The sequence below is a fragment of the Ictalurus punctatus genome, chromosome 4 (genome assembly GCF_001660625.3).
Source record: "Ictalurus punctatus breed USDA103 chromosome 4, Coco_2.0, whole genome shotgun sequence".
Taxonomy (NCBI): Eukaryota; Metazoa; Chordata; class Actinopteri; order Siluriformes; family Ictaluridae; genus Ictalurus; species Ictalurus punctatus.
Window position 1 is genome coordinate 13,200,665 of NC_071284.1, and position 144,179 is coordinate 13,344,843.

General features: G+C 40.1%; 6 protein-coding genes across 8 annotated transcripts in view; 5 read left to right on the plus strand and 1 right to left on the minus strand.

Annotated features, from left to right (window-relative positions):
• The window catches only part of smad6b (SMAD family member 6b), a 26,442-nt gene extending 11,450 nt beyond the window's left edge, over positions 1–14,992 (plus strand). Inside the window, exon 4 of the mRNA XM_017466199.3 lies at positions 14,022–14,992. Coding sequence (XP_017321688.1) covers positions 14,022–14,569 — 548 coding nt within the window. The 3' untranslated portion in view covers positions 14,570–14,992. The remainder of the gene's footprint in view (positions 1–14,021) is intronic.
• A 35,737-nt stretch (positions 14,993–50,729) lies between these two features.
• Positions 50,730–85,244, plus strand: smad3b (SMAD family member 3b). Its single transcript, XM_047154952.2, has 9 exons — positions 50,730–51,138; positions 69,966–70,159; positions 70,329–70,463; positions 73,010–73,081; positions 73,193–73,243; positions 78,784–78,996; positions 79,125–79,262; positions 79,401–79,545; positions 81,760–85,244. The coding sequence occupies exons 1-9, from the start codon at positions 50,936–50,938 to the stop codon at positions 81,881–81,883; spliced, it is 1,275 nt and encodes a 424-aa protein (XP_047010908.1). The 5' UTR covers positions 50,730–50,935; the 3' UTR covers positions 81,884–85,244.
• Positions 82,596–92,015, minus strand: aagab (alpha and gamma adaptin binding protein). 2 transcript variants are annotated; one of them, XM_017466012.3, is made up of 10 exons: positions 91,815–92,015; positions 89,975–90,165; positions 89,073–89,169; positions 88,327–88,416; positions 87,079–87,150; positions 86,898–86,977; positions 86,475–86,562; positions 86,275–86,379; positions 86,122–86,171; positions 82,596–86,022 (listed from the first exon to the last, which is right to left on the minus strand). In XM_017466012.3, the coding sequence occupies exons 1-10, from the start codon at positions 91,906–91,908 to the stop codon at positions 85,945–85,947; spliced, it is 945 nt and encodes a 314-aa protein (XP_017321501.3). In that variant the 5' UTR covers positions 91,909–92,015; the 3' UTR covers positions 82,596–85,944. The 2 variants fall into 2 exon arrangements, with proteins under 2 accessions (XP_017321501.3, XP_017321500.3); XM_017466011.3 differs by having other exon boundaries at positions 87,079–87,162.
• Positions 92,016–92,071: 56 nt separating this feature from the next.
• LOC128628761 (IQ motif-containing protein H) lies at positions 92,072–98,891 on the plus strand. Its single transcript, XM_053677977.1, has 6 exons — positions 92,072–92,792; positions 92,960–93,073; positions 94,107–94,204; positions 94,314–94,389; positions 94,501–94,620; positions 98,285–98,891. The coding sequence occupies exons 1-6, from the start codon at positions 92,742–92,744 to the stop codon at positions 98,576–98,578; spliced, it is 753 nt and encodes a 250-aa protein (XP_053533952.1). The 5' UTR covers positions 92,072–92,741; the 3' UTR covers positions 98,579–98,891.
• Positions 98,892–98,938: 47 nt separating this feature from the next.
• On the plus strand, positions 98,939–117,655 carry LOC108264456 (IQ motif-containing protein H). Of its 2 annotated transcripts, none has more exons than XM_047154616.2 (15): positions 98,939–99,089; positions 99,449–99,618; positions 100,656–101,192; positions 102,741–102,807; positions 103,535–103,618; positions 103,735–103,907; positions 105,305–105,577; positions 105,939–106,127; positions 109,625–109,745; positions 109,838–110,124; positions 113,979–114,149; positions 115,528–115,653; positions 115,879–115,940; positions 116,399–116,507; positions 117,480–117,655. In XM_047154616.2, the coding sequence occupies exons 1-15, from the start codon at positions 98,954–98,956 to the stop codon at positions 117,570–117,572; spliced, it is 2,598 nt and encodes an 865-aa protein (XP_047010572.2). In that variant the 5' UTR covers positions 98,939–98,953; the 3' UTR covers positions 117,573–117,655. The 2 variants fall into 2 exon arrangements, with proteins under 2 accessions (XP_047010572.2, XP_053533951.1); XM_053677976.1 differs by lacking the exon at positions 117,480–117,655 and adding an exon at positions 116,250–116,315 and having other exon boundaries at positions 98,960–99,089; positions 116,399–116,484.
• Positions 117,656–117,717: 62 nt separating this feature from the next.
• Positions 117,718–119,270, plus strand: c4h15orf61 (chromosome 4 C15orf61 homolog). Its single transcript, XM_047154955.2, has 2 exons — positions 117,718–118,893; positions 119,007–119,270. The coding sequence occupies exons 1-2, from the start codon at positions 118,551–118,553 to the stop codon at positions 119,132–119,134; spliced, it is 471 nt and encodes a 156-aa protein (XP_047010911.1). The 5' UTR covers positions 117,718–118,550; the 3' UTR covers positions 119,135–119,270.
• Positions 119,271–144,179: the final 24,909 nt, after the last annotated feature.

Genomic DNA, 144,179 nt, shown 5'->3' on the forward strand with positions numbered 1-144,179 from the left:
TGAGGTTTGTGAACTTGGTGAGCAAAATGGTAGCAAATCACAGTTATTCAATTTTCAGCCATTTATTAGCAAGGCTGTGTATGAAGATGAAATAAAACGAGTTACTTTTAAATGACCTTTGCATTACTGATGAAGAGGGTTATCTGTGTTAGTTACTAAAGGGCTGTGTACTGCATCGACACTTCCCTAAGAAAGACGTCAGACCAGTGTCAGGTGGACATGACCCCAAGCCACAGGGCTTCCTTTAGACTGATTAACTGACTATTTGTTCAGACAACCCCTTGACTAATCGATTTAGATAATATATACATTCACATACCCCTATTGTTGTATTGCCTCGTGATTTGCAGAACAACTCTCAGATGTAATAAAAGTGTTCTCTGGAATTAGGCAGTGAACGGTTTTTAATTTTAATCCATAAAGGAATATTGGTGCCTGTACTATAGCTATTTTCAGTTACTACGTTTTTTTATGGGACTTCCATTTTGTTTTTCCAGATCAGGGGTTTGTATTAGCCTGTAAAGACCATTTCACTTTTTACTGTTGTTTCAAAACAGGTTAATCTTCATGTCATCTGCTTTAAAGATAATGTCCCAGACCTCCATGTAATGTTTTTTAGCAGAATGTACCCTAGCCTTGCTGTTCTTAATGGTCTGCAAATGTCTCGTGGTAAGCTGTCTGAGGTCATGCGGGTGAAGACTTAAATTTATGGTAGTCTTTGACATTATGCTTATGTCCTGTGTGTTCCTGATCTGTTCAGCGTTTCTGAACAATATGCATTGTTTCATTTTAAATCGGTTTCCATTTGTATTTGCTGGTTCCACTCTGGATTTGTGTGCCTATGACATCTGGTTTTCTATACCTAAATGCACCCAGTGACATCTTGGTAAAAAAAGTGTGTGTTTGTCAGCTTGTGTTTACTCTACATCAGTGAGCAGTTATTAAGTCTTCATTTTTCATAGCATGGCTACTGAACATATCTTCCTGCTGTGGTATATCTGTATCTGTGTGTGTGTGTGTGTGTGTGTGTGTGTGTGTGTGTGTGTGTGTGTGTGTGTGTGTGTGTGTGTGTGATACAGTGTGTGCCAAATCCTCGACTGGGTAGTCATGCAGAACACCTGTTTCCTCACTCCTCACTTATGGTCGTGTGGACATTAGAATGATGCCCTTTGAAGTTTTTTTCTCATTGCTTCCTGTATAACTGTGTGCATGAGACTCCATGTTTCCCCTCAAAGTTGGGTTTTTGTGATCTACGTGCTTCACACGTTCAGACCTCTGGATCAGTAACAGCGCGAAGTTGTTGCATATTCACTGCCAATGTTCCTGCTGCTCCCTGAACCTTTCAGGCCTCTTGATCATTTGCAAGTCTATGAATACAAGCCGGCCGTAGTATTTTGCATTTGTGTGGAAATACCTTATAAAACAGTGATAAACAGACCAGGTGTTGGGGTTTGTCACTTCAGCCACGGCATCGTTTCAACAGCCTCAAACTGACATCACAAGCCTTCGCAAGCTCCCTTAACAAGCACGGTGGATTTTAGCTGCCAGATGTCAGAAAGGAAGCTAATCCAAACTGTTTACAAGTGTACATCTGTACTAGTAGACTTTTGTATGGTATTACACCACCATTATGTGCATCAGTTGAGCAAATAGGAAGTGAGTTGTTTTTCTAGACATTGGTATTGTCTCGATCTGCTTAGTATGCATTAGTCCTCTCCTTTTTGGCTTGACAGGATTATGTCTTATCACTCTCACTGGGAAAAAATATGCATGTGTTCTTCGCTTGCCCCCCCCCCCCCCCCCCCCCCCCCCCCCCCTGAGTTAGAGATGTGTCAGACCAGCCATTAGACTTTCACCCTGGCTTTTTTTGTAATCAAATTAGCTGGGATAGCTAAGGATAGGATCTGCTTTGCATTTTCTGATCCCAGATCCCAAAGCCATGGACTGGATGGAGATGGAGAGACTGAGATTCAGAAGCATACAGTTTTCAGTTCGGTGGCTCATCTGTTGTCTTGTGTTATTTAACAAGGTTCCTGTTGGCTGAGTAGGACTTAAATCTACTAGCCTGATGCCTCCAAGGCAAATATGGGAGTGAGTGACCGATGGTTATACAGAGGTAGTAAGCCTTACATATTATAATAATATAAGTCTTATATAGCTGTGTGTATTATATTGTAATAGAGAGTGTTAGTCTGAGTACAGCAGAGAAAGCAGTTTGAGTTACACTGGAACTGCTGGGGTTGTGATTTTGCCTGATATAAGTAAATAACAAGCACACACACACACACACACACACACACACACACACACACAGGTGGAGAGTTGTTATCTGCTGTTCTTCTCTGATGCTCAGGCTATACAAACTCGCATGCCTGTCTGTCTAGGTCAGTCTGAACCACCTCTGAAGTTCAGCTTCACTTTGGATTGTGCTTGTGTGTGGGTGTGTGTGTGTGTGTGTGTGTGTGTGTGTGTGCACATAGAAAGAGAGAGAGGGAAATGCATGGCACATTTAAACAAATCAAAACACGCAACACCATATGGATGTAGCACTGATTAAATTGCATGCATAGATTTTGTACAGGTGTAAAACGAGTGTGTGTGTGTGTGTGTGTGTGTGTGTGTGTGTGTGTGTGTGTGTGTGTGTGTGTGTGTGTGTGTTTTCCCTACAAATTGAGGTCTTTGCTTATTCAGTGGATACTGAAAATAGCCAGAAGGTTATTAAAACCTTTCTTTTTTTTTTAAATACACATGCTTTGTTTTATCACACCTCAGCTAGCAAAGATGGCCATGTTAAGAGACTTTGATTCCGAGTTTGTTGTGGAAAAGGCCGGTTTTCGTCCTTTGAATGGAATTAGCCTCATTTGGATGTCATTTAGCTGGATCATTTGCAACACACCGCAATGTGCCATGCGTTATTTACGCCATAGTGCTGCCTTTTTAATTTTTTGCTCTTGTGAGATGTTGCCACATTTTCCGCTAGTCATGCCAGCATGTGTACCTGTAGGACATTAATCATCACTCTATCACCTGTCACAGTTGATTGGTCTGAAGGGCCACTTGGCCACACCAGACCCCCTTTTGCTCTACCTTTGTTTGTCCCGGTGGGCTGCTGCTCCTCTTTCTCTTTCTCTCGCTCCATCTTTCTCTCTCTCTCCTTCTCCTTTCTGCCTGGCATGAGGCCTCAGGTTTCCACCGCAGCCCCCGAGCCTGGCTGCACTCCCCCAGGGCCTTGAGAGCTCCAGGATACGGGATGTGGAAATAATGTGACTCGAGTACTTCCACCCTGCCTCCAGAAAATCAGGTTCTGCGGATTGTTTATTTGAGGGGAAGGAGGCCTCAGCCAAACATCCTGTTTTAAAAAGCCTGCCTGCGTTTTGTAGCGCCGGGGCTTAGGGCCCCGCTCAATCGCCCCTTTGACGGTAGGGGGAGGCTCAGGAATGTTGAAGAGAAGGCCAGTGGCCTGGAGGTGATGTGCTAAAGAGTAAGTGTGTATGTGTGTGAGATATTGTGCGTGCGTGTATGAGCACTTGTACGTCGGCATTCGTTAATGGACTTTTCCTGACATATTTTGTTTTGAGTTTTGCATAGTGTGTGACGGTAGACTTCCTGAGTAAACATGTTTTTGTCCCTTGCAAACACACAAATAGCAAAACAGAACCGTGCTGTCAGTGAGGCTGCGGGGCTCTCTTCGAGTGTGTGTTCCGGTCCGGAGAGACAGATTTCCTCTTCCCTTACATAATGCGCGTAAAAAGTCAAAACACACGCACACACATGTATGTACAGTGTAGTACAGTACAGCAGTCAGGCTCCTGTAGATTCACTCAGAACAGATCAGGATTTTTTTTTTTAGTTGACTCATGGATTTATTTTTGGTCATCTTATTATATTTAGGCATGTATTATCTGTAACTATTTTAAAAGAGTAATGTAAGGGATAATCGACTCTATCTTGTCTTCTTCTTAAGCATGTATTTGTAATCACAATGTGTGTGTGTAGTTGTGTGTGTGTACTTTACTTGACCCCTGGATGTGGGATTGGAATGAGATCTTGTGGATATTAGATTAGAATCTTTTGTTTGCTCTCCAGGTTGTTTGAGAGTTATAAGGATTTCAAGATGTGAAGCGTTTACAGAGTGAGAGAAAGAGACGAAGGGGAGTGAGCGAAAGAGATTGGAAGTGAGACACAAATTGTTTGGCTCTTTTTTTTTTTCTTCTTCCTCTTCTTCTTCTTTTTTTTGGTCAAACAGTCATGTTACATATTTTTATAACAGCACAGCAGTTGCCTTTTAGCCCGTCTGCATCATTATTCACATCAGCGTTTTTGAAGATTGCAAGTAACCATGCATCATAGTCAGGCATCTTCATGCTGTTTCAGGGCCCGAGCATAAATGTTCATCAGTCATTTATCCAAGTCAAATAGTCTGGCCTTTCTGTGACTGATAGGCAGCGGCTAATCTAGTGTGCAGTGTGGAAATAATAGGCTTCCAAATCAGTTAAAAGTAAACAGAAACTGTGCTGCCGCATGCTGTATTTATTTACTGCTCATGGCAACACTATCAGGAGCCGGGCAGAACCTCGCCTAAATGATGTGGCTTTTCATTATGGTACATTTCAACTTTGAGCTAGCATGGTGTTTCTGCTTGACGTCATTGTTTTGCCTGACTGACCTTGAAATAAGCCTTACGTAAGTTTTAACATCCAACTTGACCCATTAGACTTAGTATCAACAGCAAACTTTCTTTGCACAGCTGATAATGTGTGTATATGCATTCCCTAATACACACGAGCGCCTTTGCTTTTCAGACAGCTGCACGCGTTGCCTGGCCCACTCACATCCCGCAACTGAAAAATACGGCCCATTTGCACAGGTTATCGTTTTCACCAGGAGATTTCCTCCCATGCGCAGCAGTGCCAGTGAGCTAATCCTGCAGCGTGCTGTGGGAAGGTTGGCGATGCTTGTCTCTCTACGCTCCCTCCTCCTCGCAGCGCTCCTGCACTCCTCCAATGGAGCCATTCATCTAGGCCAGGCCACGGGGTTAGGACAACAAATAAAGACCCAGCCATGCCATTAAAAATGTATGGAATGTCCAACTGTTGGTTTAGTATTTTAGCCAGCCTTCTCTCAAGGCTGCCGAGAGGCAGAACAATGCTGCGTTTGAGTGCTGGGCGCTCTGAAAGTACCCGGCTGGCCCAGGCTCAGGGGAGCGGACGGAAAGAGGTGGCAGTTGTGGATGCTTACGTTGTGTTTTCTCTACATTTTGTCTCCTGGCCGGTTTTTTAGGACCGGCAATTCTAAATTGGTAAAGAGGAGAAGGGACGGGCTGCTGTGTAAACCTTCAGTGTAATCAGCTGACTAAAATAAGGTGAATATTTTTGCTCCCTTCCTCTCCAGAGGAACTTTGACAGTTGTTCCGGGGACCGATGGTGGCCAGTATTTTTAAAACAGCAAAGAGCTAGCACATTCTTCTGTGCCTGTAGAATGCTCAGTGAGGATTAAACAAAGGGGCCCACGTAGCCCACCTTCTCCACACTTGCTCCCTACTGAAAGAGAGAGAGCGTCCATGTATGTACTAGAGAGAGCGAGCTTGGATTTTTAATGTCTTCATATGCTTTTGCCTATTTTCTTGGCTTGTGATTTGCTTGGCTAACGTGTAATCCGAGCAGAGCGCATATATTTGCCACGGAATTGGATTTGAATTTCCTGTTGTGGTTGTTCCCTCTTTCATACACTCTTTTCCATTGCTCGAGCCAAGCAAAGATGATGTAGCCCTCTGTCCTAAAAACGGGTCCTGTAATCAAAAGACTTGAAAGCAGCTCAGACCTGTCAGTCTAACTCATATTGGCAGGAGCATAGATTTAGATTTTTCCAGAACATCACTGACTTGTTTGTTTGGTGCTCGGAAATGTGGAAATATTATTCAGTTGAACCAAATGGGATCCAGCATCCACCATCAGAGGTGTTCTTCACAGAACTGGGATTTTAATCTCTCCCAAACTGCCCCAAATAGTTTGTGCATGGTGGTACATAGAATGTGAGCGATCTAGGTTTGTTGTTTTTTTTTACACAACTCACATATGTGCAGAAAAACATCTGTTGAGGCCTGGCAGTGATCAAACTATAGACAGGTGACATACAAAAACCAACATAAAGTGTCTTTGTAAGGTGTTTGGCTATCACAAGGCACCAGTACAGCTTTGACACAGATTCTACAAATCTCCGTAACTTTACTGAAGGGATGAAATTTCATTCTTCCAAAAGATCTTCCCTCAAATTTGTGTTGATGATAGTGCTGGAGAGCAATAAAATGTCCCATAGGTGTTCAAAGATCTAGAGACTGCAAAGGCTATAGCATATAATTTGCATCATTTTCATACTTATCAAACCATTCAGTGAGCCCTCATGCCCTGTTGATGGAGAAAATTGTCATCCGTGACAAGTGTGACCACTTCCACCAGGATAGAAATGTTTCATCATAGGTTAAAGGTTCTCATTTAGTTAGTGAATCCAAACCATGAGAGCATAACAGAGCCAGTTTTCTTCCCTTTAATTTGTTTCGATATTCATTTTTGCTTACACACTCTGATCTCATTAGTTGTGTAATGAAACATACCATAGCTATGTTATTCCCCCAATGTCATTTTGATCCGTTAACATTGCAGGATGTGTGGGGGGTGGGGGGGGGTGGGGGTGGGGGGGGAGAGTCCTTCTGAGCGCAGCAGCCAGCGCATCATCTCTCGGTCCAGAGCCTGGTTTGCTCTCCAAATGTAATTACAGTGCTCAATAGAGAGTTTGTGCTGCCATTCAGTGCCCTTTACTGAGGCCTTTCTGAACTCATTTGTACACAGGCTATTTATGAACAGGGAAAAGATCTGGTTATCCTCACAGGGCTGACACTGTTGTCTAATGCATGCTTTTAGTTTAAATGTAGATTGTGTGTATAGTGTGACAGAAGGGCATTATTCGATTTGTTCCCCTCTAGCGTTGCCTTGTTGACATGCCTGATAACTTGCGAATGATCAGAAATGCTCCCTTCCACATTTTCATTATGCTTTAGTGCTCTCGCACTGGCGGTCCAAAACTGTGTGTCCCTGAGTTGTTGTAATTGAACCGGAGTACTCGAATGGCGGCGTCCTGACAAAACCCATTTTCCCGGCGCTTGCTTATGCAATCCAGTCAGTTGATCAATAGTCAGGCATCCACCATGCCAAGTGTGTGTCCATCACCTCACCGAAGCATCATATCCAAATACACAGCTTTCATTTGAAATGGACTCAATTTTACACCGGCCTGAAAGCAAATCTTCACTGTTATATTCAGCTGTCAGAGCTCATTGCCCGCTAACACATAGGATGTGTTTGGATTGTAGCACAGATATATGGGTTACAGTTCTCCGTGGTCTGAGACACACCTGTGGAAGATGCTCATGGGAAAAGTGTAATGTGAAGCGGAGTTTCAGTCCACACAGAGCGCCCTGCTTTCACTCGGTTGGCAGATTGTACACGTACCATGGCAAACATAAATAATTAATACATTTAATTGCATTTGTTTCTCAGCTGATAATTAATCCTTAAGGCAAATGAAATTATTTTAACCATAAAATAAACGCAGTAAATACAGTTGAATATCCTTTTCATGTTTTGTATAGTGCTGTGTGTTTCCTTTAGTGTGAAACCCATTTGTGCTCCTGACCCGCGTTCCCACTACTAATTACTAAGAAGACTTTAGAGCTGAGATCTAAATACAGATTTTCTCAATTTTATGCTAATTTGTTATGAAGCACGTTACCAACAAATCCTCGGACCAGTACTACGGCATGGGTTGTCCAATGGGTTGGCGCTTCTCTAATCTCATGATATTAGTTTGCTAATTGGGTTCAACAGTGTAGGCCTACAAATGAGAAAAGTACAAACCCAGAGCAACATGGCTAGTCTCTTTCTAGTCTGACCTAAAATGGACTCAGCCCTGTTTGGTGTACTGTTCTGTATATGTAATGTTACGTCAAGAATGAATGTAGGATCAATTTGGGCCATTCACTTATGACAAACCAAAACAAGAAACCCATGTACTAGCGTCTTCTCAGTCTGAGACGCAATGGAGGTAATAGGGGTGGAATGTTATGGACAATTTACTCTATCATAACCATATAAATCACATTTATTTGATTTGTCTTGATGTCTGCTTACTTCTTACCATATTCTGTGACTAAGGCACTCAGCAGCTGCAGTTCCTGTTCAGTTATTTGTCTAGAAAAGCCAGTGGATTATTTGAACTAGTTTTGACTGGGTTGTCGGAACAATTTTTAAATAGTTTTCTCTGATTTTCATTTTGTGCATGTTTTTTTCCCCTTCTATAAAGAACATTTCCAAAGGCATTACACAAATACTGTGGTTTGTAATGTCGCTATGTATTATATTAAAGATTTACTATTTCATACATGCAGTCGCACGTCTACCTTGTACACACTCAGCCTTTCCAGAGGAGTTGACTCGCTAGTTTCTGTGCACTCAGATGCCCTACGTGTCGAAGTGTGAAGACACGAGGGCCGCAGCACGGCTGTCTGCATGGCAGGAGCCAAGTGCTGGGCTTTACATGTGGCTGAGGTGTGAATCTTGCGGTCATCTGACCGTGTATCCAGGTCCATCGTTAATGCCACAGAGTCTTTTAGGAAGGATTATAACAGGGTGATGCACTGGCTGAATAATACAGTCACATCCTCAAGGGATTCCCTGTTCTTGTACTTGATTATGTTCATTGGTTTGGCATTATATTAGCGCAACCCTATCTGAATAAGAGGGTGACTGGTGTTAGTGTGTAACTCTTTGTGAGCTTCTGTTGCTTTGGCCTTTTCTTTTTTCTTCTTCTCTGGCCTGTGCTCAGTCAGACTTGCGAGGGAAAGCCGAGAGAAAGAAAGAATGAGAGCGACAGAGAAGGAAAAAAAGACAGACAGAAATCTATCTGAGTGAGGGCGCAGGACCGGTTAGTGCGTCTGGCTGATAGAGCAGTCTTTGATGGCAGAGATAGCACAGACGCCAGCCTAAATGTAGCTTTAGCCAGTTGTAAGTTGCTTTGTAGCGATAGTCGTCTAAAAACATCAGAGCCGTACCACATAGCTGGAGAGGGTGGGTTGGTGGAGGAAGCTTAGGGTTGTTTGGGGTAGTTTTTCCCACTCCGAGCAAACCCATACCTCCCCAAAATACAGCCTTTCCATACAGACAGAGTAGGAAAAAGAATGCTCCAGTCAGTCTGGAGAGGCATCAAAAAATACATTTTGTCTATCGTAAACTGCACTCTGTCTGTTCTTCTGCCTCCCTCTTATTTGCCATTGCCCCTTTTCCCCCTCTTTCTCTTGAACATGCACATACAAACACACTTCTGAAGCTGTCTCCCCCTCTGCCTGTCAGCCTAGTGGTACAGTCTAATAGCTGGAGGGGAATCTAATCCTTGGCACAGGATAAGAGACTCCAACAGCCCTTTCTTTCCCTGTCTCTCTCGCTCTCTCGCTCTCTCTCTCCTCCTTTCTGAGCAGCAGAGGAATGAGTTCATCTTTTCAGAATTCCCTGGATTAGAGAGGGATGAAAAAGAGAGCAATGTGGGTCTGCAGTTCGGCGGGAAGAGACGACAGGCCCTCTAAACCATACTGCTCTTCTTCTGTCTGCTCTTTTTCTCTCTCTGGATGTGAGTTTAGCCCAGGGCTGTTCTTCTTCTTTTTCTTTTCTTCTCTGTATGGTGCTTTTAAAAGCATTACTGGATAATAAGAGAGGATTGCCATTGAAACTCTCAAGACCTTTTTGTGTACTTAGTTGTACTTAGTAGTAATTACTCCCAGATTGGGGGTGGGGGGGTGGGGGGTTCTAACCCTACCTTTTGTCCGCTTCTTTTTTAGCTTCTTTTCATATTGTCCCACTGCATGCAAAGTCTCGGGTACATCAGGACAAATGAGGATTATTGTTAAAAACGGTACCATGCCAGTCATGTCATTATTTATTTAATTATTTTTACATTCCACATCTATTCAGAACTGAATTGAGAACATGTATCTGCAGTACATAAAGCCTATATTCTCACCTCGAGTAACAGCTCAAGGATTGTGATGCCCTCAAGCTGACCTGGAACACGTACACTATTCACGTACAGTTTGTCAGGGTATTATGAACTGTGCCGTCTGAGGAAGTGGCATGACCCAGCTTTGATACTCCTCACTCCTCAAAGAGTGTATAAAAGAGGAGAAGCAGCTGTATAGGTCTGGAGTGGTTTCCATGGAGCACTTTGCTTGTTGGGGGAACAGTCGCGCTCTTTGCCCTGCAAAGCACGGGATGAGAAAAGAGCCATGAAATACATTTGTTTGCCCAAGTGATTACACCGGTAGTTTTAACAGGGCATTATGCGCAAGTGCAGACATTCAAAGGGAACGCCTTTGTGCGTCTGTGCGTGCACGTATGTTTGTGTGCGCTTTACTTTTTGAAGTAGTTTGAACAATGAAGCAAAACAAAAGGCTGGACCGAAAGAAAAGGCTGCTTTCCAGATAGCTGCGCACTTGCTTTGAAAGTAACTGGTGTCTTTTTCTAAGTCTAAAAATCACTCATGTTGTTGACTAACCTGAATCTAACTGAAAAACTAACACTCCTCTCTTAAGACCCTTTATCCACTTGTTTGAGTGTGCAGTTTACCTTTAAATCATCCTAAAAGCCCTTGGTTTTATTGGAATTCAGTTTTACCAAACAGTGTTGCAGAGCACTTCAACAAAGGTGTAGAACTTTTCTTTCACAAATGATTACCAGCCTGCTTTTGTATACAGTATAAAGAGTGTGATTTGTTTCAAGGTTTTTTATTCCACCCCCCGTTTTCCTGAAGGTCATCTTTTCTTGGTCAAATGGTTTCCATAAGTGAATTCTAAATTTAGGCTGTCTGAGGGCTCTGTCTCTGTGTTGGCAGCCGACAACGTGTGTCTTTTAGGAGACTGATGCTGAGAGGAGACAGTTCTGAGAATATAATGGTGATAATAATGACCGCTACTTTCCTAATGGGTAAACGGAGCTGTTCCGAGGTGGCGAGGTTAAACAGATGCAAAGTGGAGTAATTGCTTCCAGCTCTCTCCTCTACGTGTGTGTGTGTGTGTGGTTGATGAGTGTCTGTGTCAGGGATTTGCTCTATGAAAATAACACGATTGTGTATTTTAGATGCAAAGAAATGGATTCCCGAATGTTTTGAATCACCGCTAACAGTGTCTTCCCCTTGTATCTGAGGGGAATCTGAAATGGGACATGCTTTCAAATATATTCCATTCATTAGGTTTTCTGGGAGTTTGTATCAGTTCTGGCACCTGTATTAAAACTGATGCGCTAGTGCACCTGGCATCACTAACGGAGAACTGCTTGTCTTACCTGCTGGAGATCTCTGGGGAGAGACAGGACAGGAGTTCTGCAACCTCTTTGTTATGTGCCAGCATGGTGAGCTACATTTAACAGCCCTAGCTGACCTCTAAACCGAAAGGGAATGTGTCTTCTTTAAGACACCGCTTTAAGAGGTGTGACAAAAATGTTGGCAAATGGATGAATGCTGAAAAAGACAAGGAGAGGAAATTGAACTAAGTGAGACCGAGACCACTGAGAATCTACTGATTATTTCCAAGCAGGACTGTGTGTGTTGGACGAGGGAGAATGTAAATAAGAAAGAAAGAGAGATGGTTCTGTTTTGTTAAGGAGATTCTAATAACTTTTCCCTTCTCAGGAAAATGTATTCTCTCTCTCTCTCTCTCTCTCTCTCTCTCTCTCTCTCTCTCTCTCTCTCTCTCCCTCCCTCCCTCCTTCCATGCTGACATAATCACAGAGCGGCACAGCCAACACACACAAATTTCACTCCAAATCAAAAACACTGCCTGAAACGCTCACATACTTAATATGCATAGAACAGCAGTACGCTCGTACACATACACACACGATACAATTAGGAAAAGTCCTGGCCTCCTGTGATATTTTTTTTTACACGCCTTCCCAAGCAAAATATTAAATCCATTATTAACCTTTGTTCCTTACAACTCCTCTCTCTCTCTCTCTCTCTCTCTCTCTCTCTTTCAGTGTCTTTATTATAAATGGTAAATTACATGATACTCTTGTGTTAGAGACAAATGAATTATTTAACACATTTGGCTCAGTGTAATAAGCTGTATTGGTTCCATCCAAAGCACTTCACTTTACAAAATACTATTAGTATGCACAAATATTTTTATCATCCCACTCTTACTTCTCATAAATATTTAGGGAGTAATAAAGTTCTAAAATGCTAAATTATCATCTATAATTATGATCCACGTTGCAATTCTAACAGCCAACTCTTTTTTTAGAAAATACTTTTATACTTTTTATTACTTTTTTTTTTTTTTTTTTTTTTTTTACATCTTTCACCCATAGATTTAAACAGAAAGCGCATTCTCATGTATCACAGCTCCTCTAAAGCCTTTATATTTTGCTTGTGTTAAGCTAGAACCTGTGTTGTGTGTGCAGTGTGTAGACTGCTTGTAAAGCAGTACGCTTATGTTCAAAGCCTCTGAAATGATAGCAGACAGAAGGCTGTAAAGGCCGTTGAGGGGGGAAAAAAAGATACCTTGCAGGCTTGTGCAAGATCTGAGGAATTCACTAATGGTAACGTTCAGGGGTCCAGTGAAAAGGGGCCATTTTCATGTGCTCTGAAATATGTGTGTGTGTGTGTGTGTGTGTGTGTGTGTGTGTGTGTGTGTGTGTGTGTGTGTGTGTGTGTGTGCGCGTGTGAGAGAGAGAACATACATCTATTCCTACACAGCTACACAATTCTCTCTCTCCCAGATTAGAGCTGGGGATTAAACTGAGCCCAGAATGTGTGCTTTACATTTAATACACGTGTGAGTTCCTGTTGCTGCAGTGTGTGCTTGCTGTATGGCTCTGCGTAATAGGCTGGTCATTTATTAGGGCCAGAATGTAGCCAAGAAATGAATGGGGCCACAGAGCGGGCCCTTTAAATCCGCTCTGCCAGCAGACTCTCTGAAGCAAAATAATGGCATCACTCGGCGTGTAAGTTAATGGGAGCTGATAGGGCGAAGCCTGGGGGGTCAGGAGGTCACGAGCTTGGGCTAAGTCGTCAGGGAGCTGAATGCCATTCCTCTGGCCCACAGCAGGAGCAAGGAGGGAGGGAGAGAGAGAGAGAGAGAGAGAGGGAAGAGACCTCCATCCCCCATCCTTTTCTAGCCACCTTCAGCCACCCACTGGAATGTACAGGGAGAGAGAGGGGAGAGAAGAGAGACAGAAAAAGAGGGATGAGTTGTGGGGGAGGGACGAACTGGATACAAGCTTCCTGCAGAAGAAGAGTATATGAGAGGTAGAAATGTCCAGGAACTGTGTGCAGTTTCATGGAATATGGAAGTGTGTGTGTGTGTGTGTGTGTGTGTCCAGGGACTTGTAACTCAGTGGGAAAGCGGAGGGCTTTGGCACTGAACACAGTCCACAGACTCCTCCGCCATGAAAAGTGAATTAGCGAGCTGATTTACAGTGATTTACACTTCTGGGTCTCTTTCTATCTTTTTTAAAGCTCTCTGCAGGTATTTCATGACTAGACATTCGATCACACTAGGGAGAAGATCTGTTAATAGATTAATAGTTTACAAACAGCTGATAGTATCATTTGAAGGGTGAGACAGTTGAAATATGTTTTTTGTTTCCCTGGTTATTTTCCAGTTATCATGATTTCAAGATATAATAAGGCCAATGTCTTTCACAGACAGTAGTCAGATTTAGTCTTTTGACACATACTGATCAGATCCGAAGCCTAAGAGTGGTTCCCCCTTGAGGCAGTGCAAAAAAGTACATATATCTAGTGTAACTACCTGTTGGGCATGTATGCAGATAAACACATGGATTTCAATTTAACATCTATATTTCTGCATAGAAAACATGCCCGGCATGCCCTACATTTTAAAAAATTCCTAACATCAGTATTAACTATAATAATAAGATTCTATAGGTTATAATCCTCCTTTTTTCTCTCTCTGACAGATGCCAGTTTGTCACCAGACGCCCCTAAGCAGAGCCACTGGTGCAGCGTGGCGTACTGGGAGCACCGGACACGAGTGGGTCGCCTCTACCCAGTGTATGAGCCCTCAGTGAGCATCTTCTATGACCTACCTCAGGGCACGGGCCTATGCCTGGGCCAGCTGGGCGGCGAGCACCGTGGTGGCACTTCCCAGCGCACACGCAGCAAAATCGGTTATGGCCTGCTGCTCAGCAAAGAGCCAGATGGTGTGTGGGCTTACAATCGTAGCCAGCACCCCATCTTCGTTAACTCACCAACGCTGGAGGCGCCAGGAGGCCGCGGCCTGCTTGTACGCAAGGTCATGCCTGGATACTCCATCAAGGTGTTTGACTACGAGCTCTCAGCTCGGTTGCTGCTGCGCCACGAGGCTGAGCCTGCGCTACCGGACGGCCCATATGACCCCAACAGTGTGCGCATCAGCTTTGCCAAGGGCTGGGGACCCTGCTACTCGCGCCAGTTCATCACCTCCTGCCCATGCTGGCTCGAAATCCTCCTCAACAACCACAGATAACACACAAACAAATACTGAGACACTGAGAGCCAGTCACAGACTCAGAGCCAAAAGACACACCCAGAGACAGGACAAACCCCACAAACTATCCCAAATATCGTCTACTTAGATTTAATATAAAGTTTTATATATTATATGAAATATATATTATACTTGTAAATACTGGAGTCATTTTTACAATGTAATTATTTATGTATGGTGCAATGTGTACATGGACAAGTGGAAAAAACAGAAATGCACTTTGGCTTATATATATTATATATATAAAACATCTATAAAGATAAAGAATTTTTGAATACCATTTTGAAAAATTATACAGCAAAATTAGACAAACCTGGTTTTGGTGTATAGTTTTTACATATTACTAATATCCAGACAAAAAGCTAACACCGTTCACACATTGATAATAAAGTATTCGCATAATATTTGTCTGGAACTGCTCACTTCTTTCCTAAATGAACGGCAGGAATGTTCATTTACATCACCATCACTATTCTATAATGCATTCAGTGGGCGTGTGCAATGTACTACCTGTGTGAATATACTTCAGAAGGTGTGTACAACGGGTGGAGCGGCCCTCAGGCACTGCCACAGGCACCAAAGAGTCTAGCAAATAAAAGGAGCCAGTGTGAAAGTATCCCCTGGAGGCTGGCTTGTTTTACTCACCAATGGCTGCTTTGTGTTCCTTGTGAATACTAGTGAAGACAAGAGGGAGTGTTTGCGTACTCTAGTGCTGACCACTGTCACTGGGATGGTAACCGTATTGTACATCGTTCTTTTGAAGTAAATTCCTTGACGTCTCCATGAGAGTACATAAGAGTTCTTATCAAGTCAGCATTATGACTAACTCACTGTCTCTTTCTCACTCACACGCACACACACACACACATACACACACATTCTCCCTCAGATTCAATTTTATGGAGGAATTTAAAAAAAAAATTGAATGGGTTAAAATATGGAAATTTCTTTATCCTCTGAAAATGGAGACATTATTAACATTGGAAAGGGTTTCAAGGAAACCAGAGCTTAAGAGAGCTTTTTTCTTTTCTTTTTACATCTCAAGCTATGCCAATTGGTATGCCAATTTCAGCATCTTTACACTGGCAATCAAGAGGTTTTCTTTGACACTTTATACACTATTAGTGCCACAGACAATACAAAAATGTACAGAAATGCAATAAAATAAGGCAAATACTAAACAAACTTTACAGCAGAGACCCAAATATATATGTTGTATGTGCGGACTTAACTGGAAAGTTATTAAATGTAGGTGCCTTTGGGGGGTAAATAATTAAATCTCATAGATAAAACACTCATACAGTGCTAATATAAGATGTAGGGCAAGTATATATTGTGTAACACTCATGCCTAATTATTGATCAAGATCTAGACTTCTTCAATTAGGTCAAGATGTTTTCATAATATAATGGCGTCAAAAAACATTTCTCAATTAAATTGTACCCAATCCTTACTTAAATATTCTCATTTTGGAGTATTTTATATGCTTATTGGGTGTACTGAAACTTTTAACTGGCAGCGTATTTTGAGTCTGAATTATTTATTATAGCCTGGTCAGACCAACATCTACTACCCAGAACACACCTCCACACAGCTCTCCACCATCAATCATAAGTCCGGAATGTAACGTGTGGATAGAAAGTTGCAGCCTTGAGTTCCTTCATGTCCTTGAGAGCCTAACTGGATGTTTCTGAGGAGCAGGGAGGAGTTCAGTGGAGAAGGACAAGGCCTGGCCCGTTTTCCTCATCTGTGGTGCGGCTCAAGCTAAATCCAGCATGCATACTTGCAGAGTACTGAATATCTGCAGCGGGTGGTTTATGGATCCGGCTGCCCTTCTCACAGTAAGTGACCAGAGAGGCGGCTTCATGCTTGTGTACACTGATAGATGGCCCGAGTGTGCACACACTGAAAAAGTCCAGTAAGATGTAGGTTTGCTGAGCCGGCTTCCTTTTTAATTTTTGGGTGCTGCTTTTAAAAAGTTCAGAAGGAGAAAGATTGAGGTTGAGGTTTAGAAGAAGGGGACTCACCATTTCTCCTTCCAGCATCCAGATCGCGTAAAGCAGCAATTCGATTCCAGTGCCAAACATTGCTTTCCCTCAGCTGCCTTCTGTATTCAACAATAATAGTGCCAGCACCTCTGGTGAGTCCTGGCTGGACCTTGCACTATTGCACTACTCAAGTTCAAAGAGATTTACTGTAAGTACTGAAATCACTGGAGGAAAGACGGACCATGTCATGCAGAGACTGTGACTGGGCTGCTTAATTGAAACATGTTGAGAAAACATGGTCCGCGCCTTGTGGTCTGTTAATTCGGCCCATCCTCAAAGGTGCAGGGAGTGTGGTAAAGAAGGCACTGCCTCTGTGCTGTCTCACGCAAAGCCATAGGCTCCACAGCCTGCCGTTCTTCCCTTGGCGCAACGTCTGCCGCCAACCCCGTGCCGAGTTCAAACATCCCAGAGCCAGAGGAGTGGCTCTTCTGCCTACAAGTGGGGGCCATTATCCTGTGCTTTTGTGTTTGCCTTATGGGAAGGGGGCCTGGATCAGAACTGGGGGAAGGAACTGGCAGGTCACTCTGCCAGACAAACTGAGAGCGTGATACACACATTACACAAGACACTGTAGAGGGTACAAGAAGGAGGCCTAATTAGAGAGGGCATAGCAAAATCTGGGGCAGGGGATGTAGAGAGATAGAGAGAGAGCGAGAGAGCGAGAGAGAGAGAGAGAGAGAGAGAGAGAGAGAGAGAGAGAGAGCAAGGGAGGCCTGGAAAGACATCCTGCTCCTCATAGTTGTGGCAGAGCTGCAGCTTTTAGTGAGGGAATAAGGGAGGGAGTGTGCAAGGGAGGGATGAGAACGGAAAAGCCATGTAAGCAGCTCTGTGAATGCACTGCTACCTCAAGGATGGTATTGATTAAGGGCCCTTGTAGCCAGGCCCCAACACAATATTTTTGCTTAAAAGTTTGCTTATTTTGATATCAGATCCCAACTGTTAGTGACTCACAAAGTCTGGAAAAGTTTTTAGAATGAAACTTTCTTTTGACATGAATTAACATACAATAAAAAGTCATTTATGAATGTATTTTAACGTTGCCAACTTTACACAAAACCCTATTTTTATTACTCTACATCTTTGCCTGTGAGTGCACTGAGGACCTCGCAACTTTTTAAAGCACACTTTGGAACATTATGATAATTGCCTCTGTCCTGCCAAAGCTTTGTTGTATGTCCCTAGACTTTAGATGCCAGGACTTTAACCCTGCTCCTACACACTGTTCTTGGATATACATAAAATATAGCATATTACATGTACAGCTCAGACATTTAAACAATAGTATTAAACAAAGCCAAGCCACTTAATGTCTTCTGCAAAACCAAAGTAAAGGAGGTTAAAAGGGGGCTCTGAGTAGACATCAGTGGAATGGTATGATATTTAGTGTACTATTGAAGTCCTGTACACTGAACTCTGCTAAAGACTTTGGCAAACTGGGATACTGTTATGACAAAATGGCATCAGCGGAGTAGTAAGGGTACCATAATTCATAAATTTGTTTAATGTTTTGATCATTTTACCAATTACCTTTTCCAGTCCATAATGCTATTTAGATTCATTTGTAATTCAGAAATTCTCATAATGCAGATATTGGCAATATGCTGCTCCAAGAACACAGCAGACCCAGGGTAATGAGCTTTTTTATTTAAACTTGTGCCATTAGCACAGTAGTCAGTCAGGAATGTAAAATGTTCTTCCCAAAACAAGTAACTTTGCAACTTTCCAGCTTGCTCACCACTTTTTGCTTGGTTCTGACCTTGCTCTGCTTACAGGCGTACACACACACACACACACACACACACACACACACACACACACACAGCGCTCACTGTTCTGGGAGATAGAGGTTACATAAAGATATGTGGGAAACCAGGGTGCAGGTCTGGCATGTTAGTCATTATCCCCAAACACCTCGCTCCCAGTACAGACCCACACCCCTACATGCTACACCTAAACATCCTACACCATTTGACTAAACTTTTATAGCTATGGAATCATTATTCTCACTTTACTCTATTCAACACTTGAATATCAGGAACACCAGAATAGGCAGAGGCTGTTCTTAAGTTATTAAATAGTTACACAATTGACATTAACTTTTTTTTTATGGTGAAAATAAATTAGATGTTTTAGGCAGGAAGGTAGGAGTGATCGTTTTTCACCTTATTTCACCTATCCACTCACCGACCTACTCTGTAATCACTGCAATTAAAGAATCAACACAGAATATATATATATCAAAAATGTTAATTACAATAATTTCAATGTTCATAAATACAAAAACATGTAAAAACACATTTAAAAAAAATTAATAAACTGAACGGTGCTGTTCCTACTTTGTTGCCAACCAACCATATACTCCACCTTCTGGATCTTAGTTTAACCCCAGGTTGTATTCACCTTAACAACATCTCCACCCTTATCATAATGCTGCTTGTAAACTGTACACTGATGACTTACTTCCTGTCACATTGTTGGTCATACAATTTGTCACGTCCTAGCTCACTCACTACAGGGACCTTTCATTTACCATCAATATAGCAAATTGAATATTTTACAATGTAATGTTATGTAGAGCTTATAGTATAATGCACTTATCACAAATTTCTAGACTGCTAGGACAGGCTTTATTACTGCGATAAAAAAAAAAGTCTTCACAACAACAGGTCTCCTATATTTGTCTTACAGAGCTGATAAAGGTCTTTAGTCCAGACTATACTGCTTCTCTGGAAACATTGTGAACTCTGCTGCAATTTATATACACAATATATAAAGCACAGCGTCTGACTCCTGACTTTGAAAGCTTGAAGGAGATTTCTTTAGAGAAGAGAGAGGATTCTGACCTGTGTATTTTTATGCCTGAGGAACAAGCACAATTATAACAGTGAGGCTGTACATCCTCAATATTATCCCACACATTAGCTGTAGCCCCAATCCAACCCCTGCACATCTGGCTTCAACACACAGACAGCAGAGTAATAGCATGTTAGACACTGGGAGAAAGAGAGAGAGATTACACAGAGTGGCTGGAAGACTTCCTGCTCCCGCTCTCTCATGAGGCTGACTGCTGAAATCTTCTCACCTAGGCTTAGAGCAGCCTAATTATAGGCAACGACCTGACACTCGCTCGCAGTTATGCTCCAATGCACGTCGATGCACAGTTACTGAAACATGCACTCACATGCTCATCCGTAATATGTGTTTTTCAGGGGGAAAAGGGGATCCACAGAGACATAATGAGAGAAAGAGAGAGGGAAATCACACCCTAGGTAGGAGTAGGACTTGTTGCTGGATCTGGTTTCCTCTGAAATTCAGTATATCATGTATTTATCCTTCAGTGACTGGATAAAATGCTTGTTTCTGAAAGCATTATACACTCACTGAGCACTTTATTAGGAACGCCAGTTCACCTACTCATTCGTACAATCAGCGTGGCAGCAGTGAAATACATAAAATGACACAGATCAGGCCAGCAACTTCAGATAATGTTCACATTAACCATCAGAATGGAAGAAAAATGGGATCACAGTGATTTTGAGCTTGATTTTCAAGCTGACAGAGAGGCTAGAGTAACTCAAATAACCACTCTGTGCAATTGTGGTGAGCAGAAAAAGCATCTCAGAATGCACAACACATTGAACCTTGAGGCAGATGGGCTGCAACAGCAGAAGACCACGACGGGTTCCACTTCTGCCAGCCGAGAACAGAAAGCTGAGGCTATAGTGGGCTCAACAAAACTGGACAGGTGAACATTGGAAAAATGCAGCTTGGTCTGATAAATCTGGTCTGTTGAGGCACACAGATGGTAGGGTCAGAATTTTGCACCAACAGCATGAATACATGGTCCCAACCTGCCTTGGACACAATTTACCCATCTTCTAATTGCTACTTCCCGCATGATAATGCACCATGTCACAACGCAAAAATCGTCTCAAACTGGTTTCATGAACATGACAATGAGTTCAGTGTTCTTCAGTGACTTTCCAGTCACCGGATCTGAATCCAATAGAGCACCTTTGGGATGCAGTAGAACAGGAGATTCGCAGCCTGAAAGTTCACATGAAAAATCATCAGGAATTACGTGATGCATTCATGTCAACATGATGGACCAGAATCTCAAAGGAATGTTTCCAACATCTTATGGAATCCATTCCATGAATAATTGGGGCTGTTTTGAGAGTAAAGTGAGGCCCTACCCAGTGTTAGGTATAGTTTTCCTAATAAAGTGCTCAGCATGTGCAGATGTGAAAATGTAGATGTTAAAGGTGGAGAAGGAAAACCCTACTACAAATACAGCTCCTCTCTTTGGTGCACCCTGTAAAGTCATTCCTCAAACACATACATGGACACCTGAATGGTAGTGAAGAATGAAAATTGTCTGAATTGATAGGCAGCATGATGGACAGGCCAGTAAAGATGCCTCCTTTTATTGATTGGTTGGATGTTGATGGTCCACATCACATGTTTTCCTTTTACAGAGCCTGGAGCATAGCAGAGACTGGAACTTATATTTTTCAGAAGCTTCTGGAATGTAGGAAAACTAAATATTAAAAAAGTAAAAGTTAAACTTCACTTAAAAATTCTTCAGCCTTGCTTAAACCCATTTTAGGATAATACTATGACTACTAAGATTAGGATACTACTCAAAAAGATGTCTGTTTCTACTTTTACAAAGGCCTGAGAAACCATGACACCATTACAAAAGCCATGATATATTTATTGTTTAATATTTAAACTTTTAAGGGGCACCGGTTTGATTTAAGCTCTATTTTTTACATAGCAATGTACAACAATAATGAAACAACAACTTTACTCCTTCACCTTACCACTATCTGTGACCATATACACAAAGCCACACCTCCCAGAGCCTATAGTGGACAGCAGAAAGCTAGCTAACTTTTCATCTACGTACTAACTCAATTCAAAACTTAACACCATCTGTCCTTCACACAGCCCTATCACAAATACAGAAAGTTCAGGGTCAAAACACTAAGAAACACAACGTTAACTCAAGAATTCAAGGCACAATATCCCAATGGACCCTTTTCACACCTTCAGGTTTTTGCTGTCAGTAGTAGCTTTCGCAGGGTAACATTATTTCCAGTAAAACAACAACAATGCAGAGAAAGAATGCCAAATGGAATCACTGTATATAGCAAGTGTCATAGAAAAACCAGTGAAATCAAAGAAACTATAACCACAGTTAGCAGAAATGGTTTGCTATCCAAACAAAGCTAATCTGACAGATTCTCAAGCCAACCACCAGAGTTTAACTCTAAGATTTTGTGTCTCTTTGCTCCTCCAAATCGACCAGTAGCATCGAGGTCTGAATATAAAAATAAATCTAGCTAATTTTAGCAAAAGAATGCTTTCAGTAATAAAAGTTTTACTCTTTCACCTATACACAACTTTAAGATTTTGTAAAGCAATCAATGGAAATTAACCAAAATGTGGTAAATGTGAAATAATACATATACAATACAACCACATAACTACTACTCATCATTAATGCTAATCTCAGTAAACATTACTTTACCCTGATAGCTGTGAATAAATTCAGCTTGGAATTGTTCATTAATGTGTGTTCTCTAACCATTCTGGAAACATCTACAAAGTTTAGTCTCAGCTGCATTGAAAAAAAATATTTCTATTTCTAGAAAACATAACAATAATGTCAGTTTCTGTGGTAAACAATTAACTTTAAGGTTCAAGGGAATCATTTTTACCCTGAGTCTATATTCTTCCGGAGTTTGTGAAGAGGGCCCATTACTTTTAATCACCTTCTCACACAGTTTGGTTAATTAGTACCAAGACCTTCCTGAGCTTAGCTTGCTGTGTTAGCTTTATAACCAGAGTTAGCTAGCCATGGTTCTTGACATACAAACAGATTTGGGCCTCATTAATGAAACTGGATATGAACAGATTTATTTGTAAATCATTCATAGGAGTATTTACACTCATGAAAATCCCATAATTAAAAAAACAACAACCCATTTGTACCCGACTTGTGCCCTTGAGTGTGTTTTAAATAAAACTAATGTAAACTTCGATTGACTGGCTTCAAATTGAATTTCAAATCTAAATTGCTGAGAGTTACTGTACATTTATTATGCTGTCAAGTTTAAACAGCTTGTGTATTTCAATTACATCACACAAATTTAATGACGTTTATGTAAAACCCATATGCTTCATGTTAACATCATTAAGAAATATTAACTATGAAAAAAATAAAGGAAGCAAGCAAACATAAATCTATAAATGAATACAAATAAAGGTTGTCAAGAATTAAGAATGCCACTTTATGAAGGACAAGCTACAATGACTTGTACAAACCAGTTCAGTTTTCCATAGGACCTTCTTTTAATGCTGTGCAACACTTAGCCAATACTAAGTGACCGATGTGGTATGTCTCAAGTTGCAATGCGCCGTATATTCTCCCTAATGTGCCATCATCAGGCTTTCTATGACACTCACGTCTTCCTGCTTTTCCAACACGCCATCAGGGAGGGCACAGTGGCGCATTCTGGCCAGCTGTCACTGAGGCACTTTGTTTTTAGCTTTTAAAAAGTGGTTTCTCAGCATGATGTGCTTGGTGTCCATGACATGTTAAATCACTTCATTTTCCCCTCATTTAATTCAACATCTCATTCACCTTTTCTGTAATTCAGCTCCAGATTTTGGGTAATGTTACTAAATAATTTATTATTTATTTTTACTGGCATAGACATGTTTCAATTCTCTGTCTGTTTATTTGTCATTTCAGCTGCGTGAGCGTGGCCTTTTATGGAGTTTTGTGGGCTTCACCAATTGCAAATCAGCTGTGCTGTGTATCCACCTGGTAGCAGTTTACGGGTGATTGGTATTTTCAACATATGCACAGTCTGAAGAAAATCACCGTTTCCAAAAACTGGATTTGTAAATCCAGCAAAAATATGTTTCGTTCGGTTTGGCTTGCGCAAACATTTACACACAACTTTACTAAAAGATTAGTAAATGAGACCCTTTGTTAGCGTCAGGTCATCTTGCTATGCAGCTAATGAGCATTGTAAAGGCCATTTTACACCAGACGCAATAACTGTGCTGTGTTAGGTTGTCTTTTTTAGCTCAGTCATGTGGCCTCTTTTGTAGGTCCATGCTAGTACCATAGCAGTCATGAAAGCTTGTTTTTCGTCCTACCAAGTGTGTCACACTACAAATTAGTAGTTAGTTTGACACACTACAAATGACAAAGGGCATGCTGTGCATAATCTGATGTTTACCCATCTACACACTGTATCTGTGTCACTGGACTTTTTTTTTTTTAGTTAGCAACTTGTACGTAGCCCAGCAAGCTAATCTATGTATATGAACCGTTAGCTGCAGTTAATTAACAATATGTACATGAAAATGGTTTATGAAATTAGTAAACTAGAAAAAGTAAACTATTTTATGAAAAAATGTTTTACGTAAATGCCATCAATAATTCAAACAAGTGATTGCGTCACGGCGTCAGGAAAAACATAGCTAAATCACTTTTCAAAAGCCATCCCTTTCATGCTCAACAGATGTTTCCATACTGTAAAGCATTTCCACACTAAGCATTTAGCACTGTATTCTGCCACTCCCAATATGAAGGGACCTTATGAGTGTGTCTTCACCAAGACTGACAGAAGGGGCACAGTGGCTATGAGGACAATGTTAGGATGTTGGATTAGCTCTGTCCGAACTGAAGTTTATCTAACGTAGTTGCTCCTGCTTTAAAAGTCCAAAGCCACATGGCAGTGAAAAGGCTGGTGCTGAGCCTGAGGTGCTTTCAGAGGCAGTTTCAGGCCCTCACCCCCCCCCTGCAGTAATTACAGGGTAAAGAGCGGCCTCGCTGACGTACAGGCAGGATTTATTTTAGAGAGTTTCCACAAAAGTTAAAAGAATGCCACAGCACTCCCTCTGTACACACAGAGCCAAAGGCAGGATTCTGACAGCATTAATCAACAGATACTTTTGCCCTCCCTCCACTATGCTCTTAGCTCTAATAAGTGATAGGCATATAAACACTGACACACAATAGGCCTTGTTTGTATTTTGCGGTTTCAGGGTAAGTTTACATGACAACGACGTACTAAAAACGGAAAAGGTTTTTCCTTTGCGTTCATTTTTTAAAAAAGTTTCGCGTACAGACGACGTCGTTGTCAAAACGATCCTCGTTCACACGGATCCGCGAAAACGACTAAAAACGCTGTATTATGCAAGATAGGCCAGTAGCTAGCGATGTCACTTTGTAAAGAAATACTACATAAGAATTCACATCAACGTGTCCGCCATATTGATCAGGGCAAGCCTGCTCTATAAACAAATACAAATAAACGGGAAATCTATGGTTTTTCTGGATAAAAAGCACAATAACGTTTACATTTCTCAAACAATTTCAATGGTTTATGATCTACATGGAGTACAAAAGACATTCTGTCTCCAGTTACTTAGAATCTCGATAGTTAGACTTGGAAAATTATTCATTTTCATAAGGAATTGTGAAAACTCACGCTTGTCAAACATAGATTTGGCTTATTTTTCTTGGTTAATAAATGCTGAGATGTCCCTAATGTAATATAATTTAAAGTACATGAAATGTGCATAAAGGTTTTTTCATTGTGAAAATAGATTTTTAGCTTTTCTTGTGCTCCAGGTCAGAATTCTGTTAGCAAAGCTCGTTCATTTTTAAATAGTGAAAAAAAAATATATATATATATCAGAAATAGTGAGACACTGGCAGTCAGTCTGCTTTCTATATTTTATCAGCAATAAAAAGATACAGATATACTCCAAAACATACAATGATGAAGTAAATCTACACTTTGCCGGAGTAGCGTCAATAAAGTCAAAATCTTGAGAAGCAAAAACATAGTCCTGTAGTTTTGAATGTCTAAAAAGCCTTTATTTGACAAAGTCTTGAGTCTTGTATTATCAATTACAAATATTGTCTCACTATGTACCACAGGTTTATAGGCTATTTAGGCTAAGAATACTTTGCAGTGCCATGCGAAAGCTCAGAAAGTTGCATGATCTATCTCAATCCATCCATCATCCTGTCTCTATCTTTTCGTTCAGCAACATAGAGCGATGACACTACTTGAAGTTTCTGCTCCTGAAACATGGCCAAGATTCTCTTTTCCCCCAGCAGAATTAGAAAGCAATTCGGCCTTCAATTAACCCTACCATGGGACAAGGATCCATTCACATGGCTTCAGACTAGAATTACCTCCATGGTACTACTGTTTTTCTTGGAAAAAAGTCAGTTTTTGTGTGTGTGTGTGTGTGTGTGTGTGTGTGTGTGTGTGTGGTGTCTGATAAGTGTCTGATAAGGATTCTTCTATTTCAAAGTTTTTTGGGAAATGCAGTACAACATATCTAGGAAAGATTTTGTTTCTAGCATCGACAAATGCGATATAATTATAATTGAACACTTGATAAAATAGGATACTTATAAGTATTTCATATAAATTAAGTGCAAAAGTTAGCAGTCCTTTTGATATCAAAGTTATAAGGCAAACCATTTATACCAGTGGTCAGCAACCGTGTTCCTGGAGATCCACCTTCCTGAAGACTTTTGCTCCAACCATAATCATGCCAAACTGACCATCTAATCACTGCCTTAAGAAGTTCTTGATCAACTAAAACAGGTGTGTTAGATTTTGGTTTAAGATGAAACCTGCAGGAAGGTAGATCTCAAGGTAGAGGGTTGGCGACCACTGATTTATACCAATGGTAATATACTTCAGAATCCTAGGACACACAAAGACACTACGACAAAGTGGACTGATGCAAAAACCACCAGACAGATTGAGATAGGCCTTGTTTTCAGGTGGTTGAGCTGGACCTAATCTAACTCCTCCTATAAGTCTGATCTTAACCCCTAAGCCATAAGACCCTGTACAATATGGAAGAACAAACACACTTATCTACTTATCAAAATGCACATTAAATGTTTTATATTTTCATTTCTCTGTAAGCACATGGGAATCTATGTACTCGATGATAGGCAGTTAATGGTAAAAGCTTCTAATAAATAACATGGTATTGATTATTTTATTTTATTTCATTAACACACAAATTCACAGTGCCTGAAACCAGGGAAAAAAACAACCACAATTCAAGCAAATGATTAATACATTTATTTGAAAATAAGAATGTCTTTTACTTTTTTACAAAAATTAACCCTTTTTGTTTTGAGGCATGTTTTGAGAGGGAAGAGTTAACTGTCTTTTTTTCTTCCCACCAGTCTGTCCCTTCGACAGGAAGGACCCATTTTTCCAAGGGGGGCTGTTAAATAGAAAATGTAGAGACTCCCTCTCCCTCCTAATATGTTCCATATTGTAACTTTAAATGGGGTGGACTCAGGAAATGCAGTCACACTGACGTGCCTTCCAAGCTTCCAGGCTGAGGTTTGGCCCGCTTTGCTGGTGGTTCTGCGGGCTTGGGCTCAGAGATCAGTCCATGTTGGGTTTCCTCCTCCTGAGAGACTTGATGTCCAAATTACCAGGCCATGCTTTGTTTTTTTGGTACATAGGGACTTTTTGTTCAAAAGAATTTTTAAATGTTTATTGCGGCAAGGTCGAGTTCTCTTCTAAACAGTATTGTTTTTGCAACTTTGCTACACTCCTAAAACATGCAAGCAATCTTTCTGTGTATCACAGGCACTGCAGTAATAGAAATGGAGTGGAATATAGCATGTTTATGTGTGGCACAGTTCTTTTGCTGTAGACTTGAACAGATTTTCTGTACTCTATGAGCCTATATTGTCTCAGAAAGACTGCAGCAGGGAAGAGAAGGGGAAATCATAGATGCTTCAAACTCCTCCTTTCTCTCTCTCTCTCTCTCTCTCTCTCATTCTTTCTGTCTTTCTTCTCTCGCTAATCTAACACAGAGCTCAGTATGTCCATGCCAAAAGGTGAAGCACATCATGCAGGGAATTACACTGTGCAGCTTTGCCAGCTCCCGTTTATGATGTCTTTATCTCACACTGTAGCCCCTGCTGAAACAGACATGAAGAAAACTCAATGTTGAATAGTAATGGCATTGTGCTCATTGTGCTTTCAGTATCTGAGGAGACTCAGTGTTTACTGTGTATGTATGTATTTGTGTGAGTGTGTGTTCAGGGATTTTGGACCCTCTTTCTTGAAGAAAAGTTTAGTGAAGAAATTCTGCATTGGCTCGGCGGTCAGGTTACACATTCCAGGGGTGCAACACCACCACCCTCTGAGTTCACTGACATACCTGAATGTGGGATTGGAAGCGTGTGTGCATTGTATGTGTGTATCTGTGCATAAGGACTGCACACATAGCTGCACACAATACTTTTGACTTTTCCTCATATGTGGCCAACGCAGCTTTTCAATATTATAGGTTACATATAATTATGGTTATGATATTATAAGAGACAGAATCATAGGGATGTGTTTGGAGGCCAGTTTGTGTGTTATGCTGACATGACTGTAAAGGAATTGGGCTGGTATAAGGCCATAGGGGGGAGTAATAAGAGACACCACCCTGGATTCAGAACCTTGAATTAATGAAAAGAGCTTTTCCTCGTTTGCATAGCCCTAGATAAGGTTTTAAGTTCCCAGAACATTATTAGAGCGTTAAAGTTCTATAACATTTACAAACATTGCTACAACATTGCTGTAATGTTTTTAATGTTGTAAGACCATTAATGCTAAACTTAGCAATGTTAGCTCAGGCGGTAGAGCAGGTTGTCCACTAATCATAGGGATGGCGGTTCAATTCCTGGCCCACGTGACTCCACATGCTGAAGTGTCCTTGGGCAAGACACTGAACCCCGAGTTGCTCCCGATGGCAAGTTAACGCCTTGTATGGCAGCTCTGCTACCATTGGTGTGTGTGTGAATGGGTGAATGAGACACAGTTTAAAGCTCTTTGTAGAACTGTTAAGGTTAAAAAAAAAAAAGTGCAGAACATTGCAACTTTAAAAGCTGCTGGTGCCTACAGGACTGCACAGAGACAGAGGGAGAGAAAGAGAGAGAGACAAAGAGCTTGACATACTAAGTTGTTTTCAGGAGTAATTAAGTCACTTTCTGTGCAAAAAACTGATCGAGCGTGAAGTCAGCTAAAAAAAACAAAAAAGGATGACATGTTCGGATACATATTCTGTTTGTTTGTATGTGTAGGCAGTGTTGCCTGGTGCATGCTTAACACTTAAAATTAGGCTTAATAAAATTCAATAATAAAATTAGCTGACAATGAAGTTCATTATCAGGTAGTTCGACTGTGTGGCATTTGATGTCAGATTTGATTAGAAATAGCAGAGTGACAGTTCGAACCTCCTCTAAAGCATGGAAATGCTATACATTTCTTTCCACTCTTGGCCTCATGACATAACTTGCGTTTTCATGTGAGCAATATTTTGATTTCTAATCTTTTATGTATGGGAATATATGCATCTTGTGGTATGGCCTCAAAATTTCTGGATTGTGATACCTTCACCCATGCAATTTGTAGGAAGTTGGTGATGTCATTGACTGTTAATTTTGGGGTTTTCTTCACAGCTTTTTAAAAATAATTTTTTATTATTATTTATAGGCCTATATTTTGTTTATTTAATTTTTTTAATGTTAGTCTGTATTTGTAGAGGCCCCCCATTTGCTATTTTTTAATATAGAAGCCGTAGTCATCCATGAGAAAATAAGAATTACAGTCGAAATGCAATTTTTGTCTAATAATTTATTTTCTACACAGCAGCCTCCTCATTTCTACCAGTTATTAGGCTAATCAAATGAAGCATTAACTGCATGGCATCCATGCCATTTACTTGTTCTGACAGGAAAGTCTTTATTTAATAAGAATTTCATTCATTAACATCATATTATGTAATATTATCATAATATACATAATATATTAAAATCACACCTCTGTCAGATAGAACCTCCTTATAATTCCAAGATCTCTAAATAAATTTATATTGTGCATTTTGCACAAAAAAACACATTGAAATTCTAATGTATTCATTATTCAGTATTTTTTACCTACAGTAAATAAACATATATCTGTGTTGCTACTTTCTTTAAAGGTGTGAAATAGATTGTTCAGAAATCCTGTTGTAGTTCACTATTAACAAATTAATTTTGTATCATGAACACAGAATTAGGCAGGTTAATCTGTGTTTGAGAAACTGGTTCATGCTATTTTGTTTGATCCTAGTCCTTTCATGGACTTCATTTTAATCCACACCTTATAATAAACTTATATGACAGTAATATCCTGGCAGATTTTTTTGGTCTGATTCTTTCTGTTCAGTGTATCAGAGGGGCCTCTCTTCTGAACAGGAACAGTGCTCGAGGCTCTAAAAGGCCACAGTAGTGCCCCTGCCTTAATAACCTCCCCAAGCTTCTCTGTAACTCAAGCCCCAGTTTGCATTCCTCTCTGCTTTTGTTCGGCAGCATTTGGAACTACGGTGAGTGCCGGAGAACCTGAGGGTCTCACTTGTCTTGTGCCATCCTACAAGAGGCTGTTTGAGAGCACTAATCTGGCCATGTCTTTCAGCTCAGCCCTGTTAAGACCCAAACTGACTGACTGTGAATGCTGGCTTCTGTCAACGCCTGGGTGTAAGAACCTGAGGAAAAAAGGCGGACAGGGGATGGAGGACTGAGTGGGATATTCCAAGGAGGGAGTCTGAGGAGATATGACAGGTATTTTGACCTGGCTGGAAGCTGGAGTCTTGATGAGACATATACAGCATATACAACATACAGCATCTGGAGATTATGATCAAGACTAGGTTTGATGTTGGCGTTTTGAGGTAGTAAAAGTGAGTTATTGATAGAATATATTTCGCATCATATCAGAGCCTAGAAAAGAGTTTATGGGATCCCATTCTTCAACAAATCTAAAGTGAAATACCACAGAATTGCCTACAATGCAATAAAACATAAAGTGGATCACAGTATAGTAACAGTTCCTGTTGTTATGGTACCTTAAGAGCTCCAATTACCATAACAACAAGTAGCTAGCTAGCGATAATCTATAGAAGCAAAACAGTAATCTACAGTGTATGCATGTCACATTTTCTGAATCCTATACATAATGATGCATACGTGTTCAATTCCATTTCCCATGAGCCTCAAGGACTACAAACACTGTCACATGACCAATATCCACGTTCAAGTTCACCTTACTCCTAATTAGTCAATCACCCACCCACACACACACACACATACACACTATTTAAGCACACACACAAAATCTAAGTCTTTATGTAATCTCGCTCTTATTGCACACTAGTGATGTTACTATGCCTTTGTATTCTCGATTGCTCTCACTGTTCTGATTATTGTTTGTTTGCTACTTTGATTCTGTCTTTCCCCTGTTTATTCTATTTGCTGATCGCCTGACCTGTTTCTGATTTTGCCCACATTTTTGAATGCTCCTTCACATTTCTGCCTGTGTTCAATAAGCCTGCATTTGTACCTAACCCAAACATCCTTGATGACCTAAAACAAGTTATGTTGATGTCTGTGCATTTACTCAAGTAGGGTAGTGTTTAAGAAGTTTGAGTATGGTCACTTCAGAAAAGCTTAATAGCTTAATATATATATATATATATAGGATTTTATTGGCTCATACTCAAGCTTTTAGTATCAGAAAAGAAAAAGTGATATCATGCCATCTCTACTTCGCATCTGCCTGTTTCAGTTGTGTATTTCTTCAAAGATGAACAGGTGTTGTGATAGCATATACTATGAAGAGGAGAACATAATGGAGCCCAGAAACTCATTCAGAATAGCTAAGCTTCAGTTTTATATAGATATTAATTGTGTAATTGTTATTTAATTATAATGTTACGGTAAAAATAAGAGCCCATCCCGGGATCACGGGGCTTGATACAGGAATACACCCTGGATGGAATTCTAGCCCATCATTGGGCACCATGTACACACACATTCACACGTTGAAGCAATTTGTATAGTATATTTTTAGGGAAGCAGGAGCAATCCAGAGAACCCGGAGGAAAACCAAACGTGCATAGGGAGAACGTGCAAAACTGTACATTGTGACTTTTCTCTTTTGTTCGTCTGGTAATGTTCTTGTGGTATCTTGCTGGGAGGTGATTTATGGCCACACCCTTGCTTTGCCCTCTGGTTGCAGGTTTGAGTGGCAGATGTCTGGCAGTACTGATGCTCACAATGTTCAAACAGTCATTAACAAGACCGACGATTCCCATTAGGTATTAGCCTGGAGCAATGGGGGAGAGATAAATGCTAACGCTAAAAAGGCGTGGCACGTACCAACATGCCAGACCCAAAAACTCACACAAGTGCTCAGCATTTAATGATTACTGTGTAAAAATTTGCAATTCATAAATTACTTTGACTATCTGCTTGCCTAGATGCAGAAGTGTTTCAGTATCTGCGTTTTTGATGCTTTTACACACTTTTAGCTTTTGTGTTCTTATAAAGCACATCTGTTTTCCAGTGCTACATCACAGTACTGTCGGCATTCCCCTCAAATTGTCTGTCATCTCCTGCTTGTGTGAACAACATTAAGCAAGTCAGGGTTGATATAAATGCAGTAATAAGTGCCCAGAGGGATCCGAGAATCGGTGTAATAGCAGGCGCCTTGGAATAGGAGAAGAGAGACAAGAGGGAGAAAAGAAAAAGAGAGAAAAAAAGAAAAGTCAGCCTCATTACACTCCCTTCTGCGTTCTTCTACAAAGGTCGGCGTGTCAAGACTTGTCCTTCCTGCTGTGAAAAGGTGTGCGACCTGTCTTCTTTCATGGCCGACTACCAAATGTCTCTATGCAGTGCATTCAGAAAGTATTTAAACCCCTTCAATTTTTTTCACATTTTATGATGTTGCAGCCTTATGCTAAAATGTTTTTTATTTTATTTTTTAAATTTCACATCAATCTACACTCCATACCCCTATAATGACAAAGCATAAACCAGATTTGTGATAACTTTGCAAATTTATTAAAAAGAAAAAACTGAAATACCATATTGGCATAAGTCTTCAGACCCTTTGCTAAGACACTTTCTACACTTTGATTGGAGTCAACCTGTGGCAAATTAATTTGATTGGAAATGATCTGGAAAGGAATATAACTGTTCATATAAGGTCTAACAACTGAAAATGCATATCAGAGCAAAAACCAAGCCATGAAGGTTTGTGAGGATTGTGTTGAGGCACAGCTCTGGGGCTACAGAAAAAAATCTGCTGCATTGAAGGTTCCCAAGAGCACATTGGCCTCTGTAATTCTTAAATGGAAGAAGTTTGGAACAACCAGGATTCTTCCTAGAGCTGGCCGCGTGGCCAAACTGAGTAATCAGAGGAGAAGGCCCTTGATAAGAAAGATGATCAAGAACCCGAAGGTCACTCTTGTTGAGCTGCAGAGATCATGTGAAGATGGGAGATACTTGCAGAAGGTCAACCATCACTGCAACACTCCATCAATCTGGGCTTTATGGTTAGAGTGTCCAGATGGAAGCCTCTCCACTTGGAATTTGAAAAAAAAAAAAAATCTAAAGGACTCCTGGACTGTGAGAAACAAGATTCTCTGGTCTGATGAAATAAAGATTAAACTGTTTGGCCTCAATTCTAAGCATCATGTCCGGAGGAAATCAGGCACCGCGCATCACCTGTGTAATACCATCCTAACGGTGGAGCATGCTGGAGGTGGCATCATTCCTTGTACCCTGACAAGTGCCCCACTACCTGTCGCTTATTGGTTCTTAAGCAACAGGTACTGGGGCACTTGTCAGGGTAGAAGGAATGCTGAATGTAGCAAAATACAGAGATATCCTTAATGAAAACCTGTTCCAGAACGTTCAGGACCTCAGACTGGGCCGAAAGTTCACCTTCCAACAGGACAATGACCACAGCCAAGACAATGCAACAGTGACTTAGGGACAACTCTGTGAATGTCCTTGAGTGGCCATCGAACATCTCTGGAAAGACCTGAAAATTACTGTTCACCAACGGTCCCCAGTCAACCTGACAGAGCTTGAGAGGATCTGCAGAGAAGAATGGCAGAGAATCCCCAAATCCAAAGCGTGTCGCATCATACTCAAAAAGATTTGAGGCTGTAATACTATATGTAAGTGATATTTCAGTTTTGGGGCATGGTGTCTTAGTGGTTAGCACGTTTGCCTCACACTTCCAGGATTGGGGGTTTGATTCCCACCGTGGCCCTATGTGTGTGGAGTTTGCATGTTCTCCCTGTGCTGTGGGGGTTTCCTCCGGGTACTCCCCCCAGTCAAAAGACATTGGGGATTGGCATTTCCAAAGTGTCTGTAGTGTATGAATGGATGTGTATGTGATTGTGCTCTGTGATGGATTGGCACCCTGTCCAGGGTGTACCCCGCCTTGTGCCCGATGCTCTCTGGGATAGGCTCCAGGTTTCCTGTAACCCTGAGAAGGATAAGAAGATGGATGGATATTTCAGTTTTTCTTTTCAATAAATTTGCAAATTTATGACAAAAAATGTGTTTTTACATATGAAATAAAGAGTAAGCCTCGATTAGGGAATTAGTCCAGATTCTTCTAGCTCAACTTCTACAAGAACTATATAGTTCCTGTTAACCCAGGGAATGCAGTAGACAAATTTATCATAAAGGAAACTTAAATTAATTCGTTTGGCAATACATTCTATTCAAAGTGATCTACAGTAAGATGAAATACAATACAGTGTTTACAGGGCTCTGTACAAGAACCCAACAATAGTTCTCTGGTAGTCATGGGAGTCCTTGTGACTGAACCTAAGTTTCTGGTAGTAAAGGGAGTCCTTGTGACTGGACCTAAGATTTTGGATGTTTTGTGTTCAACAAAGTCGTCATTGGAAGCATGGATATCCCTGCAGGCTTTGGCTAATAATAGACTAATGATATTATTCTCTGACATTTTTTGTTTGTTGAACCTGTATTTTATGCTACAATCTGTAGGCTATACAATTCTAAAAATAAATAAATAAATAAATAAATAAAAAGTAAAAAAGGAAAAAAAAAAGATCATCAGGCTTAGAAAAATCATTCATAGCTAGGATACCACAACTAGCCTTAAATATGGGCCATATATGATGGGCCATATATATGGGCCATATAAAGTTAGCCCTCATCAATCGTGGCATAAATCAACAGTTTATAGCCCTCTAAAAACCTTTATATCAGGCCTAAAATATATTCAGCATTAATAAGTTCAAGCTCTTGGCAGGTTGTAGCCTCATCGTTGGCATACTTTGAGTGGGACAGTGTTTGCTTGTTTCAGGGGATTTTCTAGGGTCTCAGCCAGAGAGGTAGACTTACCTCGGGGGAATTTTCAGCTTCGGCTATATGTGATGAGGTAAGATGGCTGTCCAGACTTTCTGTTAGAAAAGCAGGTACTGTACGTGTCAATGCCATCACTGTTAACAGTAAACGACTGGAGACGGCACTGTTTGTTGTGAGGACGCAAGCAAGAGACGCCCGGACTGCAGCTGACTGTACCCACTATATAACAAGTCAAAGAAGCGTTTTTATTTTGTTTTGACTAGACAAATATTTGTGAGTCCATTATGGGGCTACACCTACAGACACGGGGCTTAGGAGACAGTAGGAGTTTGTTTTCTTCCTTTTCATCTTTTTGCTCCCTCCCTCACCTTATCCCTCCCTCCCTCTTTCTCTCCCTTCCTCACTCCAGAGTTTTTAATATCAAAGTGCACTGTCTGACAATGCTAAAGAAAGAACAAGGGGGCTTTTGTTGGATCTTTCTAGAACTGGCCAGGAACGACAAGAACTTGTCAACCCTTGTTCAGCGAGAACGGAAGATGTACGTTAAAAAAAAAAAAAAAAGCTGGGGAGGCAGGATGGAGAGAGACTAGTCTGTGGCACACAAAAGAGATTTTTTTTTCTCTCCCCATCTGCTTGGGGCACAGGTTGGAAACTGAATAACTTAATTTCACCTCATCGCGCCAGACAACAGAAGGCTAACAAAGGTCTCCTTTTTTACTGCAACTATTCTGCCACTTTGTCATTTTCAAGATCCTAACTTCTAATAGCTGGAAAATAGCACTACCTTCCTATAGCCCAAGTTGATGAACGGGAGCAGGGTTCTCTCCGGTGGTTAACTCCCATACATTTCAGATGAAAAGCGTAATCATGACTAGATTAAAAGACTTAAGTCTGTATAGTGGAAAAAAACAAGATGCCTGCCTCACTGATGTGCCTTGCCCCAGGATGTGGTTTGTATTGTTCTATAGTTTGCTCAGTAACTAAGAAAAACTGGGATCTGGTTTTGAAGTTGTCAGAAGCAAAAAGAGAGAGTGGGTAAAATAAAACATCTTTTGTTTTCTAAAGATATCTCCTCAGGCCATGTGGCATATGTGTGGTAAAGAACCAGATGAAATGAAACTGTAAAGTGAAATGGAAGCCTCAAAATGGTGTTTAGAAGTTTGGCACCTCTGTAGGGATTTATTTGGTTGTCTGTAATAAATGTCTGGCAACTTGTGCACAAAAATCCTATGATACAGCTACCTTTTCAGGAAATAATATTTATGTTTCTGAACAATCTAGGGAAAATGTTATATTTCTTCGTATATTGCGTGTAAAATGAAACTAATAAACAACAAAACACTTTTGCTCATTTGAGGAATTTCCTTATAATTCTGGAGTACTCAATTTTTGTTCTGTATTCCAAGGTTTGTTGTCATTTCTCTTCACTGCTGCAAACACCATTTATTTAATGATCAAGAACTGGTTGAACAGTACCGAAAACACTTATCAGATATCTCACCACCTTTATTACTGCCAATGGGAACATGGCTTTAACTTTGACAGGTTTCATAATAAATGTCATGATCGACCGTAGAAATATGTGTGAGCATCACTCAAGAAGCTTCTCATTGTGAAAGCTGCAGATGAAACATTTTCAGCAGTGCTGATAAAGTGCACAGACAGATCACGATGATGTTGTAAAAGGCGAACAGCTGAAAGCTTTGAAGAGCCGCCAGTGTGTATCTCCAACATCTCATTTGCGTAGGTGAAGAGGAGTCACAGCAGGTGCAGTGAGCTCAAGGCGGCTGATTAGACCATTTGGGGCGCCAATATTGGATTATGCTCCAGTTAGAATCTGCATATAAGTTGAAAATTTGCCATGTATTGGTAAATAATACATGCTCAAAAAAGACCCAGTGAAAATACATAAACTGTGGCTACAAATGTAGTGTGCAATTACTACTGACAATCATTTTAACACACTTCCCTGTGCTAAGAAAAGAACAAAACAAACTTACAAAGAAAGTCTAAGGGCAGTTTGGCATCAATAAATCTTTCAAATATGCTAGATATGATTTAAAAACTACACATATTACACTGTAACTATATTCAATTCAATTCAGTTTTATTTGTATAGCGCTTTTAAGAATGATATATTTACATAAATATATCAATTCAGGATATAGTTTTTTAAATGTATGAATTTATCCATAATGAGCCAGCCAGAGGCGATGGTGGCAAGGAAAAACTCCCTGAGACGTTAACTATAAATGTCTTTGGATGAGACATAAGACAATGTCTAACCAAGGCTGTTTTATGTCATTTTTTATCAAACTCATTAACACTAGAGCAATACAGTAAAATGGTTTTGGGGTATCTGTATGTGATCTGGTCAAATTGAGGCACTTTTGTGTCTACATTAGTAATGCACAATCCCAAATTCTTCTGTCTCACCAAATGGTTCCATCGCTGAAAGAAATAATTATAGCTAATTTAAGCTTAATGTACACCTTTGATTGAAGAATGTATGTTTCACGTTAATTTGCCCAAACAACTGCCTTTAAATGTATACTATAAGAGAGTTTCAGCTAAACAGGATTTCCTTTCTTCTCCAGTACAGGGAAATGCGTCAAAAGGACTGTAATCACATATAAACTACCGATGACTAGAGATCACTAGAGATTAGATTATTTTGTTTGTTTGTTTTTCTTGTTTTTTAAAGCTGAATTATTCCTTTAACAACTGGATAACATGACCCTTTTTATTTATTTAGAAAACATTGCTTTTGGACAGTTGGTTGGAGTGAGTGATCGTTACATATTGTGTAAGAATCAAATAGGGACCAAAAAATGGTGCAATGTAGCTAGTTTTTTGTTTTTTGTTTTTTTCCTGGTCAGGATCACGATGGATTTAGAGCCTATCCCAGGAACAGAGGGTGCAAGACAGGAATAAAGAGAGCATTTCTATGGAACCATAGAAAAAGAAGGCTGCTCAGTGGATAAGGTGGTATTATTCTAAAGAGGTGCTTCTTTGGTGCTGCACATGTTGAACAGTATCATATTTTCCTTGTTCTTCTTTACTCTAAGTAAACTTACCAGTGGTTTAACCCTTGGAGGACCCCAGGTATTTTCAGTCACTCTGATGATTTTGGCATGCTCTGATATTGTTGTCAATTTGAACAAACCTAAGCACTAAGACTTTTTCATATTCAGCACAAGTTCACCTACCATAATATTTAAATAGTATGTGTTTCATGATGGTACATTAAAAATAAATAACTGATAAATGAACCAGATGTAACCAGGAAAAAACAAAAACAAAAAAAACAATCGTCACCACCGGCGATGACATGGTCCCCATAAACTGACGAGTTGTGTTAATGCAGGGAGAAAACCACAAGAGTGGTCTTATTGAATTTCACACAAATGTAGCTAGTGGATACAGCAAGATACAATTTTATGTACAATTATGTTTTTAAAAAAATTAAATCAATTTCTGTGGGAAGCCAAAATATTATGCAAGAGGCTTATGTTTTCACAATTACTCATTTGTCTTTCCTCTGTGGCTTAGTGTAATAGCTTTTCGGTTAATTAATTCAAAAACTATTCTAACTGTATTTCTATTTTTTTCCCCTTTAAATAAGGAAAGCAGTCACACAGCTTCCTATCAAAACAAACAGAGCCCGAAATAAGCTGCTGTGCCCAAGGCTTGTTTGTGACCGAGTTCATGTCAGGTTATGTTGTCTCTCACAAATACCCCAACTCCTTCGAGCTCTCACCTTTCCACTCTTCACCACTTATTTTCTCCTCTTCCTTCTGTCTCTTATTGCTCCTCTTTCACCCCTTTCTTCTCTTTTGTTCCATTTTCTTCCAGATTGATATTCATGTACTCTTGGCTACAGTGATTTCCATTCATTCAGTACACTCATTTTCCTGAATCACTGAAACTCTCTGTCCCCATTTGGACACTTGGAATAATGTATTGGGTAATGTGCATGTACTGTGTATGTTTGTATATGAGATGTGGCTTCCTTTCATTAGCACTACTTCCTGATATAGCTCACATGTAGCATTCTCACAGAGCCAGCATTTGCTATTATATTAATATATAGTTGGAAAAACTTGTCCGCTTCCTTTGATGGTTATGGAATTTATACGCAAACAGCATCTATCATCTATGTGTCTTTAGTATAGCGGTTGCGTTTTATATGGGTACTGAGCCTGCATGCACTTAAAAAAAAGGCTCCTCAAAGGTTTGTAGGATAGTTAAGTGTTCCTAGCTTTCTAAAAAGGTTAAGAAGGGGGGGGGGGGGGGGGGGGGGGCAAAGACTGTCCTCAGACACATCTAAAGCTATGGGTCTCCAAGAGTGCAGGGTTATTCTACCTTGGTTTTGTTATAGGCAAACTTCTGTAACTATGTAAGTGAAGCATATTGGTGGAGAGGGCCCTCTATCTGATGACAAGCTATATACTGACGAAACGATGAACTGTGAGTCTCTCATTTCCAATGGAGACTACAGGACTGCCTCCAGGCAGTGCACTTAAGCAAATGAGAGGAGTCTGGCGACTGTAAGTGGCTTCAGCCTGAGGCAAGGCAACCTGATTGGTTTTTAGTTGAATTACCTGTTTGTTTGTTTGTTTGTTTGTTTGTTTTTTGTATAGGTTGAACTGGTCAACTCAGCATATAATGACAATAGGTAAAAGGATATTTTTTTTGATGAATCATTTTAGTCTTGAAAAAAATGTCTACTTACTCTGTAGCTTTCAGCCCTTTCAGTTCTCTTCTTCTTCTTGCTGTATCTTTTCCTGGCCCTAAAACGCATTCACAAATAAACACACTGCTGCTGAAGGAGGTTTTCAAAACAGAAGAGATAAAGGCTAAGGCAAGAATGTGAAGTGCTACCCCCCTCCCACACCACCACCACAACCACCACCATCACCACAACTATCACACTTCTTTCTCTCCCTCTGTTTTTTCCTATTCGATTCTTTCTTTCCCTTACTCTCTCAGTGCACCACCACCCCTCCCCCCACATCCCCAACACCCCCCACCCCCGGCCAACTCCCTCCTTGGCCTCCCCAAGGGGATCGGATGTTCTCAGCAGTTATAAGCAAGCAAAGCTGGCGGCCGGCAGACGGGCTGGCTCCACAGCAGCCTGGGCACACAGACAATGCCAGACCTTCTGTCATGAGGCTTGCTTTCACAGAGGTCAGCTAAAGCAGCCTGTAGGCCATAGTACAGACACACACATATACACATATACACATATACACACATACACACACACTTTCACTCACATCATACATAATACACAAGCAGAAGGAAAAGATTTTGCATGCCTCAAAGAAGACTTTGCATACACATGTAGAGCACTCCACTGAGTTTGTTAAACTGCCAAGAATATTTACCTAATATGTAAAATGAATTTTTACTTACATGTTTTGTTAGTCTATAGTGTTAGATATTTTTGGTCTCTTACAAATTTCAGTCCACTACTAGTATAAATTCACAAAAAGCAGATTTGGGCCAAGACGTGACATGTGACATCATCACAATGTGCCATGTGACGTCATCACAATGTACCATGTGACGTCATCACAATGTACCATGTGACGTCATCACAATGTGCATTGAGTCAAAGCCCTCTTCGATTCACGTTCATCAAACCTGAGTACAGCTAGAAGGTCTCATTTACCAACAAGCATCACTGCAAAATACCCTGCAATACAATTTCATGCAACTGCAATTTAGCCAATTCAAGTAGTTTTCCACTCATTGCAAATTTAGAAAAAAGCTGCAGCAAAATCATACATTTTTTGGCTGCAACAAACACAAAAAACTCTGGAAATCCTGTACGGACTGTCTGATGTCTTGTTAAGACAGATAAGTGCATACTGTTTAGATCAGCTGAAGCCTGGACATCTGTCTGGGTGCATGTGTGCAAACACAGATGTGTGTCCGACTGAAAGTGGGTCCTAGTGATGAACTGGGTAGTCTGTTCATCTTTGATGAAGGGCCAATCTGCTTATGGCTCTAGAGAGAAAGAGTAGCATTTTGCTGGCAAACTGTTCCAGCAGAGGTTATCCAAAAGGCTGACCGAGGCCTGGTTCTGATTTCACAGCCGAACCCCCCACCTATTCTTCATAGACTTTTCACTACACACACTCACACCCTCACGTTCGAATCCTGACACGCACCACAACAGGTGTTTACAATTGCCTGTCTGTTCACACGAGTCTAATGGTGAATTATGGAGGATTAATGGAAATGAACCATGAAAGAAGGTCCTGGCACAGGAAACTAGGGGGTGTGGTGCTGGTGCTGTGCAGTAGATAATGTATTCACTGTGTCTTTAGGTATTGCAGAAATTGATTGAAATTTTTGGAAAGGAAGGCAATTTGTTGATCTCATTATGCGTAAACATGATAGACATTGCTGAGGTAGGGCACACACAAATCGTAAATTTACAGGATGTCCCAAAAGTCACAAGGGAAATTAACACTTTCTAGCAAAATGTCTTCCAAAAATTTTCATACTAAGTTTATATTATATATGGGGTTTTTTTTCAGATAGCCTTTAAGAGTGCCTTTGACAAAAGAAGAACGTATTGCTGCCAAACTTATTAGCAAATTCAAAAAGACCGGAAGTGTTGCGGACCGACCGAAACACAAACATCCACTGACGAAGGCATAACCAACGTGGTGCTGGAAAATATAGTCCCCTATGTATGGAGACTTTTGGGACACCCTGAATTATAATTTCTAAATCCAATATTATCGAAATCAAATATGGATTATTTTTCAGAGCTTTAGAGTTGGCAGCTCCAGGGTTCCTGCTTGGATCCTGAGTTCAGGTTACTGTTTGTGTGTAGCTTACCATGTTCTCCATGTGTCTGTGGGTTTCTTTCAGGTTCTACAATTTCCTCCTATCTCCCAAAAACATCCACCGTCATCCAGACCAGGATAAGTGGGTTATTGAAGATGAATGAAATGAATGAATGAATATATTATACAAATGATAATGTAGAAGATAAGCAATATGAAGTTTCCTTGTATAGATAATTACAGACTTCTGTCTATTTTTAAAGGTACTGGTTGAGACTTTGGAAAACATCTTCATTACTATATTAATATACAGTACACTGTAAAACATGATAGCCTCATTAAGAACTTATTTCTTCTCTTTAACTCCAATTGTCATGACACGTTTTGGATATTAAACTCAAGTTGATCAGTTTACAAAGATTAAATTTAAAGTAATCCATTGTCTTGACTTGGAAAACTTGTCAAACGTGACTTTTTGAGTTGAAACAAAGGTTATCTTCAAGTTGAGTTTACTCGCAATTTTAAGGCAGCAGGTGAACTTTCGTTTCTAAGTTTAACCACCTGAAATGCTTTAGAATGTACGAATAACATTGCGGTTTCTAGTGATCTATTGATTTAATGGAATCTACTAGTATCCCGTAAAAAAGCGCATGCAAATTTATAGCCTCTGTAATTCTTAATGCTTGCCCATCACTTCTTTTGCACTGCTGCACAAAGGTTTTCAAGTAACAGCCCCATAAACAGTATACACTATGTATGTCTACCATCCTCAGAGCTAGTCGTGGCACCATAGTGGCTCTGTTTCGCAGATTATATAGATTATAAAAAAATTCTGTTTATTTTTATCGAAACTGATTGCAACTTTGGGAAACCTTGTTCATTACTGTATCAATATACAATATGAATAACATTGTGATTTCTAGTGATCGATTGATTTACTGGGATCCACTAATATCTCGTTTTAAAAATCCCATGCAAATTTACAGCCGCTGTAATTCCTAATGGTTGCGCATCATTTCTTTTGTACTGCTGCACAAAGGCTTTCAAGTAACAGCCCCTCAAACAGCATACAATATGTATGTCTACCATCCTCAGAGCTAATCATGGCGCCACAGTGGCTCTGTTTCAGCTCTGCTTTATTGGCTTTAATGCTAAAGCCCAGAATGTTGATAGCAGGCATTATGTTTATGCAAATGTGACAACAAACCTCGTCTCATTCTTTTGCATGGTGCCAGAAATAGTGCATTATATTTATGAAATATGTGGATTAGTTTGAAGGAGCATTAAATCATCCATTTTTGTTTTGGGGTGTAAACAAAGAGTGTGATTAAGCAGTCTTTAATGTATGCCCAAGAGAATGATGCAGCAAAGGGAAAATAAACTGCGTCGAGTTCCACTGGAAACTTTTTTCTCTGTTCCCCTTCTCTCTCTCTCTCTCTCTCTCTCTCTCTCTCTCTCTTTCTGAATGAGAGACTGAGGAGCGCTATGAACCTCTATCAGAAACATGTGTGCAAAGTTTAAAGCCATTGAAGGGGGAAAAAATATGCAAGGGTCCCAGAAAATGCCCTGTATTTAGTTATGCTCTGAAACCTTCATCTAGGACCAGGTGCCCTGACTAAACTTTCACCAATAAAGGGAAGATCATGAAACCTATTACAAGATAGCTCTAAAGCTCTAACTCTCCCACCACCATGACTAGAAGTCACAGAGAGCGAAAAGCTCTGGTTGAAACGGCACCAAAACCTTCATGAGGAATTCTGGCTCCAATTCATTCTCCATAAAAACAAAATTGAACTTTGAATCGAATACAAGGAGGAACTGCTTTTCTTTTCCGCTCCTCGCTTCCTCTCTCAGTTCTCTGGTGTTTATATCTTTCATTTCGTCTAGCTCTTTACTCCTTTCTTACCCATTTGTTTGGGGCCAAGTTCTCAGACATGGCACGTTGAGAGTGTGGAATGTAAAGTGACTGAGTAGAGGAGGCTGCCTAGAAAAGAGCACACATCCATTACCAGCACATGACATCATGCAGGAACAAAACGGACAGTAACATTTCCTCTGTAATTTTGAGAGCCAATATTCCACTGTAGCCCTCACTGTTTTCTTTTCTTTTCTTTTCAGCTCCCTTGCGTTTGCCTTGAGAACCCACAGGAAGGTCCATATGAAACAGGGTTACTCCTGAAATCTCTCTCTCTCTCTCTCTCTCTCTCTCTCTCTCTCTCTCTCTCTCTCTCTCTCTGTCACTCCCCATGTTGTTATATTATTTGTGGTTTACATGTCTGTTGCTTGAAATAATCCAAATGGGGAACTTTTTTTTTTTTTATTGGTGCTTGTTTTTGGAAGCTGAGGAGAACATATTTTTGCAAGAGCACTGTGGAAAAGCACACTTGCAAAAATATTCTACCACCACCTTGTGGCAGCCAGAATATATTTCTTCCTGTGTGTGAGGAGGGATTGTGGGAACAGTGAGCCTGTTCTTTTAGGTTCTGCCAGAGCCTCACAAAACGCAATGTGATGTGAAACCACATCAAATGCTTCTGTATGAGAAATGCAAATGTATGAGAAATATGCAGATGTGATTTTTATCCATATATTTTTTTCAAAGTATCGTTTCTCTTTCAATTGTACTTATACTAGAAAAACAAATTGGCTTGTGCCACAGGAATGTCTCTGTTTGAACTGATTTGAGTGTAAAATAAAGTAAATATTCATTCATTTATCTTCAGTCATCACTTTATCCTGTTCATGGTCACAGTGAATCAGGGGTCTATCTCAGGATCACTAGGTACAAGGTGCGAATACATCCTGGATGGGACACCAGTCCATTAAAGGACACCACACACTCATGCACGCACATACATTTACATTTAGCCGGGAATTTAGAGTTTACCTATCACCATGTTGTTGGGATGTGAGAAGAAACTGCAGAACTCAGAGGAAACCCACATAGACACAAGGAGAATGAACACAGAAATTCAACACATGCAGTAACCCGAGGTCAGGATCGAACCCTGGAGCTGTGAGGAGGCAGCAGGAGGCCACCCTAAAATAAATGAATATGATTCACTTAATTTTTCTGTGCCATGTTAATTGTTTTAATAATAAGGAAGTATATTAGGAATCATGGGAAATTTATGGAGGCCTCAGTTTTTTCTGTTAACTTCAGGTTTGTTTTGTTGTACAGCATGAACATACTGTTTGAAAGGAAATTACTCTATATTTTTATTTTAAAAATTATTATAATAATTAATAAATAAATAAACTGATAAACTGTAATGTATTAAATGAAGTTGGTGCTTGGTATGTACACTTAGATGATTAATGTATTAAATGAAATGGTGCTTGGTATGTACACAGAGATGACTAGTGTGAGTCGGGCTCTGAGCATTGGTCAGAACCGGGCATTCTTTAAGCTTTTGTTTATGTGTTTGGATCTCCCCTCCTCCTCTTGTGGCCGTGATTGCTTTTGTGTAGCAAATGTGGTGAGTTTGTGCTTGGCAACGGCTGCAGCGCAAGCCGGGAAGGGGAATGGAAAACTCTGTGGCATTTAGGTAGAGCTCTGTCATAAAGCTAGCACTAATGAGGCCAGGCTTTGGGGAAAGTGAGGGAAATGGTTTACATATGGATCTGAGAACATGCAGTGCATGTAATGAGACAGAGCAGCAACACGCACATACGTGCAGACAGACAGACAGAGAAAATTGTGTCAAATTGTGACACAATTTCTAAAACTATTGATCTAAAACTATTTTGTATGAGATACACACAAAAACAAAAGAAATCAATTTTTCACAGCGTTGTATATATAAAAGTGTTTTGTTTTTATTTATTATAAAAACGCCTTTAGTGAGAAATATGCTAAATCTATACTATAAATTAATTTTAATGATCCACAAATGCTATTTGTAATGTAATGGACACGTACCATAGGAGAAGTACATCAGGAGTTCCATCAATGAAAAACAAGTTTATATCCATTACATTTACTAAACCATAAAAATAACATCAGTTTGTGGCAGTGGTATTTACAATTTTATTACATTGCTTGGAGCATCAGTCCAGAATTGCATCAAATTAATGAAACGATATATGAGGAACTGGCAATTCTGTTGTGAACTAATTAAGCATTATATAGCTGGCTTCATGTGGCTCACCAATTTGTAAGATAATAAAGTTCTATATAAAAAAAAGTCTTAGTTATTAATGTAGTATTGCAATTGCATCAATTTAGCACATCCTAAGCTATTAATTCATACAGAACTTAGACGAAAGAGAAAAACGGATGCCAAATGATTTATTTTTATGTCAGATTATTCTAAAGGGTCTTATGTGATGCAGAAGAGAACAGTGATACTAGTATGTTCTACCATCAATATTTGTCTCTCATTATTGTGTTGCATCTGCAATCTAATGCATTCAGTCAAATATTCTATTAATTACTACTAAGTATGCTATAAGAGTTCTTTGTGCCTCTACTACTTCAGTCACCACAAGAGAGGACATGTCCCCCAGCCAGTGGCTCTCCAAAATAAGCATGTTTTAATGTTCATGAGTAATGCTTAATTACCCATACATGGCAATTTACAAGCAGTGCTGTAGGGCTGCTCAGTAAAGAGACAAGCCCCAATTTCATGGAAAATAACATTAGTGTGAGTGCAGGAATTATCCACAGCATTAGCCCCATTTCATAACCCATATTAACTTAGGCAATTTCATGCGTGCGGTCACAGGGGCTCATAGCAGGGGGGGTCTCTGATTGCACTTCAAGTAATTTCATAATAATTAGTTTAGCAGGGAGACGTGCTCCTGATATTTCTACTAAAGCCCTCAAGTAAGTGTACGTGTACACATGTGACTGTGTGCATGTGTGTATGCGTACATGTAATAATATATGTGCATGACCATTAATTCCTTCTTCCCTCCCTTCGCCATAGCCCAAGGCTCCATGCAGTGCACTCTCATAGCCTCACTCATCATGTAGCACATAAATACCCAGCCCATTCATTTACTCGAAGTCTCTCTGTGGATCTGCATCTCCTGGAACCCCAGAGGAGGACTGAACGAAGGAGTGGGCTGTGCCGGAGATGGATCGACTCGATCAGCACAGCAGTTAGAATATGTGGCCTGCGGTTGGCTTAAAGTGTCCCCAGAGAGAGGCTCACACACACGCTGGGCCTGCTTCATGGAGCAAATGGGGGTTTCGCCCTCTGGGGATTGGAGCATTAGATAGACTGGAGCATGGTTGCTTCTTCTGTACTCCTCTGTACTGCACCAGTCTGAGACACTGCTCAGTTCCGCTATCAAAATAAATAACTACGTCGAACCCTTGACTTTACCATCATGTTTGAAGAAGACTGCAATATGTATACATGTAGCATAGTTGTTTTATTACTTGCTCATGGGAACCACTTTCCCCACATTAAGAAGTATACTGGTGTATGAATTCAAAGACTGAATAATTTGTGATTTTTTTGTTGTTGCTTTTTTGAATTTTCACTCATCACTGTCATCATTGGCTGGGACCCCATATAGTACATCTTTATATACTGAAGATATATATATATATATATATATATATATATATATATATATATATATATATATATATATATATATATAGATAGATAGATAGATAGATAGATAGATAGATAAACCCCCATCATCTACAGACTTTCAAACTGTAAGGTATCTACGCATAGAAGTCTTACAGTTTTTATACACAAATTTGTTTGGTGATGCAGTACTACAACTGAACACTAGATGGTAACACACAATTATTTTAAGCATGAGACAGACTACATCAAGGACTCAATGAAAGGAACTGCACTCAAACAATCAGTTATTGGCCTTTTTTTAGTTCACTGGTCTTTATCACAGTTACTGACTATATTTATTGTGGCAGTTGCACAATTTGCAGGACAATGGTTGGTGGACTATTTTAACAGTTGAATAAACCCACACTGGAACTATTACTATACACACAAGCATGCCACTACCACGTTAGTGTCACTACTGAGAACAGTCCACCACAAGTAAGAATATTTACATGGGGGCAATTTATCTTAGCCAATCCACCTATATGTTTGTTTTTTTTTCAGAGGTGGGAGGAACCAAGAGAACCAAGAGCAAACCCACACAGGCATGGGGAGAACATGATAAACATACTGGGGACCATGGAGCTGTGAAGCGGCGTCACCACTTGTATTAATTAATGTCATCATGAACTAAATAATACAAGTGTATGCTAGGTGCACCTAATAAAATGTAGCAGTTTGCATGAAGCAGAAACTACCCTGTAAAGGTTTTCTAATATTGGTAGTGAAGTTAGTTATAGAGGTTGAATTGATGGACGTGAGAATAATTCATAGAATGTGTTTATAATAAACCAAAGTATAATGTTCAGCGTAAGTCTCAATATCTCCCGTCATTTTTTTGTCCCTCACTATACCAGGATTAAGACATGTTGTTTTTTAAAAAAAAACAAAACAAAACAATGCAATCAAGAAGCCAGCTTTCAGGTTATTACTTTCTTTGAGGTTTCCATTGGTGTAACTGACCTGCATTATGGCTATACAAAACATTATAATCCTCACCCCCTGCTCTTTGCATTATTGTGTAGTCCAGCTGATCCTCCGGCAGCCACCTGAAACATAAGCAGAGTGCAGTCTGGCACAATGCCTTTGTTATCCATCAGACTATTGTCATTCTCCATTCAGACTGCTAGTCTTGCCTTTTGTCCACTGTTATCCCTTCCTCTAGCTGTGTATGTGAAATTTGCCCTTTCCTTGCACTGTCCATCTGCCCCCCACATGCTCTGTCCACACTCCATACCAGCTGTCCTCCTCTAGTCCCTGGGGTGTAAAACAGGTGCTGGGCTTGTGCAGGCTGGAGAGGAGGCACATGGCAACACATGCAGCTTCTTCAGTCTCTGCTCAACACCAATTTGGTGTCCTAGTGCTGTTTTCTACTCATAAACAGAAACCAATGTATATTTTATCTCTATATGTAGTGCTTTGACAATCCTATGAAACAATTCTTGTGATGGAGCAGCAAGAAGTACAATACATCCGTTTACTCAGAATTCATTTCATTCAGTCTTTCTGTGACAGGAAACCTATTCCTCCCTCTCAAGAGCTTACTCCAGAGCCTCTCACTGCAGTTAGAGAGCATGATGCCATGCCATACAGCTAAAATATATAGTGGTGTCACTGATGGTGTGATATAAAAAGATAAAAGGGAAAGGGTCATAGGGATGGGCCTCAAGGCCGGTCTATTTTTAGCGTGGGCCTAGTTCTGTCCACATAAAGGGAGGTGTGGTAAATGCTTAATAATCAATATCTTCACATAAACCAAAGTAATCACACAGCAGTCACATTTACCCAACAGGATGAAAAAGAAAACTTACAGTGTGAAGGTTAGTTTAAGTGGGGTCCTCTATTTTCAGAGGCAACACAGTGGGGGTGTAAACCAGGAATGTGCCGACACTTCACATGCAGCCAGTGAGGCGCTTCCTTTTACAATGTCTGGCCTTACATTTCACTTGGACGGCATTGACTCGGAATGATTCAGGACAATATGTTGCTTGATTCACTAACATGATGTCTCACAATCTCATTTGATATACATACGTTTTACCTTTAACCAAGGTTCAACACATGGGATAGCAAAGGGGGTACACAAGCATGACCTAATTATGTCCGTAGGACTACACATTTGCAGAATAACCAATTTGTCCCATTACTGTAGAGGGGTCATAGGTGCTCTATAGTGGATCTGGTCCAAATTACTACAGTGTTACCATCATGATTTAGATTAACAAGTGCTAAATAGGTGGCCTCTAAGCAAACTAATTTGAGGTCATGGCTGGCAGTTTTATTTAACTCCTGTTCTCAATTCCAGATAGCTGATAAGTCAATGTAATGATTGTACATGTGATACAGTGAGTTAGGGTTGGCAAGGTGGTACAGAGGATAGCACTGCCATCGCACAGCTTCAGTGTCCCTGGCGTGATTCCAAAAACATTCCAGTAGGTGGATTGGCTAAATTGCCCCCTAGGTGTGAAAGAGTGTGAATGTGTGTGCACGGTGCCCTGTGACAGATTCAGGGTGAAATTTCTGCTTTGCATTGACTTTTCCCAGGATAGTCTCCGGATCCACCATGACCCTGACCAGCATAAAGTAGTCACTGAAGATGAATGAATGCACGAATACAGTGAGTTAGCAATGCTTAGATCATCATATGGCATGTTTACTGTCTGCACTTTCATACTTGTGATAGTATTAACATTCATAATAACAAACCAACTCATAGGGGGAAAACCCCCTACATATTTGTAATAGTAACACCTTGTAAGCCATGCATCCCATGCTTCTTCTGGCTATGCTGAAAGGACAGACTTCTGAACAGACATGCTCAGAGTCAGGAGATCCCACAGAAAGGACATGCTGAAACAGGCCTGTGTTTGAGAATTCTCAGAACCTCTCCCTGTTTCTCCCGGACTGCTGGACATGCAGACACATCTCATTTTATATCCCAGGAAATACCTTCCAAAGTTTTCCAACTGTGCAGTTTGAATGCAAATTTGAGCAGTTTATGCCTTCTGCAAAGCATAACCAGTGCTCCACAGTAAGCCATTAGATGTGGTTAGAAAAAGCATTCATGTAAGGTTTCTCAGAGTATATATACTGTTTCAAACATATGTCACAATACGCATCAATATATGTTCTTAGAAATGGCATTGAAACGATCAATTATACATTATTACATTATTATAACATTTCTTCTCATAAACAGCCCAAGGGAAAGGAAACACTGAAGTCAGGATGTGTTGCGCACGAGTTATCCGGCCTAAAGCTTCAAACTATGGGCTGAATCATAAATGGCTACCTATTTGTTATACAAGTGCACTACATAGGGTAGAATATGAGCGAATCTTTGTCTTATGTAGTGCACGATATCCTGAATATGAGGGCATTTGGGACAGAGCCACGGTCTGTGCGTGAGTCTATAGGAGGAGGCGGAGGAGAGCGCTGGGGGGCGGGGAGAGCGACATTACTGCGCTTCTGCACTCAGCGCACTACAGAGTTGGTGTTTAAGCCGTTGGCTAAATGTCTGTTGCAGGAACTAAAGTTTGGTTAACTGATATTTGGCGGATATTTTGGTGAAATCCCACGGGATTACTTATTTTCTCTCTCCAGAAAGCACCTGACCTGACCGTGCGGAGAGGCAAAGAGTGAAGCCGAACATCATGTCTATCCTGCCGTTCACACCTCCGATTGTGAAGAAGCTCCTTGGATGGAAGAAAGGAGAGCAGAATGGACAAGAAGAGAAATGGTGTGAAAAGGCGGTGAAGAGTCTCGTGAAGAAGCTGAAGAAGACGGGGCAACTCGACGAATTGGAGAAGGCCATTACTACTCAGAATATAAACACGAAATGTATAACCATACCGAGGTATTCAGTCCCGACGGCACGAGCCGAGTTTTGTTGTGCTAACTTATAACCATCTAACGCTAGTTAGCCACCTAGCAATGTAGCAACTCCGCCAGCTTAGCTAATACTGCAGTCTACTATTATATCCTTTATAGAACTGGACAAACTCCTAATATACATATAGGTGCACTTTTATCGATACTTACACCGATTAGATCATGTCTGTGAAATCTTTACCAAGTGCGTATGTAGATAATGTTTATAAAGTTGACATTTGACATGGGCAGTATGAAAGTAAGTAAACTGGGCAGGTTACATGGCTAGTGAGCTGTGTTGACGTTTCTCCAAAGTAATCAACACTACCAAAACGTTGTGATGAAAACTTTCCGTTTTATACATGCAGATTTGATAAACAAACTTACTACATAGTTAATGCCGTGAAAGCAGCAGCAGTACATGTTAGGAAGGGAAGAAGAAGATGAAGAAGATAAGCTTGTGTAGGCGGTTGGCTTAATTTGCCTAACCTAGTAAATTTAAGTTTGAAAATGTTTTAAAGGCTTTATAATAACAACCTAACGCTTACTGTTTATCAGAAAGTCACCTAACGGTTCTGGTATCTAGTTAACTGTGACACGACACTTGCACTTTTTATTTTATTTATTTATTTCATCCAGACGGTTGTTTTGGAAGTTAGCTCCACGGCTAGCAGTCTAAAGTGCGTTAGGTAATGAAAATGGCTAGCTAGCTTATCGGAAAGGTTTTAATCAACTCATCCCCCACAGCACTATCAGCTTAGCAGCTGTTATGCAACATGTTTAACTGGGACAGGAGCTCTGTGCTCGGACACTGCATGCTAGATTAGTGTGTGAATGTACAAGCTTACGACCAAAGCAAGCCAAATCACGTGTAAACACAAATAACCGAGTCAGCTAACAATATCCAAATGGTTCAGCTCAGTTCCCTGTAGCGGTCCTGTTCTGCTGTTTAGTTTAACAAGGAATGTGTTGTGAGAATAATTTCAGGCTGAATGTACTAGTGGAGGCTTGTTGAGCTTCCTGCTGGTGTTGCATAGTTTGTGCTTTATATTTCACTCTTTTATACAGCTGCACCATATGGACAAATGTGTATATATATAAAATATATATTTATGCATATACATAGCATATATATGTGTATATACATATGTGTATACATGCGTGCACACATACATGCGCCTATATATATATATATATATATATATATATATATATATATATATATAATCTCTCTCACACACACACACATACATATATACACTACCGTTCGAAATGTTTCTCATGATCTTAAAAATCTTTTGATTTGAAGGTGTATGATTAAATGTTTGAAATCGGTGTTGTAGACAAAAATATAATTGTGCCAATATATTTCTCTTTCATTAGAAAACAAACATTTTATTTAAAAAAAACGATTTTTTTTTACATATGTATATACATGCTTGCACACACACATGCATATATATATATATATATATATATATATATATATATATATATATAAAGAGGTTTTTTTTTAAATGGACAACTCGGAGTGAAATATTCCCAAAAGCAGCCAATAAGTGTCCAGCGTAGATGGGAATTGCTTTAATACTGTTTAAAAAGCATCTCAGGGGGATTCCTTAAGAAATTGGTTATGAAAATGCCAAGAATACATTTCTGGAAGCTCTAGGCGAAAAGGATGTCTACTCTGAAGATGTTAAAATACAAAATTATTTTGATTTATTTTGGATTTTTTATCCCAGCACAATTCATGTAGTTTCCTTTGTGTTATTCCAGCGTTTTGATGACTATTATTATTGTAGTAGTAGTAGCAGTAGTAGTATTCTAAAATGAGTGTGTCTAAATTTTTGACTGGTTGTGTGTGTGTGTATAGCTACAGGTTGTGATTGCTTGTGATTTGTCCTTGTATATATTAGAACAAACCAATAAAGCAGTGTTTTGTTGTGCTTAAAGATCCGGCTGTAGTAATGTCTCCAATTCAAGGCCCTGATTTATCACAAAATCTGCGTAGATCACTTGGGAAGACACCGATGTGCCAAGACGTGCCTGTGTCACGCACGCATTTTTATTTTTAAGCTTGACACATTAGACTCACTTTATAAAGAGTTTACAGAGTAGTCATACGGATTAATTCAGTTAGGTGAATGCTGTTGAGCTGAGTGAGTCTTGGTCAGATCTGTAGTATTTGCCATCTGATTATATCTATTAGATTTTGTCAGACCTTTTGTTTACACAAACTTGCATAGAACAGATTTAAAAAAGATTGATTCACTTCATTGAGTCACTTTTGCTGAAGTAGTAATTGATGTTACAGTGCTTTATGTACCTGTCCCTTATTGGTACTGAAACAAGTGTTTAGGAGATATCCTCATTATGATGTTATAGTTCCTCACTTCTAGAATAAGAGCAAAATTATTAGTCATGCTTTTATCCAACTAGGCCTGTCATGATAACTACTTCTGTAAAGCCTGTTGCACACTGTGCGATTTTTAATAGTCCTCTGCGACTGTTTCTTGTCAGACTGTACGAGCATGATCCCTGCTGTAAGCCGTGTCACACTGTAGGATCTCAGTCGTCATTAATGTCGGACTGTACGACAGTCAAAACGTGAAATACGGACGCACGCAAGAAGACTCGTACAGAGTAGGAGAAGCCACGGTACAGGACTGTGCCTCATATCTTCTGACACCGCCATAATTTAACCGGAGGAAACATTTGATTGCAACGGCGATTAATCTGTCGGGGGAACACGTCAAACTATCGATCAAAGACGACAAATTTTGGCGTAGGATTATAGGAATTTTTTAGGATTCTCAAAATTTGTCTCAGACGACCAAATCGTGGCCAAAATCGTACAGCGTGAACCCATCTTTAGACGTTAAATTGTCCCAGATATAACCATGATAAACAATATTATTGTCAGTTTAAGACAATTTAAAAAACATATATTTATTCCACTGATATAATATAATAGCATAATAATGCAAGTACACCCTTTCAAAGAGCAATTAACTTTTAAGTTAAGAAAATCCAGACATTGTAATGTCAAAAAATTGTTTTTGTCTTCTGACGAAAATAGCCTTTCAATCTAATCAATATTTTGTCATGTCATATTTATTAATACGAGTCAGCACTCTGCAAGAACGGAACCAAATATTCACACATTTTATATATTAAATTAAACATGTATCAACAAAAACGTGTGAAAAGTGCCCTGGTTGTGAAAACCTGTTTTCCTGAAATAACATTACAGTGAGCTTCAGTACACTACTGTAATACAATCTTGTGAATTCTTTATATTTGAGTTATTCATTGTCCGTGTTTTAGTGCGTCGTTACGGTAAGAAGAGCGTATTCACAACCGTACCGACTTAAGTTCAAGTTCACCAGTGCATTCACGTCATTTTGTGCAGAGGCAAGTTGTAATATTACGTTTATGTTGTGTGTATGTTTGATTAATCTCATATGTGTATAGCAGAGCCCTCAGGATTTTGAGATTTTACGATTGCGGAATCAAATAAACTCAAAGTTACCACAGACCTTTCCCAGATTTGGGCCAAGATGCATCATGTAACTTTATCATAACGTGCGAATGCCGAAAAGCCAAAGCCCTATTCGATTCACGTGCATTGAACATGAGTACAGCTAAAAGGTCTCATTTACCAACAAATTTGTCAACGCAAGTAGTTAAAAAAAAAAAGAACAAAAAAACTCAGCAAATTGCATCACAAAGCCTGCAGTAAAATTTAAAAAAAAAACTCCTTGAAATCCTGTATGGACTGTGTATAGGATGCGTTTGGGAGAGTTAATTAACCCACTAGTAAAGTGCTTCAGTTTACCAGTGTTCAGTCAGTGTTCAGGTTCAGCTCACGCAGTTTAAGCAGCTCAATTGCCACCATTATTGACTATAACCGGATTGTTTGAATCAGTAGAACTATTCTTTCTGGATTTTTCTTTTATTGTTAATATCTTGCATGTCCCTTTTTAAACAATATGTTTTAATTCAAATCAGTGTTAGCGCTTGCTACACAGCGTTAAAGCGCACCTATTATGGTTTTAAAACTTGCCTAAATTTGTTTTAAAGGTCTCATATAATAGATTTACATGTATCCAACATCAAAAAACACTTTCCGTTCTAAAGGATTCGTTCTAAACTCCTCCGTTCAGAGAGCATACTCTGCTCTGATTGGTCAGATGTCCCAGTCTGTTGTGATTGGTTTACTGCTGTTAGCATGTGTTGAAAAGGAAACGCCCACTACCATAACGAGTTTCAGCTCCGTCTGTCAGCGAGCAGCCAATGAAGACCAGAGGGCTTTTTGCTATAAACTTACGTAGGTTTGTACAGGAAGTAAGTCTGGAATTACTAACGACTCGATTCAGCTGTTCAGAATTGGTTCCTTCTGTTCGGAGTCAATAACCCTGTATTATATCATATGATAAGTCGATAGCATAATTATCGCAGGCTTGCGTCCAACTAAATGCTCTCTAGAATGTATATACATCGTGCCCATGGAATGGGGCTGGCTCTACAGTGGCAGCTATTTAGCAGGAAAAAGGTTTGTAGGTGTGTTTTGTATCTTTATTGTGTCTTCGTGTAAACTGTTCCTTTTTCGAGTAGTTGAGGGGAAAAAATGATTTCAATAAGGGTGGAATTTGTGCAAGTTTGCTGTTGTATGACAGGCGTTTTGTGAGAATGTTTTACTAATGCAGGGATGTTCAGTGCTGGAATTCTTGCTAGTTCTTGTGAAAAACATATACAAATATTCTTTGATATATCAGATGCCTCTTGGGAGTCTGTACAGGATTTCACAGAGCTGTTTTGTGATTGTTGTATGCGTGATTTTGCTGCAGCTTTACACCGCGACCTCGGCTCGAACAAGCACAGCGTAACTCCAGAAACTCTCGGTATGTCATCATTGATCTTGTTAAAGTCCTCAAGCATGGGTGAAGGCGGCAGTGAGAAATCCTCCACAGCTTAAACAAAGAAAAAGGTGGCGGTGTGGCACATCTGTAACACTATTGGTTGTGTAAATCAGTCAAGCACTTCAACATGCTGTGACTCACATGTCAAGATGTAGAATCAAATCAAGACTCAAGACATTTCAGGGGCACTTGAAGTGTGTGCATTTGCACGAGGGATGCGCTTCAGAGAGGATGCAAAACACGACACAACACCTGCTCACGTCAAGCAACGGAGCACTTTCTCTTTTTCTTTATCTCTTCATTGAGGGTTGCTTCCTTGACAAAACCTCAGCAAAAGAAATTTTGCCTATGGGATGGAAAGATTAATCTGGCTAGTCTATTTATATTCTCTCTATGTTTAAAACCATGAGGTGACCTCTAAACTTTCTGCTCGACTTTACATTTTGCTGAGTTTCATCAGTAGCATGTTCCCGATTCTCAAAAATCAGTATCGTGCACGCTAATTAATTTCCACCTAGTAAAAATCAGTCCACCACTACGTTTGCACCAGTGGGATTTGTAATGAGTTACAGCAGTGAGGTTTGTCACACCACCATGAAGTGTGTTAAGTTTAAACACGCATAGCAGTTGAAAAGTTTCGTCAGTAAGGTGTAGGGTTTTTTGTTGTTGTTGAACCTATTTGTTGCCAGGACGTGAGTCTGCTTGTTCGAGGCCCTGTGGTTTGCGATTTGTCCATCCCTGCTACAGTCCCTTCTGAAAGTATTGGAACGGCAAGGCCGACATTTGAGTTTGAGATCAAAAGATGAATGAGATGATAAATCAGAATTTTAGCGTTTCTTCCTTGTTACTTACATCTAGATGTGTTAAAGATGGCACCTTTGGCGGCAGACCACCCAATTTGTACGTGAGCAAAGTATAGGAAATTGGAAAGATAGTCTTAAGGTAAATAACACTTTATATTTGGTTTTTGACTGGCCAAGTCAATCACCAGACCTTAACCCAATTGAGCATGCATTTTATCTCCTGAAGAGGAGACTGAAGGAGAAACACCCCCCCCCCCCCCCCCCCCCCATCACAAATATCAGGAAATGAAAGCTGAATTGACCTTGCCATTCCAATACTTTCAGAGGGGAGTGTAAGTACACTGCATTGATTTATAGGAAGACCGACATTTGTATTTTTTACTGCTTCTGAGATTGTTACATGTTCTCAGTACACAATAAAAAAAAGGCAGGTTTGTTAGTGATTGCAGGCTTTTGTTACATCAGTGTTGTGTGCTCAATAGTGCAACGTAATAATTTAAACGTAATAATAATGATGAGCATAGCAGGTCAAGAGGTTCTGTTAATGTCCACATCAAACATCAGAATGAAGAAAAAGGGTCATCTCTGTGACTTTATCTGTGGCGTGGGTGTTGGTACCAGATTAGCTGGTTTGAGTATTTCAGAAACGGCTGCTTTTCACACGCAACAGTAGACTCTAGACAGTTTACACAGAATTTTTATTTACACCATTCTGATGTTTGATGTGAATGATTACTGAAAATCTTGAGCAGTATCTGCACGATCTTATGCGTTTTGCTGCTCCCGCACGATTGGATAGCTGCATAAATAAGCAGATGTAAAAGTGATCCTATTGAAAGTGACAGATGAGTGTATAACTAAGCTTAATTAAATAACAGAACTGTGATACAATATTTATCAGATGATCTCTCACAGAAACAGAATATTCAAGAATATCTCACATCAACCAAATGAACTAATGTAAGGTGACTGTATTCTGTAATTTTTATTTATCTATTTATTTATTTTAACTGGTTCCGCAGACTTTTTTTTTTTTGGCAACTACATATCTTATCTGCATTTCACAAAGCCCTGATTTGTTCAGTTCCAACAAGATGGATTCAAAATAAAAGCTAAATCAAAATCCACTGAAACACTCCAATGCTGAATAAATGTTTCATGGTGTGCGCGCGCGCAAAGCGAATCATTTTCAGGTTTGTGGAATCAACCCCAAAGCTTTTGTTTTCCATGCCAGGAATCAGTGAATCGACTCTCTTTTTGGGATTAAAGTATTTAGGCCGAGCACGAAATACAGCGAGAACTGGAAACGGTGACCCGCGATGAAAAAGTATACTTAAAAATATCATGTGGGTTAAGCGAGCTGGGCATTGTGCACACAGGAAATCAGTGCAGAAATCTCACTGCAGAAATCTCATCTCAGCAGTAGCTGATAAAATCCGTTTGCTTCCTTTACGTCTAGCGTTACAAGCATTCTGAATTCGCTTTACTACCACTGCTCGTCTCTTCTCCAGCGTTTTCTCAATTACCTCATTAGCAAAGCAATACATCACAATCAACAGCACAGCTTGAATCTCCTCCATGCTGCTTGTTGTTGTTGCAGTCTCGTTATCAGATTTCAACCTTTATCCAAATATCTTTTTACTTCGTGACTGGGAATCAAAACCCGGGCCGCAGCAGTGAACACACCGAATCCTCACCACTAGACCATCAGTTTGGTTGCAGGGACCTCTTTTGTTACTGTTCAAAGGTTTGTGTTCCAATGAGAGCCTGCTACGTGTTTCTATGAGCCGAGCAAACATTTTACATTATTACGTCATTAAAATCAGCTTACTTTGTGCCAATAATTAGTTTGATACTGAAGCATACTTCAAGGCTTCATATCCTCACCAAGGATCGTCATGCCCAGTCATATGTCACCGGACTAATTTGCCTAATCTTCACGGTATTTTAGACCGCGATGGAAACGTGGACAACAAAGGTCTGGAGGAAGCAAATGGCCCCTTGCAAAAAGTTCCTGGGACTAATTGTTCTGGGTAATTTCGGTAAAAAAGCAGCTTTAGTCAAATATTTTTATTGTTCAATTTGACTGATTTTGTTGATTTAGTCGTCGCAGCCCTAACTTATGCATTTGCATGATGTTCATTGTAAAGAACTGTTCAGTTCCATATCGAAATTGTAGCAGGTCTAGATCTCAAACCAGCCAGAATAAGATCCACGTCATGTTCTGACTCAGTTTGCATTATCTCTTAATCCCGCGTAAACGGCTGAGTTGAAAGCAGTGTAAATATACATTATGGAGCTTTATGAACTGTTTGAGCTGATGAAAAGGAACGGTTACACTGTTACTACAATCCAGGAAAATGTCCCTTTAGTCATCATATTGTGATGTGGTTCAGAAAAAGACACAGATAAGCAGAATATGTATTTAATCACTGTATTAGTACATTGCTACATATAATACTGTTTTATTGTATCATTTGTTGATATTGTTAATCCGTTTTCACTAGAACTATTATGTGTTGTTTTGTTTTTTTTCTTTCTTCCACTTGGCAGGGAGTTGTGTTTATCAGCGTGGTAAACAAAAGGCACTCTACCTGCTCGTTTCATAACTTTGTCCTGCATGATTTAACAATCTGAGCGATTTATGAGTAGACTTGTTTTATAACCATGTGCAAGCTCGATGAATCTAAGTAGGATTTATTGGACAGGCTGGTACATAGAGACCATTCAATCTCTTGTGAAATCTATTTTACAGCACTGTGTTTTTTCAAGAGTAGGCCATAACAAAGGATGGTATTACGGGCTGATATTATGGTCATATGACTCATAGGTGGAGATTTTAGACACGAACACCATCATCGGTCAAATAGGATCTAGAACAAAAGAAGGAATTGCTTCCCAAATTCTGCAGCATCAGAAATTCATATTCGAATTCTCGAAGACTCACTTTGAGTCTGTCAGAGGAACTTCTTATTGTAGTCACATATTTGTAACAGATTTTTAAGAGCTGTACATCTGTATCTTGAATCTCACCGTACCCTAGCTTGTCCACACTTGTCCATTACGCTGTGTTTCTGTGTCAGCAGTTGCTTAGTCAGAGGGTAGGCAGACTGTTTAGGCTAAGGAAAGGGTGAGAAAGTAGGTAGAGAAAGCTTATTGGGAATCCCCAATAATGACTCATGCTGTGTTATTAAATTACGCTGAGTTCACTGAGACATGTTGGTGCCTACAGTCAGATTTTTATGTGGGAGTGAGAGAAGTGTACTGACTTTTACTCAGGATGGAAAATTAAAGGGAAAAGTCAGTCACCACTTCTGTAGGGCTGCAAGGACTAATCGGCAAATTTGTTCAAATGTGCTAATAAAAATAATCGGTAATAATCATGCAGCACTCTGTGGCTCACTTGACTTCTGTTAAAGATGCATTCGATTGAAAAGGTGGCACACGTTACAACAGAGAAGACACAACACCCAGAGTCCTCTGAAGTATAAGATCTAAGCGTGAGATTGTAGGTGTTATGCCATGGTCCTGTCGTGCCCCCTAACTATTGCTGATTGACAGTAGTAAAGCCTTTGATGGGGTGGGAAAGGGGGTGTGGCCAAACACGTGTTTGTCATTACAGCAGAAAAAATACAGAAATCGAGTCAGCTGTAGTTGCAATCGCTAGCATTAGTGTTTAGGTTTTAAAATTATTGTTGTTGTTGTTATTATTATTATTATTATTATTATCCATAAAAATAATAATAACACAAATAATAATGACCTTTTAACAAGGTAAGGAATACTGCAAAACTGGTCAGGACTGTAAATAAACATAACGGGTGTGTTCATGTTATTTATTGAGTTCTTGTATAGTGAAGTTGCCCTGACAAACAACACGTCCTTTTCTTAATTTAAAATGATTGTTTGTATAGGATGCAAAATTGGTAAAAAGGAAACACACATCACGAAATACAACCCTTTTTTTGTTGTATTTCTTAATGCTGCAGTCAGCACGTTTTCCCATAGACATTTAAATTGCCCGACTCGACTGCCATCACGCTCGTTATCCCCTTACTATCGTCACTCGTCTCTAGCATAGTACGAAATCTTTACATAATGCTCTGCTGTTGGCCTTGTGATATAACATGGGTGTTTTCATGTGAATAAGATTCTGATTTCTAACCATTTATTTGTGGGAATGTAATGTTCTCGCTTGAACCATGCTTATTACCTGCCTTGTAGGTTTTTTGTTTTGTTTTGTTTTGGGGTTTTTTTTTTGGGGGGGGGGGGGGGGGGGGGGGGTCTTGTTCATTTTACTAGCTGTATCACAAATTTATGGCCACATTAACCATCTTTCGTGCCCTATCAGAAAACATTCTCATGCTTCTTTGGTGCTTTGTATGACAACTCGATGGCATTTACTTTGCCTTTACTTTGTTTATTTTGCCTTTATTTTGCATTCACTGTTTTTGAAAAGAAAGCAGGGCTCGAAATGCAGAGAAGACCTATAGTTTGGGTGTTTCATTTGGTTGACGTAAGCACTTAATATTCTCATGCTGTGCCCGATTATCTGATAACTGAAGAGTTCTGCAGCAATATTAGTTGATGGAAATGCTGCAAAGGATTTTTTTAAAAAAAAAACTATATTTTGTGTTTAATGTATTCTACAAATAATTGGATTAATAAAAAAAAAATCAATTATGAAATAATAATTAGTCGCAGCCTTAGTGTTGTGCACTTTTTCTCATGTTTACTACTGTTTTGTTGTTCCTCTTTTTGAAAGTGTAAAATTGAGGCTTTGTAACAGTTTAACCACACATCCTGCTCTTGTAAGATCTACATATAGAGGAAACCAAGAGTTGCTTGCTTATAAACTGCTTATTAACTGTTCATTCAGTACTCCATACACCATCATGCTGCTTCTCCAGACATGTTTGTGTGTTCGATCAGTTTGAGCACGTTGATGCGGGTGTTTTGATTTTGGATTATAGTGTTGTGATGTTGTTGGGTTTTTCTTTTTTAAATCCATGCTGATTATCTCTGTAGAGATACAAACAGGAAAATTCACAGGCGGTTTTCAAAAATGAAAACTAATATATTTGAATATTTTCCTGTTTCTTCCCCAGCAAAACAATCCAAGGCCAAAGCTATTGTAGCTGCGGATTTGTTTTAATGATAAGCACACACACAACACGCACAGGGATCCCCCTCCCTCCCCCCTTCTTTTTATGAAGCAATAAATTGCTTCCAATTTAGATGTAGTGTGCTTGTGGGAAGGCTGATCCAAAAACAGTTGGGAGCTAAATAAATAATAGCTCAAAGAAGCTCAGGTTCCTTTTAGGTTGCGGCTTGAACGTATTTGACATTTTTCGGACCTCTTCAAGTAAGCACCCAGCGTTTGTTGCTGAAGCGGGTGTGCATCTAACTCTGAAGCAACACGCACATCATTTTACACTCCACACAACAGTGTGTGTTTGCGTGCTGTGTGGCACGGTTGCTCAGAGGCCAGGAATGCAGCGTGGGCCCTGGGGAGGGCGTGGGTTGCTGTTTGGCTCGTGGTTTAGCCTGTGAGCTGGGGGTTAGGGGAGGAGGAGGAAGAAGGTACAAACCATGAACAGAAATGCAGCATGGCAGTATTTATGCATGTGTCTTCTAGTGAGAGAGAGAAGAATGCCTACATGCTTTAAGGTGGCTGTGAAATACAAAGTAGAGACTCCAGCTCAGGAAATGACCAGCTGCTCTGAGTTTACTGAGGTCAGCCTTCTTCCAGGCGCCTCTCATGCAGTGTTTTTCCTCCTGATGCCTTATTTAAAAACAACTTCCAGCGGCTCTTCAGCTCTTTTGGTTGGCAAAAGTGTGCATGGTCAGTGGTTAGTGAATTTGAGCACCACAGCACAGATGAGGAAGTGTGTCTGGTTGAGCTGTGGATAGAAACTTCATTGGCCGCTGGTGTACAGCGGAAAGCAATGAGGTGACTGGTCAAACACACTTCCCAGCTTTTCTCTCCACTAGCTTTCAATTCTGCCTTTTATTAACCACAGTGTTATTCATCTATTTACATGTGTATCTACTTAGGCCTGTTGTTGGTGTCAGTGGTGACTGAAAAAGTGACATTTACAGTGTTTAGCCTTTAATGCGTTTAAATGTAATTTTTTTTAATAGACTCGTTTACATCGCACTTAAACAGTTTCATCGGTTCAGAACCGAGTGTGAAGTTGTGCGAGTTTGTAGATGAGGGAGCAGGGTTGATGCTCTTGGTTTTGACTTTGAGCTGAATGGGGGTGTGCTGTGTGTCTGGCCTGGCCGGGGGGGGGGGTACTGCGCCTGCACCACTTGGAACAGAAAAGGAATTGTAGACTGCTGGGTGACTCGAAGACCTCAGACTTGGCCTTTGTCTGCAGGGACCGGGCTACACAATAGAGGCTGCTGGCCTTCTCTTTCAGTCGCCAGTCAGCAGCTCTTTGTGTTCTGTTACATGGCGAATGAATTGTGTGCCTTAAATTACGTAGATGAACTGAGAGTAATGTTGGGTTTTGAGTTAGTTTGAGTTTTAAAATCACTAGCAAGGTTTTTAAAAAATAATCTTGTGTACTGGCTTGAGGTCATCTCACATTTTCTTGTTAGAAGATGTTTATTTAACATTTATGGAAGGAGTCTCAGTTGTAATTGCTCTAACGCACGGGAAGGAAACCCCACCCCAATTCAGCCTGGGGGGTGGGGGGGTCGGGGGTTTATTTTTGTATAATAGCACGGCCTGTCGTGTTATTCCTTACATACTTCATTTCAGTAACTTCACAGTGGAAAGTTTTAAGCTGTTTAACTGAATGGTGTGCTGAAATGAGGTGAGGTGAGAAATTGGTGCAGTATTCAAAATATGTTTAAAATAAAAATATTTATTTTAATTCAGTACTAGAGATGTAACGGTATGAAAATTTCATATTACGATTATCATGACCAAAACTATCACTGTTATCAGTATTATCACGTTATTGTTGTTAAAATGTGCTGAAAATGTACAAAAAGTACTGATACACACACTGAAATCATTTAAACAGGTTTTATTTGACTATAAAGTGATGGATGGTTGTCACTAGGCTTGGGCGATCGTCGGTACACAGTGTTCGGCCGCACACCGATTACATCACGGCACAGATCAGCAGAAGTCAGATTTCATTTGTCACATGTTGAGAGTGAGGCGAGCTGACTGACAGGCAGAGTGAGGCCAGCTGACTGACAGGGAGAGTGAAGGTGAGCGGACTGACGCGGGGAGAGTGAGGCGAGCTGACTGACGCGGGGAGAGTGAGGCGAGCTGACTGACAGGACGATGGCGGAAGATTTGGTTTAATATAAGCGAGTTTGTCATTGTACTGATTTGTTGTTGTGTTTTTCATTAAGAATAATAATGAATGCAGAGAGTTCCTCACAGGCAGGGGCTCAAATGTAAAGAAGGGCTATATCACCAAAGAGCTAATTTTGCTACTTTAACTACGTTACTGCTTTACTAACTTTCATTTAATTTAACTACATATCACCCTGGTTGACCTTATAAACAGACTACGTGTGTATGTGTGTGTGTGGTCCCAATAATGAATATGAGAATGACACTCCTAATATAGCCTAATGGTATTTTATTTTTACATTTATAGAAATAATTACAACAAAACAGCAACTTTTAGTGGAGGGATGAATCCAAAGAATCATTAAAAGAAAATTTGAACATTATGAAATGTGTTAGCATCCACAAATGTAGTGACACACCCACTGTATGTCACTTCCTGTAAAGTCAGTAACACTATTCATTTCACAGTTAAATTGACATTTATCAGCAGCACTCTGATTTCCATAAAACTGCAGCACTGCTTGCTGAACTGGGTTTTTAGTCTCAAAGATTTAAGCTGTCCCTTTCGATGCCTCCTTCTTCAGTTTTTATTTAATTTTCTACAGTCTCTGTCTGTTTGGCATTGTACGTTTACTGACTATATAACATGCATATAATATAACAAGGTTACTTGCATGTCTGAAAATGTAACAAATTTGACTAGCTAGTACTTACCAACACATTCCCTCTCGATCAATATGAAAACTACCGGCGATAAGCATATAGAATGCTGCTAATATTACGAAAAGCTTAGCAGAAGAGCTAGTGGTTTCAGCATACCTGTCTGCCTGTTGAAGCAGTGACAAGACTCGAGTCGGACAAATAAACAGGAAAGTTCTCCGACTTTCTTGTGATTACTTTGCTACTGTTTTGTGCACGCTTGTGTTCATTTGAAATCGAATGCTTTTTACGTAATATAATTGTTTATTAATTAATGTCGAGAGGGGCACTTTTAAATAATTTTAGAAAAATTTGGAAAAACGGCCAAGGGCTCGAGCACCCAGAGCCTTCTGCACGTCCCTTTAGTGAACCCACCATTCAAGCCATCGCTGCCCCCTAATTCAAAAGCGAAAGTGAAATGCGGACGGCAGTAATGCATTCATAAGCGATTTAAAAGCGAGGGCCGAAAAGAGGAAAAAGCGCCAAAGTTCCATTTCATGGCAACTTTCTTCTGGTAAGCTCTGCAGACAGGGTTACCGTCTTCTATTACGTTTGCCTCAGCGTTTTTATCCAATCCAAAATATGACCACACTTCAGATTTGCGTCAGACTCGTGCTGGGTGTGCGTGAACAGCATTAACTGCGAGTTTTATAAATCACGATAATCATGCATGGTTTTAATGATGATTAAATGTGACCCGTTAATACTAACCGTCTGAGAATTTTATCATGGTAATTTTATTACCGGTAACCGTTTCATCCCTGTTCAGTACAAACAATGCCAAATGTGGAAGTTTGTCCCCAATAAGCTTATGCTTGGCTCAGTTAAGTAACTTGAAGCTGCTAGCGCACAAGCTAAGAGCTAAAAGGAGTACTATCATGCCCACACAAATGTGTTCTTTGGCAGGCACATGCTTCCCAGGATCCCATATTGATATTCCTTATATGTGAAAAGGGGGACGATAAAAATTAAGTTGGATATTGAGAAATAGGTATGGTCTGCCTTTTTCTGGTTCTTACTCTCTTTTTGTTTGGCATCCTTTTAAGCTTATGAACGTTTTATTTATTTATTTATTTATTTATTTTAGCTTTTTTTCATATTTCATTCTCGCACGCGCGCATATACCTTAATTCTTGATCTCCGAGGTTCTTGAAAAGTGAGAAAATCCTGACCTGTAGTGAGAAATGCATTAAAATAATTGAGCTCTTTTGTAAGGCGTGTTGTTGGTGACAAACTAGCAGCACTCACACTAAGTGACCTTTTAGCGAGCAGCTGTTTGTTCCACTCAATTTGTCTAACTAAAAGAAGGGTGAGATGAAAGCCTTCTGCTCTTCAGCGTCAGCTTGAATGCAGCACTCGCATCATTCGATTGTGTTCAAATCAGATCATAGCAAAAGACACTTATCATTTATAGCGGAAATTTTCAAAGAACCCGTGGCCAGGATCATTTTGCTGATTGTGTTTTTGCGAGACAGTTGCTCATACTTTACGTGCTGCTGCGGTTCGACATCACTGTCAAGAAATGAAAGTCCCACGCCATTTAAAAATGATTCAGTTCTGCTATTATTTGATCTTTTTATTGATCATAAACATATTTCATTTATTAGCCTTGACGAGGGGCGTACTGATCATTTTCACAACTCAAATACATATCTGTTGATCCACAGGAACTTCACAAATCCATAAAGCCTGTTATGTCAAACACTGTAATGGGTAAGTCTTTAAATTGCCAGGAGCTTTATAAAGTCTGTTATTTGGCTGTTCTGTACAACACAGCCTTGTCGGAATTTGCTCTACATGTGTTTTAAATTTCCAAGTGGCCAGTGCGAATTGAATGAAAGCATCATTCGGTGTGAATTGAAAAGTTTGACCCGCAGAATAATTAATGTCATAATTCCAGTTGTTCATTTACATTGTTTGACACTGGACTTTGGCGGATGATAAATACGTTTGAAAGACTTTTTTTTTTTTTTTTTAATATACGATTTTATTCGAAGGTTCATCACGCTGTGGCGTTCAAGAAAAAAATCATCATAAACATGAAAAGAAAAATGGAAGAAAAAAAAGAACCCAACAGCCAGGTCGAGTTCGGAAATCACGACCACATGTGCAGTAGTTTGCAAGAGCAAGGTGACAAACTGTCAGGGTGATGCAGCGGGCTTCACACAGTAAGCAAGGCTCACAATCACTGAGAAAGACCATGGAACAACATGAACAACTGCTTACGCTACATCTAAAACATTTTACCCATCATGTCTCATAACTTTTTTTGCACATAACGTTAGTTAGGTTAATCAACCTGTGTTTTGCATTTTTGTTTTAGAACAGAACTATGCAAAAAAAAGAAAAAGAAAAAGTGATGCAGTATATTTGACCTTTTCTTTTGTATATATGTACCATATATAATTATAACTGTATATAATTATAGTATTATAACTGTATTTGGTAGGGGTATTGATAGTATTTAGCTGTACTTTGACTGCTGATGCTCATAGTAAAATCAAATGAATTATGGTCCTGTGACAGAAGTGCTGACAGACCTACAATGACATGACATAAGACAATCAGTACGTTTACATGGACAACAATAATCCAATATTAACCCGATTAAGGCAATATTCTGATTAAAAAACTACCATGTAAACAGCGATTTAAAAAATAAATAAATAAATAAATATATATTTTAATTACCTTAATCCGGTTAAAGTCATACTCAAAGTGAACACAAATCGAATTAAGACGTGGAGTATAATGCATTATTGAAGTACATTATAGACATGTGCACACCGATTAATTTTGCCGCATTTTGCGACAGGACACGTACACACACGGCAGTGCTCAACCGTTTGACGGCAAACAAGAGAACACGGCTGCGTCCGAAACCGCGTACTTACCTGCTATATATTAGGAGAAATACATGTATCTCGGTTATTATATAGTAGGTAAATACGCGGTTTCGGACGCAGCCCACGGCTTCAAGCAGTCGTCTATTTGCACGTATATCATGACAAATAATTAATTGCACTTGAAGCTTTCGTAAAATTAAAACACCGAAAACTGTATACGGTCCCATAACGAGGTGAACTGTATGTTGATACGTGAAATTCTGGAGGGAACGTCGGACGGCGTGGCGTGGGGACGTAATGACGTGTACCGTTGATCGATCTATGTTCTATAGCTGCATTTACATGGACAACAATAATCCACTCTTAATCCGATTAAGACCATACTCTAATTAAGAAACGACCATGTAAACAGCAATTATTACTTACCTTAATCTAATTAAGGTCATACTCGAAGTAAGCCCTAATCGAATTAAGACAGGTGGAGTACTCCTGTTTTAGTCGCATTATGGACGTGTATTACAGACATGTAAACACCTTAATCACATTATGAACGTCGTGTGTGAGTTTTCACCGCGTTTTGCGACAGGACACGATCACACACGGCAGTTTCACGTTTTACGGCGAACAAGAGAGTTCGGCCGCGTCCCAAATCACATACTTGCCTACTACAGGCCTGTAGTGGGGAAAAATGTATCTTGGCTACTATATAGACGGTAACTACGCGATTTGGGACACACCCACTGCTTCAAGCAGTTGTCTATTAGCAGGTACAGCATGACAAATAATTAACTGCACTTAGAGCGTTTGTAAAAAAAATAATAAATAAAAACACCCAAAACCGTACACGGTCCCATAACGAAGACGAACTGTATGTCGATACGTGAAATTCTGGAGGGACGTCGGACGGCGTGGCGCGGTGACGTAATGACGCGGGCTGTGAATCTAATTATGTTCTAAAACATGTAAAACGGGAACATGACAGGAGTATTCTAAAAGCGACTCATGTAAACACCTTAATCACATTATTATCTTACTCAGAGTAAGGTCAATAATTAGATTACTGCTGTCCATGTAAACGTAGTCAATGACATGAAAGGAATATTCTAAAAGCAACTCATGTAAAGACCTTAATCAGAATATTGTCTTATTCAGAGTAAGGTCAATAATTAGATTATTGATGTCCATGTAAACATAGTCAATGTCAGTGTATGTATTTTGTGGTGCACTTTTTGGTTACAGTGCATGACATCATGACAAATAACATCTGAGCATTTGATTCAGTGAGCTTTAGCTTTAATGGTGCCTTTAGAAGAATCATTTAAAACAAAATCTAATTGCTATTAATTATTTAGATCTATTGCTGCCATGACAAGGGGTGGACAAGTCAGTAGTCCAGGAGCCTAGAACAGAAGCAGATTATGTTTGCCTGACTGGTCAAGTGGGTTCAGTAGATAGCTCTGAATTTGATTTAATTTGACGTATATGTTTAAGCGTGTCTATTAGTGTGCACTACTGCTACCTACTACATTACTGATATAAACCAAGCACAAATCAGTCTGTCGGTAGATACTATTTTTCTTTTTTCCCCATATGGAGTAATTAACTTGTACAGATTATAGACAACTTTTTTTAGGAACAGGCAGGGATGTGGAAATACTCGCTCGCAAAATGAGCAGAATTCAGTGCAGTGCAACACGCAGTCAGCTTGCTGTCAAGCACATGGAAAATAAAGACACAGCCAGACTCGAATAACATCTTTTGAGTGGAAAGTGAGGCGAGAGTAACACAGCTCTTAGCCAAAATGTTAGAAAAAGACTTGGTACTGTGCAAACATGATGTACTCCATCAAAGACATTATCTGGTGAGGATAAAGACTATGGCAACAGACATCCCTTCCCTTTTTATTCCTCTTATCCCTCTTTACTTAATGTGCCTATCTATAGGAGCCATTATATAAGCTGCCATTTTTGTTTTGAATAGTTGAATATGTTCCCAGGCAACCAAAACGTGGGGTTGGCAAAGTCCACTAGAGCTCTCAGTTGCCCAGGGGACCAGCTAATGATTTTATGATTTTCATACCGCTGTGTCAGCTTTGAAATTTAAAGGCCTTGTCTCATAAATCAGATATGTGAGGTTTATTATTGCTCCAAAGTATAGTACATGAGTATGGGGTCAAGCTGCATCTTCAGTCCACTTATAATGATGTGCTCCATCTCTCATAGGTCTCTGGACGGGCGTCTGCAGGTGTCTCACAGAAAAGGCCTCCCTCACGTAATCTACTGCCGGCTGTGGCGCTGGCCGGACCTGCAGTCACACCACGAGCTGCGTGCTATAGACCAGTGCGAGTTTGCTTTCCACACAAAGAAGGACGAAGTGTGCGTCAACCCCTACCATTACCAGCGTGTGGAGACACCAGGTGAGCCCTCTTCGCAGAAGTGTGCTTGGGTCAAAGTGCTGCACATTAGTTATTCTCTGAAGCCTCAATCAATCATTTAATCATGATTATGAAATGGTACAGAACACTATTAGTCTTGTGTTGATTCGTTCTTGATTACCTCTTATTGTGCGTGTGCTTGCGTGTGCAGTTCTTCCTCCGGTACTGGTTCCCCGACACACTGATATCCCTGCTGAGTTTCCCCCTCTGGATGACTACAGCCACTCTATCCCTGAGAACACCAACTTTCCTGCAGGCATAGAACCTCTGATAAACTACATACCTGGTGAGTGCAGAGCGGGGAGAAAAAAAAAATCACATCGTCATACAGACATGCACACATTCTTGTCTGTTGTCTCTTCAACTTCATGATTTAAACTGTTTTGCCAAAGGGAAGATCTGGGACTCTTTGATAAATTTGCTGAAATTGCATGAGAAACCAGACTGATCTAGAGCTATCTATATCGGGACTGGCATGCAGGTGGCGTTTACTTTTTGGTCAGGACAAAGGAAGACCACATTCATTAAAATGTGAATGTACAGGGTCATCCCACAGCATTGTGCAGTGTATTTATTTCATACATTCATTCATTCATTCATCTTCAGTAGCTGTTTTATGGTTTAAATGAGATAAATTAGATTTAAATAGAACCCTCTACAAGTATGTACAAATGTATGATCAACATTTATGAGCATGAAATCAGAACTCTGAGTCTAAATCAGTATTTGAATTTCTTTTAGTAATGTTGCTAAAAAAAATACTGTTACTGTAAAATATGACGCGAGTAAAAAAAAAAAATCATCCAAATAAGGACTTGTGGTAAGAGTGGTAAAGTATTTAGTGAAAAAAACTACCCAAGTTGTGTGTTACATTACTAGTTACATAATAATTAGCGCCCATGAGCATCAATGAAAGTAAATGAAGATGTAAAGACGTTTATTAAAATGTGTATTAGATCATAACGATATCCCTTCGATCTGTGAAAGTATGCTATGCAAGGGAGTATCTGCTTCCTGTCTTTTGCTATCTAAAGCGTTATTACTCCCTCCAACTTGCACACATGCACTAAATAACTTGGTTACATAGCTCAAATCAGGCTTCAGTCATATTCAAGTATTCTGCTTTCATGTCTACTTAATCCAATGAACTGAAATTAGATGATGCTGAAATTAGATGGTGCTTGGGTTATTAGGTTACGTGTAAATGAAATTGTCTATGGCTGTTAGCCTAATATTAGCTTGTAGGGTGGCCGGTCAGTACAGCAGCAGACATTGTAGGTAGCCATCTACCATAGGCAGGAGAAGGTGCTGTAAACAATATTAAAAGTGGTCTGATTGGATTCATGACCAACAAACACATACATGGGGCTTCATTTATTAACATTGCTTTAAAAAAAAATATCTAAATTAATAAATTGGTATTCACTGATGTGTTTCGGCAGGTCAGACAAGCATGTGTAATAATGAGGATTAATAAACAACAGTTGCTCATTGATGTTGGTGGATATTTAAATACTGCCATGCCTGTATTTGATATGACATTCTGATCGAGAAATATTATTCTATTATTATTATTATTATTATATTATCTATAAAATTTTCTGTAGGAGAATAAGGTAAAAACACTCTTTTTCATAACCTATCTTTTTTTTATACACCCATCACGGGTGCATAAGGGTGCCAGTAATTGTGTATCTTAGCACCTCTTTTAAGAGTATATAAAAACATTGACTCTGGGGGCTCCCATGTGACATATGCCTGATCGTCAAGAGATTGCGAGTTCGACTCTTGACTATGCCACAGCCATCCATGGCTGGGAGCCTAGAGAGCAAATTTGGGCATGTTCTTTGGCTGGGAGGGATGGCATACTCCCTCTCCCCTGTCACTCACAGCAACAGTAGCCAATCATGGGCAATCATGAGCTCATGGATGTGGAAGAGGGCATATAGTGCTTTCCTCTGAGGGTGTTACGCTGTCACGTGATACAGCATGAGCAGCAGTTTAAAAAATGGTGTTGGCTGGCTTCACATCCCTTGGAGGAAGAACATATTTGCCTTTACAGTCCCTGGTTGGCCACTATCTTATCACTATCTAAATCATCAAGTTGGAGGGAAAAAATGAGGCAAAAAATGAGGCAAGCTGGAGGCAAAAAAACGAAACGTCCTCTCACATTCAGCTGTTTTTATTTCCAGCAAATTTCTTAACATGTGTAAATATTTGTATTAACATAAAAACATTCAACAACTGTGGCATTAAAAAAATGCCCGCTGTATCCCCAGTTTCGGAAATGCCTATAGTCTAAAACATGAGTGAAATAACTTGGAGTCACACATTTGTGCACTGGATCCTAAAAGAATGCACAGATTTATCAATAGTAGTGTGTAGACCAACCACTTGGCACTTTATGCTAAAAATCAGTCCAGCTCTAAAAAGCACTTTCCTCAAATTGTCCTCAAATTGCACAATATGTGAAACCCTGAAAAAAAATATTTTCTTTTCATATGAATATGAATTCTGTGAAATTCTGTGCATTTCTGTGGAAAAGGAATCCACAGATACCCTAATAATAGAGTTTCCCCTGACCAGTGAGAAGCAGACCAGTTGTTTCATGAATATATATGTGTGTGTGTGTGTGAGTGTTTCTATATATATATATATATATATATATATATATATATATATATATATATATATATATGTGTGTGTGTGTGTGTTTTTTTTGTCTCACCAAACCAATCTAGTTATTTTTCATGTTCATAATAGTGAAGACATTAATTGTTGAATATGTGTGTTATGGTGTTGAGCATGTACTTGATTTGCCTTGTATTTCAGAGACACCCCCTCCAGGGTATCTCAGTGAAGATGGTGAAAGCAATGATCAGCAGAATCACAGCATGGACACAGGTTAGAGCTTTCTTTTTCTCCGCCATATACCATTCTGATGAGAGTATTATTTTTTATTAGGGTATATTATGTTATATACCTCTGATTCAATCTAGCATGTCTCTGTTGCAGGTTCCCCAAACTTGTCACCTAGCCCTGTTTCCCCTGCAAGTAGCAACCCTGGTAAGAACGACCAGCAGTTACTTGTTATCTTAAGCACACGTATTACAGTTATCTCTAAAGACCTTAAATTAGGTCAGGCAGTCAAGAAGTAAATATTTTCATTCTAAATTTGAGAAATCTTCCTTCCTGAAGTTAAAAGCAAGCTTGACAGCCCTGTTGAGAAAGGCTTTAAATTCTTCTCGAATTTGGTCTTTCCACCCACAGAAAACTAGTCTAATATGGATGATCTGTTACGTTATGTCTACAAAGTGTGTGTGTGCATGCATGTGTGTCAGGGCCTTTATGATGTGATTATTGAGGATGGAATTGTTCCTCTCCATTGCTGTTATAGAGCAGCAGCTGATTACACTATCCAAACTCTCTTGTAGCCTAGTTTAAACATAAATTGCCACTACATTTGAGCTTACACCTGCCCCCTCTGTGAGGTGTTTTTACTCTGACTATTAATGAATTCTGTTTTCTTTTGAGTTTGTGAGGAAATTATTTTATTTTAAGAAATTTCTTCATGTGGGAAATATTTTTGTAATCGTAAAATACAACCCAGATGGATTTTTATCTATGGTTAAAATATAATTAACATTGCTTGAAGTATCTTGTTGGTGCATGTACCAACAAGCGCATACATGTATTTCCTGTTTGATGATTCTTGTTAAGCTAGCATTACACTGTATGATGTTCAGCCCACAGACCAAATCCCATATTATAAAACAATTTTGATTGTGAGCTGGAGTTTGGTGGTCTTAAAACGCACAAAGTGACATGCTCACCAGTGGCCAATTAAGTGCCACTACGACCAAAGACAAGCTGATGTTCTAGCAGCGTCAGTAATTATTTTTTATTAAAATTGAATGACCCCAGTCTAAAAGCCAGTAGGAGGACAGGATAGGATTATGCAAAATCTAAAGAGAACATGCCGGAGAGAAAATATCCTTATTATCTAAGGCTGACTTTGAAGAATGTTTGTGACACCATTTTCTGCACAAGCCTGGATCGCACTGATTGGTGATGTAAGCAGAATGTAGCAATTTTCTTTCATTGCAGGTCTATACTTGCAGGATCATCATCATATGTTTTGACATGGAGAACATTCTGTTTTAGAATTCAGCCAAGATTTTTCGGCTCATCTCATACAGTTTGACAAGTAATAATTAGTAAACCGGTTCACATCCCTGCAGCATAACCTGAAGAGGAAACGTGAGATGCAGCAACAATATGTGGCATTCATAGAAAACATCTTTGCCAGTGGACATGCCGAGGTAGCGCCGCCACTGAGAGAACATGATGAATGTTGGTATCTTCCAAAATTTGGGATCTACCATCCACAAAAACCCAATCAGATTAGGGTGGTCTTCGATTCCAGCGCTCAGTACTCCGGTGTCTCCCTCAATGACATGTTCCTCACAGGCCCCGGCCTCAATAACTCCCTGGTGGTTGTCCTGCTACGCTTTCGGAAGGAGAAGGTTGCAATCATGGTGGACATTCAGCAGATGGTCCATTGTTTGTTGATGCGTGAAGACCACTGCAACTTGTTCCATTTTTTTTAATGGCACAAGGACAGTGACATCAACAAGGAAGTCGCTGCATATCGGCTGAAGGTCCACGTCGTTCGAAATGGGCCAGCTCCTGGTGTGGCCATATACGGGCTGCGAAGAGCCATAAAAGAAGGTGCACAGGAGCATGATGCCGATTCTGTCAAGTTTGTGGAAAGGCACTTCCATATTGATGATGGCTTGGTATCCGTGCTGTCTGAAACCAAAGCAGTCGACCTGCTCCAACGAGCACAGGCCTCATTCGCTGAATCAAAGAGGCCGTCCTGCGCACCAGTAATTAAGGACCTAGATCTGAGTGGAGAAACTGCACCCACACAACGGAGCTTAGTTCCGCTCTGGGAGATCACGACCAACATGTTCACCTACCCCGCATCGACCATGAACAAACCACTTACCTGCCATGGAGTCCTCTCCACTGTCAACAGTGTTTTTCCCTGGATCTGCTGGCACCTGTCATGATCTAGGGAAGAGCCCTCCTCAGAGAACATAGCTCTGAACTGTCAGACTGGGACACACCTCTCTCGGATTACCAGTTAAGCAGATGGGAGGCCTGAAGTGATTTCTCCATTACCTAAAACAGCTTCATGTTCTGCGTACTTACACAAGCTCACTCACTGAAGCAGTGTACGCAAAATTGTGTGTATTCTCGGATGTGTCAACCAAGGCAATAAGTGCTGTGATGTACCTGAAAGCACTTCAGAAAGATGGGCCATGTTGAAGTAGGATTCGTTATGGGCAAGGCAAAGCTAGCACCCCTGTTCAGGCCTACGATCCCAAGGCTTGAACTGTGCACCGCCTTCTTAGCAGTAGAGATGGCATATCACATCCAGGATGAGCTAGATCTAAAGTTGGATGCCATAAAGTTCTACACAGACAGCAAAGTAGTGCTCGACTATATTTGAAACGAGTCAAAACGATTCTACGTGTATGCCCACAATAGAGTCCAATGTATCCGTCAGTCCTCAAGGCTTAAACAATGGCACTATGTACGTACAGAGGAAAACCTTGCAGACCATGCATCGAGATCTTTACCTGCATTTTGCCTTGCACAGACTTCTTGGTTCACCGGGCCTTCCTTCCTTCGTCAGCCACCTGCAGAGAAAACACAAATGAGTGAGACATTTGAGCTAATTGAACCTGAAAAGGACTCTGAAATCCGACCAGAAGTACAAACCTGTGCTACTAAACTGGAAGAACCAGCGCTTACCTCTGACTGCTTCCAATGCTTTTCCACCTTCACCTCCCTAGTGAGAGGAGTAGTATTCCTCATCCACATGGCAAGATCCTACAAACACTCAAACCAAAACAGCAAATGCAAAGGTTGGCACAGATGTAATTTACCTCGTTCCCCGGGTGAGACGGCCCAAGCAAGGAATGTTATCCTTAAAGCAACACAAAAGGCAGAAGAACCGTCAGCCTTCCAAGCCAACCAAGTAGAAGCCAGAAGTAGCCCCTTGCGGAAACTCAGGACGATCATGGAGGACAATCTCATTTGTGTTGGAGGCTGACTAAAGCACTCTCAGCTTTCAACTGCAGAAAAGAACCCAATGATTCTGCCCAAAGATAGCTACATTTCCCTACTGCTCACATGACATCACCATGAGCAAGTGAAACATCAAGGCTGCTACTTGACTGAAGGAGCGATCAGGGCAACAGGACTGTGGATCTTGGGAGGCAAGATGCTAATAAATTCAGTACTCCACAAATGCATAACCTGACCCAAGCTGCGTGGGAAGCTGGAAGAACAGTGCATGGTGGACCTACCACCTGACCGCCTCAAAACCTGCCCTCCTTTTTTGTATGTGGGGCTCGATGTATTTGGACCCTAGTCTGTCACAACCAGACGCACCACAGGAGGATAGGCAGAGAGAAAGCGGTGGGCTATCATGTTCTTCTGTACGAGTTTGTGAGCTATGCATGTCGAGGTCATAGTGTCTGTGGATACATATAGCTCTCTGGCGATTCTTCGCACCCAGAAGCCCTGCGAAACACTCAGTTCCTATTGTGTTACCAATTTTATTGGAGTGTGCAAGGAGCTTGGGATGGACAAATGGAGCAGAGGTACCTCAGTGAGCGGGGATGCACACAGATCTCACAGGGGAGGCTCGTAGGAGCGCATGATCGGCATTGCCAGAAGAATCCTAGATTCACTGTTTCTGCAGCTAAACACTCACCTAACCCACGAAGTGCTTTGCACACTGATGGCAGAGGTCACAGCTATCATAAATGCATGACCACTTTTACCCGTATCTACAGACCCGGAACAACCCTTCATTCTCTCACCGTCGATGCTCCTTACACAGAAGACAGGAGTTCCACCTCCTCCTGGAGACTTTTCAGACAAGGACCTGTACACAAGTTCAGGCTCTTGCAAACCAGTTCTGGACCCACTGGAGCTGCGAATACTTACCTTCAAGTTGGAGATCTAGTTTTGCTCAGGGACAAGCAGACAGGCCGCAACTGCTGGCCCATGGCCAGGATCACTGCCATATTCCCTAGAAAGGATGGACATCTAAGAAAGGTTGAGGTGACAATGACTGACCAAGGCAATATAAAAACCTTTCTGAGGCCATTTGCAGAAATTGTTCTATTTCTACCAAAGACTGATCTAGAGACTAATGTTCTGGACTCCCATAAGTTTTTAGTGCCCTCACATGCAGTGTGTTGACCTTTAAGGTCTCTTAAAATATTTGTTGGTACTTATCTTTAATTGAAAATGGGAAGTTGATCATTACTTCAGTTTAAAAAACTTGTTTGTAAAATTAATAATATTTGTCATGCGATGATGTCACTTCCTGTTTAGTCACTTTCTGTTAGTTCTTCCTGGTTCTGCACGAAAAACAGACAGACATGGTGTGCACTTTCTAATAATCCAATTGCATCCAGTATGAGGCATCATAGAGGCTCATTTATGACATTAGACATGTTAAAGATCATATATTAGTAATGATTTTGTTAAAAAGATTATGTTTGATAAGTTGTTTAAAAATAAAACGGTTTGTTAACTATTGTGTATAAGCTAAGAGCAATGCTAGTAGCCATGGTAACTGCTGCTTACAGTGGGATTCAGCAGTGTATATTCACGTTTAAAGCTATTCAGTGTAATGTTTAGTCAAGAACATGGACACCGAATATTATTGTATTGCTTTTATTTACAGTTTTCACCAGCATGTTAATGAGGAAGTGGGACAGCAAATGGTCAACCTTACTACGACTCTGTCGTGTAACTACGGTTTAACTTGGTGTTTAGTCAAAGTTTCGACGCACTGCACAAGAACATCACACTCAATGTATAGTTTAGGACAGATTGTACACCCTGACTAACAACGGAACATACATTCAGCTTGGAGAACTAGCTGCAGATGAGTAATAGTTTAACACGTGCTCGAAAACAGCCAGAGGAGCTGGCCTCTGTGTGGAAGCCACAACTCTGGAGAGTGTTTGTGGGTCATGGTTAACCTATCAGTGGCCAGTTTATTTGTATATTGGGCAATGAGCACGTGAAGGAAATGTGGTAACTAAGAAGATTGTTTCTGTTTTGCTGCTCAGTTGTTTGTTTCTGCTTTAAGATGACACTAGAACAGGATGTTTTCTAGAGAATTGGAACATTGTGAGACATCACTTGACAATAACATTTGTATTATTTTAAACTGTGTGTTTGCACATGGCTGCATTAGTGCATGTGGTTAAAGAGCTCAGAGAGGATCATGCTCATGAGGTCATACTCTGTAAGTATGTAAGTGGAAACCTCATATGAAAGTAGTGTGTGTTTCTGTCCCTTGACATTATTCAACCTCTGTAGTGAGTTATTGTGCCCACTTCTTTACATAATCACTGCTCACAGAACCTACAGTATATTGCAGTGTGTCTGAATATTCACTTTAAAGTATGTACTTGGATGTGCATTTATGTTTTTGTAGTAGTTACTTTGTTTTGCTATTTCTCAAGTTCTTATTTTCTTTTTTGTGTTGATGTGCACGTGTGTCTTAGACCTGCAACCGGTAACATATTGTGAGTCAGCGTTCTGGTGCTCCATCTCGTACTATGAGCTGAACCAGCGGGTAGGGGAGATATTCCATGCATCGCAGCCCTCTCTCACTGTGGACGGCTTCACAGATCCGTCCAACGCTGAGCGATTCTGCCTGGGTTTGCTGTCCAACGTGAACCGCAACACCGCCGTGGAGCTCACACGCAGACATATCGGTACGACACCTCAACATTTATACCTCCGCTGGCCATTTCCGTTCAATACGCAGTGCTGGGCTTAGATAAAGTTAGCTGTAACATTATTACATGCCTGGTTATTCTTTTTTTTTCTCTCTCCTGCTAAGGTCGGGGAGTACGGCTGTACTACATAGGTGGTGAGGTGTTTGCAGAGTGTCTGAGTGACAGTGCCATCTTTGTCCAGAGTCCTAATTGCAACCAGCGCTACGGCTGGCACCCCGCCACAGTGTGTAAGATTCCTCCAGGTGAGTCAAGCACGCACAAAACACACAGCACGCCTTGTGTCAGCAAAGCTGTGATTGATGGGATACACTCTTAAGTGTACTTGATGAATCATTCATGCATGCTCTGACGTGTGTGTGTGTGTGTCTTTTTCCTTTCAGGCTGTAATCTAAAGATCTTCAATAACCAGGAGTTTGCGGCTCTGTTGGCTCAGTCTGTGAATCAGGGATTTGAGGCTGTGTACCAGTTGACCCGCATGTGCACAATCCGCATGAGCTTCGTCAAAGGATGGGGAGCAGAATACAGGTGAACACACACATACACTCACACAGGCATTAAAAACTATCAGCTGCAAACGGGTATAAAACCAGGTAGGTTATAATGGTGTTTGGTTTTGACTTTGTTTGTTACTGAGGGTCAGTTGGCACCTCAACAGCAAGGAGAGACTTGTAAGCTGAATCTCTTGTGAAATATTTCTAGCTCATTCTCGTTATGCATCACAGCCGAGGTCAATGAGGTTATAGCTGGGGGGATTGTGTAAGGTGTGACTCACAAAACATGTGTGGTCCTTGCCAAAGATCAGCAGTGAGCTTTTAATTTACAGCCTTCATCATTAATAAGCACACATACACTCCTAATCTCTCACTTCCTTACCCTCAACTTTACCACACCCTCACTCTTACTCCCCTTATCTGTCTCTCTCCATGTATCATTCTTGCTGAGAAAATTCAACCAGCAGAGGTTGAAACTCCTTTAAAACATTCATGGTTGTGGTTTGCTACTGGGGAAGTGGTTATGTGGACCAGACGGAACTGAAATATATCCACATGCGATATGGAGGAAGAGTCAAGTTTGTCAGCACTTGGCAACACTTGAAATGCCATTGTGATTCGCTGTGAGAAGTGGAGCGAGGGAATGAGGTAGCAGGAGAGCCTCGTCTAACAGGGCAGGAACGCAGTAGGTGGCTGCAGTAGGATGTAGGAGGTATTCAAAGAGATGGAGGGTGAGATCTAGCGAAACCAGTTACAGGTGCATCTCAAAAAATTAGAATATCGTGGAAAAGTTAAGAATATTGTGTCAAGCCTTTTCAGGTGTTTTGAGTTAATCAGCTGATTAGAGCTCTTCTCAGGTCGATATTTCTGTATTATAATTTTTTTTTATTCTTATATTTTGAGATACTGGATTTCTGATTTCCATGAGCTGTAAGCCTCAAGAAAAGGAAACAAGAAAAGGATTGAAATATTTCATTTTATGTGTAATGAATATAGAATATATGAACAGTTCCACTTTTTGAATTAAATTATGGGAAAAAAAAGAACTTTTCCATCCATCCATCCATCCATCCATCCATCTTCTACCGCTTACTCCTTCTTCAGGGTCGCGGGGGAACCTGGAGCCTATCCCAGGGAGCATCGGGCACAAGGCAGGGTACACCCTGGACAGGGTGCCAGTCCATCGCAGGGCACAATCACATACACACTCACACACCCATTCATACACTACGGACAATTTAGATACGCCAATCAGCCTACCATGCATGTCTTTGGAATGGGGGGGGCGGAGGAAACCCCCGCAGCACGGGGAGAACATGCAAACTCCGCACACACAGGGTCCCGGCGGGAATTGAACCCCGGACCCTGGAGGTATGAGGTCACAAGCAGTGATGTAGAAAGTTTGAATATGACCTGGCAAGACATGCTTTATTTGCTTTTATAGTAAAATTCTCGAATCAGGACGCGCGTATTAATTTATCTATAACAGCATGGCTCTGACAGTTCTGGCTGTAAGTAAATAAATGATATATTAATTATTAACGCGTGTGTGTGCTCTTGTGGTATTCTTCCTTATAATAATAGCTCATACACAGAGACTTGTATGGTGGACACGCCACATAATCTAAGGTTAATAATAAACAGATTTGACACTTGTTTAACAAAAAAAAACCCCAACAACTTCTAATCATTGACTTGGTGAAGGTTTCTGTTAGCACACGTTTATGTACCGTTTATGGAAGGAGTCCTGGGTGTCCGCGCTTTTTAACGGTCACAAAGTCTGACACACGAGAGTCTCCAGACAGACGGCTTTCTGCTTTCACAGATTCTCTGTAACATGACGAGCTGTGTTTATTGCCTTGCTAACTTCAAGAGAGAGAATGCAGGACAGGCCAGTGAGTGAATATCTTACACAGCGAATAAACTTCTATAATGTAAGCGATAACAGGAACTAACTTGTCTCGTGGACTTTCAGATTAAGCGTAAATACAGACCGTTAAAACACACGAGGTCATGCATTAATTAATTAAAACTTCAAATGGAGGGGGAAAAAAATCAAATCACTGTCATGTAAGCGGAATAACCCGCTACAGACCATGCCGTTATATGAAAATCCACTTCCAGGTGCTAACGGCCCTCTGCACAGCAGTTCGTTGTGCGTTATTCCTTAATTAATCAAAAGCATTTTTGTTCAACTGCTATAAAAAAAAAAGCTTGCATTGCTTACTCTGATTCCCTCTCTCTGTAGGCGCCAGACTGTAACCAGCACCCCCTGCTGGATAGAGCTACACTTAAATGGCCCCCTGCAATGGCTAGACAAGGTGCTCACCCAGATGGGCTCACCCAGCATCCGCTGCTCCAGTGTGTCATAGATGACCCAGCACCACTGACTTCACAACCAGGAAGCACCAACCGCATGAGAAGGCTGGACAGACAGACAGGCGTCCTCTCAAGTGTTTCCTTTTAGTGTCACTCCACTGCTTGCTGGTTCAGTCATTTCCACACACACAGAGTTTTGAGCACTTTCTATTGCTGATACCTATACAGCGTGGCTTGTATAGCTGTGCATGTTATGTAGATCTGTTTTGGTCATACAAAGATAGATATATATTTTGGCTGTTGTTTTTTTTTTTACATTTAATTTTAAGCTCGGCTTAAAACACGAGGCATCGAACCTTACAGAGTTTAAACACTTCATATCCGTTGAAGACGGATATGGAGAAATAACTGGTGAAGTAGATTTTTATTATTAATCGCCTACATACAGCTTGCAGTACGTGAAAAGCTGCACCCCTTAAATTTGGGGAATCTGTCCGAATTTCTCTCAGGCCCAGCAGTTTGCTGTGCACACATTTACCAACTTCATAGGCCCTTAACCTGAGAGGGTTAGTACGGCGTCCCCACGGCCTTCGTTCGAGCAGCTGCGTGGGAGTATAACCCCCTAGCTGTTGGCTGTTTTCAAGTGAACAGTAGCTAGGTACTGCTCTTATGGTGTGTTGGTGCTCGCATGCCATACTGGTCTACATGCACTGAGCAGTTCAGCACAATTTCTAGGATGATTCAGTGCTGTTGATCTGGTTAGTATTCTTTTTTTTTTTTTTTTTCATAGTATGAAAACTAGATGTCTGTCTATTTTCAAAATGATACAAAGCACGTCTTGATACAAGATGTCTGAAAGATATATTTAAGATTTATGTTGTGACTTGGAGCTATTTTTATGCGAAATTATGTCATTCAGATGCTACTAATTTTTTTTGACACTGGTTTCAGGAAAAATATCCAGCAGGTATAAATCAGTATAAAAAAATTTTTTTGATCCAATACAGAATATTTGGGTGAATTGTGTTTATAGTGCCCAACAGCACATTAAGGATTTGGTAAGGAACTTCTCAAACACGTCATTCTGTGAAGAGGAAGGTGTCTTGTAGGTGTAATTATGTTTTGTGTGGTAAATCATGTTTAAAATGTTAAGTCTTTTTACTACATTCACGAAATCATCAGCACACGCTTCGGCGTAGAGCATGTGTTCCACTTTCTTTATCTACAGAGCGTATCAACAGTTTCGGATTTTTAATCGATATAAAACTAAGCTCAAAGTAAATAAAGTTATTCACCATGGTCCAGAAGACTGCATGTCAAAGACCAGCTACAGCTTTCTCAATCGTTCTCCATAACAAGTTGCAGTGCAATTAAGCTGGAAAGGGCTACACATGGCTCAAAGGCTCAGGCTAGGAAAATGTGAGAATGGTGTCCCAAAAAAATGTACATCGTTATCTGTGTGTTAACTTTGACAGCCTTTTGGTTATAATGTTACAAGCCCTTGGTATGTTTTGTATCAAATACAGAAAAATTGTGCATTTTTATGGTACTTATTCCAGTGTAGCGCAACCATAACCATGTGAAGCACTTGTCTTTACTACTCTGTCAGAGAGTAAACAAATCATTCTGTTAAACGCTGGAAATTGAAGTTTGTCAGTGACATAACTGTATCCATTGTTTCAGGATAAAAAAAAATTAACTTGCAAAAAAAAAAAAAAAATGCATTTTGCTTAATATTAGATTTTGTCATTCTTATTTTTGCATAACACCCAGACTGGAGAGTTCAGCAGTGTCTTGTTCTATCACCCAGTGTATATTATGTCAGAGCCTGTAAGAAGGGCCACAGTGAGTAGCACAGAACCAACTGCTTTACGTTTCTTTTTTTCCTCTCTCATGCTTTTTGCTTTGCTACTTCTTGTCGCAGCCTCACCTTTATTAAAGTGATTATTAAAGTGATATTGAAAGCTTGATGAATCAAGAAACGTTACATGCAGCAGCTACAGCTATTCAAGGCAGTATATGTAGTATTAGAGAACCAGGAGGAACTCCAGTGTGTTATAGATTTTTTTTCTTGGCAATCCTGGTCAAATTCCTGAACCTCGAGCTTCAGAGTGGTTAGACCCAGGCTGCCTGTGAGTGACTGGATCAGAGCCCATGTTTATCAAGTGTTTTAACAGTGTGCTGATCCAAGATCATTGCCCTCTACTGCTTTTACCCTTGTACTTGCATATATGTAAATATGAGAGAAGGCCTATCCTGTCTGAGGTTCCTTTGTTCACCGACATAGGAAACAGAACTAGCCCAAGAAAAAAAATAACACTCTACATACACGTTCACATCCTATGGGTGCACCGCAGTCACTTGTGAAATTAATTAACTGAAGTTAATTCACTTAGTATACCATTATGTATGGCACATCAAACAGAGAATTCAAACTCGGGACCATCTGGGCACGTGAAAGAAAAATGCTTCATGCACACATTTCTATATGTCCAATTCTGTGTCACTGCCAATTATTTTTGTGTCAAAGGGAATGGATGGTCTATTGTAAATTGAAGACTATAAACACATTTTTCGAAAGAATGTTATGGTGAGGAAAGCACTGCTGGCAGCTCCTGATGTGTGCTCACATTTTTATTACAGCAGTTCAATTCTCTCATGGGATGCTCTGTTCTCATGGCTGGATATATATAAGAGAGAGAGAGAGAGAGAGAGCCAGGTCCTATCAGTAAGATGGGCGTATTATCTTGTATGTATAAAGATTTTGAATATATAATTACACTGACTGGATCCTTTTGATTAATTGCATGGTCTTGCACTTCTTTAATTTCCAACAAAGATCAGCACTTTGTTTGAGCAGGCACACTTTAAACTGCAGCTGCCTCCTGCCGATAGCTTAGGCAATTACATGTTGAAATATTGCTCACTTGTTTCCTCTCAAAACTCTTAGAACTTGTGAAAAATGAGCCTCATCAGTGAACTCATAAGGAACTGCATTTACAGAATTGTTGATCCCTGTGGTTTGATCTCCCCTAAACTGTGTGTCCAGTGCCGTGGACTCTGCTGGATCTCCTCCTGTAACAGTGTCAGCAGTGTCCATGTAGGGTCATGATGCTTGTCCATTTTTTTTCTTTTTTTTTTCTCAAATTTAAATACCGCTTTGTAGTTTCAGGTTCTTATCCATACACTCATTATGTGAGACAAATGTAAATCTCTGTTTCTGTCTTATGGTTTCAGTACTTAATAATTACCCCTATATATTTTTTCAGGTAATTTAGTTTTTGCCTTAAATCAGCTTTCTCTCTGCTACCGTACCTTCATAGATTTTCCCTTATATTAACTGTTGAAGCTATTGTTATATCGCTTCATTTTGTTATTCATAAATTTGTAATAAAATATGTATTTTAAACTGGATTTATTATAGCTTTTGGCATCTTGTATGTAGGGCTCTTCTGTATATAATTTTTTCCAAACATCTTTTCTATTCCACACATGCCACAGACATATTCTTTACAGAGACAAAGACAATTTAATGAATAATATTTTCTGTCAGAAATGTTAATTATTAATAGTGCAGCTTAGTCAGATTGTGACTATAAAAATGCAAGGTTATTCTGACAAATTATTTGAAAGATCAAACAACCAACCGCACTGCTTTGTCCATAATTATGACCTTTTTATATTCTGGACAACAATTATGGACAACATGGTAGTGCAAAAACAAACTAGTAAACACCTTCTGCCCTCATAGCAAAAGAGAGCTTGTGTACACACACACACACACACACACACACACTTACTTCTAGGGCAATAATGCAATATGTGGATGGACTTGATTTAGACCCAATCCAGAGTAGTTTTGGGTAATGTCTTGGTGGCCGCACCGTCTCCCATCCAACTTAGAGGTTTTAAAAGCCAGCAGCCCATAATGGCTGTGCAATCGGTTACTGAGGTGCTGGTGCTAGAGAGAGGAATAACCAGAGTATCATGAGGAGCCTCTCTCGTCCCACCTTGCCCAGACATATTTCTTGGTGCCAAAGAGTCAGGCTGCAAATCACACGGCAGTGCTGGAGGATTATGGGCGAAGACTGGTGCTGGGGAATGGAACTCTGCTTTAGCTCTCTTCCCCTGAAGACAAACCGTCAATCTCGTCCTGGTCCCCGCCGATTGCCATCCAAAATGCTTTGGCTACCTAATAGATAAGAATCACCACAGCAACTTCAATTAACAACTTTTCAGGAACTTCCCTTTGTTTTGTTGGTTGTGAATTCTGTCCATCTATACAGCTCACCTTTTCTGCATGCACCTTCCTTTGCTCGTGTGGCAACGAAGAAGCTTTGTCTATAGCAAAACGATAGAAACTCAGGTCTTTAACGCTGGAGCATGTTATTTGAGCTTAAATGGTAGGAAAGGAACAATCAACAAGATAAACTTGTTGCCTCACCTTTCATCTCTTTCAGTTTAGTAAAGAGACGCTCAAAGTTGTCCACATCTGCATCTCCAGCTGTGAGGTTGGCCAACTCCCGAATGTCCATGTCAGTCATCGGGTCTACGGGACAACAAAAGCAATAACTATCCCTTGCCACCGAACTGTGATCCTGCATACAGCGGGTGTTTATGAATATAAACTACATATGCTCTCACCTACTATTGAGTCTACTTCCTCTGAACTGTTCTGACCGCTTCCTGTCTTCGGTCCTTCTGTGTTCTCATCCGCACTGTTAGACTGACTCTGAAACAAAATGAAATACATTAATATGCTATTCTGTATTAATATTCATACAATATATTTTCAATCGAAGCTGAACCACAGCCCCAACTTTCAAGACTCAGCACTGGGACTATTGCCAAAAGGATTTGTGCAATAACGTGGATTCATTTTGTTTTACAGATGTTTCTGATTTTATCTTTAATAAGCTTTTTTTTTTTTTTTTTTTTTTTTTTTTTTAAGTGTCTTGGTTGTTTTTAAGCGTTTTTAAATCAGCTTAATTTGTGCTCTCCTGAGATAAATTCTGATAATATAGTATTGTAAAGCATAGAATACTATTTGAATTCAGGGCTTCTGACCTGTGTTTCTGCTACAGGTCGTGGGTTGTTGTGACGAGATGCAACCAAACTGCTCATCAGACCAAATCCCTGATTGTGTTCTAGGAAGGGAAAAGGGAGAAAAAAAAATAAATCTTTAGAACAACTCCTCTGTTGTGTACAAGGTTTTACATGTATTATTGAATTATCATTTAAACCTCACCATCCTTCATCTCCACACTGGACCACACATTAGCATTCAGAGCCTGAATGATCCTCTTCACTCCTGTGGACTCTGGAAAGTCATCTGAAGCGTCATGAACACAATGTCATGCAAACATGTTTCTATTCCATAAAGAATTCAAAATGATGCTTCTTTCTAAAAAATTGCTTTTCGTCTTCAAGTGTCCAGCTCAGCATGGGCTAAAGCTTTAAAACAAAGATGGTATAATTTGCTGTCCTGTTCAATAAAATTCGATCATTTGACTGCAAAGCTATCACAAGACACCAGGTGAAACTTCACACAGACATGAAGCCCAAGCTCTACTTATTTTCAGAAATAATATTTCCTTAATTACATTAAACCAGATCCTGAATTTACATCTCAGCAATTTTCTGAGAGGAATTCGGTTTGCAGACGAATTACATTCAGTACGTTTACATGGACAATGATATTCCGATATTAAACCGATTAAGACGATAATCTGATTAAGAAACTACCATGTAAACTGATTTCTGATGACCTTAATCCGACTAAAGTCACACTCGAAGTAAACACAAATCGAATTAAAACATGTGGCGTATTCCTATTTTAGTCACATTACAGACATGTACACACCTTAATCACACTATTAACGTTGTGTGGGAGATTTCACCGCATTTTGCGACAGGACACGTTCACACACGGCAGTGCTCAACCGTTTGACGGAAAACGAGCACGGCTGCGTTCGAAATTGCGTACTTACCTGCTATATAGTAGGCGAAATACATGTATTTTGTGGGTTGGGACGCAGCCCACGGCTACAAGCAGTCGTCTATTTGCACGTAAATCATGACAAATAATTAACTACACTTGAAGCTTTCATAAAATTAAAAATGAACCATGCGAAACTGTATATAGTACCATAACGAAGACGAACTGTATGTTGATACGTGAAATTCTGGAGGGAACGTCGGACGGCGTGGCGTGGGGACGTAATGATGTGTACCGTTAATCGATCTATGTTCTATAACATGTAAAACGGGAACATGAAAGGAATATTCTAAACGCGACTCATGTAAACACCTTAATCACAATATTGTCTTACTCAGAATTAGGTCAATAATCAGATTACTGCTGTCCGTGTAAACGTAGTCAGTGATATTATATCTCTTTACCACAAAAAACAAACAAATAAAAACTAATCATGATGGAACTTATTTAAAAATGTTATGTATACTGTACACAATGAACATATTTCACGTGTCTCACCGTCCTCATCAGGCAGGTCCTCAGGGTTGAGCTCCACCAGTTCAAACGCATGAGCCAGGCACCACTGCTGAGCTTCTTGTCTGTTTACACCTGTAACAACAATCACAGAACGCCAACAGCAGATATTATAATGCGCAGATATTATACACGCAGTTAGGCTACAGTAGTTAAGTCTTGAGGTCGTCAAGTTTCAAAAGCAGCTTTTAGACACCATCTCCATGACAACAAACTGTTTAATAAAAAGAAGTGTTTCCTGAGAACTGTTTGATGTATATCTATATTACTATACTGTATGATGTGGTTGTAATCCATGTTCTCTGAACCACTGCTTCCAACCTTGTTATACATTACAAAAAGAGATTCTGTGCTATTATTTTCTTAAGGCTTCACCAAAACATTGACTGTAGGGGTGCTGATCATTTTGTATCCAGTGATTTGCAGGCAACTGCACAAATTAGAAAACATCCAGTGTTAATTAGTTTTGCTCATTTTCATCAAGCGTACCAATGTTTATGGATGTGACTGTTTGTGTATTGTATAACTGGATTTACTATGCTCATTTATTGTTGAAATACACTTGCTCCCTGGATGATGGATGGATCCTGATGGGTCGTGCAAAGACTCAAGCTAAGAATTCACATACTTCACTGCAATGATAAAAACTCTGATTTTCTAAACCAGGAATCAGACTAAACTTGAACAGCTATGTGACATGGACAAATTCAGGGGCCAGTGACAGCACTCACCATTTTCACAAACATGGTCACACACCAAGATGAGCACCTCAGGAGCTAGTTCCTCCACCAGTGCAACCCATGGAGTGACAGCGGTGAGGCCATCTTTCTATAATATAGAGAGAGATTGACAACGTTTACATGGACAGCAGTAATCTAATTATTGACTTATTCTGAATAAGACAGTATTCTGATTAAGGTGTTTACATGAGACGCTTTTAGAATATTCCTTTCATGTTCCCGTTTTACATGTTATAGAACATGTTATAGAACATAGATCGATTAACGCCGCATGTCATTACGTCCCCACGCCACGCCGTCCGACATTCCCTCCAGAATTTCACGTATCAACATACAGTTTGTCTTCGTTATGGGACCGTATACAGTTTTGGTTGTTTCGTTTTTAATTTTACAAAAGCTTCAAGTGCAGTTAATTATTTGTCGTGCTATACGTGCAAATAGACGACTGCTTGAAGCTGTGGGCTGCATCTGAAACCACATACTTACCTACCATATAGCAGCCAAAATACAAGTATTTCTCCTACTATATAGCAGGTAAGTATGCGGTTTTGGACGCAGATGTGTCCTCTTGATTGCCATCGAATGGTTCAGCACTGCCACGTGTGAACGTGTCCTGTCGCAAAATGCGGTGAAAACTCCCACACGACGTTAATAGTGTGATTAAGGTGTGTAAATGTCTATGATACGATTAAAATAGGAATCCTCCACATGTCTTAATTCGATTTGTATTTACTTTGAGTATGACTTGAGCCGGATTAAGGTCATCAGTGATCGCTGTTTACATGGTAGTTTCTTAATCCGATTATTGTTGTTCATGTAAACGTACTGGCTGAGAGGGTACAAGAATGCCAAGATGCTAAATGACAAGTGAAATGTAGAATTAAATCACTCACAGAGTTACTGTCAAAATAGACAATGAAAGCCTGCGTGGATTGGGCGACTTCTGAACTCATGTTGAACGGACTTGGCACAACACAAAGGCTGACATCCGCAGTGTAGTACTTGTTGTTGATTGTCCATGGATACCAAACCACTACATCCTCCTTTTTAGTGGGTTCTGGTAATGATGATGCCGCCAAGATCTCTAGAAACAAGCAAAAACAAAGGCTAAATTAATTCAGAAATAACAATTTCACAAATACCAAAGAATATGACAAACTAAAGAATATTAGTGTTAGCTGGCTCTGTATATATTTACAGTGATGCGTTTGAAAAAGCAATCAGTAGTTCAACACTGCCTACTGCTGGCCATTAAGCTGCACTTCATACACCTCTGTAGGGTCAGTAATAAATCCAGATGTGCTAATGAACTGTAAAGATGTGCATCTACAGTGTATCCTGTCTGTTTTTTTTTTAACTAACATAACATGAGTGCTTTCTTCTCATAACACCTCTAATGTAGGAGTCACGTGCTTGTACGGTAAACTAGTCTACCTCTAATGTAAGAGTCACGTGCTTCTACAGTAAACTAGTCTACCTCTAATGTAGGAGTCACGTGCTTGTACGGTAAACTAGTCTACCTCTAATGTAGGAGTCACGTGCTTGTACGGTAAACTAGTCTACCTCTAATGTAAGAGTCACGTGCTTTTACAGTAAACTAGTCTACCTCTAATGTAGGACTCACGTGCTTCTAAGGTAAACTAGTCTACTTCTAATGTAGGAGTCACGTGCTTGTACGGTAAACTAGTCTACCTCTAATGTAAGAGTCACGTGCTCGTACGGTAAACTAGTCTACTTCTAATGTAGGAGTCACGTGCTCGTACAATAAACTAGTCTACCTCTAATGTAAGAGTCACGTGCTCGTACAGTAAACTAGTCTACCTCTAATGTAAGAGTCACGTGCTCGTACAGTAAACTAGTCTACCTCTAATGTAAGAGTCACGTGCTCGTACAGTAAACTAGTCTACCTCTAATGTAGGAGTCACGTGCTCGTACAGTAAACTAGTCTACCTCTAATGTAAGAGTCACGTGCTCGTACAGTAAACTAGTCTACCTCTAACGTAGGAGTCACGTGCTCGTACAGTAAACTAGTCTACCTCTGGTGGAGTCACGTGCTTGTACAGTAAACCAGTCTACCTCTAATGCAAGTCACGTTCTTGTACAGTAAACCAGTCTACCTCTAATGTAGGACTCACGTGCTTGTACGATAAACCATTCTACCTCTAATGTAGGAGTCACGTGCTTTTACAGTAAACTAGTCTACCTCTAATGTAAGAGTCACGTGCTTGTACGGTAAACTAGTCTACCTCTAATGTAAGAGTCACGTGCTTGTACGGTAAACTAGCCTACCTCTAATGTAAGAGTCACGTGCTTGTATGGTAAACTAGAGTGAACACACCTCCAAATCAGTTGATTAAAGGAGCGAAGAAAACTTTATTGCCTTTCTCTAGATGAAGAAATCGAAAATGCATATCTAACGTTACAATAACATTCTGTCTGATTATCTTATATCAATTAGAGACCACTTCGACGTTGCTCTACTTCCAGCCTGGCAACACATACATGGAGAAAATAATAAAATAAATAAATAATATATTATATATTGCAGACTACCATGAAGGAAACACATGACTCAACTTCATATACTGCTTATTCTGTGTATGCTTTCTCTCGGAAACAGCTATGCAGGATAGCCAGCTTTATGTTAGTAGCAGACTAGCTATCAATCCAAATCGGTTATGCTAGCTAACCACCAAGCCAGACTGCTAGCCGGGTTTCTTCGCGTTTACTTACGCCTGACAAGCTCCTCTTCCTTAAACCCCAGGTCACAACTTGTTATCAGAACACAAGGTAGTGCAGTCTCTTCTTCATCTTTGTCCCCTGACATGTTTCAGTCTTGTTAACAGCTAATAAGCTACTATTAATGTTCACTAGCGAACCTAACAACTCCAGGCTCAACCCTGAACTTCCGCAATGACGTCACGACGTATAAAAACGTGCATACTAGCGTGATGAATAGTAGACATGTCAGAACCGTACCTGTTTACTGCTTATGAAAGAAAGCTGGGAAATTAATGTTATTTGTAATTGAGTTCTTTTTTGGCCAGGTTTTATACACATACATGTAAGGTGCTGAATACTAACCCTTTTTTGCCTTTTTAAACAACGTCACAAGAAAGCTATTAAAGCACAGAATTGGTGTTCCAAATGTGCTATTTATTTATTGGTTTGTTTGTTGGATTATTTAGTACGTTAGTCTAAAGTATTTGTAGCCTCTCTTGGTGTTGATTTGTTTCTGTTGTTTGCATCGTTGTGTAGCCTATATATACATGATAGCGTCATTTTGTTAATCATTTCCTTATAAAAAAAAAATGCGGCGTACTATTTCTGACGTACTTAGTATGAACCGTTGGACGTAGAAATACCGCCAGTCACTAAATTTCAAAAAAACCCGATTGAACATAAGTATTTTATTTTATTTTTTACATGGTTACGAAGAATACAAAGGATCTTCGCGAATAAATAAACAGTAAACAAAGCAGCACAGCAGAACAAACGGCTAATCTGCTAAATGTAGACTCGCATTTAGTTTCCATAGAAGCCACGGTCACGTGACTTTGTTGCTCTCTAGAGTCTAGACAACGATGACAAGCTAGCAAATTAGTTTTGACTTGGGATTTAAAAAAAAAAATTGTAAAGACTTTTATTTGTTTATAAAGAATGGCTGAAATAATTAAAAAAGGAGACGAGGTTGGACGTATTCTAGTGCAGGTAACGTTAAAGTACACACTTTACAGAGATTTCCAACTTAACTGCCAGTTGAAGCTGTGTAATGTCAGGCAGTGACTCGGGTAACACTGTTAGATAGGTGTTGCTTACTCTGTTAATATTTTTTGCTGACATTTTCTTGTTCGTGTTTATTGTGGTCTTTCTATCAGGTGCAGAATGATTTAAGTCAGCTGAGGAAGAGGCTGGGTCGAATAGACCACGACGGGACTTTAGATGTTCAGGTTCTTGATGAGGCGATAAGCAGGACAGAGGACGGCATCAAGGTCACTGACACCCTTAACTTTTTTCTCAAAGTGTGGAAATCACAAACCACCATCATCACCTTCTGTTTATTATGGAGTTCAGTGTTTTTGCCTATTTTAATTAGTCACTTTAATTGAAGAGATTTAATCCAGTCGTCAATCATCCAAACAAGTAGGCTTCTATCTAATGACAAGTAAAATGAAATAAAAATGAATTTAATGACTTATTTAATGAAATGAAAAGTCTTTTAATGAAAGTCTTTCATGAAATTCAAAATGACCATTAAAATTTTTTTTTTTTTTAAACTGTGGAAATGTACCATTTTAACATTTGATATGTTTTCTATGTTCTATTGTGAATAACATATGGGTTTATTAGATTTGCAAATCATTGTATTCTGTTTTTATTTACATTTTACACAGTGTCCATATTTTTTTTGGAATTGGGGTTGTAAATGGAAATGGATATAGAACTGCTGTGATATGGAGTGATCTTTCTCCTTTCTTTTCTACTATCTTGTTGTCTCAAAAGACATGTTGCTTAAAAAGACATTTTCGCTAACTGACTGACTGAGCCCCAGCATATAAAAGGCAACTCTAGTGAATTTCATGAGGAACAGCATAAAAACATGACCTTAAAAGATCATGATTTAGTTTAAATAAAAGAAGATTAATTTAACTATTTAATTTAATGATTTAACAAAAAATGTTATGGGTTGGCCTTAGATGTGACTCTTTTTTTTCCCCAATGTATAACCTTCATTCATTCTTTAAGCATGGTGCAGCGTTTTTGTATTTTCTCTCCATGAGCAAACGAATTGTACCATGTTTGTATTGCACTGGTTACTGCTAGACTGCTAGAGGTGGACTGATAAACTATACATAGTAAGTAAGGGGCTATAATCAATAATTGTATACCTACATCATGCACTTATCTTATTGTTTACCTGATAAAATCTCCCTTAGCCACAAGGTAGTTGTACCTAGTAAAGTGACCATTGAGTATATGTGTATGCGTTCGTGTGTATTACTTATTTTTGTGATATTTATGCAGAACCGTGCAGAGGAATATCTAAAGACAGTAAATAAACAAGTCCTGACACTTCCCATTATTGAACATGTTGAGAAGAAAGCAGTGACGGTTGCCAAATGGTATAATACATATCTAAATATATAAATAGCAGATATTTCTGTAGTATCAACATGGCTTTTAGAGCACAAGAACAATAAGTGAATATTAAAATGGCCTTCTGATCCATAGGCAGCCTCCCACTGAGTCCATCCCATATATTGCTCCTCAGAAATATCTGACTGCTGGATCATCTCCTGGAGAGAAGGTTGGTGTTGGTGTTATTACGCACTAAACCAAACCATTGATTCCTATTACTAGTACATTAAAGCACACCTCTAGTCTGTCAGTGACCCATTTATTTCTATCATTCCACCAGCACAAGGCAGCTTTTACAATGCGTGCACTATACAACCCTGACCACCCTAAACACAGAGACCTGATGCACCAGAACTATGGCCTTCAACTTCCTGATTTGCTCAAGAAACCTGGGCCTACTGTGAGTTTTGTTTCAAGAATATTCTCTTACAGTTGGTATGACCCTTAAGCTCTATAATGGTATATTCTGCACTTCATGGTGTACATATCAGGGTATTGCTTGAGCGCACTAGCAGCATATCTATCCAGGATAACTAATGTAAACTATAAAGACCTTCTCATATGACATAAAGAAATTTTGGTATCTTTGCATCTTTAATGATTTTGTAAATAAAGTTTGCTTTTAGATATATTAAAATTGAATATTGTAGTTGCAATGCACTACCTGATTTCACTAAATCATTTCATGACATTGTTAGACCAGTTTTTCATGTTTATGCTTTATGCTGTGGTTTGTTTTTTGCCTTTATGTTTGACTTTATGCACACATTCCAACTTTTCCCAAATTGTAATTTCAAGCAACGTAAAGAGAATCAAATTTGACATAAATTACTGTCTAGTGAGTGCTCTAATAAGTGATGATGTCAGCAATATTATTTTAGTTTTGTAAACAAGTGATGATGTGGTAAGATAAGCCTTGATAAGGCTTGATGTGGTTACCTCCTGAGAGATATAAAGATGGCACAATGGGTAGTGTTGCTGCCTTAGCACCGGGGTCTGGGATTTTAATCCTGAGCTTGGGTTACATCAGGGTACTATTGTTTCCTCCTAGCTGCAAAAACAAGCTGGCAGGTGACTGGGATATACTCTAAATTGCGCATAGGTGTAAATGAGTGTGGGAATATGTGAGTATGGGATGTGCTGTGATGTGACCCTGAGCCGCAAGAAGTAGTAGATAATGAATGAATGAGTGAATGAAGATCTTAAAAATGTTTCAAATAAATTAAATATTGAAATTGTCACCTAAGTTGAACCAAAATTATTTTATCTACATAAAAGATTACCAATGATTTTGCATAAAATATTCTGCACAACTTGCCCTTTGAGTTGTGAGTATTGTTTTGGAGGAGGGGGGGAAGTAGAACTCTATAGAAATCAGAATCAGTGGCTGAGTTTTATACACGAGGTGGCCAGGGGGTGGCCAAGGCTACCCCCTGGCCACCCCAAGGCTAGAACAATTAGTTCTTCAATGTTGAGAAAGTGTGGACCCAAAAGGTTACGTCACAAGGATTCTGTAACTTAGTATGAATAGTCATTGTCTCTACATTGAACTGCAGATCAATTTCTCTCTCTCTCTCTCTCTCTCTCTCTCACACACACACACACACACACACGCAGCACTGTACTCACATACTGGAGAGACTTGTGTTCACTTCTCTTCCGGGTATTCTGGATTCTCTCTTCTTCTTCTTCTGCATGTTCTTCTTATTCTTATTCTTCTGTATCTTGCAACCAATGTTAATATTCTTTGTTCCTCATCCACGATTTGAAAAATGTGCCGCACCGCAGCAGAACATCAAAATAAATGCTTCTTTCAACAAGAGGTGAAATGAGATGTCGATCAGCGTCAATCTGCCAGTAGTGAGTGAAATTTTGGGGTGACACCCCTCTGGCTCTACCAGTGGTCAGAACTACTAAAAAAATAAAATAAACAATAATAAAAAAAACTTCCTCAACTTCCTCTAGAATTAGCCCCCCCAAAAATACTGTTTAATTCTTAATGAACAAAATATGCAGAACTTTTGAAAACTTATTTGACGTCAAGGTTTCACAGAAAAGTACATTTGAGCCAACAAATGAATGAAAAACGTTAGGGTGGTTAAATTGCATTCAAGTTTTTTATTTGAGAGGGGCCGGAATTCATTGTCTTGAACTCAACATATGTCACATGAAAGTAAGTGATGAACATGTCAGCGTTAACATATGACTCTATAGTCAGTATGCTTTCACACAAGATTTGTGAGTTTAAAGTCACTTGCTTTGACAGTTACTGCAAAAAAACATGTGCTGGTCAACAAATTGATCTTTTCAAAGGTCACAGTTTGTTGTAGTGCTCAGTCTGCTTCATCCCTCTGTCTCTGGCATCCTGTGCCTGTCATGTGGAGAGAGATTCAGGAGGAGCTGAGGCTGTCAGGTTGCTGCAGTGGACGATGGGAGACTTGGCTGGCGATAGCAGACAGACACAGATTGCTGCACATCAGCATTCTCCTGAGAAGGTGCTGGTGCCTGATTGCAGTTGTATGGACTGCTGCTTTACAGCTGTCTCAGGACAGGTGCTGCTACCTGTTCCTGCATGCCAATAAGACAGGCGCATCATACCCACCCGGCAGGTGCTGGCAGCATGCCAACTGTCTTCAACACTTCAACACCTCAACACCTCAGTGCCAGCTCACTTCAGCGCCTCTAGAGCTGTTGTTCCTGCTGTGGTCATTTCGGTGTCCTTCTCATAACACTTCCACAGCTGGCAAGCACTGCTGGTGTGTCACTTGGCTCAGTGGTGTGAGAACACACAGCGTATAGAATCTGCAGGAGCAGGATGACGGGACTCCGTACATGTTTATTTTGAACCCTCATCCAATTCTTACTTTATGTTTCTTTGTAATATCTCACAAGCTGCGACTTCTGTTCAGAGTTGTATGTTGATGCTACATGGCAGCTGTGTTTTGTTTTTCATTATTAAGTATCCTTTCGTTGATTGTTGGTTCTAATAGGCTGTAAGATTGCTGTAGATAACAGGCTTTTATCTAGTTGATTCTTTACTGATATTGCATCCTGAGAAAATATTTCTCTGTACATAATGTGCAGTTTGCCTGATTGATTGGTAATCATTCAAATGACCCTAGTGTTAAGATTATCAGTGTGAGAGTAAACATTGCCTTCTTGATAATCCAAACAGTTTCCTGATTGCTTATATCGTTGATAAATAACCGTGGAGCATTTCTTGCCTTTTGATTCATGGGCTGTTTTATAGCTATGAGGAACTAGGAGCATTTTGGGCATTGCTCTGATGGCATTTAATTCTTGTAGATCTCAAACAGCTGTTCACTCAAGAGAAACCAGGAGAGAATTAAACATTTTGAACCATGCTCAAAGTCTCCGGAAAACATTGCCAGCTTGTGATTGATTGCTGGAGGGAAGAGAAGCTTATTGGCTAGTTTACAATGTCATTAACTGCCTGTAAGCTAGCTCCAACTTTCTTTTAATGAATGCAGAAAATCTGTTGGTTGTAATCACACAACATTGCGTTCCTTTATGCACATACATTTGTGAACTCGAGCAGCCGATGAAATAGTAAGAGGGACAAGGAAGAAAAGGAAGAAACTATATTTCTTGACATCTACAAGCTGCCACCAGCCTGATTAATGGATAGGCGTCTTGCAGCCTTTTAGAACAAAGTTTTGTTTGGAGGGAGAAATCTAGTCAGTGACCCAAAGCTAATAGTGTTCTCCTTGAACAAGCTATTGAGTGGGGTTTGTTCCTGTTCTGTTCTCCGAGTAACGTTGTTTTTGGCTGTGGAGCCAATAGGCAGATATTTTCTCTCTCTCTCTTTTTTTTGCCTTAGCAAGGTAAAAGAATTCAGCTATTACTCCTTGCTTTGATGCATTTAATATAACACGCATGACTGAAACCCATTTTCACAATTCCATAGTATATTTATAATGTCTCTTTTGGCTGTTTAGAGAAATTGCCTGAGTTAATCAGTCAATCAGGTGGAAAGCATTCGATGTGCCACAAGGAAGAGGAGTGTGTATTTCCCTGAAAGTGCATAACTTCTCTCTCTCCAGGTGGGAACCCAGAAAGCCAAGAGCTCTACAGTAGCTGTTGTACCTATAGACCAGAACAGATATCTCCTCCCTGCAGCCTCTCTCTGTGAGGAGGACAAGAAACCAGGCAAGAATCTGAGAATACACTTTCAAGGTCATCCCACCACTCATCCATCCATCAATGCATTCGTCTATCCATTCATTGATTCACCCATGTTTACCTGTACAGTTAGATTATCTCTATCTATCTATTTTGTATTACTGCCCAGAGAACCAGAACTGTTGGCACCAAAATCTGGAACTGTACTTTTTTAATTGGCCACCAGTCCCATACAAAATGTTCCAGTTATGTGGTATTTGGTATGTGCTCAAGATTGGCACAAGCAGGACCTTGAAGTTAGGCTAGCAGCACTGTTCATTACTGACTGATTATGCATGCTATGTCACACACTCCTGCAACACCATACACACAGACAGACACATTTTGAAATGTTCTGGATGAAGACTGTGAAAACGCAGCCATGGAATGAAAATGTAGCCATGGCCAATCAGACAAAGGACACTCGTGCGTGCACTGCGATGACGTCTTTGCTCAACAAAACGATGAGGCAGTTGTTTATACAAAATGGTGGAAAATGAAACAAAACTCATTTGAGCCAGTTTTTGTTTTTGGCTGTGCAAAAAAAAAGTATGTTTGTATGTTTCCCAATAGGACTTGCCAGTCGCTTAGAGAAAAGTCTACTACCCTCAGCAGCCGATCTGAGTTTCGTGAAAACTCTTTTAATACCCCAGCTCCAAAGAGAGGACAGCAACCCCAATAAAATGGGTCAGACATGTACCATTCATAAATGACCATTTCCGTTCATGGTAGCGTTGGGTATTTATAGCTTTTATAGTTTTTTCAGTGCCCTGAAATAAAATAATTTGTGCATCATGTAGATATAGGTGTACAGTATTGTATAGACATTATGCTGTATTTTAAGCTTCCTAGCAACCCGACAGTATATATTTATGTACCTAGCAAAAACACAGTGTGGTATGAATTCAGCGATTACAAACACAAACATTTAGGCTGTTGAACAAGGAAAAGTTTGGGAACGTTCACAAAGAAATGTCCTTCTTTAAGCCTACTTCCTGAATGGCACTAAAGGTTTAATTAGGTTTGATCTTGTGTAATGTGGACAGGAAAACAGCAGAGGGACAGGAGACAACGTAAGGATGTCACAATAGTGTCTAAAACAATCGATACTGAATGCTCTTCCATTTGGGCCACACTCACTCCGCCTCCCACTGCTGCCTCTGATAGCAGACTCCTTCACCATGGACCAGCACGACTCATGCCACTCAGCTCTCAGGTACAACTAGCAAAATCATTATAGTAACACACTCACACGGTGTCACTGAAGAGAGCGCTTTAGATTTCATATTTATTCCCCATTCAGTTTCATTCTTTAAAAATTGTTCAAATGTTGTCAGTTTCTGTTCGTCAATGGCCTAAACCATGTTGTAGTCAGTAAAATGGCTGTGGTGTAATCACTTTATGTTAGTGTTATTGGCATCTTATAATTGCTAATGTTCACTGTGCTAGGACCAGCCTCAGGGTTTACATGTAGTAAATTATGTAAAGGCTAACTTCTGCATAGATTTTCACAAATCAGTGACTTTCTACCTTTAGCCTTGCTTACCGCTAATCATTTTTTAAATTGTTTACATTTTTCCAATTGATATACATAACCATAACTTCAGGCGGAATTCACCATGCTATAATCCGTCCATCTTTGGAACTTTCTCAATATTAGAAAGCAACAGAGCACTTCTTTGCCGCTATCTTGTGTGTAATTTTATTTCTATTTTCTGTCGTTTTGGAATATGTCCTCTGGTGTTATCTTTTACTGTACATACCACAAGCTAAAACATGCTGGTGGTACTCCAGTGATCCCAGTCTTATATGATGCCATACTGTATACTTAGCAATATTATTTCATGGTAGAACTTCATGATTGATTACTCTTTATTTAAGTTAAGATGGATATAATGTAAGAATGTTTATTATGTTTATCTATAAGCTCAGGGTGGACATACCACATGTTTCTCAAGCATTGAGTTCTATGATATTGTCAAACATCCATCATAAAACATGTAACAGAGCATAGTCTAACAAGAAAAAAAATAGCATGTGACGTAAACTGGCATGTAATCAAACATTATGTCCACTGTCTTGACAATGGTAACATGTCACTGCTATACAGACATATACTGTCATAATAGAACATGACATCATATATGGCATCAGCTATGATATGTTTATATGTGCTTATGTCAGTGGACTTTGATATGAGTGTATACGTAAAAATATCCTGTAACAAACTTATGTCGATTCCTATGTGCTCAGTGTGCACCAGCATTGCCACCAACCCCCAGTAGCCAACACTTCTTCAGTATAGTGGAGGGTCGAATTGATCCAAGTGCAGCCGACTTCTGTGCTTTTAAGGAGCGCTACTTTCTAAGTTGGAACACTTTGCTAGAGGTGCTGTGGCAGCTGGAGCGGCTGCTGTGCCAATTCGCCGTGCCTCACGCATTGGTGTGTGGCGATCGACTTGAGGCCCTGGCGCAGCGCGGCAAGCTACACTGGGGCAAGCATGAGTGCCTCCTCTCTGCTCTTGAGAACCAAGAGGAGGTGCTGGAGCTGATGAAGCAGCCCGGGCAGCGATACAAGGGTGAGGGTGGCCGCCGGGTGGCTGCTGTGTGCATCCAGGCCTGCTGGAGGTGCTATCGCACTCGCAGTTCCTACTTGCACCAACAGAGACGCAAGTGGGCAGCCAGAACCATCGCCGTTTCCTGGCTATTGCATGCGCAACTGAGCCGCGTGAGGAAGAGCCTGCAGGCCACCCGCCTCCGCCAGCTAGAGAATTACCACAACAGAGGAAAGGTGAGAGTCATAAACACACATTAAAGCCATGAACTCATATTGAAGTACAATTTTTATAGTACACACATACAGTATGTAGCCATTTACAATACTTAGAAATAAAATAAAATCAAAGAAAAAATATATATTCTATTAAATTTGCACTGATACCCACATTTAATATAATGTGGTTATCATACAAATAGTGGCCTTAGTGTTATCTAGATGTAACTGTATGTTTCAAGCTAAACAACGTTACTCTGTATTATATATCCAATTTCTATTTCCATAATTACTATGCAGACTTCCATAGTATGATCTCGGTGAGTCAGAAAGTATAAATATTGAAAATGCTTCTCAGAGCAGGAAGATAAAGTTGGTTTACTTGAGTTTGATTTGAAATAATTAGGGCTGGGTGATGTATCAATATAATATCAATAATGTGGTAAATGATTACGCAATACACTTTTAATAATTACAAACTTAAATGGTACTGAATGGATGCCGTTGATTTCAGGTCATTTTTAAAAACATAATCTTCTTGTCTTTGAAGGCATTAAAGAAAAGTATCGTCAAACTTGGTTTAATGGGTTTTTTTGTGTTGTTTATTTTACTACTGTTTTGCAGTCAGTTTGTTAGCTAAGTTGTTATACGCATTGTGTATTGCCGAAATGTCCTCAGGTATCGTGATATGTTGTTTTTGTCATATCACCCAGCCTTAGAAATGAATACAGGGTCTTAATACAACCAGTCAAACCTTGTTGAGTGAAATAAATCTATTTTATGAATTACTATATGTGAAGGCCTGCCCTACACTGTAAAGAAAAGAAAAGAAAAGTTGACTTAAAATTTCAAGGTAACTTCCTGCACAGCTTTTTTTTTTTAATGTTAAGTTCAGTCAACTTTTGTTTTTTGCAGTGTAGCTTGGTTTTTGGAGACAACTTAAAGCCCACTAGTCACTTTAAATCCGTGCGCACCTTTTCCTGCTGTGCCACTGTTTAAACAAGACTGTTATCAATTGAATTCCTTTGTAGAGTTACTCATGCTCGAAGCCATGGGATTTCAGGTGCCTCTCATACCCACATGGCAAGTATCAGAATATCCAGTTGTTAGAGCAGATGTTTTCCTGTGCCATCATCCCCGTAACATCTTTATTAATTAGGACGCACACTTTCATTTGTTCATACCGTCACTCTACCATCTTGTCTGTAAGAGCAGACAAGAGCATGTGTGTGTTTCCACCCTTTAAGCAGTCAAACTGTGTTAATTAAGTCTTAATCTACCCCTGGCAGGAAGCATCATGTAACCTGCTAATTGAATTAATAGAGGGAAGATGTTTTGAAGCATGCATTTAGCAGATTTAACGAATGGGATTTATGCTTGGTTTGGCAACGCAAAGCCCAGAGAGAGAAAGATGAGTGTAATTTGCTGTCTGCTTGCTGCTCATGTTGGGCCAGCAATGTGTGTGTGTGTGTGTGTGTCTGTGTGTGTCTGTGTATGTGTCTGTGTGTGTGTGTGTTTGCTGCTTGGTACTGGTTAATCTTCTGTTGTGTATTTTGCCTTGGACAGCATTTGGCCACCAACTGGAACCACCTGATCACTTCCAAAAGGACCATTATCCACGTGCCCTCATTAGGTACTGCTTTTACTTCTGGAGTTTTATGTGTCCTCCCCATGACCCCGTAGGTTTCCTCCAAGTTCTCTGGTTTCCTCCCACCTGCTAAAAGAATGCCCCTACGTGTGTGAGTGTGTTTGTGTGTGCATGCTGCCCTGTGATGGACTGGCGTCCCATCCAGGGTGTATTATCCCATCCACTTAATGTTCCTGGGATAGACTCCGGATCCACTGTGACCCTGCACAGGATAAAGCACTCACTGAAGATGATTGAAGAATTTAATTAGGAGTACTGCTTTTATGGGGTTGTATGTGGGTTATAAACACCAGTCATTACATTTCAGTTTTACATTTAGATCGTTTAGATAATATAAAATAAATGTTGGGTATCTAATATTTTTGTCTGTTGCATGCAGTAGTCTTACTTCAGCAGATAAAGCTGTTTATGCTGTGACCTGCAATCAGTGAGTAGATACAAATAATAAAGGGAGGAATGCGAATAGTAATTAGCGGCAGATGGAGTGGTGTATTTACACTGGGGGTGGCTGAGGAGAGTGCTGTGTGAGCTGGGATAATTAAGAAGTTGAACCCTATTGTTTTTATTGCCACACTCTGATAGTTCGGTTGCATTTAATCATTCGATTACCTTTATGTGCTTTAAGTAGAGCAGTCTGTTTCAAAATCTGTGCATCTCATGTTAGATAGATTGATGTATTTACTTTATCTGTGTGTGTGTGTGTGTGTGTCAGGATACTCTCAGCAACAGCGCCACAGCCTAAGAAGGTTTGACATACTGCAGAACACTCAGATGGGTCGGCTATGTGACATTAGAGGTAGTAGCTGCAAGATGTGTTGAGCACATGTTTAGAAATGTTTAATGAAATGCATCGTATGGACCATTTTTTAGTGAATTTAGGTTGTTTTAACTCACTCGTGTTGTTAATGGCAGATAAGAATGTGGAGGTGATCTATGTGTGTCCGGTGCATCTGGGAGAGGACTTGATCCACTACTACACTCATCTGCTGGGACTGAATGGAGTTATAGAGACTGGGAAGCCCACACCTTCCAACTGTGCCAAAAGTTTCACCATCCTCACACCTGAGGCACATCAGCACTTTTCAGTATGCTTCACAAGCACATACACACACTCAAAACCATTCCATGCACTAACCAGCTCTTGAGGCCTTTTGACACACGCCAGCTTTTTGTAGTTCAAAAGAGAACTGTAAAATGTTTCACTTGGATCAAATTAGGGATGCAGAACAAGAATCGTGTTTGGCAATTCTGGTTTTTACCTGTAGGGGGTGTCTGTGAGGCATCTTGTTTTGGTGTAGTGCTTAGAATACTAGACTACTTATGGCCCCCCTCCCAGTTATGCACGCTTGATGATGAAAAGTTTGTTTTCCTCATATTTAACCGAGCAGAATGTTTTACACGCATCTATCCTTTTATTATCATTTTATAGGTGCTTATGAAATGTGTATAAATAAATAAGGGCATTAGATTAAAAAGTAAATTATTAATGAGCTGCAACTATGGCTTTTACTCAGGTTAAAGGTTACCTCTTGTTGTTTTAATTGCTACTGCAAATCACTGTAATCGCATGCAATAGCCTGTATTATAATGTACAGCACAATCCAATATCTAATACCAGTGGGCTCAGAACGTGATTAAACAAAGGCCTCCTTAGCAGGCCAGGTCCTGTGTACATTCGATCCAACTCTGCATGTTTACTGCATATCAATACAGCGTAAGTGACCCTGCCCACTTCTACTCAGAAGCCAACACTATAGCTTTACTTACTGCCTGCCATTAACTTGCAGCTAAACACAGGCACCAGGTTGTCCTCCTCACTTTTCCCTATCGATTGCCCAGCTTGGCGGCATGTGTAAACTCTGCCAGACCTGTCAGTGGGATGAATCGCTGCTCGCCTATGCCAGTGACAGAAGGGAGAACTCCATATGGATCAAATAAATACAGATGTGGAGTAATTAGTGTAGAGTCCCAAGGAACCCATCGCTTAGCATGCAGAAAAGATGGGCTGGAGGGAGTGCACAAGCCAGAGCCTCCCCTTTCCTGTCTTTTGTCAATTTAACCTGCTCAGTACAGGATAGGTCACGACCCCTCCGGCTGCTCCTAATGGGCCCGGTGCGTGTATATACACTAATAAATTATAGCTGCAGACAACAGGGAGATCTCAGAGGCAGGAACAGAGAGGACAGTTATTTATGTACAAAAAGCTATGTAGGAGAGGTTTGAGTACAAAAAGAATCCGATAAAACCTACACAGAATTAATTGACTTGATGTTTTACGAGATCATAAATATTTTCTGTAACTTGTACATATATAATTGACCCCAGTAAACATGGTGTTGTCTATGGTCAGTGTTTATCATTGATCATTTCTATATTGCTTTCTCTGTAACATGAAATTAACTATTGTCTTGTAATTTAACAGTAGTTTCTTGAAATGAATCTTAAACACCCAGTTACATACTTGTTTTTTTTTTTCTTACAGAGTCACTGCATGTGTGTGTCCACACTGCTGAAGTACAGTCCACACACACTGCGCCGTATTAAGAATCTGATCCAGGGGAAGCAGGCCTATTTAGTCAGTGGTGTCCCCCATATGGATGATCTGGCTGTGGCTGATGAGTTAGGCGTGCCAGTCCTAGGCCCGGAGCCTGCCGTGGCACAACTCTATGGCACAAAGTCTGGAATCAGGAGGATCTTCAGCAGCAGTGGGGTTAGCATTCCCCCAGGACACGCTGACATATACACACTGCAGCAGGTCTGCCTGACAAGTTCACATATACAAACTGTTCACATATAGTTCCTTAATAAGTTTATTGTAACTTCTGCTTAATCATTTTGGCTTGTAGTTTGGTGTAATCGACAACTTATTATGAATAAGCAAGCTGTTAGTCATAAGATTTGAAATGATTACATAATGAAAATGTATACCATTTTTGTGTCTTAGTGCAGCGTAGGTCCATTGTCCAGTGAAAAATTTACATTTTTCATGAATTTATTAGCATGAAATTTATCATCATGAAATTTATTCTTAACTTTTCTTTATCGCAGAACACTAAAAAAAAACACAGAGCATGGACTTACATTCTGTATTGTACTCTTTATTTCCTTGTTTTCAGCTGCATGAGTGTTTTGCCCAGCTGATGACAGATCATTTAGGGGTGCAGCGTTGGCTGTTTAAGATGGATGATGAGTTGGGTGGCCGTGGCACAGCTTACTGTGACGTCTGTCAGGTGAGCTTCCGGCCCTGGGCGTTGCAAGAGTATCATCGTCATGGTGCACAGACCTGGAGGATGGCTTGGGCTCAGGTGAGGGCCTGACACTCTCCCATACTCCAGACTGATATACGGGCCCTCTTCTAGGCCCCACTATTAGACTCGCTTTAGAGCTACAACCATGGCAGTGCTTCATTTGTAATGGCTCCTCATTGACTCATTGGAGCACTTTGCCTGATATTAATTTTCCTGATTTATGTAGAACATGCTACTATCTCATTATTTCTATTGGCGCTGACCAAGGTTACACTTTTAAATACCATTTTAATGTATATAGGCTGTCTAGCGAGAGCGTGTCAACAATGTGTGAGCTGACCAAAAGAGTTGGGAATGGTTGGGTGTTAACATATTGGATTGTATTCTAATTGCCATCAATATAAACACATTTGGCTAAGCAGCTAAACATTGATTTAATATATCTTTACTGCTATGTGTAGCTCCCTTGGCTTCCGCTCTTTATCCCTCATAGTCTTTAATGGGTCTTTTGATTTTCTGTCATGCATTAATTACTATTCTTTGCCATTAAACTGTAAGCATTGTGTAAATTAATTACAAGGTTATCATCATATAGGCATGCAAGATCTGGCCCAGACTTTATTATTATTATTATTATTATTGTTATTATAGGCTTTTTCTCTTTAAATGGAGGAGGCTTAGTGCCCTGCCTCTCAGCAATTAGCTCAGCCCTCAATTCACGCGAGGGCCGAGTGAGGGGATGTAATTGTGGCAACATTGGCGCTGTTAATTACAGGGGTAAGCGGTTGAGGCCCAGCCAAGCTTCATTATGGCCAAAGCAAGTGAAGGAGATTTAAATGAAGAGGGGGGAGCTCTTCACCAGCTGGGGTCCCTGAGAGAGGCGAGGGAGTTAGGGCCTGATGAGCTGGCCCTGCACCCTTAGGGCTCTATGGCCATATGGAAGCAAGCGTTGGCCTTTATTCCACCACTCCAGCCTTTTAATCAATGGCAAGCCCCGCTAACAGCACAGAGAGTGCAGGGGTTACTCTCACGTGTCATTCATTTTCTATAGATCTGTATTCATACTCTGTTGTTAATTCACTAGTTCCAGTTGAAGTGCCTCTCATGCCGAGAACATGGATTTTGCCAAATGTGAACAGTTATGTTTACAGTGGGGCTATTTGCATACTGTTTATAATCGACTGCTTGCGCCTCTACATTTTATCTTTATGACTACAAACCAATAAAATTTAAGTGCGAATGCTGAAATATTAGAGCTCACCATTATCAGTCTAAGTTTTTAATTGCAGGGGTGTTCTGAGGAATAATGGGTAAATATTGCCTTCTGTTCAGTGAGTGATTTGATTAGTATATATACAGTCTTCTGCTCAAGCATATGCCTACACCCAAATGTACTGAACCCAGAGAACACAGACCGTTACAGTGATCTTTCTGGGCTGCAATTACGAATGCTCGATGACTCCACACTTATTTACTATGCGCTGCATGCATTTATAAAATATAGTCTCTCAGGGAACAATTTTTTTTTTTAGTACTATGGAGCAAATAATATTCTGTCAGACTTGCCTGTGAAGAACCATGTAGAAATCTCCTGCTATTCTCCAGACTGCGTGCATATTGTTTAATTATTGATTGTGCTTTAATGCAAGGGCAATAACAGATACCAGATAACTCATGTGGTCCTTTAGAAAAACAGTCAGCCATCGTCACCCTGAGGCAAGTTGGAGAACACACCTGGAGGGTGTATAATGAAAAATTTGGGCGTTTTAGGATGAATGGTATATGGACAGCCCATGTCCCGAGGCACAGTGTCCCAAGCCTCTCACCTTTCACCCCATTCAGTAAAGAGGAGCTTAAAACGTATGTCTCACTCCATTCAATAGCCACGTGAGCCCATACATACTATACGTGTGCACACATTAAACACTTTCACATACTGCCAGCACATGGGTCATTAGACACAGTGTGAAATTATGCTTAATAACATCAACAGATGGGCAGTCTGCTAATGGTATAGTTTAGAAAAGGTTAGAAACACTTAAGTTTTAATTGGATTTAGATAAGGCTTTTTCCACATTTTGATTTGTGTTAAATGTTACACAAATGGAAAAATCACAGAATTACATTTTAGTTAATTTAATAAAAAATATTTGTTTCTGTCAAGATTGGAAGCTTTCTGCTACAAACGAGGGTTATCTTAGTGTTGTAAATGTTCTGTTATTTGATTTTGAAAAGTTCTTCCAAAAATCCACAGCTGTCAGTAGTTCACACAAAAGAAAAACATGGCATGAATATGAAACAAATCAGTGTCCTCCATGTCCTCACTGCTTCTGCCGAATGTTTTATAAAATAAGAGGTCCTCTGGAAATGTTGCGCTCTGTAATGGAGAGCTCAAACAGCAATCAGTGTATATCATTTTATTTTTCCATTGTCAGATTGCTTATCTTTATGTTAAAGCCAAGCCAAGACTTGAATCTTCTCACACAGCACAGCCTGCAGTTTAAGTCCAAATAAAGGATGGCAGAAAATTCCTTCTTCCTTCTACCCTGTTGTTTGTACCAAAGTGCAGTGGCAGATTCTCTGAATGCATGTGCTCTTCTGGGGAGAACAGGGGGCCGCTTCCTCGCACGCTTTTTGACGCACCATTGTGTGCTTTATGACTTGTGACAGGGTGAAATCACTGTGCAGTGATTGACCCTGGTTCTTACAGTACTTGAATATGATGATGGCTGTTTCATGACTGGAATATCAAACTCCTCATCTCTCATCCTGCGACGCTGCTCAGTGGAGTTAGTTGCAACACATTTGCTTTATAAATCATGGGCATAAAACAGAAATGTAAAAGAATTTATGACGGAAGATGTTTGCATTATGCTCAACGCCTCACGATATTATTCCAAAACGCCTGCTGCTACTTCATTTATCAGACAGGATTTAATAAATAAAGTTATGCCTTTTAAAAGGAGTGAAATGTCTTTTGGTACCCAGCAGGAACGTCTTCCTTAGCTCCTTTTCAGTTTAAAATGAACTGAAATACAAAAGCAGTGTACCCCTGTTCATCTCAGTTTTGAGAGCGTTACGGAACAATATGTGTTGGAATAATCAGGTTTTAACAACCACTCACAGAAAGTCAAACTGTGCAGTTAACAACATAATCAAGGGCCACAGCCAACGTGGCATTTTCTAGTTAGTGAAACAAGAGATATATTGATCGGTGACTGTCCGTGATTGACCCACTGATGGATCGGCTTGCTTAGGCATTTATCAGCTTGCTCGTGGTCTAGGTTCTTTGTGGCAGGTGCAATCAGAGGGCAGTCAGTTAAAGCCATTATACAACTGTGGTGCTCAGTGACTGTCTGTCAATCACCACTTCCCCCCCATCACCCCATTATTTATTAGTCGTTACACTACAACCTCTAGTGTTTGATTTACACTAGACTCCTGAACTAAGCGAATTATTGTCAGCTGAATAGTAAATACTGCTGTGTCTCTGTAGAATAGTCTAGAATTGATGCTAGTATTTCAGACTTAGCATCATCTGTCCGCTCATACAGGAACAAGTGCTAAGAAAGTTTCTAGAGGCGGTACCTGATCTGTTGGCCGCTCATGCCAAGCCTTTTGACACATCCTGCTATCCAACCTGGAGCTGCTTCCTGGAGCACTTTCTCAGAAAAGGTGAAAACTTAACGACACTTACAGGTATCAAACTCAAATACCAAATCTGACCTTCAACATGTCGCTCTCTGACGGCTTCTGTCATCTCTCAGGTGGCGTGATCGAGGCTTACCCTCCTTCAGATAGTGTGACGTGTATGACAGTGGATCTGTTGGTGGAGCCAGCTGGAGGAGTACGCATGCTCTCGTGTGGAGATCAGCTGCACGGGCCCGGTTTTCTGCAGGTATCAGGCTGCTCTGTACCACAGTGTTCTGTTCGACCTGATGTCCTGTACTCCATCTGCATGCAGATAGGCAAAGCCTGCCAGGAGCGGCACATCCTGGGCCATATATCCCTGGACCTGGTCACCTTCCTGGAGCCTGGCACACTGGAACAGCAGGTCAAAGATCCCCATTCAGATCATACATGTTCAGTTAACCTTACTTTGTTAACCTGAAGTCTTGTCACTGGCTAATATTAACTGATATTATGTTAGCCTAGATTAAAATCGTATAATCTTCTAGCTCAAACAAATATTGCAGTTTGTCAGTGGCTCTTTTAAAGCACAGTTGTGTTTGTTGATTCTTTTTTCGGAAATAAGAGCACTCAGAGACACATCAACGTCAACGGTAGATTTTAGAGTCAGAGTCAGTGAAAAAAACAAGTCTTATTTGAAAGCTGCTGAGATGAGGTCAGACATGTGGCTCTATTGAGTTAGTGCCTTTTTACTGCCGTTTTGGCTCTCACCTTACTGCTATCAGTGCTCAGTGTACTGTGTTAGGAAAGAGATGTTACTGGGTAGACGGATGGCTCCTGGAGGGTTTCCTCCCATCTAATAAACTGTCAGGTCTTATTGTGTCAATAAACTAATTCCCCGTTTAGGGCCTTGGCCTCTGACCTTGTAATGCCTCAACCATGTGCTGGTTTGTGTCTTGGTTGTAGTCTCAGATCATCAGACACGAGCATCAGGCATGCCCTGGTAGACTGTATTACTAACAAAGCGAATGATATATTTAAGATTCCCCCGTCAGGAGAAAACCTATTGTTGTTATTAGTATTCTTATTTACTATTTTAATTGTCACTGCATAATTCAAGTGTTTACTTTAGATTGTCATTAGTTATTAGTGCATGATAATATTGGTTAATAACAAGGGTACATTAGAATTCGACCAGCATTAAATGCAGTTAGTATGAACTGCATATGAGCAAGCGTATGTGATGAAGCTTGTTTTACCTCTATTACAGCTTGAGTTGAATTTGTATGAATTCTCTGACACCTTTTTAATTTAAACTGTTATTGCACATATTTACAATGTATCACATAAAAAAATACTGGTGTAGGCTTTGTGATCATCACAAGTAGACTACTGGCATATGTAGTTGGTATTTTAATAGCACAATAGTACAAGCTAAATGATTAGCTGTTCAACTGAGGGCTTAATATTAACCAGGGTCATTACAGTGCATGGTAATTATCTGGTATAGTTCCATCAGTTCAAATAATAATTTAAAATAATCTGATCTGCTGGCACTTTAAATGTGTGATAGTCTGGTCTCATTGTTCCTCACTGCAGTCAGTGTAATCTTCTTAGCCACTAGAGGGCGAAGTATTGCACTCTCATTTAATTGTCTGCATTTAAAAAGAGCCTCTAAAGCCTTCTGCTATTTCCTAAATGTTTGTAAGGCCTGTTGAGAGATGGGAAAAGGCTGGTGGTTTAGAACACCAAGGCAGTGGTGTGTGGACTGCCCTTGTGGAGCGCATGGAGCAGGGGGGAGCTCCTTGATCTGATCTCCTCTAGTGTTAAAGGCATTAGAGCTTGTAAAAAAAAAAATAAAAAAAAACATTTACTCAGTTCTGATGGATCCAAAAGCCCCCTGGAGAAGGCCTCTGCAGTCCATAGCAACCTGCAATGTGGGCTGCCATAATACACACATCCTTTAGAGGATTTTATTACAGTGGTCTTGTTGTGCTGGGCAAATATTATATATTTTAACAGTGCACTACGCTATAGTGCAATTCTATTGAGAGTATTGCTAAAATGGACAGACACAATGCATCAGTAAATGTTTGACAATACAGTGATAATTTCTCACTGCATCATGAGGTATATTTTAAAGCATTGGGCAAGCTAACCTCCACCCCTGCACCTGCAAATGAATCATGTATGGAACTGAAATTCATGTCATTTTCTGTGAAAATGAGAGAATATATTTTTAGGTTATATGATGGACTAGTCCAGTGAAATACAATTATCATGATAAAAATGCACGAAGTGAATTTGATTCTGTGAGTATTGATGAGACTGTTAAAGGAGTTCAGACAGAGAATTACGTGCATTACAGTCCCATTTCTCTCAACGTGCAGGCAGGGGGGAGACCCCGGCCAGAGCGAACCTGTCTCTATTTGAACATCAATTTGCATTCAAACCTGTTGCTAAAAGCTGGTGTATTTTTTTAAAGGGATTCAAAGGGGTGGGGGAAGCACATGTGTTTGCCCTTGTAGGTCTGCCTCACATTGTGTATACGGGGAGGCTCAGCTGCAGGATTGCAGTTTTTAATGAAAGCAAAGAGGCTATAGAAAACAGGTACAATCTGGGCGTATATATCAGACGCTTTTGTGGACGCTGACAATGAGGCAGGCCCGGGTGATTCTTACAGACTGTCTAAATAGCTCTCTGGAGCCTAGCCCATCACACAAACCCCCAGTATTAACTGTGGTCAGGAGACATTCCTGGATCGATTCAGAAAAAAACCTAGGTCCTTCTTTGAGCACTGCTAGACTCACAGCTGGACATGGATCTTAATCTTGGTTATTTTGCTTTTTGCCATGCAATGAGCTATGTATTGTGATGAAGGACGGCTATTCATACAGGAAGGACAATATTTTACAATGTAATCAATTTAAATAATTAAAAATAATTTCAATATACTGACTGAATTCAAATAAAGCACTTACATATGATATGCCTGTATTTCTGAAATATAGGATGTATACAAATATCTAGTATGTAGGACAAATTCTACTTTCACGACAGGCATATTTTTAGAAAAGATATACTACAGATTGTATTGTTCTTATTATTTCACTGAGAACACAAAGTGTCCCCTACAGTATAGATCCATATCCACAGAGTGGTTTTAGTTTGAAGTTAAGCTTATGGAATGAGAGAACCGATGCAGTAAGATGAGACCCGGCTCTAGTGAGCCCCGATTAAAAGCATTGGGGGCAGAGTTCAGGAGCTGGGCTGCCATTTGCATTCCCTGGCAGGAGCGTTTAGCTTGACAAATAGAGAGGACGGCAGAGGCTGCCAACTGCCACTTAGTTATTAACAACTCTTTCACTGGTGATTTATTTCCCACTGTTTGAAAAGGGGCATAGCTATTAGTTTATTATCAGAGAAAATTAGCCCTGTTTAAGAATAAGGCCACGCTGGGGCTTGACCCCTTAATATCCTTATAATGACGCCATTAACCATACAGATGTGGAGAGGGTAGCCCATCAGGCAGTAGACACACTGTTATACAGACTCATGCCCCGCTCTCTCTTGTTCGGTCTCTCTGTCTCTTGCCAGCACATGCACACGGTGGGATATTTTAATGTTCTGCAGCTCACACATAAAGTAACCCTTTCACAACATTAATATAGGCCAGTGGTTCTCAAATTGGAGTCCATGAAGCACAGTCAGGGGGTCTGTGACTTTGTTTTTTTTTTAATTAATTTGTCTCAACAGTGGAAATCACAACTCATTGTTATCAGAGTTAGTACATTTATTACTGAGCTCTTATAGTTATAAGCCTGTTTGACTGTCACTTGAGTTGAATGGGTTTAATCCAAACCTCAATAACTCAAAAACAAGTCAGTGTATAAATGATGTCAAATTGGTCCTAATGTGTTCTGTCAGTGGAAAGTTCAGTAATAAAAAGCTGTATGGCTTTAATAAACAGCCGGGAATATTATTGTACACATTTAAATAATGTTCATGAAGTAAATCTGTACTGAGGTGTTTCAGGGAATTTATTCGACAGGTAAAGTGGTTCCTGACGACAAAATGTTTGAGAACCCCTGTTATAGACCTTTAAATTACTATTACATGCATACTACCCTGACAATTCTGTGTAGGCACAACCAATGTTGGGGCGATACTGAGTGCTAGAAACCCTCCATATTATGGCACTAGGTGGTTATAATGCTAATGTGCGTGCGTGCGTGTGTGTGTGTGTGTGTGTGTGTGTGTGTGTGTGTGTATTTCTAGGTGTGGGCTGTTGATCTGGATCTGGGCTACAGTAACCAGCTGGCTATGACCCAGATCATGCTCCATATGACAGGAGGAACACTGAACTGCCACGCAGGTCGTCTGGAGGTTCCCTCTCCAGTCCGAAACAACAAGCCCACTGCTCGCCAGAGAGCTCCAACAGCTAATGCTGTACTGCTCAAATTCACATATCCTCCTTTTCCATTTAGCTTCCTATTAGGAATAATCCACTACATTTCAGAATTGTATCAAGTGGTCAGGCAAATGATGATGTTATGGCAATTCATCAAGTGGCCTTGGAACAAGGTAGCTAAAATTTGTCGAACTGGAGGAAGAGTTTATACATTAGCTATTTGGGTTGTTAAACGTGGCTGTGTAGCACAGGAATGTAATTATCCAGCATCTGTTGCCAGCAAGTGGACTAGAGAGCAATAATAGTCCTCTCAACAGGATATTATCTCTCTCTCTCTCTCTCTCTCTCTCTCTCTCTCTATATATATATATATATATATATATATATATATATATATATATATATATATATATATATATATATATATATATATCACGGGATCTATAAAGAGTGATCAGCTGAAGGTTTGTTGTTTTATTTTTGTTAAATACAACTAAACACTGTAATTATGATTTGGACCTGATTGGTGTTTAGATGTTAAATTCATTATCATTTTGATAGATGAGCCTAAATAATCAACCCATTAATAATTCATACAGCATTCATTATGCATGTGTATGCATGCCTGAGCACCTCATCAACCTGATGCCGGCCCCCTAAACAATAGACTTTCTTTATTAGCAGCAAGCCCAAGTTTACGCTTGTTAAACTGAGACTTGTATTATTTTATCAAACATTCATTTAGTTTGTGTATGCGTGTGTGTGGCTCAGTGTATTTCTTGCCCTGCTCTTGGTTAATGGCTCTAGCTTTGGCCATCACTTGGGGCCTGAATATTACAAACACAATTAAATCCCGGCTGGAAAGTCTCTTTATTGTTGGACGAGGATGGTGCCTTTGACAGCTCAAAGCACAGCTCTATTGGAAAGAATTACATAGCCTCTCTAGAGTACGCTGAGGCCATTGCTCGTGCCTTACCTCTGTCAGAGAGAATATGCTTCACGCCTGCTCAGAGTCCTCAGAGTACTGCCACTCTCAACTAATCAGCTCCAGTAGCATGCTTTCAAAAACATAATTTAGCTGCTCTTGCTGTGAGCATGGTTGTCTTTCCGAGGACACCTCTCTGTCCTCTATTGTGCTTTAAACTAACAATCCAAGAATTGCCCTCCCTAAATCCCCATCCATCTTCATGAGAGATAAACACACACAACCAAGTGTGGGCCTATGATACATTGCTCACCACATATTGTGTATCTTTTAATTCCAGGCACCAGGTCAACGTGCTTTTCAAAGTGGCTCAATTAATACCTCATCATGCAAACACATCTACAACAAAATGTGTTCTTTACATGACGAGTGATTAGTACTGGTACTGGATTAGTGATGTATGATGTAGTGTTTTCTTTGTGTCTTCTCAGCCAGCGCCAGGAACACGTCGTTTTGCAGTTATGAGCAGCCGTCTGTTTCATACCAACCTCTCTATGGTCCACTATAGCGTGTTCTTCCAGATGTGCAAGGCACATGGCATCGGCTTTGACATCAAGGTAAAACCTCTGTGATTTTTCTTGTACATTTTCTGTACATTAGTACCAATAATTTCTGAGATTCAAACAGCTACCGCGTTAACTGCATTGCTATTGTAGCCTGTCATTTTGCTTTGTATGGATACTGTATCTATTAACATCACCCACATAAAGATTTCATTTCTACTGAATGACTGAAAATGATGATGTGAAGCCATGCTGATTCAGTGCCAACTAAAATTTCAGGAAATGGAAGGGTCTGTGTTTGCGCTCCATGACAGTGCAGAAAGGAGCAGCCTTGGCATGGTGTAAGTTACCACAGATGTGCTCTAAGCCCTTAATCATCCATTAACCACTGTTCTGTATACAGCCCATGGAAGTACCTTCTTTTCTTTCCCTTTTCCCTTCTGCGCTTATTCTCTCCTATCATTCACTGTATTTACAACTATCAGCTTTCTCCAAGGACTTAATTTACCACCTACACATTCCACCGCAAATACCTCAAATGAAAAGTATAGTCTCACAATATACTGCCAAGCACAATTAAACGCATTCATCACTCCTGTTCTATGGCTAACCACTCAAGCCCTGCTTGTTTCCCTTGTCTCTCCCTGAAGAACAACAGCCCTCTTTAAGCCTGAGAGCTCTCATTAAGCTCCCAGCAGCCCCGGCAGTCAAACAAGGTGATTTTGTTTCTAGTTTTCCGTCTGATGGAAGTAGATGGGGATCATTAGTAAGCTCGTTTGTCTCTGCATCTCGTTAACAGAACAATCTCACCAGATCTCCAGGGAGCGCTGCTGACCTTTGCTCGCAACCTCACTGTCATTCATCAAGAAATATCAGCCCCGAATATGCAAGGAGAGACCAATTTTAAGGTGCGGTGTTAATGAACTAATGATTGTGTGCTTTTTCCCCCTGAATTGAACCTCTCTTCTAAACATGAAACCTGTTAATGGCATCCTTTGCACACTTTAATCATCCATTAAACACTGTCCTGTCATGAGTCCAAGGAAGTATCTCGTTAGGAGAGTAAAGGAAACAAAAGTTTTGATTGGTACAACCAAGCACCAATTACATTCACATATTTGAATTAAATTTTATCCCTCTGGAAATGTTTTGCTTTTCAATTAGCTATTTAGCGGGATAAGCGCACTGAGATAATAACTAGGCTCTCTCATAGCCTTGGGAACAATGAGTGGAGAACTTGAAGCTGTTACCATTTACAATATTGTTTCTTAGAGCACAAGTGCAGGCATTTTGAGTTTTGAGCATGTCTGTTTGTTTATGGTACGTTAACTATTCAGTTCAACATTATGGTTGTTGGTGCATCATTCTTTCAATTTCAAAAATTATAACATTAAATGACGTAACATTGAAGTGCAAGTATTATGTTTTTGCATATTTCAAAAGAATGGTACAAAGAATCTCATAACCTACATTGTTATTTTTAAAAATCTGATTTTCATATTTTGATATATTAAGACTTCCCTGTTTTAAAAATCTTGCAGCATATTCAAACGCCATGGCACACATGGAAATATATTGTGATGTCACACTTCAAATGTCGTTTATTCCTTTATACTTTGATAGCAATATATACAGATGCACCACTGGGAATGTCTGTATAGTGAGGAATGGTGCTGTTGTTACAATAAAAATTTCTCATAGTATTATTAGTATCATGACTATACATTTATTAAAGAATTAGTATTATAATATTGATAATAAATGTTTTACATGTACTGAACTGTTTATCAATTGCACACAAATTATGATTACTAGTCAGTAGAAATTTGAGGTATATTTATGTGTGTGTGTGTGTGTGTGTTTGTGTGTGTCTTTGACAGGACCTGCTTAAGAATATCAAGGAGGTGCTGGATGTAATCACCCAGAACACTAACAAAGAGCACAAAGAAAAGGGGAAATGTGCAGATGTTTAACTTTTCCTCTTACCAGTTAAGCTCAGCTGCACCTTCTACTCCTAATAATGATGTCATACAAATACTGTATGACATATATATATATATACTGTATGATATATATATACACACACACACACACACACACACACACACACACACACACACACTATGAATGGCAGTGTTTAATAATAATATGGCCAACGATTCCTTTTATCCCAAAAGCTTTGGGTTGATTTCAGTCAGGCATGTGTTCTTATAACATGACACGTCTGGGTGAATTGCTCGAAATGTGCTTTGTGTAACAGGTGCCTACTAAATAACGCATACACAAACGTGCAACAAATGGCAAAAGCATGTAAATATAACTGATACTTTCTTAAACTGAAAGAGAAACATAAATAACTACGAATTATAACTTTTTTTGAACAGCACTGGTTAATTATTGGATGCGGGCGATTAAAGAAAACTCTCTTAGTAAGTATTGAATTTAAACGGAACCAAAGCTACGCTGTTGTTTCTAGTCGGATAGTATAGCGGCAGTGCACGCTAGGATTAGCAAGCTATCAGGAAAAGCTCATTGGGGTCGCATAAACTCTTTTATGCGTTCATTAAGGTTTTACTGAGATTTCTATAACGCGACGAAAATGTTTTGGTACTTGTTGTTTTCGTCGAGGGAGCTGTTACTAGCAGTTAGCTGCTATGTCGAGCTGCCTAGCCAAGCTAAGCATGACTTAGGTTTACAAAGCTCGAGCAGTATCCTTACTTTGTCATAACGGGATATACAACGTTACGGGTCCTGCGTCTCTGGTGCTCTTCAGTTTTCCCGTGAAGGAATGCGCATGCGTATGAGACTTATCTAACATCTCGTTCCACTGCGGTTGAGTCGTCTATCTTTAGATATGCTTGAATATTTGTGTAATCAGAGGTTGTTGTGAGGGGAAAATTGGAAATTGTGTATTAGCAGGGAGTATTATAGACTTTTGAACCGACAGGGCAATGACAGGAATTCTGCGAATGGTCCATAGCTGTTTTTTGAGGCTTGTGCTTTTCCCAAGTACATTTCGGAATAAGCGTTCCCGTCCAGCTGCCTCTGAGGTTTTGACCTGCCATCTTGACCAGCGCAAACTGCCACCCTGGACATCATTTTGTGTGCGCTACAGTGCTGTAATCAATGACCAGTTTGGCTTGTCCAACTTCAACTGGCAGGTACAAGGTGCCAACTACCACGTCCTCAGGACAGGAGCCTTTCCCTTCATCAAGTACCACTGTACCAAAGCGCCTCCACAAGACCTTGACTTTGAAAACAAATTCTTTGGCATACTCAAGGTCATCAACTTGGGTTAGTTCAAATTCTCTGTGAACTTGAAATGGCTAGATTTACCATTATATACTAAAACATTACACTGCTGTGGATGCATGAGTTTCTCATCTTCCACCTTTTTTTTTTTGCAGGTATTCCATGTCTGGCGTATGGCTTAGGCTCATGGATAGTGGCTGGTGTAACAGAAACTGTGCACACTTCAGCTGGCCCAATCACTGTTTATTTTGCATATAAAGAGGTAGACGGTGCCAAGTACTAATGCTGCATGGATTACTGCAGCATTGTGTCCTTGCTACAAAAATGATACCTGAAGACTGAAATGAAATCTGTACATTTGCTATACTGAATGTCAGACAACAGTACTGATTTAATAAAGCTTTTTTCACCATTTTAAATACTTGTGATGAAGGATACAATCAAAATGATTCAACCCCCATTGCAAATCAGGTTTATCATCAAAATGTACAGACTTTCGGCTGTTTGCAGTGAACCAATCAAACAAAAGCAATTGAAATAGTTCATGCTTCAAGTGTTTTTTTTTCTTCCCCAAATTCAATTGAAAATGCAACTTATAATGACTTCTCCAGTCTCAAAATTATTCAGGCCCTTCATGGCAACCATCTTTAATACTTAGTAGAGCACACTTTTGCTGTTATGACCTGCTGCAAACAAGATGAATAGTTTCTGGCAGCATTCCTGCGGAATCTTAGCCCATTCCTTATGACCAGTGGCCTCCAGTTCAGTAATATTCTTGGGTTTGTGTGCTGCACCCACCTTCTTCTAATCCCACCAGAGATTTTTCTATGGGGTTCAAGTCAGGTGGCTGTGATGGCCCTGTTGAATCTTCCAGGACTTCTTCTGCAGCCAAGCCTTGGTGGAATTTGAGGTATGCTTGGGATCATTGTCCTGTTGGAAGGTCCAATTCAGCTTCCTCACAGACAGCATGACATTTTCTCCTTGGATTTCCTGATACTTCAGTGAATCCATCTTGCCTTCCACATGTTGCAGGTTTCCTTTGCCAGAGGATGCAAAGCAGCCCCAGAGCATCACCGAACCGCCACCATGCTTGACGGTGGACAGAGTGTTCTTTCCTCATTCTTCTTCCTCCAGACATACCGCTGATCCATCGTGCTGAAAAGTTCCAGTTTTGTTTCATCGCTCTGCAGAACAAAATCCCAAAACTTCTGTGGCTTATTTATATGATATTGAGCCAACTTTTCTTGTGCTTTTGGGTCACTAGTGGTGTACGTCTTGGTGTTCTGGCATGGAAATCTTCTGAGTTTAGTATACACGCCTTACTGTGCTCACTGAAACCTCAGTGCCCATTGCCACCAAATCTCGCTGCAGGTCTTCTGCGGTCACTCGAGGGTTTTTCACAACCTGCCTTCTCAGAAATCTGCTTGCAGCCATTGATGGCTTCCCTTTTCTGCCCCGTCCAGGTATTTCATACATTTTCTACCCCTAGCCAGTTCAGGTATTTCATGTGTTCCAGCTCAAGCACACCTGGTGCAACTAATGAAGCCCTTGATTAGTTGTATCAGGTGTGCTTGAGACAACACCTGTTTAGCATATTTGTGCTGTTGTGAGGGATTCTGTTCACGGGGTTCAATCATTTTGAAAGTGGAAAAGTCATTATAAGTTGCATTTTCATTTGAATTTGGGGAAACCACTTGAAGCATTCATTGTGTTGAACTATTTCAATTGCTTTTGTTTGATTTGTTCATTGCAAACAGCTGAACGTCTGTAAATTTTGATTATAAACCGGATTTGCAGTGGGGGTTAAATAAGTTTCATTGCAACTATATACTTGTGGTGAAGGTTTTCTTTACAAATTTGGTCAGCATTACTTATTTATCGTATAACGGAAATGGTATAAAGGAACTAGTGAGCACTGAATGTATAGAGAATTAGCTCACAGGTGCTGCAATCTGCTTGCTCGTCGGTTTTTGTGTCCTCCCCTGCTAATGCAGAATTTTAAATACCTTCAGTTCATTTATTTAAAGTCAAATTAGTGTTTCACTCTCTTCTCTGTGTATTGACAGTATGAAGCAAGAGGGGTTGCTGAAAGGACAGGCTTGATAAAATGGTTTTTAATTACCATAGAGTAAGTGTGGCCTTCATGTGGTATCCCCTCCCCTTCCCTCGCTCAGTCACGCTTGGGCCCTTTGATTTCTGATAACCCTGCTGACTTGATGCCAGTCTACTTCTTTACTGCAGAATTGAAGCCCTCACATTCCCTCTGAGATTGAGTTTGACAAACTGATATATTGATTCTCTCTGCCCCTCAAAGTGTTCTGCCGAGCCCATTTATCAGAGGTCTTGATTTCTTGGTCTTGTTGCCCCTCTTTTCGTAGCAATTAGGCTCAAGTAATAATTTCATGTATTACTTTCAAATCAATGGACCCTGTCACCTTTTCTTTTAGCATAGGGTAATTTTGAGGGCAATACTTCAAGGGCCACAGCTTAATTGTGATGATTCTTTTCCTCTCTTCCAATATTATGACATTTTTAGCATATTGAACTCTTTCTCACAATCTTCTAAATTCTAAGTGTACTGAGGCCCATGCTGGAGAGCTTTTTAAAATCATTTTATATATATATATATATAAGGGAGAGAAGCACCCCCTGTCCTGTGCTTTTAGGTGTTTTCTTTGCCAACTCATCCCTTCCTGAGGAGCAGGAAAAATACTAAAGGGTGCTGAACAGGAGTTACTCCAGGATTAGACCTGAGAACTGGTTAAAAAGTCAAGAATAAAACTTGACTTGTGTGCTGTTATAGAAAAATAATAAATGAAAATTGTGATGGATCTAAAGTTCCTTAGTGCTTTATTCCTCTTATATCAGCAAATCACTAAAAGTAAAAAAAAAAAACTAATAATAAATTTTAAACTAATGAACGATGGCATTTTTAAGCATTATGGTTTCATTTCATGTTGTGGAAAATCCATGATACAAGATAGTACCTGTTATAATGTATGTTCTAATCGCTATAAGCAGGCGTTCCCTCACCGGCCTCTTATTTTCCTTTCTTTATAAGTGGAAAAAAAAAAAGGCATGTCACTTATGTTACGAAGAAAGTGGAAAGTGCAGTCCTCTGTCCTAAAAACTCCTGTGGCAGAAAACTTACTGACTGTTAGAATGCCCTAGCACTTGAGACTCCTTCCGTGAACGTTAAATAAAAGTCTTCTTACAGAAAGCTTCACCATATCAATGATTATTTGTTTAAAAAAAACACTTAGATTATGTGGTGCAGCCACCGCACAGGTTCCTGGGAATGAGTTGTTACTATAGAAACAGCATCATATTCGAGAACTCATCAGAGAATTCAACTCTTCAGCTAAAAAAAAGTCCCCGCATTTCTCAGTCTGTACTGCAAGCATTTTTTTCAAATAACTGTACGGTAGTCCTATGTATGCAGAAATTAAATGTTTCTGAACCCTCACAAAACTTTTAAAGTAAAAAAAAAAACACAAAAAACAAAGCCACAACATAAATGTGATTTTTGACTCAAAAAAAAGAAATGGAGCTTTATGGAATAGCCTAGTCAAAGCCCGGATTTGAATCTCATTGAAATGTTGTGAGGGGATTTGAAATGGGCAGTACATGCAAAAAAAAAAAAAAAAAAAACCCTCACATCTTACAACTGAAAGAATATTGCATGGAAGAGTGGTCAAAAATTCCAGCAAGTCGAAATCAGAGACTGGTGGACAATAATGCAAAACGCCTACAAGAAGTTATTTCTGCTAAAGGGGGAAATACTAGCTTCTGAGGCGAGGGTGTACTTATTTTTTCCATAGAACACTATCACATCTATTGATATTTCTGTTGAATAAATGATTGAAAAAGCTAATTTTCCTTGTGGTTTTGTTCAAGTATATCAACTTTATTAATAGTTTCAAAGATGATCAAATGTTTGCTTGTCCAAAAATATATATATATATATATATATATATATATATATATATATATATATATATATATATATATATATATATATATATATATATTTTTTTTTTTTTTTTTTTAATCCATTGGTTATACTTGTTTTTTTCACATGACTGTATGTCATCCTTAATGAGAATAAAATAACTTAATGGAAATCATTCAGGCTGTCAGTGCTATCTGCTCAGCCCTTTATATGTCAGCTGCTATCAGACCCTGCATCTCTGCATGTAGAATGCTCAGGCCACCGTGTCTTAATCCCTCATTGACCCTTTGATCTTAGCCCTTGGCACTGATACTGTAGCTCTGTAGCAGGATGAGTTGCAGCTCAGGGCAGTAACAGACCAGGCTTCTCTTTTTCTCTCAGGGCTTTGAAAGGGTGATTTGAGCCACGTGTAACCTAAGCTGAGAAGGCTGTGTACCTGTGTTTCAGCCAGGCGCCTGGAAGCCAGAGCCAAGCTGCTGGAGGCTGCCATAACCCAAGCAGGTGCTTACTGTTACACCTCACCTCGGTCAGCACTCTAGGATAACAGAGCAGCAAATTGGCTGCTTTAAATTAATGGGGAAAAAAATTAGCAGTGCCACATGGAAGGATCAATGCCTTGTTTTAAGGACAACGCAATCCAAACTTGTCTGTAATTGAGGGACCAAATTACCCCATCTAAATAAAAGGTACCAATCAACAAAGGATTAAACATTTGTATTAGCAAGTTCAATTACATGATAATGAAAGAGGGCAAGGTGAAATCTTTAAATACAAATGCTATTTACATTTTAGGTAACAAATTGAAACTACAGTAATTTAAAATGCTGTGGCTTGGGATTAAAAAAAAAAAAAAGCACCCTCGTTGGCCCTTGAGACACATTAAGATGTTCTCTCAGCACAAGACTTCAGGTTTATGACAATCTATTATTTAGCAGGGGGAAAAAATCACATTCATTTCATTATGACATGGAGATGTATGGATTTGGCAGAAACAATTACTGAATGACAAACCCCTGCAGTGAGCTCTTTGGAGGTTATCACTGAGCGCCGAGTCCATCCACAGACCTCTTGAGTCTCACAGGGTGCTCTAGCAGCAGGGGGACATTAGTTGCATTGTGGTCTGTGACATATGCTAGCTGTATAAAGTCTTTTCTATGATATCTGTTTTAAAAAATAAAATAAAAAACCAGCATTTGATTAGGATTTGCATCATCAATTGATGATCCTTATTTCTCAAATATAGGAATGCAGCAAGACAACTTAAGCAATTATGGACCACTGAATCAAATTCATGAGAATGTTCACCAGAATGTCAGATTTGACAGCATATTAATTGCAATTTTTATACTATGAGTCAAATGTCATTTTGCTTCCTGAATTCTGGGTTGTATTTCCAACTCTATGAAAGGCAGCCTTCTACATTACCGGAGTCTGTGTCTATACATTTCTACGTATGCAGAAATGATACGTTTCTGAACCTTCCCAAAACTTTGAATGTAAAACAAACAAAACCATTTTTTTTTTTCTCTAAAATTGAACATTGTTATGAAATACTGCCCTGATTATATCTAATAGGTTTTGAAGTTAAATGAAAAACTATGAGCCAGCTTTTTAATGTATTTAATGTACCTATATCAACAGCCTACCATTTTAGTTTGGCTCACAATATTAAAATTCGTCCGGCAGTTAGTAAAATTCCTAATAAAGTGCATTTTGATTGAGAATTTCCTGCTTTTATCATCTTGCAAAAAGAAAAGATTGGGGGGAAAAAACAGCACTGGAAAATAGATTTACTGAGACTGTTAGAAGCTTTAGTGATTTCAATGGATTATAATTGCTGACCTCACACCATTGAGGCTGGAATTACTTGGGGTTTTTTTTTCTTCTTCTTCTTCCAGCTTGCTATTGGGTGCTGGAAGTGGTTCTTGTGGAGAGGGGAAAAGCCATTAAAAATCTATTATAGCAGATCTTTTCACCCAGGGGGAAAGCCTTCTCATTACTAAGCAGATTGCTAGGGATGACAAGTGGCTCTGTATTTCTTTTTTTATTTTCCTCTGCATTTCCTCTTTGTACCTTTTTGTGTGAACGTCGCCAGTTCATAGACAGACACATGAGTGTCAGGCTGAGGTAGTACGGTTGGGTTACTGCCCTGCTCCTTCATTTGTGTCTGTCGTATGTTTATGTCTGTGCTGTTTGAATCCAGTTAAACTTTGCTGAAACAAACATCAACTTTTAAGCTTATTGCCACTTGCTTTCAGCTGTCATGGCTGTTATGGGGTTCATCTATATTTGGATTTTAGCCCCTACACACACACACTCTTTTCTGGATTTCAGATCTCTCGTAATAAATATGAAAATTCGGCTTAACGTGTCGTTTTCTGTCTATGTGCTAAGTTGATTATGGCTCTGTTTTTTTCACTTCTCCCTTGGTGCTCATCTCATGTTCCCTTCATCCATATTTACTGCTTACAGTGTTGACATTAAGAGTAATGGATTCTAATGGTCTCTCTGTGAGTTATTGTGAGAGTTAAATGAACTATCCATTTTTGTTATATATTATGCAGTATTTAAAGTTTCGGGTCATTAAAAGGCAGACGCCACCCTCTGCCTCCCCCTCTAGGTTGCCTTTTACCCCCTGCCAGCTTGTACTGATGCTCCTGTCGCCACGGGCTGCGTTTAATCTGTTTTTCATAAAGCATAATAAGAATATTATGGAATAATTATTTATTTTAGAGTACTTTGTGCTTACCATTGAATTCCACATTGCTTTTCTGACTTTGTATGCAGCATGTGTATAAACACTGAGTATTTCTTAGCCATTAGGTACCACTCTGACCTACAGTCAAGGCTTTATATATCAGTTGTTGGCATAGATATGTAGTTCCATGTGTACTGATGGAACACTGTAGAATCTGTAGCTTCATTCAGTTCATTTCCTAGATGATTTAAAAGATTTCTTAACAAGGCTCACATAAAATGTGTGTCAAAGAAGTCCTTAGGGGCCCTTAGAGTTCAAGCAGCTGATGTTTGTAAGGTCATGATCTCTCTCTTGCCAGGGTCAACAGCATCTCACAAAGGTTACAAATAAAGACACTGGCCTTAATTATGTTCCATAGAAATGGCTTTGTGTGCATTTCTATTCATTCCCAGACCACCTGCGCAGTGTGGATAGCGGCATGTACTTAGTGGTGAAACACTTATCTACTTTAAATACTCTGTATAAGAAAGCCAGCAGTCAGGAGCAATCTTCTGAAAACTAAAAGCGGAATAAATAATTCCCGTTTCTCCACAGTGTTACCTTTTTTTTTTCACCCCTTAAATGTGAACGTTGGATCTCCCAATCTTTCTGCAAATGAGCCTCGGCTTGCTGTAATGGCTTTCTGCTCCTCATGGGAAGACGGCCGTGCGTGCCCGCTCCAAAAGCTGCTGATTGAAGGGGAAAATGCAATACAGGTGTAAAGCAGACTTGATGGGGTCTTATGCGAGGGTTATGAATTTTAACCATTCTCATCTATACACTGCTATGTACATACATAGCATAATGGAGGAGGAATGTGCTGTCTGGACTGTTTGCAGGCCCACAGAGACCAGAAGGTTTCTGCTGGGCTGTCGTTAATTCCAGATGAGAGGATTGCTGTTATGCTAAATTAATAGGAATTAAGGAGACCCGAGTTGGTTAAGCAAGCACTTGATTAAGATCAGGAAGGGGGGCTACACAAGCAGAGAGGCTGATGTAGGTTATGTCACTGAAGGTCAATAGTACTTGCTGAGAGCGGACCTTGTGAGCATAGGGGTAGCACTCTGCTCTATGATTGGTTGCTGTGGATAAGGTTTTTGAATGGTTGCATTGTTTTTGTTCTAATGTAAAATTGTTTGTTGTGTGCTAATTGTAGTCTCCTATTCCAATCTCCATGGAAATTCTGATGTGAGGACAGGAGCACATGTCCTGCACGTGTTCTGTGACCTATCCGTGCTTTGTGTGTGTGTGAATGTGCCCTTGGTCAGGCCCAGTCATTGCACAAGGCCAGACTAATTGAGGAGAAGACTCTATCTGTGGCTGCTAATGATGATGAGCGTGGAGTTGCGCAGGCCTGTCCCCTCAGGCTGAGCGATGGTGTTTGGGAAACAGCCCTGCTTAGTTATTGGCCAACAAAGGGGGAATTCACTTAATACAACCTGCTCAGATTAGTGGGTAATTGTTGCCATAATCAATAAGGCAGCAGTGCGTAAAATGAAAGGTGTGATTGTGTGGAGGAAGGGAAGTCTAAAATAGGTTTGCGGGATCTTTTCAGAACGTTAGGTTAACGTGCATTACTGTCATACAGTCTATAATAGTTTGACTGCTTATGATGATGTTAATGGTCCATGTGTCTGTCTTAGCTGTGTGTATGCAAGCCTGTGATTGTAAGGGCTGTCATGTCAAGGGGTCCTTGTGCCTGATCTGTGTGTGTGTGTTGTGTGTGTGTGTGTGTGTGTGTGTGTTGTGTGTGTGTTCCTATCCATTGTAGCTGGGCCTGCTTGGATGAGCCTCATTGTTCCTGTGCGGCCTAGTGACAACGCTGGCGGGCAGAGAGTGATGAATCCTGGGCAGGGTGACAGTGATAAATAGCCCTTTTAATAACAGCTGCCCCACTTGGCCAGCCACTCACAGCCTGTGTCCTCTGTGTATTTATTCCTATGTTTATTTATGCATCCATTGCAAGAACGAAATCACAACCGTAGGGCTCCAATATGTCTTTCTTTTGGTGGTGGGGGAGGTCTTGTGATTTCACAGTTTTGAATTTTTAGGGAGACTCGATCCTTTAACCCAAACAAATCATCCATCTCTGCCTATGCCTCACCTCACCCTGCGCTCTGCATGTAGGACTTTTTCCACTTCTGTGTTTCTACCCAGTGAAACCTAGAATTTCACTACTTTTGCGTAAAGCACATTTATAATTTTTTTTCAAGCGTTAGTCTCTGTACGGGTGTACAGATCAGGTCATAAGTTTACATATTTGCACAATTGCATTTTAATATTACTATTATTATTATTATTATTATTATTATTATTATTATTATTATTATTATGTTTAATTTATATAGCACATTTTCTTTTTTATTTAATACTGAATAAGCTATTTCACATAACAGATGTTTGCATATAGTATAGTCCACAGGACACAATAATAACTGTATTTACACAAATGAACCAGTTCAAAAGTTTAAATACGTTTGATTCTTAACACTGCGTGTCGTTACCTGGATGATCAATGACTGTTTTTATGTTTTGTGATAGTTGTTCATGAGTCCTTTGTTTGTCCTGAGCAGTTGAACTACCCACTGTTCTTCAGAAAAGTCCTCCAGGTCCTGTATATTCTATGCTTTTCCAGTATCTTCTGCATATTTGACCCCTTTCCAGCAGCGGCTATATGATGTTGATATCCATCTTTTCACATTGAAGACAATTGAGGGACATAACTATTACAAAAGGTGCAAACATTCACTGATGCTCAACAAGGCAGCGCGTTACATTAAGAGCCATGGGGGTGTAAACTTTTGAACAGGGTGATTGGTGTAAATTGTTATTATTACCTCCCTTTGCCATGATAACAGCTCTGAGTCTTCTCCTGTAATGCCTGATGAGGTTGGAGAATACATGACAAGGACCTGAGACCATTCCTCCATGTATAATCTCTCCAGATCCTTCAACGTTCGAGGTCCACACTGGTGGAACAACTATCACAAAACATAAACCCAGTCGTTGATCATCCTGGTAACACGCACAGTGTTAAGACTGAAGCGTATGTAAACCTGAACTGGTTCATTTGTGTAAATACAGTTATTCTTGTGTCTTGTGGACTATATGTAAACATCTGTTATGTGAAATAGCTTATTCAGGGCAGAACTCAAGTCATTTTAAAAATGCTATTTTTATGATCCCTCTTTTTATTTTTTTTATTAATGAATGAATGAATGAGTTTATTTATAATTATTAACATTTTGCAGATTCTGCAAGGCATATGTAAACTTATGACCTCAACTGTATTTGTGGCTGCACAACAATATTATACAGTATATTCTGTAAGCATGATTCTCAAATTGATTCTCAAGGATCTGTGAAGCGTAGTCAAGGGGTCTGTGATATTGTTACGGTGGTGCAAATCACAAGCTAATATTATCAGGTATTATGGAATGTACATGAAACTTTTAATGAAAATGTGTTCTATGGTTGGCTTCAATGCATACCCAAATGTTATTGTACACATTTAAATAATGAGCCAGATATTTGAATATTTAGATTATGTCCATAAAAATATCTGTATTGAGGGTGTCCATGGATTTTTTAAACAGGGAGAACCCTTTCAAAATTTTGAGGACCCTTGTTAATGCATGTTGGTGCATGTGTCCATAAGTGTATGTCTGCAATTCACGAGTCTGTGAATTGCTTTGATGCTGTTGTGATACAGTTACAGAAACCATGACCAACAGAATGACCATTGCAAAGGGGTGTGTGTGTATGTGTGTGTGTATATATATATATATATATATATATATATATATATATATATATATATATATATATATATATATATATATATATATATATATATATAGTGGGGCTATATTAAATAAGTAATGTTTTTGTACTAAGTGATTACTGAAGAAGAATGAATGAATGATTTACACAAACAGTATTTTGTAAATACCAGTTTCATAGCTTTCTGTGAAACTCCAGAGCAGAGTTATAATGACGCATACAGTATATCAAAATAGCTGAATGATGAACATCGTGAAGTATAAGGGATTCAGATATGTAGTTTCAACGGTTGTTAACAAACTTTAATGTATTGATTTATTATTATTTATTGCATATAATGCTTAACTTCCTGCCCTATATTAGGAAATGTACGAGAACGGCATGAATGTGGCAATTTCCTACTAAAATTTAATGTTTAGAAAAATGTTAATGTCGGCACTAGTAAGTGATTGGGCTAATTGAGTAATTAAAAGCAGATGTCGGAACACAAGCCCAAGTGCACACTTTTGCCCTGCAGAAACTCAGCACTGTGATGGTTTCCGACACCCCTGTAGTGCAGGGATATCCCAGAGGTACCTGTATAATAGTTACAGTTTCACCTCTGTGATTATTCGGTTGGAGTCTTTTTTGGAGTCTCGGCTGGATATTGAACCGAAAATGGTCTTTTGTGTTATTTGTGCAGTGGATGAAATGGGCTGGAAACGGGCCACAATTGTAATGGCAAATCGTAGCGCATAATGGCCATAGCCAGTGGACCACAGCTTTGTCGGTGGCCAAGAGTTAGACTTCTTGTCCATGCACACACATACACACTCATATCTCTTCTAGAGCATATGTGAGATGTACCCTGAGTCTGTGTACTCTACTGTACTGTACTGCATCATTAAGAAGACATGGTGTGTGTCGATGGTGGGAATGCAGCATCCTATGACATCACAGGCTGAGGCTGGCAGAGATCCCTGTAATGTGTCTGACAGCTTGTGTGATTGGAGTGCGGCTAGCAGGCATTGCAAAGTGCAGATCAATATGCAGCAAATTTCCCATTAAAGAAAGATTACCTGGACCTTGCTTTCAAATAGCCAGTGGCTGCAGCGTGGATAGACCGAGCGGGGAACCTTTTGCACACTCAGGTTTTCGAATGTAACATCCTATACATCGCTTTAGGTCAGAACAGCATGCAATCGATCTCCCATACTGTAGGCCACATAATAAAGAACACGCTGCGTAATATAATGTAACTCTGTGTACGGATTTATATATATACGAATTTGACATGACATGTGTTCATGCATCCCACTGTGTATTTCCACGGATCACCTAAGTATAATCACTGCGAGGTGGTGAGGTCCCAACTGACAAGCATCCCAAAATCCTTTGATGGTTCATCATCATACATTCTTTAATCAAACATAGCTCCATGGGCCACTGAGCAGGACTTTAGAAGCTGCTGTCAATTGGTGGGGGACCGTAAGGGACGATTAAGAGAGAAAGACTGCTGGGAGGTGCAAAAGGGGGAAAAAAGACACAACAGGCAAAAATCAACACAGTGGCTGCAGAACAATCAATCAAATCTGTCAAGCCTTTTTTTTTTCCCAGCCTGTGTAATTTATTGGAATTGTACTTAGGAAATGGGTACACCCTGTAACGTGTAGCTAAGATCACTCTCTCTAACACCTCGCAGCACTTAATATTGAAGCCAATCTTGGACCTGCGTCCTGTGATCTGTGACTCTGCCCTTTGTTGTTGCTGCTGTGTTTTACTGTGAAATGGTTTGACCGTACTTGGCTTGCAGGAAAGGTTCGTACTACTTTTGAAACACTGTATTAGCTGTTTTTATGTTTGAAGTAGCCTTCTCTCTCTAAGGTCTTCAAGGTCAAATATATAACTGTTTGTGTTAAAGTGTTCCATATAGTTTTAATTTGTAAAAATATGCTTTATCTGTGCGTTAACTGCCTCTCGTAGTGCTATATAAATGTGTCCGCCTGTGTCGTCGTGTGCATGTGTGTCCTAGAGTTTAACTACAAGTCAGAGACATGTATAAAACTGTGGACCACTCACACACACACACACCCTCAGTCACACAAACGCAGCAGCTTCAACAGACCTCTAAATCACGTTTTCTAATTCCCTGAGCCACATCTCAATCATTTTCCCTGCTAATTTGAGAGTCACCCTCATTTCTTTTTAAACGATTCATTTTCAGCACATTTGTACAGTAAATGGCCCCGATGTGTTCTACAATTTAGTCAATTACTGTTCCAGCCACCGAGGCTCCGGGGAGCCTGAACACACATGGCCTAGAGCTACCATCTCAATAATTGTTTCAGGAAAGTTGGGAACGGATCGCTAACGTTGTGTTCTACTTATTGAAATGTCAATTGGAGCCAGTACTTCACACATCCCGTTCTTCTGTTAGACACTTTAGTGTTCCATTAGAAATGTATGGAATTCTGTGCCTCACCAGATGTTGTTGGATGAGATAGGAGATTTTTGTGTGTGTGTGTGTGTGGGGTGTACTTGAAGGGCAGTATTACATTTATTTTCACTTATGATGAAAAGGCCGTTGGTGCTAACAAGGGATTTACTAGAGTGAAATTCCGATTCACAATTATTCTGTAGAATTATATAATAATTATAGAAATGTCCAAGAATTTAATTCCAAATCAGATTGGAGCCGAAATGTGTATCTTTGTACCCGGTGCTAAAACTTTTGTGGTAGGTTATACCTTAGAAATAGCCCTGTGTTTAATAATTCTGTATATTATCTTACATCGTATATTATCTCTGAATTGGCTGCATCATTCTTTCCTCTCCACTAATAGCTGGTGTGTGGTGGGCCTTCTGTCACTAATGGCTGTAAAGCACTTTGAGTGTCAAAGAAAGTGCTATATAAATGTAACTGTAAATACATTGTTAGCGTTCTCGTAGCTTTCTCTCATTTCTCGCTACAGTCAGGCCAAGACAATAGAAACTTATTTTTAATAAATAAGGGATGTGACGGTGGGGAAATTTTCCCACCAGTTAATCGACACTTGACAACATCGGTAATACTGGTATCACCGGAGGGGCAGGGTGTTTCCCCCTCGCACATGAATGCCAGTGTAGCCGTGCACACTTCACTTTTGCGTTCGAATTAGCCACGATTCGGGGGCAGCAGTTGCTTGAATGGTGGGTTCACTATTATTCTTAATGAAAAACACAACAACTACAAAACAGTACAGTGACAAACTCGTTTATATTAAACGTAAACCTAATCTTACACCATTGTGTTGTCAGTCAGCTCGCCTCACTCTCTAAATGAAACCTGACTCGTGCTGATCTGTGCTGCGACTCTGACTCACTCGGGACATGTTGAATTGAGCAGACGCGTTCAGTTTGTAATTGTAGCGTCCGTTCTCTAACTGAACTAAATGATTTGTATTACTATAAAAAGGCTAAATGACAGTGGGGGAGGTGCCGCGATGGGCAAGTGATGTAATCGGTGTGCTGCCGAAACACCGTATAACACCAGTAACACTGACTATCGCAGCAAGCCTATAATATTTGCATTTATACTTCTTACTTTGCACATTCCCTAAATGTAATTCTACAGCAGGGTTGTACAATTGTAAAACTTCTCCCGAGGTCCTCTTTAATTACAAATTAATTAAATCAGAATCAATTAAAAAATTAGATTCCTTTAAATGAGGTCTTAATGGGTGTTAATGAGGGGGAGAATGTGTAACTGGACCACACAATATGACCCAGAGACCCCAATTAACTAGCTCATTTTTTCCCATCTATCTTCTGCTTGGCCAATCTCCACTGAAGTGAAATTCAGTTGTTACACAGCAGGTCTAAAATCACAGTTCTTTCCTAGAAATTACTCGCACAGCATTCGGAGATTAAGGCTCAACTGGCTACGATTACATTAAAACTAAGAGAATAAATGTCACTGCTACTATTTATAGTTCTAGTGTCAAACATAAATGCAAGCGTTGCCTTCTAATTGCCTGTGGAGCAATTGCTGGAATGATTGTGCTCTTCTGTTTGCACCCAAGCATGCGTTCTTAAGCTGAAATGCAAACTCTTTCTGTTAGCACTCACCATGTTAATCCAGGCCTATTATTCATGCAGCTTTATTAGTTGGCTCAGGATGATATGGCATTAGGCAGTCAGTCTATCAGTATGTATTAAGCTGTCTCAGGGAGGTGATCGAGAAGGAGAGGAGAGACCTGGTCAGCCTCAGCGTGAAGACAAGCCCAGGCCTATTAACTCCAATTGACTGTGACACACATGTGGCCTTCTAAATGACTGGTTCCTTATTGATTTCTCTCTCATGCGCTCTTCGCTTCCCCTCCGAAGCTGCCAAGACCAGAGTTCTTTATCTAGACTGATCGGAGACGGGTATTGCTCCTGCATATGATACTTTAAGCCAGAATATGCCCTTTCTTTACTAAACACACTGACAGCGTTATACCGAACTGCACTGTCACATTACTTCATGTGTTCTGGCACCGAGAATAAATGAAGTGGTTGAGGGGTGCAGTCGCTGTTCCTAGCTGCACTCTGTCCTGCATCTGTTGCCAAAATGAAGTCTGACAGGAGATATTGACTTCATATCACCCCCAGTCGGTCTGAGACAGAAGAGGTTGTGCTCTGCTAAAATCAGCTATCGATAAAAACTTAGCCAAATAACTTCCCACTCTCATGCAAACCAAAGAGATTTATTGATGTACACGACAAGCCAAAGGTACAGTATGGAAGCAACCAATTGGTTTTCAAAAGTATTTTAAAATGAAGTCAATATGCCATTATACCAATATTAACGAAAATAAACAAATCTATTTTTCCTGACATCTTTCGGTTTGCAGTAATACGTATTCTAACGTAGAATTCGGAAAAGTCCTTTACACTGCGCAGTGTTTAATTCTGTACAAATTCCTCATTTAACATACGTTAACATGAATCCATAAATCCACCAGGGATGTCTGAATGTGATTGGCAGTATGGCTTAGTAAAAATAAACGAAATGAAGAATCAGATCAAGTCATTTAGACTTCATGTCTGTCGTCTTGTGAAAAAAAAAAAAAAGATTATTTTATGTTAATTTTTAACAAAGTTAGTGTTGCTTCCAAAGCATTGGCATGTTTGTAGATTATGTGATGATAGATATTCGGAGGCAGCCGTGTGTTTGTGTGTGTGTGTGTGTGTGTGTGTGTGTGTGTGTGTGTGTGTGTGTGTGTGTGTGTGTTGTTAGATGAACAATATACTCTTTTTCACTAGCTTTTGTTTTTTTCTTACTCACTGGATGTTCACTCTGCTGAAGCTAAATGGAATTGCTTCTATGTTTCCATCTCTGCAGTGCTGTGATTCTGTCTAAAAGTTAACAGTAGCAAAATAGTTCTAATTACATTTTATTTCTTTTCCCTGGGCTCCACAGTTTATATACAGTGACCTTCACGCTGTCACAAGCTTCTGCTGACCGTACCACTGCCTCTCACAAGGGCTGATTAAGAGTTTATTGGCACTACGAGTTTTGCTTAAGCATACAAAAATTGCTTTTGTGCATCTTTTTACATTTTTACAGTGACATGTGCTAGATGATTTATTATCTTTCCTTCTTTAATACGTAGTTCCGTGCCTTGTCCTACAAATCTTATGAGCTATGAAGTATGGTCTATTCTTCCATCTTCATGTTTCTATGTGCTTCACGAAATTGAACCACAAATATCATATTGATTTCTTTCTTTGTTCCACTGAACTTGAGATGACCTTCTGCATGTGTACGTACACACACGCACACACTGTGTTTCTGTGTGTATTCTCCCCTGTCAGTCTTTTGGTCTATTATTGTAGCAGTGAATCAGAAGTATTTATCGTTTTGTTTCTGATGTTAAGCCAATAGAATGCATATTGATTTTGAGATTGAGAGCTAGACCCGTTCGCCAGTGAATACATCTGTAGTCTATGTAAGCTCTGCTTTTCTATCAACAAGATCCACTGTCTGCATTCCCCTAAACCTCCTGCTTACATTTAAGAGCCTGGAGATCCGAGCTTACAAAAGCGCTTCATGCTTATTGGTGTTATCGATTACTAGCATGCAGAATATCAGATAATATCAGATATCAGATATTAATAAACAACCTTGTTAAGTCTCAAGCAAAGAGCTTTGGTTATGGCTAATGACTATTCATTTTTATACAGCCTTATACATGGGCTGTATCTCTGCTTTTTTTTTCCCACTAACCTTTTAATATTTTATAGGCAGAATACCTCATTAATTCTTGTTTTTATGACGGTATAATTGGAGCTGAGCAAAAGCATCTGACTACTCTGTGTTCCGGCACGCTGCGAAAGTCAATACTTCAAGCCAAACAACTTCGCACTCAATTGAAGTGTGCAGAAAATCCATAGGAGCTCCATTTCTCTCTTTATGGCAGTGAGGGATAACCATCTCTCATTTACAGAGCCTCTCTAAATGTGATGATGTCCTCTCACAAACAAATTCTTCTCGTTCTTATGGAGATGAAATTGGTTAAGTAGCAGCATTCCGAGTGGAAAGCGGACTATAGAAAAGAGAACAGGATCAGGACAAAATATGTTTTCGAATTTTGGTGGATGATTTATATTAATTATGATTGACAATCATACTCTCTCTCTCTCTCTCACTCACTCTTTCCCTCTCTCTTTTTTTTTCTCTCTCACATTCATAATCAGAAAGGGAAATTCTGTGGTCACCTTTAAGTGTACTATTAGAAGGACAAACCTAAGAACCTTTTACCTAAACCTAAATTTTAGCTATTTAATAAGCATATAATTTGTTTTGTATTCCAGTGCACATATTCAGGGCAGCATGTGATGTAGGTTGCCATGTTGGCAAGTGACTTGCTTGATTCCTTTTTTGTGGAATATGGCATTTGAGATATTGTTTTTCAGAAACATAATTCAACCAGCTGTTCAGTGGGACCTGCATTTCACTCCATGCAGTTGACGCGCACGCGCACACACATACACAGAACTTCTGTATTTAAAAAAATGACGCTCCCATGCTTTAATGTGTCAGTTTAATCATCGTTTCTTACTGTAATCAAAGCTTGACTAGTAAGACTAGCATGTAAGGTAAAGCACTAACCAAAATAATTTGTTCCTCCTTATGATCTTTTTGAGTGTGACTGACCATTGCAAACTTGCTATCCGGCTGGTGTATGACCGCCACAAAGTGAGTTTTAATGGAGGCACTGAGCTGACCTGAGTGCCATAAGCTGAATTGATATCCGAGGCCGGCCTGTATCTTGCTCAGATGGTGTGCCGATCTCTGTCTCTCTACACAGCCATCCAGATTTTCTGTGCAGTCTTTTAGAGAGGGCCATGAATAGTGCATGTCCAAGCTTTCATTACAGGCCAGACTGGAGTGTAAGTAAGAGACAGGAGGGAGCAGGACATGGGTGCACTGTAGCGCAGGTCAGCTGAGCCAGGGGAGGAATGAGCTGTCAGTTAAACTGAACCTACTTACTTCCCATTCACTCGCCAAGGCTAGCACATGTATGCTGCACTAACCTTGGGTCAGGTTCTTTGTATGAAACAGATTCTGCTGGTGCTGCATCTTTTTGTATGCCTCTATTTAGCATGACCAAGGCAGGAATGAATATTCAAAAAAATTGTTTCTGTGCTCTCTCGCCCCCATCAATGCAATTGCTCATGTACCTTCCGGAGGAAAAAAAAAAAGCCGTCCGCTTAATACGACTCAGAACTGCATTCCAAATGGTGGTAAATTTGTGTCAAATATTTGGCAGGGCAATGAGCATGACCTCGCAAAAAATTCAGCACATTCAAGCAGTGCCTCAATGAAAGTGCCACATAAATACAGCCAGAACCTCTATTATTTGCTTAAAGCCTGTATCATTATGGCTCTAAAAACATCTTGTGCTAGCAGAAGTCTAATTACCTTTCTGCTAGTGTACAGGGAGCAGGATAATCACCATCAAATGCCAAGCACCATAAGGTACCTTATGCCTCAAAATTAATATCTTCTTCCCTACTTAATTAAGAAATGAAAGTCTTGCTTAACAGGTATTGATTGCGGCTCAGAGGAGAAGTAAGCCATCAACACTAAGAGGAGCAAAAAGGGCCCTTGGGTAGATGCTGGTAATGCAGCAAGCAGCGTGAGGGGTGTAGGAAGAGGACATCTCATGTTGTCTGTTCAGTGACATTTAAAAAAAAAAAATAATTAATTTAAAAAGAGGCGGCATTTGATAAGAGCAATTTACATTTCTACGCTTTGTAAATTCAAATCTCCAAAGTACAGATGGACCATTAAACATCAGCATCAGCTGTCTGAGTTGAGTCCAAAGAGATTTTAAGGATTAATTAATGTGTTGAGACACTTTTAAAGTGCATAACTGGACACCGTTGCCTTAAGTATGGGTCTCACTGGGAGACAGTTACACTGTTGCTGTTAGTGTATGTGGCCCTGTGTATTACTGTGCAGACTGTTGTTATATATGGTGTTTTAGCTATAGTGCTACCAGTATCAAAGGTGACATATGTCAACATCAATCCCCACCCTACTCAAGAGATTATACAAGAAAAAGATCAGCGTGGCCATTAAGCTGAAACTTCCTTGCTGTGTTCCTCTCTCAGTAACCTAACCACTGGGTCTGAAAGAGTCGGTGTCATAATTAAATCATCAGGTCTTCTATTTTAATCGGGCTGTAACCCAAACCTCAACAGGGCCTTGTGTAATGCTATCAGTGAGGCTGCTCAGGCGCTGACAGGCCGATGAGGATGCACCACTTTGAGAATGGGCCGATGTGACTTGCTCATAGACCCGAGCTGGCCCAGCTAACACCCGGCCAGCGCTTATCTGAGCATCTCTGAAGCGTGATGCTTAGTTACTGCTGCGGCTGTTGTATTTACCGCCTGCTGCATGCTCTCAGACAATTCTCGGCTCATGGATCTCGGTTGGTTTGTTTTGGTCAGTTTGCCTCATTGTGGAATGTCTCATGATGTCCATGATGAAGTCTGAAATAGTTATTTTGTTCATATAATACTGTACCAGTACAGATGGCCGCAGTATAGAAGTGGCGTTCATGCGATGGTCTGGTTTTCGAGTATTGCTTGCTATTAAGTTTCCACAGCTCTGAAAAATCCGTTTCATAGCAATACATGAGAAGTCTAGGTTGAGACAGGAATATCAGAAGAAAAACGTGTATTAGGTGAAGTATCCACTTGAGCGATTTCAGTGTCAAGAGGAGCCAGTAAGAGTGCAATAAAAAAAAAAATGGTCCGCTGTGAAAGTGTATGAGTACATGTGAGTGGCTCTAGTGGCAGGTGATGGTCACCGTGCCCCCAGTGAAGTGACTAATACACAGGCAGGTGGTGATGAATGGCTGTGTTTGGGGGAGCAATTGTAACCTATCCCTAATTGGTAAATTGAACACACAAAGCTCATTCAGTAATTGAACCATTTAACCTTTTGGCGTAGAGTTCAACAATCAGCAATAGAACTGTTTTAACCCTAAAATGAACTCACATGTCTTCTTTCGCTCTCTCTCTCTCTCTCTCTCTCTCTCTCTCTCTCTCTCACTCTCTCTCATCAAAGCATCATAGAAAAAGATCTGTTAATAAGAAACAGATTATTATATCAGTATCCATACCAAATAATGGAGAGTACAGAACAGATATATTATTATTAATAAATAATAAATAATATTATTAATGGTCACAATAATAATGAGAAACAAACAAACATGAAGAAGTAAACTGTTACCAGAGAGATGACAAAAACATGTGTGTGTGTATGTGGGTGACTCACTGTCCCTCATACTGTGGCAGGCAGATATACTATATGGCCAAAAGTTTATGGACACCTGACCATCACACCCTTATGTGGGCCTTCCCCAAACTGTTGCCACAAAGTTCGTAGCACACAACTGTAAAGGATTTCCTTTCTCTGAAACCAAGGGGCCCAAACCTATACCAGGAGGATAATGCTTCTGTGCATAAAGTGAGGTCCATGAAGACATGGTTTCCAAGGTTGGGGTGAGAGAACATAAGTAGCCTGCACAGAGCCCTGATCTCAACACCACTGAACACCTTTGGGATGAAATGGAATGCCGACTGCACCCCACGCCTCTTCGCACAACATCACTAATGTTCTTGTGGCTGAATGGGCAAATCCCTACAGTCGTATTCCCAAATGTAGTGGAAATCCTTCCCAGAAGAGTGGAGGTTATTATAACAGCAAAGAGAGGACGAAATTTGACATGGGATGTTCAAAAAGCAGACGTGAATGTGATGATCGGGTGTCCACATACTTTTGGCCATATCCTGTACAAGCTGTTGTGCAATAACAATCCCCTCCTTCATTTCTTCTTAGAGGATGGGCAGTTTGTCCGTGTTGGACAGACTGGAGAATTGGGAGTGTGTGATCTGAAATTTCTCAGAATATATTTTGCACAAATGTGTGAATTTGTTGCACTTGTATGGAACGTGCAGGTCTGTCTCAATTGCTGTTGCACTGTGTGCACATTCTGCTCAATCTGCACTCAGTTTGTGGTCAGTCACTGTGCTCAGTTAATCTTCCACTGCGTACTATCACTTTAGGGCCAGATAGCACTGCATTTTACTTTGTAACTCACCCTAACATTATCTGTTGTTTTTATGTATTCTACATATAAGTTCACATCTGTGAAAGCTGAGTTTAATGAAGTTGACTTTATTTCATCTATACGCTCTGAGAGGACATAAGGTCGAAACTGGATGGCCCTGTTTAGTGTCAGCTGAATTATTAAGTAGGGTGGTGTGTCTTACAAAGCCCGTCTTGGTGTGCGTGCAAGAGAAGGCAACTGCAGGTCAACTTCCCCAAACAACTTCCAAAACAACTTACCCAAACAAGGAGCAACATAATATCTGTGGCTTAAAGCTACCTCTTTAAACCTAACACAGATATTATCTATGATATCCTCCTGTGTTGTGTTGAATAAAAACACTTTGTAAAATTGGTACAGTTTAATATGCAGTCAATAAAACAAGGTTGGAGTGATGTGCTACACAACAAATGTTAAATCTAGTTGCAGATATTCACAAAAATGTTTGCCAGGAGTATAAGGCATTAAGGCCATAAAGCGTGGCAGTCTTCTGCTTCTTATAGTTGTAGTATAAGCAGATATGGCTTTCTGTTGTTTTTGCATTTGTAAATCTATTTTTCTTTGATAGATTATATTTGCCAGTGCTGCTAGGCTTTGAAGTGGGAGAACAGTCGATGCAAGCTGAGCACTCGCTCTCTTGAAAGTGCTCCATAAATCCACCGGCATCCATCCATTCACACCCCTGGGCTGGCGCGCATCTCTGTAAAGAGCTATTAGATGTTCCGTTGGTCAGTGAGTGTGTGTAAAAAGCTCCATGGGTGGATGCTGCACGCTTTTAATGAGTGGGGGACCGGGGGGGAATGCGAGTAGTTAACACTGAGAGATGCTGAGATCATTTAGTCCCCCGTGGCTCCTGACACTGACTTAATAGTCGCCCATTTTCTGAGATGCATCTAAACTGCCTCTGTGGAGCCTTTCTGCACTTTGTCAGGGCAGGAGTACTCTGGTATACAGATGGTCTTTTTGTGATACTTTTGCCACTCTTTGCCGCTGTCAGTTAACACTGATGATAACTGGAGGAATTATAACTCGTAGCTGTAAGCTATTATAACTTTAAGTTGCCGAGAGTTGTTATTGTACGCTAATCTACAGCCAGTGTGGTTCACTTTGCATAGACTAGAGCTTTAACCTGAAACCAAAACATGTTCATCAGCAAACCAGTGAACGTTGGCTGAATGCGTTTACAGTATGCAGCAGCATGTTTCCACGTAGCTGTTCATCCCCCCACCACTGAGACTTACCTCTATATTCATCACTCCAGCTTCTTGGGTCCCATCAGTCCTGTAGTCATTAAGACCTTCATACCGTCATTGCACTCCTTGTCCCTCACAGCCGCCCGCCAATTGTTTCCCATCACAAAACTGCCCATGTTGTAATTACCATTCACACAAACAGGAGAGCGATTTCAGTGATATTCCGGCAACGGCTGGGCAAGCATGGGGCAAGTGCACAATAGCGAGGGTGTACAGGGGGCTGTTTGCATAGGGAGGAGTATGCCACAAGAGCCGCCCGTTATTCACCACACGCACCAACTTTAATTAATTTTCATCGCCCCTTTCTCAGAGCGCTACAGTGATGCTGACCCTGCGCTTCCCGGTTTGAATGGAGCCATCTCCTCATCACTGGCTGTCAGTAGGTCAGCAGGGCTTGCATTTCAACAGAGCAGGCCCTGGAGAGTACACTTATTGTCTTTCCTTAGCATGGGTGTGTAAATGGTCCTGTGTGCGTGTATGTGGCGTGTGCACACTGGTGCTCTTACACACAGGTACATGATAATTACTGCAGTCAAAGAATGCTTTACTATGGCAGCTATGTTCTCCTAATTACAATTATTGATTCTCTATATGTTAAGGTAATATGGACACTTGACAAAATGCCCCGCGTCCCTCTTTTCTGGGATTTATTGATGGTCTGGGAAATGATATAGATAACATTGGCAGCCATTGATGAAAAATTCCACCAGAACATTGAGCCTTGATTGTATAGCCTGACATGTTTCTGATTGAACCATACTACTCCCAGACTTCATGTTCACTTTGATTCCTTGTGACGCATGTGGCTGCACATACAGCTTGATCAGGGGTTAATAAAATAGATGTCGTCTTGATACAGATTAAGCCACAGGATATAGAGACTCCCTTTGGTGTGTAAGCCTGATGTCTGATGTTCTCCATGCCTTTTCACAGTGTTTGATTCCCCAGTTCACCTGCTGGGGCTTTGTGGAATTAAACAGGACATACACAATATTACCACCCATGAAGTGTCATATGCTTATGACAGCTTTGATATGCTGTGCGCTTGAATACGGCTTCTAGTGGGCCTACTCGGGATGGAGGCAGGAGTGATTAACTAATGGCGGCAGCACTTTTAGATGTGTAGTTGGGTAGAGAAGCACTGAAACCAGTTCAAAGCTCACACTTTGCTCAGCTGTTCCTCTGCTGGACTACCATTAGGAGATTAAACCAAGACATGGCTTCTGGTTTCATAGTCAACTTTTTTTACGTTGTCATTTCGCTAATCAGACCAGAGAGTGTAAATAAAATTGAATCTATGACAGGCTGTGAAAACTTCCCTTTCTGGCTTAACACTTTTAGCACTGTTGCTAGTTTTTGGTCCAGCGAGCTGCTAATTGACATAAATGACATAATTGACATAAATGTATGTGATTGAATAACCAAGAACAGAAGATATGGATCATGTTTAGAATGATTTAGAATCTAGTTCTTTCATACCTTTATCGGCTCTGATACAGGTTATTTTGCACTCGCGTTAGTCCATTGAAATACTTTGCTGGGTCTGGATAAAAATATTATACTTGGTCATTTATTTATTAACGTAAATGATCAAATATTACAAGGCAAAAGTATGTGAAGCCCTAGGATTAGCAGTTTATTTTGAAGGTGAAATTAGAGTAGAGGTTCAGATTGAACTGAACCTCAAGAGAAAGTGGTGTCATGCAGCAAGACAGTGACCCTAAGCACACAAGCCGTTCTACCAAAGAATGGCTAAAGAAGAATAAAGCTAATGTTTTGGGATGGCCAAGTCATAGGCAGTAAGTGAACAGTCAGTTCTCGAAGTTGATGTGTTGGAAACAGGAAAAATGGGAATGCGTAAGGCTCTAAATGACTTTGACAAGGGCCAAATTGTGATGGTTAGACAATTGGGTCAGAGCATCTCCATAACAGCAGGTCTTGTGGGGTGTTCCCATTATGCAGTGGTTAGTACCTACCAAAAGTGTTCCAAGGAAGGACAACCCGTCAAGCAGCGACAGGGTCATTTATATGAGCGCCCAAGGCTCATAGGTGTGCGTGGGGGCGAAGGCTAGCCCGTCTGGTCCGATCCCACAGAAGAGCTACCGTAGCACAAATTGTTAAAAAAGTTAATGCTGGCTATGATAAAAAGGTGCCAGAACACACAGTGCATTGCAGCTTGCGGTCAGAGTGTTACCACAGAACTACAGCGCCACCTAGTTACCTGGTGGCTAAATGTGTTCTTAACTTTTTTTGGATTCATTTATGATTTGCCATTACCTCAAGATAAAGTTTGATTAGGGTGAACCTTTTCAAAGGATTACTTGAGTGCAATAAAATGATTGAATAAATAAGAAGTATACCTCCTCCCTTGTCTGAATGTATAAACAATGTTTGTAGACTAGCTCCCATTACCACCTACTCTCCTGAGGCCTGTGGCTGCTGGATGTGGTAAAGTAACACTGTAGCCTAAAGGCACATGATGAGAAGACGCTCCTCGTCCTGTCATCGCCTGGCTGATGGAACTGAGGCCTGTGTGACTGACTATTCCCAGTTGAAGTGTAAGTGTGTGTGTGTGTGTGTGTGTGTGTGTGTGTGCACGCCCTCGGCATGTCTGAGTGCTGTCACTCCCTGCTTCCCGGCATCTATTAATGCTGCCATTATCATGCTAATCTACATTGTATGATTACATAAAGTAATTTATGCACAGTTTTATTGCGTGACTGCACAGAGACAGGCTTCGCTGCTGATAAGCATGTAGTGAAGAGACTCTCCATGTCCAGGTCTCTTCATCCTGTCTCTCTTGTTCCGTACGGAGCTCTTCATCTCTTTATCAACTGCCACACCTACTCACTGAATTACACACCACAGCTCATCATTTAGCTGTGACACAGTGGGTCATTCATTACTTTATTGTTTTATTGCGGCAGGAAATTGCTCCGTATGTATGCTTGTGATCTGATACTGTTATGTTC

Excerpts from the sequence above, each read along its gene's own strand:
- smad3b (XM_047154952.2), top strand. The coding sequence starts at position 50,936 with ATGTCTATCCTGCCGTTCACACCTCCGATTGTGAAGAAGCTCCTTGGA. Across the intron at positions 70,464-73,009 it reads TCTGATAAACTACATACCTG|AGACACCCCCTCCAGGGTAT; the intron begins GTGAGTGCAGAG and ends CTTGTATTTCAG. Across the intron at positions 73,244-78,783 it reads CCCTGCAAGTAGCAACCCTG|ACCTGCAACCGGTAACATAT; the intron begins GTAAGAACGACC and ends CGTGTGTCTTAG.
- aagab (XM_017466011.3), bottom strand. The coding sequence starts at position 91,908 with ATGTCAGGGGACAAAGATGAAGAAGAGACTGCACTACCTTGTGTTCTG. Across the intron at positions 90,166-91,814 it reads GGAAGAGGAGCTTGTCAGGC|AGATCTTGGCGGCATCATCA; the intron begins GTAAGTAAACGC and ends GCTTGTTTCTAG. Across the intron at positions 86,563-86,897 it reads GACCTGTAGCAGAAACACAG|AGTCAGTCTAACAGTGCGGA; the intron begins GTCAGAAGCCCT and ends ATTTTGTTTCAG.
- LOC128628761 (XM_053677977.1), top strand. The coding sequence starts at position 92,742 with ATGGCTGAAATAATTAAAAAAGGAGACGAGGTTGGACGTATTCTAGTG. Across the intron at positions 92,793-92,959 it reads TTGGACGTATTCTAGTGCAG|GTGCAGAATGATTTAAGTCA; the intron begins GTAACGTTAAAG and ends TCTTTCTATCAG. Across the intron at positions 94,390-94,500 it reads GATCATCTCCTGGAGAGAAG|CACAAGGCAGCTTTTACAAT; the intron begins GTTGGTGTTGGT and ends TCATTCCACCAG.
- LOC108264456 (XM_047154616.2), top strand. The coding sequence starts at position 98,954 with ATGTTTGTATGTTTCCCAATAGGACTTGCCAGTCGCTTAGAGAAAAGT. Across the intron at positions 102,808-103,534 it reads TATCCACGTGCCCTCATTAG|GATACTCTCAGCAACAGCGC; the intron begins GTACTGCTTTTA and ends TGTGTGTGTCAG. Across the intron at positions 115,941-116,398 it reads AGGAGCAGCCTTGGCATGGT|AACAATCTCACCAGATCTCC; the intron begins GTAAGTTACCAC and ends TCTCGTTAACAG.
- c4h15orf61 (XM_047154955.2), top strand. The coding sequence starts at position 118,551 with ATGACAGGAATTCTGCGAATGGTCCATAGCTGTTTTTTGAGGCTTGTG. Across the intron at positions 118,894-119,006 it reads ACTCAAGGTCATCAACTTGG|GTATTCCATGTCTGGCGTAT; the intron begins GTTAGTTCAAAT and ends TTTTTTTTGCAG.